Here is a 143,141-nt window from a genome sequence, read left to right as displayed (position 1 = left end):
TATTCAATTAAAATTCCGAAAGGTCCAGATTGAGAAAATCTCCTCGTGCAAAGGTCCAGAACATTACAATAATCTAACTTGCGCTATTTAGTGTCATATATATATATATATATATATATATATATATATATATATATATATATATATTCAAGAAGCCTAGTAGTAGTAACAAAGTATCTGTGTAGTCAACAACTGTCAAATCAAATAAAGAAAGTACACATCAATTATATTTTTAAATATAATATATAATTATGTTTTCAAATTTAACTGGATGGATTATAAATAATACATAGAAATACAAAAATAAATGTTCTCTCGTTTCAAGTAAAATAAGGGATCCATCTAAAAATAAAAAGCTTGCATCAGAAATTGCTTGATTTTAGAAAAATTAATGAAAAGGTAGAAAGGAAAGTGTGGCTGGAGTGAACTTTTTTCTTCTCTTTTGTTAAATCCATTTCACATCATAACTGTCTCAGTGAACTTTATAATAAACAATCTCTACACATTTCAACATCTTGACCTCAGTTCAGACTGGAGTGTTTGGTCTAAAGATGTGTGTTTGGTCTCGTAGTGGCGTTTCACATCGGCGCATTTAATAATGGCCGCGGTATCTGAACATACGAGTCGTTTAGTAGCGCCAGCAGGAAGAATGAACAAAGAGTTCGTCTATTCTTTGTTAAAAGCTCTGTTTTCGTGGTCCACATATCTTTTTAGAGCACGTCATGTAAAATGATCCGACCTACTTCTCGCCTTCTCTCCGTCTCCCGTGTCTGTGTGCAAATCTCACTCTGCTCACGAACGATGCGTTTCAGAATACAGATATTCGATTGGCTGAGTAGCGTCACGTGAGATGATTTACAACGTATGTGATTGGTCGCTGTATTTCCTGGACTGCTGAACGAGTGCCGTAAAGGCTAGAAAAGCTGTGCAGGTTAAAATAGAAGCGTTCCGCCAAAATGTATAATTCTCAATTATCCATCAGTTATTCGTCCGGGTCCGGAGAGGACAGCGTCTGAGTCCGGTTTCGGACCGCGGTCCGCCTATTGGTGACCACTGATTTATATCATTCAAATCATGACAAAACAATTTGATATGGCGACAAACAACTGCAATTTACACATACAGCAGAGCAGATGCAGAAACAAATTTAATGGAGTCGTGTCTCTGGACACCTGACAAAGTCCAATATTGAGTCTCCTTTTAGCTCTATTTTAGTCTCCACCAACTTCTCGCTCCTTAGCTTCTAAATTCTCCATTATGTTCAACAGCTAGTTGCTGTCTTTGCCGGTCCCACAAGTCAGTTTATCCTGTTGCTTTTTGCTGAAAACCGCCATCAGCTGCGGCTGAGCGGTGAAAGTGAACAGAAACAGTAAAGTTGTGGAAGGTAAAACCCCCGAAATGAGTCAAAATGCTCTGTAGAGCTGAGGGGAACTGCAGGGCCAAGTGATAGTCTTCTAGGGGTTCATCATTACGAGCACCACCTGTCACAATTGTTGCCTTTTAGAAAGGCATGTTTTAAACGTTGTAACTCAAACATGAAGACATTTAGCTGAGCTGAACAATCATTACTAAATTAGTTCTATAACGAGATGGGAAAAGCATTTCCCGCTTGCTAAGTGGATGGATATGACCTGACCCCTATTCTTCTGCAATGTTTGTGCTTATTTGATCATTTTTTTCACGTCATCACCCACTCCTTAACTCCCCCACCAAAACAAAAAAAACTCCCCACGTTTTTCTCAGCTTTGTCTGTACAGAAGCTACTATTGTTCTTTGTTATCTTTATTCAGATTACAATACTCTGGTTTTGTTCTCATAGTCTGTGCTTTCACAAGGCTGACACCAAAACAGAGCTTGAATCCTCGAAACAACTATTGTGAAGTGAGTTGACTCCGGGCAGCTCGGTTTACTTGTATACTTGTGATGCAAATAAATCTCTCTTGTGTTCTGTTGGTGTTCGTTACGAAGTTCCTCATAGTGAGATCCTGTGGTGTCTCACCACAAGTCAGATAGAGAACAGTTACTGAGCCAGCCGTTAGGTATTGAGTTTTACCATAAGTCATAAAGTCAAAGAAGCCGATAAACGACGGGGAAAAAACCACAATAAACTGCTTCCTCTTATCTGCCATTCAGCAAAGCAGTTGAAATTGATTGGTGTGGTCCCTTGAATGAAGAGCAAAAAGACTCGTCCTTTCACCTTTCATTATTTATTTATAATATATATAATATATATATTTGAACATGTTTTAATGTAACTGCTTATCTTTTGCTGAGTTTGCCCATCAACAGTCACAGTGCAATAATGTCATCTAGGAATGTCTCAGACCATTTTTTAATCACTAACACTGAATTACAAAATTAGCGCATGCTGTATAGTACATTTTTAAATGTTTGCATATTAACAGGCAACTGCAAACTTTTAACTTCCAGATGTAGATTTTTACACAAAATGAAATGCAGATGTGGTCACCTCAGTTCATCATGGCAGACTTCCTTTTCTTTTTCCTGTTGTTCAGACGCCACAACATTTAGCAGAGACGCCACAGTCCTGTACGTGAGGAACACATGCACGACTTTCACCGCAACCTCTCAGCAGAGGAAACGGTGCGCAGTATCACAGTCTGTGTAGCAAAAGTATTGAGTCTTCACATTCGTCTGTCCTCGGGCTCTTGCCTCTGGCCAGCTCCTGAGTAAGAAAAACAAGGGAAGAAGCACTGTGTAACTCAGATAACAGGTTTGTTGAGGCTGAGTGGGCTTTGGGTGCGTTTCCTCGCGTTGGGGGGGCACGCCATGAGGCAGAAGACATGTCGCCATAGCTCCCCTACAGCCTTGTATCCCTCCTTACCGCCCATTATAGCATGGTGAATGATTGGGGTACTTATCAGTTTTGGTACTCTGTTGTGTCAGGGGTTTACTTCTGGTATGTTTCTCAACTACCGTATGGAAAATAAAGCATTTAAAAATGTTTCATCCTGTTTAGGATTGAATGAGAAACAAAGAGACGAGGAGAACGTGTTGATGCAGAAAGTGTTCGTGTGCTCATGGTACGTTTTGTTGCAACTCCTTTGTTAAACCACAAAATGTTTTTTTGTATTAATTCAGAAAGTGAAAGTAGATCAGTGGGAGGCTTAACCGCACAGCATCACAGCACTATAGAGTCAGGGAAGGATGGGTAAAAAAGCATTAACACAGTGTGCAATGCATGTAACTCCATGAGTGTGATCTGGTCCTGGAGGGAGAGTCCTGTGGGGAAACTATTCTGTTAAACCTGTAATTTAGGTTTCGTGAATGTTTCTTGTTCACCTGCTGTAAGGCAGTTTGTTTTAGTGTTGATAATTCCTCAAACCTGGTTTTGCTGCAGACAGTATTTATTTATTAGAGTGCACAGCTTCTGCGCTGTACCAAGAGTTAGTTATAAACTAGTTTACATCGATAATGTTTTGGCAGGAAATGAAGAATAGTATCTTTATTAAGACAATTATCACTATAGATCCTCATGACCTGTTGTTTCACCACAAAAACCTCATATTCTACAAAAATCTAAACTTAGTAACTCAGTAATTTAGTTAGTCGCACAAATCCTCATCCAGGGGAGGGATTTGTGACAGAAATATCTGTAGCCGACTGATGATCATTTATTTCTTCAAATTCCTTAAATTGTACGTACATTTATAATATACTTAACAAACTTCTTTTTTTTTTTTATCTGCATGCTCCTGCAAGGTAATTAAGTAAACACTGCAGATCAGACTGCGCATGCACACAGGTGAGAAACCGTACAAAACAAAATAAGAGCCAGGGTGTAATTGGTAACTATTACCCATTTCAAGACGAAAACATCCGTAACCGGTCTGCCGTCCACTGCTGGTGACTTCATGCCGAGCAGCATTCCTGAGTATGTTTGATTAAGGGTTATATGGCAGTGACGGGAAAACCCCACCTGCCTGGTGCTTAAGCTGTAGGCGTGGCCTGGGTTTGACTGCACAACCAGAAGCCTTTCGTATTTGATATCCGGACGCTTACTGCAGCAGAGGACACTTACTTCTGAGGTAGGTAACTGATGTATTGTTTCAATGATTGGATTATAACTTCATGTTATGTTAAACCTAGTGTACACACATACACCAGATGAACAAAATGCTGCTTTTATACACATTTTTGTTTCAGTCCTCCTGTTATCTTTCTTATCTTTATGTTTTATGCAGACTCTCCATTTACAGTAATGATCCGTAATTCCTTGGAGAGATTGAACAAAAAAACCATGTAGAGTCTACAGGTTTTTATGTAGGTTACACACACCAGCTAAGTTAGAATCATATGAACAATCATATTGTACTTGCATGTAGCTAATTAGACTAAATGTTGTGTGTAAATGTTGGCATAACAGAGTTTAATTTCCTTTTCCATTATCATTATTTTTTTACAGCTTTAGCTTCCTTGACGGTGTAACTTGTTGAACAGGCACGATGGTGAACTGCTGTGGTCTGATCAATACAAATAAGGAACCAGGTACAGCGCTGTTTGAAAAAGCATAAACAATTCATACATCATGTGCAAGAATGATTTTGGTGTGTGTGAATACATTTACTTGTGTATCTTCGTCTATGTAAAGGTTTGTGTTTGAGCCTCATGGCAGGAAGGGGCTTTTACAAACATCTCTAAAACTACCACCAACCATTCACAAGTATTGTCACCCACAAAACACAGAGACGTTTTCACACGGTCTGTGTTCACTCCGTCCTTCTGTTTCTCGCTCAGTTCCTCTGAAGAGCGTGGAGGTGGAGCTGGAGGTGAGGGACCATGTGGCTACAGTGGTCTCCACTCTGAACTATGAGAACAAGGAGGACAAACCACTAGAGGCTGTTTTTGTCTTCCCTCTGCCTGGAGATGCTGCTGTCTGTCATTTCAGTGCTAAGATTGGACAGACACACATCGTAGCTGAGGTGAAGGAGAAACAGAAGGTGAGCTGGACAGCAGAGACTTACTCACAAAGGAGCTTTAAAACACAGTAAACGTTGCTCACATGTGTCATCTGTGTTTCAGGCTCGTGAGGAGTATGACGATGCTTTGAGCTCCGGTCAGCAGGCCTTCCTGTTGGAGGAGAGTGAGCAGAGTCCCGATATATTCTCTCTGAGTGTGGGCAGTCTGCCTCCAGGAGAGAGCGCCTCCATCAGGCTGGAGTACGTCACTGAGCTGGCTGTGCAGGCTGATGAAGGGCTGAGGTTTTGTCTGCCTGCTGTGCTCAACCCTCGCTACCAACCTCAGGGTAGGAAACCAGCCAACACCTTCATCAGGAGCCCTTAAGCTGAGAGCGCACCACACCTGTCCATACAGAGGGTTTTATTGCATCAGTAATTGTGATGACAGAAGGATTGTCCTGAAGAGCTGCTTTTTAAACACTTCAGTATTTTAAAAGAGGGCTGAAGTGGAAATAGTGTGTTCACACTGACTACCAGTGTTTTCATACAAACATCCTTTTCTCTGGAAAAGATGGAAAACAAAGGGCTGAATATTCATCATGATATCCTTGCTAGCAGCATGGCACAAGGGAATAACATGTTAGTCATTCAATCGGTTTGTTGCTGTGAAATATCTCAACTATTGATGAAGAATTGACGTGAAATTTGGAACAGATAATTGTGTCCCCTTCACACTATTTCTCTGGCGTCAGCAGCAAGTCACATCTTTCAGGTTTATGACCAAATACCTGCACAACAATTGACATTCCCATCAGCCTTAGCTGTACCTTGTGTTGGTGACCATTTAACCAACACTTGGATGGTTAAAATGTGAAACATTATACCTGCTAAATGGAAGTATATTAGTATTGCCATTATAAGCATATTACCGTTAGCATTTAGACACGGAGCAGCTAGCTAGTTCTACTAGTAACTATTATTTAGGTTGGATATGTTCATCCCTCTACTTCCTCACTGCTGTGATTAAAGCATTTTTTCATCTTTTTTCATTGCATCTTTTATTGAACATTTTGATCTTGTTAACAGGGAGTGGTGGTAGTGAAGGTGGCAACGTTCAGGTGACCTCTGTTCCAGCCTCTCTGGTGCCCTACAGTCTGTCTTTCTCTGCCCGAGTGTCCTCTCCTCGTCCCGTCTCTAAAGTAGAGTCCAGCTGTCCCCTGGACCCTCTCCAGTACCTCAACACAGAGCAAACCCAGGCCACGGTAGGTAGAGTTCTAGTGATGATTGTTAGAGGATATATCACTATATTTATATTCATGAGTGTGTTTTGTGAACTGCAGGTCAAGTTGGCTGCAGGACACAAGTTTGACAGAGATGTTGAACTGCTGATTTATTACAAAGACGCCCACCAGCCCACTGCTGTGGTGGAGGCAGGACAGGCCTCTTCCAAGCCTGGTGAGTGACCGTTAGGTCATTACATTCAGACTGATATAATGAAATTAAATAGCTGCACTATATATGTTGGAATAAATGATAAAAAGCCAGATTTGTGTTCTCTTCTCTGTGTTTCAGGCACTCTGATGGGTGATCCAGGAGTGATGCTGAGCCTGTACCCTGAGTTCCCCCAGGCTGTGATGTCATCAGTCGCTTCATGTGGAGAGTTTGTCTTCTTATTGGATCGATCTGGCAGTATGAGTGGTGCACGTATAAAGAGTGCCACGGTATTTATGATGTGTTATTTCTATCATAGAATCATTCATAGTGCCTCTCTCACACATTGACCGTCACTATCTTCTCTCTCCTCCCTTAAGGATACTCTGCTGCTCCTGTTGAAGAGCGTACCACTCGGCTGCTATTTCAACATCTACAGTTTTGGGTCCAGCTACGAACACATCTTCCCGTAAGTCACTCCCTCGGGTCACTCAGTCCAACAAATGCTGTTATCGCCTGTATTGTCACTTGTTGTTCATTGCTCCATGAGTTCCTTCATGTGTTTCTGGTGGCAGTAAGAGTGTAGAGTACAACCAGAAGACCATGGAAGAGGCTCTGAAAAATGTTGAGGAGATGAAGGCTAATCTGGGAGGAACAGAGATCCTGAAGCCCCTCAAACATATTTACAGCCAGCCCTGCATTCCCAATCAACCTAGACAAGTAATACACACACACACACACACACACACACACACACACACACACACACACACACACACACACACACACACACACACACACACACACACACACGTGTTCAACAGGTTGTACCAATATCTCTTGTAGGTAATAGTATCATATGATTCAGTGAGAACCTCCTACTAACAGGTTCATTCTTACCACACCTTGTTCTTTAGAATGTACCATTAAAAGCACGTTTGTTACTGAAACAGCAATCTAACACAGCTCTCAGAAAAATATTTGGATGACTCAACACATGCTGCATGTTTTTTCTGTGTGATGTTATGTAACTTAGAGTGATGTGTCAACTCTCCGCCCTAGCTATTTGTCTTTACTGACGGAGCGGTGGGAAACACAAAAGAAGTCATCAATCTGGTGAAGCACAATTCAGGTTCCCACAGGTGACGCATCAAAAACCCACACAATTTGCACAAGTCCCATGTTCAGATGTTGTGTGTGTTGAAAACAAACTACTGTATTGCAGGTGTTTCTCTTTTGGGATTGGGGAAGGGTCCAGCTCTGCTCTCATCAACGGGTTGGCCAAGGAAGGAGGAGGTCACGCTCAGTTCATCACAGGGACGGACAGGATGCAACCCAAAGTAAGACATCACAGCCTTTATATCATTTTTTTATGAAAAATGCAATTAGGACAGACGACACAATAAGAAATGTAAATTAATACATTTATTCAGTGCCTCTCCCAACTTTTTGTAAATATTTTTTACTCATCAGGTGATGCAGTCGCTGCGATTTGCTCTGCAACCAGCTGTGATGGACATCTCAGTCACGTGGGATTTGCCAAAGGGAGTTTCTGTCACTGCTCTCTCTCCACCAATCACAGCACTTTTCCAGGGTCAAAGGTCACTGGTTTATGCCCAGCTCACTGGACGGGTAGGAGCAGTAACATCTTATAGTGAAATTACTTTCTGGTTAGATTTCTCTATGATGCTATGATGCTACGAATGGTTTCTAACTCTGTGATGCGTTCTCAGAGTTCAGAGGCCTCAGAGGGCTGTGTGACGGTGAAGTACAGTCTGGCAGGTCATCCCTCTCAGAACCAGCTTCACTTCAGTCTCAAACCTGCAGAGGACACTGGGTAAAACAACACTGTTATGTATTGGGTCCTGTCCTTACAAATGTTGCGTTTAATTTAATTATTTAGATCAAATAAAACTGTAGCAAGGGGTGAGAAACATGACACTATTTAATCAACAAAGATTGCACTGATACATGGCATTAAAGACCTGCTCAGTGGCTGACACACACAATGTGGAGAATGGCTTTAAATGTAATCATTTAGTCAAAAAATACGCTACAAGAGACTAGACAATGAATCCTTTTATTCCCCTAAATCAATACCTGTAGATATGCGTGTAATACTATGCAAAGCATCTGAAGTCACATGAAACATCAGGTAACTGTTCATAACATAATAGCTGTCCAACATTTCTCAAGATGGTTTTGGTTATATTCAAATAAAATCAAGAATGCTGCATAAAAATATATAAAACAAATGTCAACTTGCAAATGGAAACATGCAAACTGTGGCGATGAAAGAAACCCTGAGAATCCCTGCAGCACAGCAATATCGTTAAAGTGCTTCATGCTATTTCTCTACAATACATGAAGCCTAGAATGAGTAATGAGCATGTTTATTATAAACATCTGTGTGTAGATGTGTTATCGTCTCTCCTCTCTGCAGATTAACAGTCCACAGGTTGGCTGCTCGGACTCTGATTCGCTCGCTGGAGATGGAGGAGAGAGAGCGTAAAGGAGAGGAAGATGGAGGAGTGAAGAAGAAGGTGGTGGAGCTCAGTGTCCAATCAGGAGTGAGCAGTGCCTTCACTGCCTTCATTGCTGTCAACAAAGACAACAGTGAAGCTATTCAAGGACCTCTGGTGCGCAGAAATGTTCCAGCGGCCAGTAAGTGTTTCCAAGAAAAGTTAAAAACTAAAGCTACCTTCTCCTTACTAGATACTCGCTGACCATGAATGATAATGTAGAGAAGCATGGTGATGTAGTGCTTTAACATTAATAAAATCACTGATCGTCTACAAATCAATGTATTCATTTGTTTTGGAGATGAGAGCGAGCATTTGTTTAGTGCTCACAGTGTGTTTGTGTGTGCACATCTGTTTGTATGTAAAAAGTTCAACTGTTGACATATTTTGAACTATTTTAACTGCTTGTTAGTCGTCGTAATAAGCTCAGAAACCAGTAGATTGTTGATATTTTTTGTTTAGTTATTGTCTTGGCTCATATCTTGACCTCATACTTTTCTTTATCTCAAAGGGATGATGGCCTGTAGTATGCCCGGGCGTCGTCAGAAGTTCTGTGTTGCTCCTATGGCTCGTAAGTCAAAATCTCCAAAGCTGAATCTGAGTGGAACACATATCTGTGTATTTCTACACTTTTTAGATATTTTGAACTATTTTAACTGCTTGTTAGTCGTCGTAATAAGCTCAGAAACCAGTAGTTTCGTTGATATATTTGGTTTAGTTATTGTCTTGGCTCATATCTTGACCTCGTACTTTTCTTTATCTCAAAGGCATGAAGATGTGTAGTGAGCCTGTTCCAATGTCCTGTGGTGCTCCTGTGATGGATAGTAAGTCAAAATCTCCAAAGCTGAATCGGAGTGAAACACATATCTGTGTATTTCTACAAATAGACTAAATGGATGGAAACAAAACAACAACAAAAACATATTTCTCTGGCAGAATTGCTCTGCTTGCTTATTTGTAGATGTAATGTGATAAACTGAATGTAAAGGACGAGTTGTTTTGGCTCCAGTGTGCTTTGGTAGTCATTGACTGAAGAGACGTGCGATGGCATCGTGCAACACGTTAGGAAGTTTGAACTGTTGTGTGTTTTCATGGAGGCATGCTTGTGCCCCACTCATATTTTTCTTTTTCTTAACACTGTAAACATTTGAATAATTGTCTTTATCTTTTATCTTTATCTCACTGCTCACATTTATTGAGAGCTTCCTTTAAACAGCAGAACCTTCTTCGTTACCTTGTTTTAGGATCCTTCTAGAGTTGTCATTGTCCCACATTAAAGAGACATGCCATTGGGGGACACGTTGCTTCATGGCGATGACTGCGGCTAGTGGACTTATTATGAAAACAACTTCTAGGCAGACTGCTGAGAGGAATAAATAATAATGAAGGAATATTTCACCAAAATGCCCAATGTGGCTCTTGTGTTTCCTTTTACCAATACTAATACTACTACTAATAATAATAGTTTAGCAATACTAATGGTAATATTTATATTAATAACAATAATAATGATAATTAGTCACAGAGGGATAATGGATAATAATCAGGCTGTGTGCTCTATCAACACTCTGTAAGAGCAGAAAGAATATTCTCTAATATGAAGGAGAAGCTAGTTGCCTCGTCGAAAAAATAAGTGAAAACAATACCAGTGTTATTGATTTAAATTGTTTCTTTTCTTTGTACTCTGACCCGGTTTCTGGTGCAGTGGTTTATACTTTGAGAATTTCTGCGTCTTATAATTGAAGTTCCTTCCTTGTATTTACTGTTGTTGCCTTTGTGTAATCTTCTACTTTTTCTCTTTAAGCGATGGACATGGGAACCATACGTAATGCTGGTGTCGTTCCATGTAGCTTAAATGGTAAGTAAGGTTACTGAAGCTACACCTGCTAACAACTGTTGGGTTATCACCATGTCATTTGGTACACACGTTCATGTCTCCCTCAGGATGACATGTAATACATTCGGTTATTTTCGGACATTAAATCCAGTGCTTTCATCAGGTTAAACCTTTCATTTGACCAATACTTTGATTAATGACCAAATACTTGCAGAACTAATGACATCAGCCCGTCAGCTGTATTTTTTGTTTATAGCTAATTAGCTAATTAGCAGGTAATGATGAAAGGTGAAGACCGATTCCAAATAAGAAGCAACAATATTATTTGAAAAGAGAAATGTGAGTCAGTGTTTTCCAGTTTAGCATGTCACGTTTCAGTTTAGTAATTCACTCATATCTCTTTCCTGTAATATACGTCAGTATCAAATAGGACAACAATAAGAAAAAAGACAAAACTAAAATGATTGCTCTAAATACGTATCAGTCCAATAAGCCACAGAGATTATTTGTATTTTGTCGCTGTGATCTTTCAGCTTCCTCCTCAGAAAGCCGCTTGCCCAAACAGCCACCCAGAGACCCTTTGCTGCAGCTGGTCTCCCTCCAGAAGGCGGCTGGCTGCTGGGTGCTGGATCCAGCTCTGGCTGCTGCTCTGGGAAAGACCAGTGAGGAGGTGGAAAAGCCCAAGCCTGCATCGGTGGGTTACTGTCAAATATAACAACATAGATTAATAATGGGACTTATTTTTTCATGGGAAAGTATTTAAGTTTCTGTTTTTCAGTAGTTATTATGTTGTTAGGAAGTCAGATTTTTCTCTTTGTGCTATATCTTCTTTGTTCTTTTTGATTTTGTTTTGTATTCTTTGATTTGGTGAATTAGGTGAACCAGGAAGTGTGGGCCACCATTCTGGCTCTGATCTGGCTTCATGGTTTCAAGATGGATGCTCAGGAAGAGTGGGAGCTTCTGGCTATGAAGGCTGTGTCATGGCTCCGAGCTCAGAAAGGTAAAAAGCATAATATTAAGTGCTAATCCGTTGTTTTTTTACAATGTGTGCTGGTTAAAATCAGCAATTCAATCTCCTCTTCTGAAGCCTTATTTCGTGTTTGTTTTTTCAGCCTCCTGTGTGACGGAGTGTGTGGAAGCAGGAAATGCTCTGTTGGGTTGCATCGTGCAGAAAGACGCCCTGGGGCTCTGATGTTTTCATGAAAGTGCACTTTTCCTTCCGGAAGCAGATTTACTCCATAACCTTTTTCTTTTCTTCAACATGAAACTCTTTACACTATTTACATTTCAGCATACAATCATTCTCTTCTTGCCCAACTCCATAGAGATGGATTGACATGCACTTAAGTGAACACATAGAACAAAAATAGGTTAATACTAATGTACTAGCCTCTAATTATCCAGTATCTGTAACTGATGGGGTGGAAATCCCTCCCTGTGTCTTGAGTAACATTTTATATGTGACAATACAGCTGTCAGTGACGACATAAAATGATGATGATTAATATGTGTTACAAATTTACAATGTACTGCAAATTATAAACTATTGATGGTCTCTCTCCTCTTTGACACAGTTTCTCTCTGAAAAGCCCAACCACGTTCCTCTGCTTTTCTGTTCATATTCTATGCTGAATACTGTACACAGGAATCTACTAAGCACTCAATACAAATATGCATATCCCATCGGTCTTAATAGACATGCCAATTAGTCTCAATTTGGTGCTGCCATTAAAATGCTTACAATGTAACCTTTTATCGATATAAATGAAACAACAGATATGGGGTGGACTTCTGTCAATAAATCATTTCTTCTTCAAAACAAATAAAAAAGTCAGCAAATGGGATAAGATCAGTACTGTAACAGTGCAATAGCCTACGATCTCCACCCCATGCTCTGTCATGAATCAAGCGCACCTCATACCCTAGGCATGACTGAGGAGTTTCAGTTGTAGTCATTGAGGTGTTTACACACTGAAGCTGTCCGCACCTGCGAATTCCCGAAATGTAGAATTCTCGACTGCATCATTTGTGATAGTGGGGGTCTGCGTTCGCGCTCTCCCCTGATACCGTGTGAAACAATAATCAAATAACCTGGATCAGGGAGATAAATGGTAGAGGAGGATTAATTGTATTTAATATGTAACTCCAAATTCATTCAAAAGGTTTTACGTTGACTACTGTGAACCAGGTCACGACTTTTATATAAATTGGGATTGGTAACTATTGCGTCTCTTGCTGCTAAGCATAATAAATTCCTGTGATGTTATTAATATATCCACACATATGATGCTGTAACATATGAAATCCCAGTCACGGTGGTTCTGTTGTTAATAAGATGGACAGTCAGCATGTGGAGAAGAGAATACTGTTATTGTGTAGTTCATAGTTAACATGATAAACTCTGTTGAGGCTCACATGGTCAGTTTAGGGTTGAATCCTGCAGTCAGCTCTGTTCTCCACTAGAGACTACCGGAGCTCTTTAGTTCTTGTTGTGTAGTTCATCACCGGACTGTAAAAAACACATTCTTCTTCATGAAACATTCGCTACACTTTACGACATTGGTTCAATGTCTCTTTTTGTGCTGCAACTGTGTTTGTAACGTGGCTGTAAATGAGATCATAGTTTGAGATTAACTGCGCGGCGAATCACGTCCTCACATCCGCTTCTCGGCCTTTTGGCTAAGATCAAGTGTAGTATCTGTTCTTATCAGTTTAATATCTGATACGTCCCCTACCCGGGGACCATATATTAAATAGATTTTTGGAATAGGGAGATGGAATAGGGGCTTGCTCCGTCCACTCCACGCATCGACCTGGTATTGCAGAACCTCCAGGAACGGCCCTGGACCATGGCCCAGTGATCCTCGTGTACCAGCTGGACACATCACAGATGTGACTACCTAAAGTACATATTTGTGGAAATAAATCCAATAACTGAAGGGCCAATAGCAACATATGATGTGTATATACGTAGTTAAAACGTAATGACACACAGGTGCACATTCCGTCCTTGACCCACACAGTCATCACCTCGAGGACTCTTCAGGGAGGATCTCCAAACTCCAACAGGGCGCCACACGAAGACGCGGCTCCGAAAAAAGAGCTGTGGAGTTGGCAGAGCACCCTCGACGTAGCAGGAGGTTCTGGTGGATAAACACAAGATGATTGGATATCGACAGAAAATATGTCACAGTGGTTGCAACTAATAAAATCTACAATTCAAAAGATCCCTGTGTAGAATGAGGACATTATACTGAGAGACGCTAATAGTTAACTAGTGGTAAAGATTCTGTCAACAGAACTCTTGGCTAGCGCTAGCACTACGACCAGCCTTCCCAAATGACCAACAGACAACTGGGCAGCATAAACAGGGAGTGTTGTAAAGGAATTTATTATTTCAGTCTTACCAAAATCACTGCAGTACAACCATGGCAGTACATTCCCAATGCTCATTTCAGATATGCATATCGACGTGTGATTGGTAGTCTATAGTCAGATTCTACAGTCCAATTAGACCAATCAGAATGCATAAATGTCTTCAGTCACTGTAGACATTCTGAGGAAGCTAATGGCGGTTACATTATTACATCCAGCGTATGTATTCCCAATACATTTCTCTTTTAGGAAACCCCTGATCAAGACAATATGTATTTATTCTGAGAGGGTTATGAATACATAAAACAAGAAAGCATCTATCCCTGTACAGAAAATGGTCGGAGAAACCTCCTTAATATTCCTAGGTTGTCTTGTTTTCAATCAATATATGGAACTTGTTCTGTGGTGATTATATATATTTTTAAAAAGGCTGCCATTGGTGCAAGATGGACGGGATGATATTTCAGGAGCGGTGCATCCCCCTGAGTTTGTACAATATCAAAATGATCTCCCTAACACCACTTAAGCAGTGCACAGTCGTGTCGGTAATAAGATCTGTCAATTCAGACGCAATTTGTCAATATAACAGAGGACTGATAACTTCAGTCCGTCCCAGATTGATTATTTTATCAATAGTGCTACAGACTCATTGCCCCTCTATTAAGATAATAAATCAAAGTTAGTTAGCTCCATGGTATAACCCTCAAGTTAAAGTAAACGTCATGAAAACCTGAAAAGATATGCTTTCAACCAATTTGGAAGAATCTCGGTTAGTCTGGAAAGACGGTCTTAAAACATATAAGAAGCCACACAGGGTGCCTTCACCCGGAGCGTCTTTGATCACAGTTAAGAATGAATCAGTGGCGCCCTCGTGTGGACAGTCTGTGTATTGTGAATGTGTAATGGCGCATCAAGTGGTCAATCTGCAGCGGAGGAATCAAAGAAGGTAGAATGGATATTGGCTCCCCCAAGTTGTCAAACTGTGGTATCAGCAGCAGAATGTTATTATTAAAGAAATCAGTTTATAGATTATAATGTGTTATTCCTCACCGGATTCTCAATGTGTTGGTAAATCATGTACCACTATTTACTCTAAGCACATGTTAGTTTGTGCATCACAATGACTTCTTTCAGGATTATTTTCATACATGCACCACAATACATAAGATCTGGAAACAGAAATCTGCACAATTGGTCCAGCAGCTGCTAGACGTGTCCCTTCATACCTGAAGATCTTTAAGACTTTCTTTGTGTTTACAGGAGAGAGCGTCAACAGAGTCCCCACCACCGGAAAATATGCACACAAGATTCCCACATGTGTGGAATATGAAGGAGTCACAGGAGGAGTCTAGAACACGCCTCACCTCCTTTCAAAGTAGATGTTGCAGACACTGTTGTCATCATCTGGATTGATTCCATGTGTGTAAAATTGTCCATTTCAGATTGTAATTAGCTATTCGCAAATCGTTTTGGCCCCACTCTGAATCTATTTGAGGACGCTGATTGGCTAAATTGTATGTCACTCATTTCTATCTTTAATCAGCAATTGGCTAAACTGCTTCATAGACCCGCCTCGGTGGGGCCAGCCCCACTAGCTGCGCGTTCTGAGACGTGCACACAAATGGAGATGATGAGCAGACAGGCTGCATACAAAATCCCCTTCAAAATAAAAGCACAGGATTTTCTTTTCTTCTTTTTTTTTTCTTCTTTTTTTTGGGGGCTCAAAGTGGGGCCAGGCTCCATGGCCCCCAATTGACCAGCCGCCACTGGCTCATAGTGATATTTATACACACAATACACACATTTGGTTAAACTAAGTACATTAAATACCTCTCAATATAAAATCTGAATGTGAACAGATTAGCTGGATTAAACCTGTTCTTTTTCACAAGCTGGTCCTGATCATTTTCTCTAAAACACTCAAAACAAATATTCTGTTATCAACGTGTTATTTGCACATTGTTTTAAAGTAGTACAGTTGTTGGAATATTGTTTAAATATCTTATTGTGAGGTAGCTAACATTAGCTAGCACTAAATGTTTGGGCTAAAGATGACGTCATTTTGCACGGTCAAGCGCACCTCACACACCGCTGCTGTTTGCCTCAGGAATAACTCGACAATTAGCATTTGTTGAAGACAACCTTCAGTAAGTTCATTTTGACTAAATAACTCGACATTTATTATAGAATTAATAGCGCGTGCACTGTTCCCATAACTATTATAAGGAAGACAAATAGTTGTCGGCTATTTAGGGTGTTTCACCGCAGCATGTATTTTGATAAAGCTAGCTAGCTGTTAGCTAAGTAATGCTAGCTCCTAGCTATCATGTACAAATTAAGTATGTTTTGTCTTCATGCTACATTATTAACTCTACATTGTAATAATTAAGTCGTGTCAATACTTCATCATCAGGGTGACATGTTAGTTATATCTTACCGGAAGTCCAGACTTGTTTCAAGCCGCCATTACAGCCGGTAACAAGTTAATAACAGTTAACGCTCCTCAATGACACGTCCATGTTAGTCACTACGGTATTAGAACACGAGTTAATTCAGCGTATTGAACTAACAGACCAGTGCAGTTGACAGCGTTGTATTTGTTTCTAGGTTGTGGGACACATTATAATTATTACTCCAGCTTATTCTGCTATTACAGGGTCTTAAACTTCAGCCAGGTCTGTACATGTTACGTAGACCTCACTATGAAGCTAACAGTACACATTAGAGCCGCTAGCATCCTCTACTATGACCTCACTGTTTATATTCTACTCTGTGAGTTACGTTAACGGGGCGTCTTCGGTAACTTCAGTAACTGATGATCGATTGCGTTGCTGGATTTTCATCTAACTCTGTGTGTGAGGCTGAAGAGGTGAAATGTGCTGTTAGCTCTCCACTAGAGACACAGCTGTGTTTGTTCTCGTGAAGTGAGTTTTGAAGCGTAGAAACATAACTTTTATCAACGGAACAAGTTCGTTACACGCTATTTAAGAAATAATATACTTGTATATACATCATATTTATTCCAGCGTGTCTGCAAATTAGAAACTATATTTATGGGTTTGCTACTTCCTGATTGGACTACAGCGCACCACGTGTCCGGAAAGAAACAAGAAGACGCATTTGCGAACACAAGTTAACTGTAAACATCTCAAACGAAACAGCACCAGTGAGACATTGTTACTATTGTACATTGTTCTTGTTTCATATGTGATTCCAACGTTGTAGTTCAGTTCCCGACCCGTCAGTGAGGTTGACTGTGCGGATAATCAGTTGCTCACCTCCGACTCTGTAACGGTATCGCTTCTCGGCCTTTTGGCTAAGATCAAGTGTAGTATCTGTTCTTATCAGTTTAATATCTGATACGTCCCCTACCCGGGGACCATATATTAAATTGATTTTTGGAATAGGGAGATGGAATAGGGGCTTGCTCCGTCCACTCCACGCATCGACCTGGTATTGCAGAACCTCCAGGAACGGTGCACCCCCTAATGTTGTTCAAAAGAAATAATATGGAGACAATATGTCAACAAGATGAATTAATAACTAATGTCGCAGTGTTAAAGTGGAGTGATTATATTAAAGTGTAGTGATTATATGTGCGGTCGTTGTGACGTTACATGTATGTGTCTGTTAAAGACATTTCACTGGTGAGTGTGAAAAGGACATAGAAATGGCTGAATTCACAGCTATGTGAGAACTAATTTAGAAACATTAATTTATATATTTACATTGATTGAATCTGTTGTTAGGCTTCATAGTACTGCTCATTTGTACAGTTGTATCTAGTGTGGTCTCAGAGAAACGGTGTGTGTGTGTGTGTGTGTGTGTGTGTGTGTATATATTCTTTATCTCAGTATCTGAACCATTATAATCATTATTATGATTTTGCTGTTAGCCATACACAGTGAAACCTGGTGTATATAATACCAGTTGTCAGTTCATGAAGTTGGCCTAGCTAAACCTAATGAAGTAATAAATCCTTCCTTCATGAAGGTAATCATGAGTTTTTTGTTGTACAATATTGTTTATATTTGCTAAAAGACTAGTGTTGTTCACACTCCAGACCAGTAGATGTCAGTATGTCAGTAGCACCAGCAGTAAACAAAGAAACAGGAAGTGGTTGGAATGTGTGGGAACCTACAGTCAATGGAGAAAACATTTGTGTGATTTTATTCTTTATTCTGAATTTCAAATGTGGATCAAACTACTTTTGATTGCAGTTTGATTTAGCTTCGTCTCATCTAAACTTTCTGTTGAGCTGTTTCTGATTTGTTGGAGATAAATAGACACAGTTGGTGATTTTAGGTTGGCTTTTGATGTGAAAATACAGCATCGCATGATGGGAAATGTGACTATTATGTTTCAAGTAAAATGTAAATATTCTTCATCAACCCTATTACACATGACGTTCCTCTATATATTAAATTCCTGTAGGTTCTTAGAGTATCTGTTTTTTGGTAATATCTATGTTGTCAGCACCATCAGTCAGCATGGTATGTCTGTGAAAGACTCTCCTGCCTCGGATCTGTACAACTCATACTTACCTGGCAGGGGAGATACCATGATCAAAAAGGTGGTTCACCCAGGGCGAGGCTTAGCCATTGCACATTCCGGCTGAGCTGACCTTTGCGAATTTCTCAAATGTAGAAATCTCGACTGCATAATTTGTAGTAGTGGGGGACTGCGTTCGCGCTCTCCCCTGATAAATTGTTTAAAAACAAGGTAACAGTGGACTGAAATAGAATATACTGATATACACAATGTTCTGCTTCTCCTCTTTGCTGCTTCTGTGTTTTTTTTTCTGCAGGGAATGGACTCAAGTCAGCATATTCAGCAGTATGTCCCATAAACACCTGGGCCCAGTGTTTCCCATGCAAAGGACCAGAGAAGGAGCCGGTCCAGTGAGATCTCCACGGCCTGAAGAGGTCCACAACAATCTCATATCCACTCCGTACACTACTCATATTTGTTTGTATTTCATTTGTTGTCAAGTTTACTTCAGCGTTCAATATACATGCGTGTCTCCCATTTCTTGGAGTCCATAGGCCGGGCTGTGACTTGTACAACATGTCCAAATGAGTCATGATTGCATTATTGAAAACCTTCCTACACTGATCAGCAGCTACTACTTTTGCAAAGCTTTATGTCACCACAGCATTCATTGGAAGAAGATATCATTCAAACATCTTTAAAAATAAATTAGGGCTGCAATTCTTAGTTTTCATCCTCATTTATTTCTTATTTTGCATTACAGATTCAAAGTGTATTTTTAATTGGTAAATTAAATCTAACGTTAAATATCGTACAGTGTTTCGCTCTCCTAAAGTCAGTTTATCAGTAAACGTTAAAAGCTATTTCCTAACAGCTTTCAGAAAGTGTTGAAGAACAAGATAATATCAGATTCATCTTCCAGTAACATGACCTAATTAATTATTCCAACATAGAAGTCCATCTGATTTTTAAATGATATTCAGTTTAGGCACGCCTTTAACTAATGTGTACAGTAAGCACGTACCCACATACAAGCTGTGTACAGATGCCGCTCTGCTTTTCTAATCACGTCCTCAACACGACTGACTGCCATAAAAGCCTTCTTAATGTTCTTACTTGAAGTCATATCAATGTGGAATAAAGTCAGTACGATCATTTACACAATAAACCAAATCCTCTTTAACTGAACTCTAATCAGCTTCAAACCTTCAGATCTTCTGATACAACATGAGTAAAAAGTAACAAATACACTGAAGACCCAAGAAAAACAAAATCACACCGAGACATTGAACAAAGGTTAAATAATATAATAATAATATGATATTATAATAACAGCTAAAACAAATAAATAAATGTAATAACATCACAAAAGCTAAATGTATACCACGAGGCTGACACGTGAGCCTAATGGTGCAAATATTTCAATGTTTGCAAAGATATGTACGCTCTGCTCTGAATGCTAGTTTGTTATAAACTCACCCACTCACTGTAAAATCCATCCCTAGTACACGTGCTCCACTTCACACTTGTATAAAGAATCATGATTGGCTTCCACACTCGTGATGCCACAAAATTCAATACATTTGAGAAACTACTCATAAGATTATGAATTCTGCATCCAACAATCTTGCAGGCGTGTTGCTAATAGTGACATTTAGACAGACAACATGTTTTAAAAGATAAAGTCATAAAGCAGTTTATGACTTGTATGATTTTCTACATTTCAGACAAAGTAATACCAGTGTTGACGACATTTACAGCAAAGCAGTCACCAGGGAGAGAGTCTTTGAAGCAGCATCCCAGGGAGACACAACTCCACTTGATGGCCTGTTGGAGTACCTGCAGCTTAATGATAAGAATCTCACAAGCCCAGAGTTCACAGGTGTTTGTTTTTTATAACTGACTATGTCCTGCTGTCATCTATGGTCATGTTGGTGTGAAACAGTACAGCCATGTCTCCTGGAAAGTGTGTTTGTGCAGTGAAATAGATGATTGTCATGCAGAGCGTGTCACTGACAGAGAATGGAAGAGGTCAGAATAAATTAATAAGGCTCATTCAATTTAGGAGCTCATGTGAAACACCCGCAATGTTTACAAAATAAAAGTAACTCCAAACAAGCTGGATGTGAATTGTTTGGTGCCATCGGGTCGGATTCAGTGTGAAATCAGATGAAATCATTCAGGTTCACCAGAGACTCCTTCAGCTCAGACTCCAGGGAGCCGCCTGCCGCTGGAAGACCCAGATCCGGTTTCGCTGCTGCGTTCGACATGTGGTCTGAAGCTCTGGCGGGAGGAGAGCTCGGCGCTCTGCAGCAGCATCTCGTCCTCCGACCAGGAGCAGAGCTTCGCCTCGCTGCTCCACGCTGGGAGCCAACAACCACACCATGCTGCAGGAGGAACAGGCCGTAGTGCTGGGCCCGCTGGAGGGAAGGGAGGCACGGGAGGACCAGGACTGAGCGAGGAAGACGGTCAGACCCTGCTGCAGTACAATGAGAGGTTAGGTGTAGCGTCTGCAAAAGGTCTTTGTGTTTGTTTTCAAATGACTATGGAAAACCTGCCATGTGTGCAAGCAATGAGAGGATGTTCATGTACGAATTACTGAACGGGCCTAAAGGTTCGGGGTCCCTGGGTCAGTAGCTCTTGATCTTTTGTCACAAAAGATAACCATCCCCTCTCTGATCTCTCATTGTCCAGCTGTTCAACCACATGTTACACCGGGAGTTTGTGGATGAGGAGATGAGGTCGCTGTCCAGGAAGTTTACAGAATGGGTCTATGGACCCGTTCACTCCTCACTGTACGACACGAGCTCCATCGACACCAACGAGGACAACTCTGTGTTGGACATAGTCGTCTTCGGGAGTGAAATTCCGGTATGAAATATATATTTTGACCCAATTTAACTTAAAATGATATGCACATGAAGGTCTACAAAATCACAATTTTCCCGAGTGCTTTTTGGATAAAGGATATATATTTATATGGGATAGCGGTGAAGCCTTTTAAATGGCGAGGGGAATAATCACTGGTTTGGTTTTATGCAACAGTCCAAGTGCATTATACAAGAGCAGCACATTTAGAGTGCAGAAAGATGCAATTATGCACAGTACTTATGGCTTTGGACACAATAAATTGTGGTTCTTAAAAAAAACAATTCTGTTCGCTGTCTAATAGTATTGTCTGGTCAATCTATTATTGTTTATGTATTATTTTTATTTTTCATAACCTTTTCTATATGAATGAAATATTATCGATGTTTCCGAAACAACAACTTCTTTGTATGCCAAATGCTGAACTTGGCTAAAAATAAAGCTTTGGTTAGATGTTTGGGCTAAAGCTGGCGTCATTTTGCACACGGTCAACCGCACTTCACACACCGCTGCTGTTTGCCTCAGGAATAACTCAACAATTAGCTTTTGTCCAAGACAACCTTCAGTAAGTTTATTTTGACTAAATAAGTCGACATTTATTATAGAAATAATAGCGCGTGCACGATTAAGACAACTATTATAAGCACGCCAAATGGTTGTCGGCTATTTGGGGTGTTTCACCGGAGCAACAGTGTTTTATTAACGCTAGCTAACTGTTAGCTAAGTAATGCTAGCTCCTAGCTAGCATATCAAACTAAAAATGATTTTTATGCTACATGTTTAGCTCTACATAGTAAAAACTGTCTCGTGTCAAGACTTATATTCGTCAGGGTGGCATGCTGTCTTTATGTTAACGTCGGTCCAGACTGACTGTGACGTAACAGCCGGTTAATGTCACTTCACCTCCATGAGTAGATTATGATCGTCAGGTTAGCTGAGTAGCAATTAACGATACTTCACGACTCGGGTCCATGTTTGTTACTGTCACAGAGTTCATTCAACGTATTAAACTAACCAGTGCAGTGGTTACATTGGAAGCTGATAATATTATTGGCCGAGAATGTTAGTTTTTTATAATTTAATTTGGTGCAGTTGTGTGCGCTGGTGTGAGACACTGTTAACGTTGTTCGTCATTTTGACAGCGTTGTATTTGTTTCTAGGTTGTGGGACACATTATAATTATTACTCCACGCTTATTCTGTTATTACAGGGTCTTAAACTTCAGTCAAGTCTGTAAATGTTATGATGACCTCACTAAAAAGCTAACAGTACACATTAGAGCCGCTAGCATCCTCTATTATGACCTCACTGTTTATATTCTATTCTGTGAGTTGCGTTAACGGGACGTCTTCGGTAACTTCAGTAACTGATGATCGATTGCGTTGCTGGGTTTGCTACTCCCTGATTGGACTACAGCGTACCACGTGTCCGGAAAGAAACAAGAAGACGCATTTGCGAACACAAGTTAACTGTAAACATCTCAAACTAAACAGCACCAGTGAGACATTGTTACTATTGTACATTGTTCTTGTTTCATATGTGATTCAAACATTGTAGTTCAGTTCCCGACCCGTCAGTGAGGTTGACTGTGCGGATAATCAGTTCCTCACCTCCGACTCTGTAACGGTATCGCTTCTCGGCCTTTTGGCTAAGATCAAGTTGTGTTGCAGAAGAGTACAGCAGAGAAAGAGAGCTAGCAACGTTATAGCAATGGCTGCAAGGGGCCAGGAAGAGCAGTTGATCCCAAGGGTCGGGCTGAGATACACGCTACGATTTCAGGCAACAACGGGAGACGAGAGACTGCAGTCAAGAGAGTTCTTCGGCAGGCAAGTGATAATCGGCCAGATACATCTGAAGGTGGAGGAGGTTTACTGCATCCAGTGGAACCAGCAAGAGAAAGCTTTCGACGTCACCCTGAGGGACGAGGACGTCTACGGCAGAGTAGCTGAAATGTGTCGAGCAGAGGCAGGGGTAAGGCCGCTAGCCGGCTACAACGTACTTAACCTGGACAGACCAAACTTCAGAACAATGAGTGTGCATATGTACAACCCCTTTGTAAAGGACTCAGCGCTCGCTGCATTCCTGGGGCAGTATGGTGAGGTGGTGACAGCTGCAAGGCATATAAAGGACCCCCTGGGTTTTTGGACTGGACGGCGGCAGTTCCAGGTACTGCTGTATCCCGACGCAGAAGGTTCAGGAGGTCTGAAACACCCTCCTGCTTTCTTCAGCCTTGGTGGAGATCGTGGGTACCTGTTCTACCCGCGGCAACCTGCTTTCTGCAGGAAGTACAGACAGTCAGGTCATGCAGAGACAGGCTGTGCAGAGACAAGATGTCGTTTCTGTGGACAAACAGGGCATTCGCCCAAGGACTGCACAGAGCCAAGGACTTGCCATGGTTGCGGGGGAACGGACCACCTGTACAGAGGCTGTCCTGGCCGCAAGAAAACTTTCGCTGAGGCTGCCAAATCTAGAGAGGCAGGCGAGCAGAGCAGAGGATCCAAACATGGACAGAAGGGCAGGGAGAGGATGGTACAGGAGGGCTCCGGAGCTGACACTTCGGGGGGCGAAGGGGAGGCACCGCCCCGGGAGGAGGGTGCCGCCAGAACAGACGGAATGGCCCAGACACCCACGGACAGCAGGGAGGATTTTCCGGCCCTCATTTCCTCTCCTGCTCCCTCCACTTCGAAGCAAGGGGCACGGAAAGGTTCACAAGCTTTTGGAACAGGACTCCCGACAGAGGTTGGAGAGAGTGGGGAGGAGGTACGAAGTAAAAAGTCGAAGGGGGAGGGGAAAGGGGGGCAGACCAAAATGGGTAGGAATGAGGGGGGGAGGGAAGAGGGAACTGGACAGCATGGGGTGGTCGCTGACAGAGTGGAGGAAGGAGGGGCCCAGGAGCAGAAAGAGGGGGACACAGGTCAAAGGGTGGGAAGGGAGGAGGATGAGCAGTTATTGGGAGAGGCAGCTGCCATACTAACAGAAGGGTTAGGCCTGAGCTTCGATCTCCCAGGCCTGCTCATGCCACCGTCCCCCTTAGGGGAGGACGCATATGAGGGGCATAACATACCAACAACGTCGCCAAATGCGGTGCCCTTTTCCTGGGGTGACGAGATGGACAAAGTTGGTGGATACCTTTAGGGTAGTGGGAACCAGCATTAGGAAATGTGCACAATGGGGTCTTTTCGGGTTCTCACTATAAACGCAAGGGGAATGAGGGACTCAGTTAAAAGAAGGGTTGTTTTTGATTTTGTGGACTCGCACAAGGTTGCTTTTTGTTTTTTGCAGGAGGTACATTTACGGGATGGGGGGGATGTGGGGATTTTTTCGAGGGAGTGGACAAAAGGAGACTCAGTTTGGAGCGTAGGGGGAGTCCACTCTTCTGGGGTTGGGATTTTATTTGGGTTTCAAGAGATCAAGGTGGAGTCTTCCTTTGTTATTGTCCAGGGGAGGATAATGGGTGCAGACATCACATGGGGGACAGTCAAGCTTAGGGTAATTGTGGTCTACGGACCACAAACTCCAACAGAAAGGCGAGACATGGTGGGCCAATTGGAGCCGCACCTGGCCACCAGCAGGCAGGTCATGATTGGGGGGGATTTTAATGTTGAGTTGGGCAAGGATACCGGCGATGGTTTTATTTCTAACCTCATGGCTAAACATGGCCTGGTAGATGGGGCGAGGGTGGTCAGGCCACAGGTAACAGGTCCGACATGGCGCAACTCTTAGGGGCATTGTAAAATGTTTGGATTATGTCTTTCTTTCCAAGTCTTTTAGGCTATCGGCAGGCAGACTACTCCCTGTGTTCTTCTCAGATCATGACGGGTTGCTATTGGAAGTGCACTCGGATGTGCCAGTGTTTGGGGCTGGGTACTGGCGCCTTAACGTCAGCATCTTGGAGGAGGAGGTTTTCAACCGAAATTTTCGTTCATTTTTCACAGGCCTGAAAGGACTAAGATCTTTGTGTTCCGGAGTAATTGAGTGGTGGGAGGTTGCTAAAGAGCGGATAAAATGTTTTTGTTTAACATTTTGTAGAAGGAAGGCGAGCATGGCAAGGAGGGAGGTGTGTCGCCTTCAGCGCCTTCTCGAGCTTGAGTACGCCGGGGGAAACTGGGGCGGCATTATAAATCAGCAGGCTTGTGACTCACTTAAAACACAGCTTAGGGACGCATATGAGGGTAAGGCCAGGGCATACCTGTTGCGATCGCGTGAAACATTCCGTGAGGAGTTTGAGACGTGTTCCGCTGCTTTCTTCAGCTCAGTACGGGCGGATAGGGCAAAACAGGTAGTGACCGGGGTAATGGACAAGCAGGGTAGGGTGGTGTCAGAAAGGGTAGAGATGGGGCAGGCAGCCACTGACTACTATCGCACACAGTTTAGGGAGAAAGATATAGATGTAGGAGGAGGGGAGGTATTCCTGGATTTTCTGTCCCAGCGGGTGCCGGAGGATATAGTACGGGTTTTGGAGGGCCCGCTCACCTTAATAGAGATAGAGGGGGCCCTCCAGAGAATGAAGAGGCGGAAGGTGCCTGGCATCGACGGGCTGCCAGCAGAGTTTTACCTCAAGTTTTGGGATATACTTGGGCCTGTGTTGTTGGAGGTGTTGTCTGCAATACTCCTCACAGGTACAATGGGGGGGTCTGCGGCCACCGGAGTTATCTCCCTGCTTTATAAGAAAGGGGATCGTGCTGATCTAGGGAACTGGCGACCACTGACCATGCTGTGTGTTGACTACAAACTCCTGGCAAAGGTCCTAGCAGATCGTCTGGGCATAGCGCTTCCTCATGTGGTCCATGTGGACCAAACATGTGGGGTAGCGGGGCGCTCGGTGAGATGGAATCTACAGCTCATTCGGGACGCTGTCGCGTGGGCGGAAGACCGGCACCTACCACTGATGGTGGTTGGTCTAGACCAGGCAAAAGCTTTTGACAGGGTTCATTGGGGTTTTATGTTTAGAGTTTTACAGAGGTTGGGTTTCAGTCAGACTTTTATGGGATGGATACGCGTATTGTACACAGGGGTCGGGAGCATGGTTTCAGTTAACGGCCACCTAGGAGACATTTTTGGGTTGTTCTCAGGGGTAAGACAGGGGTGTCCGCTTTCACCACTGCTTTACATCCTTTACATGGAGCCCCTGGCGGCGGCCATTCGGGCTGATCCGGCTGTGAGAGGTTTCCTGCTACCTGGCAGCGGGGGCTTACGAGTAAAACTGTCTCAGTATGCAGATGACACCACACTGCTGCTGAACACCGATGCATGCCTACTTCGAGCCTTGGAGATTTTCCAGAGCTTTGGTAAGGTGGCTGGTGCGAAACTTAATTGTGCCAAGTCTTCTGTGAAATTCTTTGGGCGCTGGAAAGGAAGGACGGAGGTACCAGGGGGGCTGACGCTCTGCACGGAACCTCTGAAGGTACTAGGGGTCGGCTTTGAGACAGCCCATAGTGCTACGGCCAACTGGACTCTGCGCTTTTTGGCAGTCCAGAAGAAGTTGGCACTCTGGAAGAGCAGGTGCCTGACATTGATAGGGAAGGTACTGGTTCTAAAGGTAGACATTATGCCATCTCTTGTGTACTTGGCATACATATACCCAATGCCAGTCAGTATGAGGAGACCTATTATGCGCCTTGTGTTCAGTTTCCTGTGGGGAGGGAGATATGAGTATGTGGCGAGGGCCCGTATGCTAGCTGGGATTGAAGCAGGGGGAAGAGATGTCCCACACCTCCCGTTGAAGCTAGACTGCATATTCGTTTCTTTTTTATGTATGGAGATGTCAACTCCAGTCGTACACCCATCAGGACACTTCCTGCGGCTCTATTTTTCCTATCAGGCCAGGCACATGTTGGTCTGGAGCAATTTAGCGCCCCGGGCGGAGCAACAGCCATGGCATTACCAGTATGCAGCCAGGTGGCTGCGGGCCCATCCTGAGGCCTCAGAAAGCGATGTCAGACGGAACCACAAAATCCTTTATAAAGTTGTCAGACAGAGAGTGATCGCACCTGCAGTGGTGGGGACCCCAAAAGGAATTTGGAAGGGGATACAGCCTCGGGGGCTTGACAATGGTCTCAAAGATCTCAATTGGCTATGCCTCCACAAGTCTCTGCCAGTCCGAGATTTAATGTACCGGCATGGTTTAGCAAGATCCCCTGTGTGCCCTAGGGAAGGTTGTGCGGGGGAGGAAACTGTCAGGCATGTTATGTGGGACTGTCCCTTCGCTAGTATGGTGTGGAGTAGGGCAGCTATATGGCTGGAGAGGTTAGACACTGGTTGTAAATTGACATGGACCAGGGTGGTAGAAGGGGGAGGCGTGGGGAGTAAAGTTTTCCATACGTGGCTGATTATAAGCCTGGTTAAGAGGAGTTTGTGGGTGGCTAGGCAAGACCTGGTGGGGATAAACAGGGGAAGTCGCTTGGAGGGGGTGTTAAAGAGAGTGGAATTAGATATAAAGGGGAGGATTGAAAGGGACATCAGGAAGTGGGGGAAGCATGCTGCATTGGAGAGGTGGAAAGGAGGCTTTGGGTGGGAATGGTAAATCCTGAAGACTTTGCATGAGTGTATGTTGTTTTTTGTTTTTGTTTTTTGTGTAACAAATGCTGGTTACTGGCATGTGACTGTGAAACTGAATTAAGCTGCATGATGTAAAACATGTTAAAGTTTGTAAGTTTATAGTTGTATGATTTTGTGTGCAGAATTTTGATAATAAAAAAAAAAAAAAAATCTGTTTTTATCAGTTTAATATCTGATACGTCCCCTACCCGGGGACCATATATTAAATTGATTTTTGGAATAGGGAGATGGAATAGGGGCTTGCTCCGTCCACTCCACGCATCGACCTGGTATTGCAGAACCTCCAGGAACGGTGCACCCCCTAATGTTGTTCAAAAGAAATTATATGGAGACAATTCGTTAATAATAAGATGATATAATAACGACAGTCGCAGTATTAATGTTGATTGGTTATGTGCGCTTTAGCTATGACGTTACATGTATGTGTCTGTTAAATACATTTAACTGATGAGTGAGACAAGAAGATTGTTATAAAAACATTTAGAATCATTAATTTATATACTTACATTGATTCAATCTGTTTTTAGGCTTCATAGTTCTGCTCATTTGTATGTTTTTCTCTAGTGAGGTCTCACAGAAACGTGTATATATAAGGAACTTTTATTTCAGTTTTCTAAACCATTATTATCATTATATTTTGCTGTTAGCCATACACAGGGAAACCTAGTGTATATACAACTACTTGTCAGTTCATGAAGTTGGCCTAGCTAAACCTAATGTAGTAATAAATCCTTCCTTCATGAAGGTAATCATGAGTTTTTTGTTGTACAATATTGTTTATATTTGCTAAAAGACTAGTGTTGTTCACACTCCAGACCAGTAAATGTCAGTATGTCAGTAGCACCAGCAGTAAACAAAGAAACAGGAAGTGGTTGGAATGTGAGGGAACCTACAGTCAATGGAGAAAACATTTGTGTGATTTTATTCTTTATTCTGAATTTCAAATGTGGATCAAACTACTTTTGATTGCAGTTTGATTTAGCTTCGTCTCATTTAAACTTTCTGTTGAACTGTTTCTCATTTGTTGGAGATAAATAGACACAGTTGGTGATTTTAGGTTGGCTTTTGATGTGAAAATACAGCATTGCATGATGGGAAATGTGACTATTATGTTTCAAGTAAAATGTAAATATTCTTCATCAACCCTATTACACATGACGTTCCTCTATATATTAAATTTCTGTAGGTTCTTAGACCTCTTACAGTATCTGCTTTTTGGTAATATCTATGTTGTCAGCACCATCAGTCAGCATGGTATGTCTGTGAAATACTCCCCTGCCTCGGATCTGTACAACTCATACTTACCTGGCAGGGGAGATACCATGATCAAAAGGTGGTTCACCCAGGGCGAGGCTTAGCCATTGCACATTCCGGCTGAGCTGACCTTTGCGAATTTCTCAAATGTAGAAATCTCGACTGCATAATTTGTGGTAGTGGGGGACTGCGTTCGCGCTCTCCCCTGATAAATTGTTTAAAAACAAGGTAACAGTGGACTGAAATACCAATATCATTTCAATAGTGTATGTGTAACTTCAAACCTTTTATATATTGGAAGATTTACTTAAGACTTTTTAGTTGTGAACTGTGTAACAGAAGGTCTATCGAGGGTGAGAAACATGAGTCATGAGAACATACAGCATTTGTGGAGAATTACAGTATTAAGAAGTATTAGTAGTATAATTTATAGCACTCTTAGTGGTGAATAGTGGTGTCACAATAATAAAATGTAAAATATGTTAAGAATCACAATATATTTACTAAAGAATGAATTAAATGTTTGTAATATGTTTACATGAAGGATATTATATATTACAGTATATTGACACATTGAATGTATTGAAATCATGAATGCATAAACACTGGAGGATTTAAACACTGTGAAGAATAGCCATCAGGGAAAGTTAGGGATTATTCAAGGCGAGGCTTTTCAGAGACAGGGGAGGAGAAGCTGAGACAACTGATGAGAAGCAGACTGCCGTAAGACAACAAGAGAGGACTCCTGGGTAAGACCATGCGGTCGCAGGACAGAGGGCAGGTCAGAGGTGATGTCAGAAGGACCCTAGCCACTGAGATGACCAGCGGATCGATGAAGGAGGGGTCAGATCAATCGGAAACCAATCACTGACCCCGGATGACGACCTTTGTGTTTTGCGACAGGTTTCGGACGCTTTCCGACCATCAAAGAACATAAAAAGAATGTTTGAGAGAGCAAGCTTGAGTCACGGCAATATCTGTTTTTCAGAAACCCGGCCAGGTCGGACCTGTGAGTGGAGTTGCACGTGGTCTCTGTTCTCGAGAACATTACCATGCATGGTGTATTTCAGATTGCATTTGTAAAACATTATGTTGCAATTGTTTGCATCAGTTTGCATTGTTACCTTCGTGGTTTCAGTTGTATCTGCTATCGTTTTAACTAAATTACTATTTTTGACTTTAAATTGGATCCAGTTCGTTTTTGATTGGACTCCGTTGCTGAAAGTTAGCAGCGGCGAACGTTTTGCAGCCTTCCTCCTCTCGTGAAGATTCCAGCCTCGACACATTCCACTTGAATCTGTGGTGAGAACTATGTTAAATATCTTTACAGATTACCTGTAGAAGACAACAAAGGAAAAAAAATTGTTAGTGTGGAGAGTTCCTTGAACTCCTCTTTTTTCAAACTTCTTTGCTAACGTGTAGCCTGAACTGGGGGGAAAATACTATCAAGTAGTTTTTGTTTTTTATAGTGTGCCGACAGGAGAGCGTTTGTTGTTTGTTTTTATGGTCTGTTTTCATAGACGCATTGGTCTGTGTAAGTGGGAAATGTTTTTGTTTTTGTTCGGGGAAATCGTCGTCAGAAGCGTATTGAAAAAAACCTGAAAGTGTGGATGTCAATGTATGTAAATATTTTACCTGTATGCCCTTGAAATGGACTTAATAAAACGTCTGAAAATTGAAATTGAAATTGGTTCACCCAGGGCGAGGCTTAGCCATTGCACATTCGGCTGAGCTGACCTTTGCGAATTTCTCAAATGTAGAAATCTCGACTGCATAATTTGTGGTAGTGGGGGACTGCGTTCGCGCTCTCCCCTGATAAATTGTTTAAAAACAAGATAACAGTGGACTGAAATAGAATATACTGATATACACAATGTTCTGCTTCCCCTCTTTGCTGCTACTGTGTTTTCTTTCTGCAGGGAATGGACTCAAGTCAGCATATTCAGCAGTATGTCCCATAAACACCTGGGCCCAGTGTTTCCCATGCAAAGGACCAGAGAAGGAGCCGGTCCAGTGAGATCTCCACGGCCTGAAGAGGTCCACAACAATCTCATATCCACTCCGTACACTACTCATGTTTGTTTGTATTTCATTTGTTGTCAAGTTTACTTCAGCATTCAATATACATGCGTGTCTCCCATTTCTTGGAGTCCATAGGCCGGGCTGTGACTTGTACAACATGTCCAAATGAGTCATGATTGCATTATTGAAAACCTTCCTACACTGATCAGCAGCTACTACTTTTGCAAAGCTTTATGTCACCACAGCATTGATTGGAAGGAGATATCATTCAAACATCTTTAAACATGGATAAAGAAGGATATATATTGATATGGGATAGCGGTGAAGCCTTTTAAACGGTGAGGGGAATAATCACTGGTTTGGTTTTATGCAACAGTCCAAGTGCATTATACAAGAGCAGCCCATTTAGAGTGCAGAAAGATGCAATTATGCACAGTACTTATGGCTTTGGACACAATAAATGGTGTCAAGGCTGACAAGTGAGCAAGACATTGCAAATATTTAAATGTTTCCAAAGATATGGTACGCTCTGCTTTGAATGGTAATTTGTTATAAACCCACTCACTGTAAAATGCATCATTGGTCCTCTTGTATGAATGGCATATTGAACCGTGATTGGATGCCACAAAATGAAATGAATGTGAGAAACTACTTAAACGATTATGCATTTCGTATCCAACAATCTTGCAGTTGTATTGCTAATAGTGATATTCGGATACACAATACAAATCAGTTTATCAGTTGCCAAGCAATATTGTTGTATTATTAAATCTCAAAGCATTAACCTGATCAAATTACTATTCATCAGAATAACGCTCAATAAAACAATTAAGGCATTCAGATCATACTGAGATAGATTAGTTTGAATCTGGGTATTAAGCTGTCCTAAACAGAGAACGGATGGTATGTAACACCTCACAAAAGAATGTCAGAGATTAAGCAGATACTAGTTTTTTTATATTTGGAAAAACTGCTGTTGGGCAAACAACAGCCTTGCCCTGCCCTCGGGAGAGGGCGGAGCGTGACCAAGGTAACAAACACCATCAGCGCTTCAGTGCTGCCCCTGACATTTGCAATTCTACACCTGTGCAGCTGTGGCTCATCATATCCGATGAGCTACTCGGGGAAGCAAACATAGTATTTTGTCATACACAACCGAGACTTGATTATTAGCGACAAATAAGATGGACAATGGACAGCCACCGAACACAAGGCCTGAAGAGGAGGGGAATAGTCTGGATTGGCTCCTCAAGACAGAAAGCTCAGAGATAGTTCCTGCCCCTATGGATACCAACGTCTCAATATCTAGGTAACCGCTCCTACTGGCCAACAACTGGTATTTGATTTCTCTCTCACAGGTGATGCACATTGCTTTTAATTATGAAATTGCACAGACTGACTGCTAGAGATGTCAACACAGAAATCAGTGTGGTTCTAATGCTGCTAAGAAAAAGGAGCATTTGAGCCTTTGGGGACTGATAGGTATCAGGTGACATGGTTGTTTAGGTAAACAAGCTTCAGCCTGATTAAACCTGTGCTTGTTCACAAGCTGGTCCGGATCCTTTTCACTGAGACACTCATTAACAACTACTGTGTTACCAAAGAGTTATTTGTACATCATTTAAAGATTACAGATGTTAAAATAGAGTTACAGTAAATGATTGCATCGTTGGAAATCTTGAGCTGCATAAAGCAGTTTATGACTTGTATGATTTTCTACATTTCAGACAAAGTAATGCCAGTGTTGACGTCATTTACAGCAAAGCAGTCACCAGGGAGAGAGTCTTTGAAGCAGCATCCCAGGGAGACATATCTCAACTTGATGGCCTGTTGGAGTACCTGCAGCTTAATGATAAGAAACTCACAAGCCCAGAGTTCACAGGTGTTTGTTTTTTATAACTGACTATGTCCTGCTGTCATCTATGGTCATGTTGGTGTGAAACAGTACAGCCATGTCTCCTGGAAAGTGTGTGTGTGCAGTGAAATAGATGATTGTCATGCAGAGCGAGACCGTCTGCTGGTGGCTAAAAGAGTTTTGTTCAGAAAAGGTGTCACTGACAGAAAGTCAAACAGGTCTGCATGAATGGATAAGGCTCATTTAATTCAGGAGCCCATGAAAACACTGTTTTAAAAAACAGTAAGTAACTCCAAAGAAGCTTGATGTGAATTGGTCCATAGAACTTGTATGTCTCAAAAGGAGCAATTTGTACCAGTAGTACATATTCAATCATCAGAAACTCTACACATTGATGTGAATAGTGTGATGAGAAACAAAACTGTTATTTTTTGCACAACTTTCAGATGAAACAACTGGGAAAACGGCACTCCTGAAAGCTTTGCTGAACCTAAAGGAAGGCAAAAATGACACCGTTGAAGTCCTGCTTGACATAGCCGAGAAAACAGGAGACTTAGAAAATGTAATCAACGCATCTTACAAAGATCCTTCCTACAATGGTAGGTGAACAGAAAACTGGCCTTCACGAGTGATGGTACTTCTGAAGCTGATGGTCCAAAGAATAGAAGTTGTGTTATGTTGTAAAGACTGTAAGGCCCTTTGAGGCGAGACTATATATCCTGAAAGGCCTCATAAAAACATGTAAAATCCATATATTACGCTCATTAGAAATGTATGCTGTTGCCAGCATACCCAATAAATGAATACAGCTGCTTTTAATTCATTTGAATTGTATACATTCAGGGTGATTTACTTTGCTGTTAAACTCCATTTATACGATGTAGAACCTGGCCATAAATAAGGGCTTCTTGACCTGTATCTGTACAATATACTGTAAACATTGGTTATGAAACAGTCTAAATGTAAAACTGTTGCCTGTATATAACCTTCATAAGTAAACAAGACCATCAGGAAAGCATACTGGCTATTTTTATATAGCAGTGGTGGGCCGTGCATTTTATACCTGGGCCTTCAGTGCTGTCCTGCAGCTGAAAAATCCCCTAATAACCTCATTATGACGCCACAGCTACGGTTATTATTTGTTTCTAGGAGTGTAACAATACACGTATTCTTATTAAACCGTTCGCTACGAGGCTTACAAACCGAACAAAACGTTTGAATAATACTAGTTCATTAGGAAAATGCAGAAGCTTAAATTGTGGGAAATATAATGTTTTCTGCGCTCATGTAGGAGACAACGGGCTGTGTGACCTCTGAACCGGAACAAAAACAAACAACAAAAAACAGCTGATGCTCTGCAAGTGTTCTGGGAGGCTACGCTAACTAGCTTAATGGTAAAACAACAGCAGCAACACGCATTCTGCTACACACTCAAGGGCCATTTAGATATTAGATGTAAAAAAACAAACGCAGTTGACTTACCAAATGCTGATCACTTACCAAACTCCATCCTCCTTTCTTTGTTTAAGAGTTTAATCTCACGGTTAAATCCCAACTCACAAATCCGTTTCTCCTTCTTCAGCCATTGAGTGTTAAAAAAACAAAGCTAGGTAAAAAAAAAAAAAAATCTACACCAAGCAAAATGCAAAACATTTCATAATTTCTTCCATATCTTTCAATTTGAACTCTTACTACTCCAACTAAGCCTCTGCTGACTATTGTGTTATTTCACAATAGTCACGTGTTCGCCCACTGACCAATCACAGCACACGCTGCACCGCACTGCAGAGCTGCACCTAAAAACTAAGCTGCACGTAATGCTGACGTACTTGTAGGCCAGCTAGCAGCTCTGACACGTCAAAGAATACGCCCAACATGTCAAACTAAAGGTCTGATTGGTTGAAGACTATGACAATCAACAATATCGTCCCCATTCACTTAAACTGCACACGGAGGCACTGGTGAGTCTGCAGGCCTCGGGCCTCTCTTCTTACCTAGAGACACAGAGGTGAACTCTGATTGGATAAAAGCTCTACTTAAAACATGCTGCACTGGAAGCAGAGCAACTGAGGAGCACAGTAGCTGTGCAATGAGAAAATAAGATAATGGGAAAAATATTTTTATAAATTATAATACATGTAGTGTATTTAAGAAAAATTATTAAATTATAAAATAGCTATAACTTTGTGATTCTGTTTAGGCCAGCAGAGAAGGCCTTGCTGGCCCTGACGGCCCACCACTGATATATAGTTATTCTTAATGCTAGTCATCGGTGCCACTGGCTCAGATTCAACGTATTTTGCTCGAAACACTACTCAGAGATTTTCAAAATCAAAGTTCCTTGTAATAGCTTTGAGAGACTAACAATGTGCAGAAAACATTACAATTCTGTGTCCTCTACCAATAACACACGTCACTCACAGGTCAGACAGCCCTGCACATCGCCATTGAGAGAAGGAGCTTTGACTATGTGAAGCTGTTGGTCCAGAAAGGAGCAGATGTGCAAGTCAAAGCCAATGGGAGGTTCTTCCAGCGCAAGGCAGGGCTGGGCTTTTATTTTGGTGGGTAATTGTGTCCAACAAAAAAAAGAAGCTACCTGTTCTATCCCAGTTGTTCATAACCAAGTCACTAAACTGACCTTTGTGTGTTTCCAATAGGAGAGCTTCCTCTGTCACTGGCTGCCTGCACCAACCAGCCCAATATTGTGTCTTTCCTCATAGAAAACTCTTACAGAAGAGCTGACTTGACTGACCAGGACTCACAAGGAAACACTGTGCTGCACGCCTTGATAGTCATAGCAAACAATACAGCAGAAAACACAGATATGATCGCAAAGATGTACGACGACATCCTTATTCAGCACAACAGAGTTGAGAAAAACGGAAAAGTCCTGTTGGAAATGATTGAAAATAATCAGGGGCTGACTCCTCTGAAGTTAGCAGCCAAGCTCGGCAAGATTGGGGTAGGTCTAGTTTCTTTTGAAGGTCTTTGTGTTTGTTTTCGGGTAAATCCTTTTTTAGAATGGTTGCATTGCCTTACAACACTTAAACTGACCATGCCATGACCTGCCATATGTGTGCAACATTTTCACATTTCAATATTTTCTATTGGGAAATCACAAAATGACCACAAATAGACACAAATCGCCTACAAGGAGACAAATCATCTAGAAATGGTCGCAAAACTACCACAGAGGCGCGATATGACCATGAGACAAAAAACAACCAAAATGAGATGCAAAGCGTTTACAAAGCGACTCAAAACAACTACAAAGAGATTCAAAATGATCACAAAGAATCTGTCTCTTTGAATCTGTAACTCTTGATCTTATGTAGAAGAGGTCAGAGCCCTTAACACGTCTCTGATCAGGGGCCCATTTTCTGATAACCTGTCCATGGAGATTCTTGTATTGTCACAAAAGATAACCATCCCCTCTCTGATCTCTCATTGTCCAGCTGTTCAGCCACATGTTACACCGGGAGTTTGTGGATGAGGAGATGAGGTCGCTGTCCAGGAAGTTTACAGAATGGGTCTATGGACCCGTTCACTCCTCACTGTACGACACGAGCTCCATCGACACCAACGAGGACAACTCTGTGTTGGAGATAGTCGTCTTCGGGAGTGAAAATCCGGTATGAAATATATATATTTTGACCCAAATTAACTTAAAATGATATGCACATGAAGGTCTACAAAATCACAATTTTCCCGAGTGCTTTTTGGTTCCATTGTCAGACACAACGTCCTCCTGCTTCAGATAATATAGAGCAGGACTAAGTCAACAAATATGTATTCTATATGATGTTCATTTTATAGATGTAAACATGTAATTATATATGGAAATGATGCTCAGGATATGCCTATTATAATGGAGGAATTATGTAGCAGCACTGCAAAAGCACAGAAACATCTGGCAGTAGTTTACCGTTTACTTTCTTAGTTTCTGCAAACAAGCTTTCATGGCCTTCACAAGTCCCAATCAAAGGCTTTTGGGGTGTCGCTGTGCCAGTTCCAATAGAGGCCTTTGATGTGGAAATTATCCTGTGAATGTCACCTCAGAATCGTCCTGAGATGCTCCAGATAGAGCCGCTGCGCAGCCTGCTGGAGGATAAGTGGGACAGGTTTGCTTCCAAGTTATTCTTGATGAATTTCCTGATCTACCTGTCATACCTGAGCATCTTCACCTCTGTGGCCTTCTACAGGAAGGAAGGACAGGTAAGGCAAAAATCTAAACCAACCAAACCATCCATTGATTAAAAAACGTTTTTAGCGACTTCATTAGCCCTGTGCATCGACTCCTCATCCTTTTGACTTGCAGCCACCTTTTCCCATTGAAGATGACCCGCTCGACTACATTCGCTGCATTGGCGAGCTCCTCAGTGTCCTTGGAGCTGCGTGGTTTTTCTATAAAGCGGTGAGGAAGTGGAATCCGGTTCCAGTAATTCACACAAAAGGAGTCCCAATCATTTTCAAACTATTTCCATTTGTCTTGCCTCCCGAATCCACAGTTAACTATTTTCAAGAGGAACCACCCAACCTTCAAGGCTCTGTACACGGATGGATTAAGTGACATTCTATTGTAAGTATCGCCGTCAACCTCTTGTGAAGGACAAATTGATTATCAGCACATTCTTGTCACTCCACTTTGTTTTGCAGTTTCCTGCAGGCGACGCTCCTCCTGATCTGCACAGTGTTGTACTTCTGTGGGTTGAGAGAGTACGTTGGCCTCCTCGTGCTGTCGCTGGCTCTGGCCTGGATCAATGTTCTTTACTACTCAAGAGGCTCTAAACAACTGGGGATGTACAGTGTCATGATGGAAAGAGTAAGTATAAGTACCCAAAAGTCTCAGAGTGAGACGTGGGTAGCCTGATTTACAGACTTTTCCTCTTTTTTTTTAGATGATCCTGGGTGACCTATTACACTTTCTGTGCGTCTATGGTGTATTTCTGTTTGGATTTTCGGCTGGTAAGACTTTCACAGACGTAAAATGCAAAAAGTTACGCACATGCAGAATGAAGAATTTAAGATGTTCAAGCAAAGTAAAGTCATCTGACGTAAATTTTCTCCTCCTCCGTAGCTATTGTAGCCCTCATAGAAGACTCTCCTGCAGCTCATGAAAAGCTTCCTGATGGCCCTGCGGCACGTGGGAGGAGCTTTGATGCCGAGCCGTTTGAGTGCAAGAAGCCAAGTTACAACGACCTCCGTTTCACAACGCTGGAATTGTTGAAGTTCACTATCGGAATGGGAGACCTGGAGTTCACGGACCACGTTCAGTGCAAGGAAGTGTTCTACATCTTGCTCATCACGTACATAGTGCTCACTTACATCCTGCTGCTCAACATGCTCATAGCCGTGATGGGCAACACGGTCGAAAGAATCTCCAAAGAAAGCGAAAACATCTGGAACCTGCAGGTGGGAAGCTGCTCTAGTCTGTAAACTTGTTTTACAGCACGCAAAACCTCCCAGGAATAACTTCATCTCACAAATCTAGGATACTTCTTAAGGATGTCTGTAAATGTGGCTTGATATTAGTAGCGAATATAGTAGTAGTGAATATCTCAAATATATATATATTTGTTTTGAAGAAGTGCTTCGATATTAAGTGTTTCTAGGTTGTGCACAAACAAACAGAAAAGCTGGTAAAAACACCAGGGCTGACACACTGACATCTTGTTGCACGTCCTCAGCGGGCCTTTACAATTCTGGACATGGAGAGGACTCTGCCGAGGTGCCTGAAGAGTACGCTGTACTCCACGATGTCGAAAATAGTGTGTTTCAGAGGCGAGCAGGGAGAGAGTCGAAGGCTTTTCAGGTAAGCCACCGCTGCATGCGTCTGATATTAACGCCTATTGTTTAGTCTGTACAGGTGTTCAATTATCTTACAAACACGGTGAAGTGTTGAGCTAGATACAAATGCATCTAAGAATTACTGTATTAATCTTGAATACTGGCCACCATCTTTTACAGGCTCAGTTCACTCAAATTTACAACGAAAGAAATGGTATCATTTACCACAGGCCTCACTGTGAATGTCATACGGAAAGCTTGTATTTTTCTAGCGTCTATTCTAGTATTCCAATGTGTGTCTCCTTCGACCTCAGGGTGGACGAAATGAACTGGAGACAATGGAGGTCAGATGTTGGTTATGTCCACGAGGAAGACCCCGGGGAAAGCATGATGAAGTCCCAGCCCCCCAACCAAACTGCTGGTAGGACAACAGAGCAGACAAATAACTTGCTGTTTTCTTACTGTGTAGGTGCCGCCAATTCTGAGTTGCCTTTTAATCTTCCAGGAATTCTGTGGAGGCCAAATCGAGTCTTTGAGAGGATCGGTGCTAGACGTCACCAACCAACGCACACCACTTGTGTCTAGGTTCAGCACAACATCCAAACCCAGATCCATTACAGTTACAAGCCTGAACTTTCACATTCAGCTTTCAGGGGAGCCTTTGCATCCACAATGGTCCCTTCCTTCTTAAAAACAATGTTTTGTATGCTACCACTTCAGAAAAACATTAGTCGACACAACTGGTCTGGATCTCTGGCTTCCTTCATGTACTGTATATACTGCATGTGTAGTGTCAGAATTCCACCTGTAGGAACACTACTGCTCTTGTTTTGAATGTCTTAGCTGATAACAGAAAACCGTTTGATCTTGATCATATGAATGTGTTCGTAACAAAGACAGTCTCGTAAAAGCTCCGTGTTTGCAAACTTTATTTTGGTTAGGGGGAATGTTTGTGCAAGACATTTTTATTCCTGAAGGTTAGGCAAAACTGGAATATCACATTTTCACAAAGTAGAGAAAGTAAGCCCCCCCCCCTCCACCGCCGTTCACAACATGATACATCTTCAATTGATCAAAGACAATCGCATTAATCGGAGTAAAAATAAATCTAGAGGGTCGTCTCATACCTGTGTCCCAATAGATATTGCCATCAAGTCGGCTAGATGAGATTCTTACACGTCCACGTGTACTGTGTGTGATAGTATTGTGAAATGGAACCACAGAACATGCAAAGTTCCGGGTAGAACATCTGAATCTTGCTTGGCCGAAACAAAATTGGGGTACACTGTGCAGAGAGGAACCACTCACTCTAGAATTCTTTTTTTTTTTTTTTAACGCTCCGTTCACATCTTTACACTTTTACTTCACAAGTTTTCGTTAACCAAGACAAACGAGGGCAGCGGCTCTCCTTTAGGTCACCGGGTTGCTGCTCAGTACGGTCAGAACATCAGTTCCCGATACAAGCTCGCCGAGGCTTTTCGGCCGGGGTGGTTACAGAGAGGGACGCTTGGTCACTTTGGTCAGTGAGTCAGCAGCAAACAGTTCACACATCCCGACGGCGTCGAGGAGTCGTGGCACACTTCAGGACCTCTAGTCCATGACACAGTATCAGTAGTTATAACTAAGTAGCTTGGTCCCCCGTCAGAGATTACCTGTGTGCAAGTACCCAAGCTTAACATACACAAGCACCCATTCGCACATTTCTCCATACCAAGCCCAGTGGAGGCACTTCATATGAAACTGTAGAACCTGACTATGTCGGGCTGTAACGAGGCAGTTCAAAAATAAACCGGGCAGGCCTGTCGGATCGATTAGTGTTGATTTAAGGTTCAGAAACCCACACGGGCCTGCAATGCAGTGGGTCAAACTCCTGAAGAAAACTCTGCCATTCTGAGTACTGGTCAGTTATTATAACGATTTGGAATAAAGAACAGACCAAATCTCCCAGCATTTGAGCGGTGGCGATCTTCACCATGAATAGGAACTTATTTTCACTGATACAGCCCATACATCATTACTATTCACACACACACACAAATCATACTAGTGTGTGTTCAGATTAAAAGTCTATAGCAGCTTTAAGGGGCAGGCACATCAAAAAAATGAGAGCCAGGAAACAAAACAAAGAAAACTGCCATTAAGTATAAAGACCAAAATCCAGAAACGCTACGGCTCGCATCTAAGCTGTGTCTCCTTCTGCAGACCACGGATCGGCAGCTCTTCCTCCCTTTTGACCTGTACTGTGTTTCCGAGCACAACTCAAGAGAACGGAGAACAAAGCAAAGAAAAGCTCAGCGCTGAGAAAGACGTCAGATTAACGGACAATTCAGCTCACACTGCATCAATGGGATTCACCTATGGCACCTAATGTGAAAACACCTATGGCTTCAGGATGCAGTGGTCCAAAAATAATAATAAATTAAACTATATCAGGATATTTATTAAGTATAACAACTAAAAAAAGCACACAAATACTTTAAAATAACTGCTACAGCCGTTCTACATACCTATTCATTCTGCTAAATACTATTCATATTTTAACATCTTAAAATCCTTGATAGGCAACATTTGAGACAGTAGGATGGGTGCTTTATCAACAAGTAGGAGTAGCATGATTACCGTAAGGTTTCAATTTAAGGCAATATCACCACTTCCTTTGCCTACACACACACACACATTACCTCTGTCCAATGACCAGACAGTACAGAGTTCAAATAAGCTCAAAAGAAACAATTCATTCTCTCTCACAGCGAAGCCATACTGAAGTTGGGATCCTAGCAAAGGAAGTCAGTTAAGGTAAGTATTAAGTAGAGGATAACCACTGTGACATTTAAGGCTTTTTTTCCCAGAAGGCTTGAGGCTAGCAAAGCAGACATCAACCCGAAGAAGCGGACTAGAGGAGCTTGACGCTAGACGCAGCTAGCTTCACTTGGCCTTCCTTTGTCTTTATAGGTAGCAGAGAGACGGAGATCAGTAGACGGAGCCACACAGGTAACATGTGTTACAGTAGTAAGGTGGTGAGGGGAAACCAAGTGCTTCTCCCAGCTCCCATTATTTTAAGTACTTGCGTGCTTGCAAGTGATCAATTTGCTTTTCACACACCGACATACGCACGGCATTTTAATATTAATGGGATGCCATTCTGTTTCACGCCAGCTACAGACAAATAGGGGCTAATGGACTTGATGCTCCTCTTGCCAGACGTCAGGCCGCAACATTTAAAAAGGAATTTCTACAGTTCAAGTAGGGCCGTCTACAGAAATACGACAAAAACGGAAATAGCTTCTTCGTAAGCGATTATTGAAATATCACACACACAAGAGGGCACTTTAGACTTACCAAACAAAGAGTTAACTACTCCACAAACTACATGGAGAGTGTTACTGGTTTTGCTGGAGCTGGCTTCGTCATATTTTTTAACTAAAGTTCTGTGATGGTTGGGCGTTTTTTTGCACAATGTGATCACCCATTGAACCATGCAGAACAGAAACAAACGGCACAGTTCAGGAGCCATGTTGTATTCCTGATAGAGGAAGTGTACAGCTCGACTAAGAGGAGCCTCTGGGACAAAAACATTAACAGTCCTATTAATTGCATATACATGTAACCTTATTTAAATGGATCACAAACCTGTTAAGAGAATAAATAATTGCAAAAAAAAGAAAACATCACACGAGGACATCCTAATATCTTGCCTTTGGGCAGTTGTAAGGCCACAAATGCTAAAAATAAAAGGTTTTACATGTCAACCTAGGAAAAAGCACTGTGACAATCATGTGGCAAGCATATTCTCATCTGCAAATTAATAGTTTAGAACACAATATATACACGAACAAAGAGCAGCACATCCATGCCAGTGATGAAAAAGAGGAATTCTACTCGACAGTGGAAAACAATCTCAAAAACCCTTCATCTGCAACAAAGGTACGACATGGCTTAAGACCTGAGGAATACTTTGAAACATCACAACCTGGTGGGGTCTACAGATCCAGCTCTGGAGCAATTCAAATGTAATTGATCACTTGCAAGATCTTAAAGAATAAACCACAGGAGCTGAAAGTAGCTGTTGAGAGAAAACTCAAAACACAACAAGAGGAGGGGCCGGAGAGGGGATAAGCGCACGCTTTAACGGTAGCCCGGGTGATGAGCGTGAACGCCACCGCCGCCGCCGTTGTTGGGCTCCTGAACTTGGCCCATGGCCGACCTGTGCATCTTCTCCATCACGCCCATGTTTTGCTCCTGAAAGCTGGGCATCTGGAAGTCCCCTCCTAAGAAATCCACGTTCTGCATCAACTTGGACGGGTCAGGAGGACCCTCTTTGCCCGGCCGGTACTTTGCCCCCGGGATGCGGTTCGCGGAGGCAGCAGCCTGCCCTCCCTGGAAAGCCCCGGGGAGGTCCTGAGGGCTGGATCCATTGTTCCCTGCTGTGCCCGGGATGCTGCCCCACGGCGGCTGCATGTAGTGGCCATTAATGTAAGGCATAGAACCTACTGGGCAGTTAACGGGGGACGACGGCCGTGCTTTTTCTGAGGGGTGCTTCAGGGCGAAGGACTGTGCGGCGTTGGGTAGCTTGTGGGAATAGTTGAGGTTTCGAGAGGGGAAAGCGCACTCGGTTTGAGGCTCCATCCTTGGGTTCTTGCAGGGATGGGCCCCCTCAGGGGGCTGCTGCATGTGGGCCAGTTGATGCTGGGCCCAGGAGCGCTGCTGCTGCTGCAGCTGCTGCAGATGTTGTAAATGTTGCTGCTGCTGTAACTGCTGCTGCTGCTGCTGCTGTTGTTTCTGCTGATGTAAATGGTGCTGCAGCTGCTGTTGCTGCTGTTGCTGCTGTTGCTGCAGTTGTACCTTCTCTGGGTCTGCGTGAAAGGCAGCTATGCTATTAGTAGCAGCTATACTGGGCTGTGAGTGGAGTGCAGCATTGGGAGTCTGAGCTGTGGCTTTGTCTGGGGGTCCCACCATGAGGCAGCTGGGCACGGAGCCCAGGGCCGGGTGGTGACAGGACACCCTGGAGCTGGCGTTGATCAGAAGGTTGCGGCTGATGGGGCTGGGGTTCGCGATCTGGCCCTCGCAGACAGAGGTGGCGCCCATACCGGCCCGTGCCTGGCACAGCTGGTTGATTTGGTGCACGATGCTGCTCAGGTCACTCGGCCGGTTCTGATGCAGGCTGGTCGCCATGGACAGTGGGATGGTAGAGGTAGATACAGTTACATTTGGTGGGGCGTCTGCGTCGGGGAGCTTCCGGGGCCCGTACGCCCCCGGCGGGGGCTGCTGGAGGCTGTTGGGCGTGGTCGGAGCGCCCGCAACCTGGGGGAGGGGCTGTGGGCCGCCTAGCCCCTGGGTGTGCTGTATGCTCGGAAGCTGAGCTCCGTCGGACATGTGGCGCAGGTCCTGAGTCGCTCCCTGCTGCACAAGTAAAGCTTGCGGAGGAGCCGCGTGATGCTTTAGTGTCTGCAGATGAGAAAGATGCTGCTGCTGCTGCTGCGGGACGACCGGTGGATGAGGCTGGCTCTGCTGCTGCTGCTGCTGTTGCTGCTGTTGCTGCTGCTGCTGCTGCTGCTGCTGCTGCTGCTGCTGCTGCTGCTGCTGTTGTTGTTTTTGCTGCTGCTGCTGCTGCTGCTGCTGCTGCTGCTGCTGCTGCTGCAGCAGAGCCTGGGTGTGAGGCAGACTCTGCTGCCTCTGTATGCTCTGCGGATGAGTCAATCTCTGCTGCGGAGTCTGAACCTGGGACAAACTCTGCTGCCGCTGCAGAGCTTGTGAATGAGCCATGCTCCTTTGCTGTAAAGCCTGCGGGTGGGGCATGGTTTGAGGCTGCTGTAAAGTCATTGGATGGGTCATGCTTTGCTGCAGCGCCTGCGGGTGAACCATGCCCTGCTTCTGGGCATCGGGCGGCGTCGGGCCTTGTAGGTGAGGGGCGGGTTGAGGGAGATTTAAAGTGCTTTGAGCGGCGTACGGCCCGCTGTGAGGGTCCATGGCGGCCTTCTGGAGCTGCCGGGTGCGGCTGCCGTCCAACTCTTTGACGAGGCCTTTGGTGGGCGCGCGGAGGACGGCCAGCAGACCCCTACTGGAGCTGACCTGAGACGGGTAGGGACTGTGGCGCTGGCTGGACGAGGACGTGTCGAGCCCGTTGACTGTGCGGCGAATGTGCTTCCTTTGAGGTACTTTGACGCTGTTGGGGAAGATCTGGATGGTCAGAGGGCTGTTGGCAACTTTCTTAGCATAGGCATCCAACTCTGCTGGGGTTGGATAGCTGGCAGATCTCATCTTCTGTGTAGTTTCCCCTGGAACATGTGTAAGGTCAGACAAACAGAAACACATTTACATGCACACTAACATTCCACTGTTTCCTCATTCTGAATGGAGCGTTTTCCGATTAAGACGTGGGATGTGCAGATATTACTCATCCTTTGGACATTCAGAATACGCATCTCGTTTTTTAGAGCAGTTTGCGACTCAAGTGCCTTGAACACAATCCAGCCAGAGATGCATGACCAAAAGAAGAAGCCCACATCTCTGGTCAGAAGGAGAAAAGCACCAACTTTTAAACATTATGAAAGTTTTTGGGATATGTACAAATACGGCAAAGCCGACGTTTTCAAGAATTCGGTTGAAGAAATAAAAGGATGTAGGCTGCTCCGCTGTCGGTAGAGAAGTTTGAAAAAAAACATTGGCTGGAATATTCCATTTTCATTAGCCATATAAACAGCTTAGTAGGAATATCTTGTGCATGTAAACCTAGTCGCAACACTTCATACTGACACGTACTGTAACACTACACTGTAGGACAACATGAGATGTGGGAATAAAATGTACTGCAGCGTGAGCTTCGTAGTGACTTCATCTGCTCCCTGTTAAGAGCTCTGTAGCCACTGAGGCTCTGGACCAGCTGCACGGTGCCATTAACGACGAGCTGGCACTTCTTTTGACAAGTAAATAAATTCAACGGATGCGTTTAACCCTCATCTTAAGCATGGATCATGTTAATAACCACGCTATAATTCAGTTTGTCCGTCAGTCTACAGAATTTCTATTATTTACACTATTAAAAAAAAAGTATTGCTCTTGAGTTAAAGGTTTTAGAGTCAATGTATGACACCATGTTCCATAATCACACTTTGTTGTCATGTTAATCTTAGAACGTGGCTACGTGATCGACATCGTCCGATCCCGACTGCTGGCCAATGACTCATCTAAAGGACAGATAGGACCACAACGGCACTCACATTTCTGAAGTCCAGTGTTCATCTGCGTGCGGGAGAGAAGTCTGACGGTAGGGTCACCTGATGCCGGCAGGCAGGCCAGCATGTCACTATGACGCTATTGCAGCACGGGACACCTTCTCCTCACCACACTGGGGGAGAAACAGAGCAGCACCAGTCAGCCAAAGACGACACTTAGGCTGGCCTGTTTTCACATCCAGTCGTTTGACCTTTTGCAAATGGCCACTTGTAATAAACCGACGTCCTGGTTCTGTAGGAGCTCACTGTGTGCAGCAGGCAAGCAGAGACAGCTTGAATAAAACAGCAACTTATTGTACGATATATGGACAAGACGTTGATCGTGGTTCATCATCATCATCATCATACTCTCTATGTGTATATATATATATATATATCACAGTCTCTGCCTCACTGTGTGGCAGAGACTGGGATCATTCTTATACGTGTAAAGTAACATCAGGCTTAACTTTGCAAAACAAAAAGTAACCAATAAATACACATAAAAATACTTATTTTTTCAAATCTATTATAATCATAAATTATACAGCAGCATTTTTGGACCCTTTATAGACCAAACTAGTAGTCAGTCAATCAAGAGAAATAGCCGTTGGATTTATTGAACGTTTAAATAATCCTTAGTTGCAGCTTCAGTGCAGATGTTATTCCCAGCTCCGTTGGAAGAAGGCAGGGAAGGATCTCTGAGTGTTGTCTTATGGTTTAGTCACATTATTTTGCAGATTCATCACAGGTTTGCAGGCGGTTTATGATTCACCATTAGTTCACTTCCACTGGTCAGCTGAGTGACGAGTCATGTGGTGTAATCTTTGTGATCTCAGATTCATCACAGATTGTACATGTATACCATCATGTCCATATTTATTCCAGCACTCTCTCACTGGTGGCACATGTCATTGTGCTATTGTTGTTTTTCTGGAATACATATTTATTTATGTACATAGCAGTTGTTTACTTTTGTCCTGCTTTGTCGTCCTTGTTTTTAGCCGGAGGCCTGTCTATTTCTGAGTCAAAGGCCTTAAACGTGTTCAATAATAATCCAACAAAGCTCGTGGCTCTGCTGTCTGATCTGAACGCAGACCAGAGCTGCTGTCCTGACTCGGATCTTCTGTGTTACCCTCGGTGTGCCTCAGGAGGACGCAGTGCGCGTGGAGGAGAAAGCGGATCTTCATTAATACAGACCGGATAATAACGTGACCTTTCCTACAGAGACAGCTCACACCGACCGTGTGGATCTCTGGCACCGTCGTCGGCTAACGCCCTGAATTAACCAGAGCACCGACCGTGTCGGGTCACACCGTCACTACAGCCTCATGAGTGAGGTAGCTCCACTTTCAGACAGCCAGTCCGTAGCGAGATAACGTTAGCCATCTGACTAGCAATCCAGCCTCAATCTGCTGTAATTCACCACAGCTAGCTAACGCTAGCACACACCTAATAACTGAAGCTGGGCTGTTTCAGCCAGCTAACATGGACTGGGCGGACTGCGGTGGGAAATCAAAACAATGCATCGTTAAATAGGTTAGCTCGAGTCACAATAAATAAGGAGCTTCTTTGTGCTTATTGTGACCAGGCCAGCTGGTGAGCAAACTTTAGCTTTTCATTGACGGAGAAACACCGACGCGACCCGAACTTAAGCGCATCATACTTACTCCTCGCGAATCTATGAGTAGGGGAACTTCATTTTGTGGAGATTTAACGTTTATATTGTATTTTTAGAAAAAATGAAGAGACCATCCCCGGTGTTGGTTCTCCGAGCTGCTGCTGTCTGGCTACGGAGAGCAACGTCTGTCGGGCATGCGCAGAGAGCGAGGAGGACCACCGGTTCCTGCATTTAGGCGTCAGTGCTAAGCGCCTGTCCAATAATTCCCACAGATGGGATGTTATACCATGACTTAAGCCATGACTAGAAAAGCTCAAGGGCGTAGTCGGCAGTGGTGGAAGAAGCACTCAGATATTTTACTTATGTTAAAATAGCAATACCACTGCGTAAATAATATGTTCCAGTCCTGTATTGAAAATCTTGCTTCAGTGAAAGTATCAAAATACCATAAACCAAAAATAATGGCTAACGCACTTCAGAATAAGTATACCACACTAGGTCATGATGTCATAGAAGTGGGGCTCTTTTTGAATTACTTTATATGTAGCTGGGTAGCTTAACCTACAATAAGACATTACAATGTGTTAGTTGATTCATATTTCGTATTAATAACCTGATTATAAAGTCATTTAAGTCATCAAATAAATGTAGTGGATTAAAGAGTACAATATTGGCTTAAAAAAAGTTCAGGTACTGGAAACATTACCTGAACATTACAGTACAGTACTTGAGTAAATAAACGTAGTTAAATTCCACCGCTGGGTGTTGGCATTGCAAGTTTAAGTCGAGAAGTACAAGCACCATAAATGTACTTTGAGTATCAAAAAGCAGTCAGTATTGCATTATATTATCATTTACTAAATGACTGCAGCACCTGCAATGGATTTAATTTAAAAGGTAGAAGGATCACAAGAAAGTCTGAGCTCCCTCCACCACACAAGAAAATTACATAAAAATGAATGCAACTTATTTTTATACATATTTATATAAACTCTGCAAATAACACATTATGAAAAATTTTCATTTTGCCTTCCATAACAAAAAATATTTAAAATAATAATAGTAAATAATTGATAGAAACAGTTAACATATTAAACCAATACTCAAAAGAAAAGAAATAAATGAAGCATGCAAAGAGATTCTGACAGATATCCGGTTTTATTTTCTATTAAACGACTTATATCTATATTTATGTCTATAAATAAATGACGTACATCACCATGCCTTGAACCAAGATTAAGAAGCAGAGTCAGGAGTCACAATGAATTACCAATCAAATAAACTTTGCAGAACTGTAAATAGCAATAAATAAATAGATTATGGCATTTTTCGATTTATTAGAATGACAATTAGCTGAGAGTGAACGGATTACTCCGAGTACAGACGTATGACATGCAGCAAGAGCATACGGGAAGTCATGGCCGCTGGAGACACACAGTGTACGTGTTGTAAATAACATTAGGAATATAACACAAACATGTCACTGGACACATTTGCAGCTAAACCAATCATCATGGTCACAGTATTTGTCGAGTCACTATATCAGCAAAGAATGACAGAAATATAAATCAACTCAGGAGGAGCACCAAAAAAAGCAACAATAATAACAGTCCTCTGTGAACTCTGTCAGAATGCTCATACTGGCCGTACATTAAACTACCGCTATGATTTTGTTGTCACCCGCCTGAGCTACGAGACTCAAAACTAAAGAGCGCCGTCCCGCTAGTTTGGGCTGAGTGAGTGCAGCTCTTCACAGCTTTGAGAAGAGACGAGCAGGATTCACTTCTTCTGGAAGTGTCTTAAGTGGGTGAAATACATTTCTTTCCTTCTAAAAACCTTTCTACTGTTAACGCTCAACATTTTGGTGCATTAGACCCCAAAAACAACATAGCATCATGAGCATTTACAAACAGCGACATCACTTATTAAAATAGATAAAACATTGTTCAAGAAGTTAAAGTACTCTGCTAAAAGATCCTTCTAGATTTCATGTCACAGTTATAAAAAAAAAACAAATCAATGCAAACATTGAAAATAAAGCGAGTTTCTCTGAAAGGTTTGGTTAGTCGACCACCGTGTCAGACATGGCTTAGCATCTACGGATGTCTGTTGATAAACTTTGCAGTATCTCTAAGACCTTCTCATAAAATGAAAACAAAAAGACAAGCTATTCTATTTGGCATCACCGTTTGGCCTTTTCATTTTCAGAATCTATTCACATTAAGCTTTTTTCCACACAATATCAACTAACTTCACACAACTCCAAGCCGGTCATTTCTGACAATTTGCCCATGAAATCTTTTTTTCTCCTCTTCTTCGTCTTTTTTTTGGTTTTTTGAAACACCAACTAAATTGTTTTAATCTTAATCAAGGCCAAAACTACTAACCTTTACATTTAAACCCACTATAAATATCAAAGGACCACAAGCTCGGATCAGATTCTGCATCCCGTTTCCCTGGCGGCATATAAATAGTCATCATATGTATAGACCCTGATATCAACAGTCTAGAGAGGATCACACTTCTTTCAGGGCAACAGACAGCATTTGCACAAGATAGGGGGGCTTCTTAGAAGATTGCGAGCACCTGTGACAATGTAAAAATAAATAAAAATCAACCTGGAAATGAACATAAATAGTTACAAATTACAACATGTACAATATACAAAGGAAAATATTGTGAACGCGGATGTGTATTACAATAAAGAAAGAGGCGTACAAATCAAGAAGGCCTGCAGCATGCGGAATGTCAGAAGTGAGAGCAGAGACCCTGTGGTCTGAAGAAGCAGACACCAGAGACCAGGTGTGAGCATGAGGTTCAGCAGGTACGTCAGCACACCTGTCTAACAGCAGCTCTCCTCTTCCATGGTACTTCATGCAAACGGACTAATATATACGATTCAAATACAAAAAAATTAAATCACAGCACAAAATGTTCCCGTGTTCAAACAGAATAAATAAAAAACAAAAATCTTTTGAATGAGCAGCAGTGTGTTCAGATATTCTGGCCCTGTATAAAGTAAGGCACCAGAGGTTTCCAAAATTCACTTGGTATACAGTATATATACATATATATGTATGTATATATATATATATATATATATACGTATAAAACAACAGAATTCTTCAAGTGTATTAAAGGCAGTCCGTCAGAGTGCATACAACAGATACTGGAGTCGCGTGTGGTCGTCGGGGTTTCAGGCTTGAGCGTTGGTCATCTTCTGCAGCAACGGGATCTGTCAGGAAAAATAGAACGCTTTATACAACCTGAGGCTCGAAAACAAACCGTCATGAATTTTCCATAACTTAGCCGGTGCTAAGTATACACACACACACAAAACAAATGAAATGAAAGTATGCACACTAACAAACAGCAGCTAATTCAAGTCTTCCAGTGTCGTCCTACAAAGCGTCGTCCTGACCCTCCACCAACAGAACCACATCATCAGATCAATACCCTTAACTCCTTCTATATTTGATAGTCTTGTAATAGAACACATACAGTCACGTTGTTACAAACCCATGTGACGGAGCATGCGTACCTTTGACAGATCCACTCCAGTCAGAGCATTGATGGACACAGGAAGTTCAGCCAACAGGCGGTTGAGCTCGCCCGTCACGCGGTTGTTGTCCCCACTCAGGATGACGATCTCACTGGTCCTGGCTAACGGCGCCGCCACCTTGGAAGCAATCTGCAAAGACACCGTTGAGTGTTTACTGTAAGCAGGTAGTACCCTCACACACCGAGATCATGTGACGCATGATGCAGTCGTAGCGTCATGACTTATGAATCATTGGGATGAAGTCATCGCGGCGATCCCGTTGTGAACTGTCATTTTCCATCAGAAACACAGCATGCTACTTCTTAAAGCTAACAACCATGCTACAGCTTTATAGCTGCTTGTGTGGTGGGATTCTGAGGTTTCCAGTCTTTTTTTAAGCTAAGCTAACATCTCGTGGCAGTAGCTTCGTATTTAAGGGTCACATATGAGAGGCATCAATCTTCTCACCTAACTCTCTGCAAGAGCTGGAATGTCTTGAAATGTCCAACTATCCCTTTACCACCAATGGTAGCACAGTTTGTTTTACTACAAATAAAGTAATAATTCATGTACTGATTCCTACAAAAAGCATGCGCCAACAAACCAGTGTACTGAAAATAAGAGTTCACTGTAAACTACACGTGGTTAGATGAGCTGGATGTGGATGCTGGATTATGGAGCCTGTAAGGAGCCGTGTATGTTTACCATGGGCAGGGCCTCGAGGACCAGAGCCGTCTTGGCTGCCTCCCCGTACTGCTGGTAGGCCTCGGCCTTCAGTCTCATCTTCTCAGCCTCCGCCTTGCCCACCGCTTCGATGGAGGAAGCCTCCGCCTCTCCGATCCTCCTGATCTTCTCTGCCTGAGCCTGGGCGATCAGCACTGTCTTTATCCTGATGCCGGGGGGGGTAACTGATATCAGATTCATCCCACAACACATCTCACAACATGCTGCTTACTTCTGACTTTTGATCATAAAATATTTCAAAATCATGTTTCAGTGTGACAACTGCATCGCAAAAGAAATCTTTAAAAGCATTCACCTGACTGAAATGTAGCCCAAAGGGAAAAATGGAGGCCGCATGACCAAAGCTCGGGCTGCAGCTATCGATTATTTTTGCAATCGAGCATTCTACAGATTATTCCTTTGATTAATCGGGTAATCGGATAAGAAATAGTTTTGCTTTACATTATTAAAATATAAATAATAAATATACGAAGAAGAAAATAAGACCGGTCCTCTGCTGCGGTGGTACGAGAGGGACACCTTAAAAACATTTTCATCGAACCCAAACGTGCGATTTTCGGCTGTGCCGCTTTTTTCCCTTTACCTGTGCAAAGCCCTGACCTGTTTGCTTCCTTAGTAAATATCTCCCAGGATGTTTTGCAACTGAAACTCCCAGTCAGCTGGAATTTCAACAACCAGATTCTCCTCCTCCACCTACAGATAGATTTACTGCTCAGATTCACATGGCGTGCCGACTACAAAGGTTACAAGCTTGTTGTTATTCAGAGAGAAACGCAAAGCTGTTAAATTGCTACATGAGTGTTTTGCATTGTGACATGACCTCTTCACCAGATGTTTCAGATCTCCACTGAGGACTGTGTCCAACACTAGTGTCTCTCTGTATTTCCTAGTGATTGGGGGTACCGGTTGGAAAAGCTCTGAATGGCCCTGTAACCGATGGCTTTCTCACTCACTTGTGCCCCTCAGCCAGCTGCTGCATTTTGTAGGCCTCGGCCTCAGCGGGCCTCTTGACCGTGGCGATGAGCTCCATGTCCATCCGAACGACCTCCCTCTCCCCGATGGTGATCTCCTTCTTCCTCTGCACCACTTGGATCTCGATCTCCTCCAGGCGGATCTTCTGCTGCTCCTTGGCTGCCTGCAGCTCGTACGCCAGCTGGGCCTCGGCTTTCTGAAAACGTCAGCGCACAAGACTGTCACACACTTCCAAAGCGTGCGCACACACACACACACACACACACACACACACACACACACACACACACACACACACACACACACACACACACACACACGATGTAACACACATTATGTTTGAAATCTGCTAGTTTCAAGCTCCACCTTAGTGTTGACTTCCTGGTTGAAAGAAGCCTTCTGCAGCTCCAGTTCCCGTTTGGAGTCGGCCATCTTGGTGTCGGCTTGGAATTTGACGTCCATCATCTCCCTCTTACACTCTGCTTCCTATGAGACGATGAAGACGTAAAGCAGTTGGTTGTTGTGCACAACGGAATCCACTTCTCAGAGTCTCCCGCCCCACTAACGCCTCCTTACCCGTATCCCAGCATCCCTCTCTGCCTCGGCCACGCCGATGTCCGCGTCCCTCTGCACGGCTGCAGTCTGGGTCTTCCCCAGAGAGCTCAGGTAATCCAGTTTGTCATACACATCCTGCGAGCACAGACAAACAGCAGTGAGCTTCATAAATGTTATGTTCTAAATGTTAAGGAAGAGAGCTTGTGACCGAAAGGTTGTCAGTACAATCCCACGGACCAGGAGGATAAATCAAGGAATATGAAAAGCAGCTCTTGCCCCTCCCTCACTGCCACCACTGACATGCCCTTGAGCAAGGCCCTTCACTTAGTGGCTCAGCAGATTAAACTGTGTTTGTACTTCCAAGTGTGAGTTAAATGGACGGTGGATGCAGCGACAAATAAAACCACGACGCCAAAATCTAATAAAGTCTCATGAAGAGGCTGGACTGAAGAGAAGCATTACATAAACATTATTATCAGAAATATGTAGTGAATACCTAAATATTCTGTTTCTCTCACCACTGATTGCGGTCGCAACAGTTTATTGATTTTCCACGCCTGCACTGAGAGTTGCCTCATTCACAGGAAGCATTTGATTGGTTGCAAGGTCTCAGCTACATCCAACAACCACATAAAATGAACTTCCTGTTTTTACAAATAATATACACAGCAAATAAATACTAAAAAGACAACCCACAAATGTCTGAGGCCTCCACTAATGCGCTAATCTGGTCCTGGCGCGTCACAGAAAACCATCTGGACCCACTGATGTGAAAGAAATGGACTCTGGGCTTTCAGCTAAGCGGTGCGGTGAGCCGCTGTGTCTGCAGCACACTCCAATTAGTTCTAATCAACAGCAGTGAAGTGCACAGGAGGAGGGAGGCTGCTGCCAGAGACGACTTCTCTAATGAGCAGCAGCCTCGATGGTAGATAAAAACATATTACAGATACATATTCGATAGAAGACGGGGTGGCTGCTGACTCATGTTTGTGTGATCGCTACAGTGCTGCTTAGCCTATAAACACGCACAGTCTGCCCCTCAGCTGTAGTCACTGTGGCCAGAAATATCACAATAAATAGTGTTATAATAATATGACTCAAACCTTCTGAAATAGTGCTCTAAGAGCTTGTTTGATTTCATCAGACCTAAATAGCTGAACTATTTTTACAGCTTTGTTGGACACCACGGAACTATAAACACAAGCGGGACAGCTGTTAAAAGTTGATGACGCTTGACTGGAAATGACTTTGAATGTTGTCTGTCTTTTAGATCTCTTAAATACGTTGATGTTCTCTCAGCTGATCTCATGAAAGCATGTGCACGAGTGTTTCTCTTTGACGGTCAAGTAACATTTTGTTGTGCATCCTCGTGTTGCATAATGACAATAAATGATCCTTAAATATGCTGATTCTCTTCCTCGCTCCTCCGTCCTCAGACCTGTGACCCAGACCCAGGTCGGCCACCATCGAGGAGGGTTCTCACACCTGCTGGACAGGCCCGTGAATGGGGGTTGTTCTTGAATCGATTTAAATACATGCTGTTTTCCCTTTTCATAATCCATGCTAATATGTATTATTTTGACCCGTCTTTGCTCAGTAGCTACATTACAACTTTCTTCAGGCGTTCTGGTTCGCTGCACCACCAACCCACCTTAATGGTGAAGCTGAGAATCTCGATGCCCATCCTGCCCACGTCGGGAGCCGCTACCTCCCTCACCAGTTTGGCGAACTGGTCCCTGTCCTGATAGATCTGCTCGACAGTCAAGGTACCTGCGAAAGAGAGACGGTGTCAGTATCTGCACATCACATTTACACGTGTGCCTCGCTGTTTGAAACGCTACTTTCCACAAACTAGCAGCAGTGTTGCGCATTTCTTTTGTTTTTGATCGAGATTTCTTTGGTTTTGTGTAAAAACGAGGGCAGCAGAGTTTTCTTAACCCTTTAGAGAAGCATGTAATCATTAACACACACAAACGTCAATGAGGCATTAGGTTTTAATAATATTCCTGAAGAATTAGAGCAAAGACAGTTTGTTGTTTAAGTTGTCATTTCTTTTCAAACAAATGAATGGTTTGAGTCTTAATTGACAAAGATTCCAGCCTCTTGATTGAATATCTGCTTCTTTTTGGTTTTATGTATTTGTGGTTTGGTTTATCGGTCGAACAAGAGAAGAAATTTGAAGACGTCAACTTGGACCTTTTTCACTATCTTGAAGATGAATCCAAAACCACTCTCGTATATTATCTACACACAGGCCTGTCAGGAAACAAATTCAGGTCTCTGAATTTTAACAAACACAATTGTTGAAACGCAATGCATGTCCGTACCTAGAATGGAGCGCAGATGTCCCTCCAGAGTCTGCAGGACCACAGCTTTGATCTCCATGACTGATTTACCCAGGAACTGCTCACAGGCCACTGCCAGTAAGTCATGCTCCGTCATCACTTTCACCTGAAGAAGACACAGGGACGTCAGCTCATCTGGTGACTGACCAAACTCGCATTTGGAGGTAAAGAACACATAACATTTATAACCAAATGAGAAGAGATACAAACAAGATAAAGAGTAATAATAGATGTGTATTATTCTATTTCATACTAGTGCTGATACACTGATTTTGGTACTAATAGCAAAATTATATTTTTCACTTCAACAAAAACCCTTTTTATATTTAACAAGAGAGGCCAAATGTCTCAAATGTTAAATATTGTCTCCACACAAGCATCCGCACAACTTTGCCTCAATAAAAGAGTATAAACTCTGCAATACTGAACTACTGTATGTGATCACAGAATAAGTAAACCAGACATGAGATTCCAGCTTTCTGCACGTGACCGTTTTGGATATTCTGCGCTAAAGACATATTTCAGTGAGTATAAAGACGTTGAGATCCAGTCAGACTTGGCCTGAACCCGGCCCGGTCCATGTGTGGGACTCTGGCATGCGATCTTACCTGAGCCACCCCTGTGACAGTGATGGCTACCCCCTCTGCGGTCTCCACATCCTCACATCGGGGCTGCAGAGTCATGATCTCCAGGGTTATCCTGCAGCAAAAAGACACATTGAGTGATGAGAGCAAGCTGTGGAACAATGGAATCAAATCTGTAGATGTTAAATGCTCTTTTCTTTTTTAGACGCTGAGAATCTGACGCTGGTTGTGTAGTAGTATAATTAGTGTAAATCAAATACTATTGTTAGGATTCTTATACTGTTTGGGCATCATACGGCTTTCTTTTCTTTTAAAATATTACTCCACAGTAAAAGGTCGGGGTATGTATCACTAAAACAAATGAGTTTATAACAATTTACTGTTATACAGGCGGACGTTTTTAACGACATGTTGCTGGACTGTTGAATATAAAACGGCTGCGATATAATGTTCGGTCTCCTTGCAGAGATCGAGCAGCCAACGACAACTGCGGCAAAAAAATGTATCTGAGAAACGCCTCTGTCTTGTGACAGTGTACATTTAACAGCTGAGCACAACTACTCATCGTAGAACAATGTGAATGTGTAGGCTGACGTGAAAAGGGGACTTTTGCACCAGTTTGTGTTGGAAACAACAACACAGCGTGGAACAGTAGACGGAGAACGGAAGACCGGCTTTCCTCCTCCACTTGTTTACAGACAACTCTTTAGATAAAGGGACTGACTTCCCTGTGGAAATCCAAGACAGCTAAAGCCCATTTCAGCTGTGGTCTGAACGCATTTGAACAGAAGGCTTTCAATATTAGAATCCACTTATCTGCCATGAGAAGCACTTGCCGGCACAAAAGCATTTCAAGGAGCTACTGAAAGTCAACTCCGTTTCGAGATATCATGAATGGACCGTATGATTTTACTATGTTGTCACCTTTGGGTGTCCGAGATGAGACACCAGGCCCAGGCCCAGCCTCCCACGGCGTAGGTCTTTGTATCAGAGCCACAGCAGCCACCTGAAGAGGAACAGTTACATTAAAACAAAATGCATGTAGCTTGAGGGTTTGTTCAACAAGCATCTGTCTGTCAGAAGCAGGTCCCCAGATTAAAACAGGTTGTCATTTAGCAACCGATTTGAGAAACCTTGTATACTACTGGTACAATGGTCCAATTAATGTGGTGGAGTAAAATGTGCAATATTTCCCTCTAAATTAAGTGAAGTAGAAGTAGAAAGTAGCACAAAATAAAAATACTTAAGCACAAGTGTGACAAAATTGTACTCAAGTACAGTACTTGAGTACTTAGTTACTTTCCACCACTAGCAACTGGTGACGATGGGCCACAAGTAGACTTCGCTGTTTTAGGTCACTAGCCAAACAATACTGGGAGACACGACTGTACAGTAGCTTTGTGATATTTTGTGCCACTAATAAATCACAGCTAACGTTACGTTATAGCACGAGTTAATTGGAGGATGACCCGCCCCCTACAACTGTATCATGGGCCTGCATGAAGAGGCAGCTTCCACAGACAGCTGTGATAGTTACTATTTACACGTGTAGTTTTAGAATTAAGTGTAGTTGACGTCTGTACTGAGTTTATTAATGACTGCTAATAATGCTAACCAACCGTCGCTGCCTTGCTTGTTAATGGTGTTAGCCTAACGGTTCTAAGTAAACCGTGATTAACGTTTCGAACACAGATGTAGTACCTTCATACAGTGTCTATCAGACTGTTATTTTGGAATAGCAGTGAAGCTATCTTTCTACAAACATGAGCAAGAATAAACATTTGTCAGTACGCCTTTGACACCAGCTAACGGTTAGTCCGTTAGCTCTTATATTGAAATGACAGCTAGCTTAGCTCCATTCAGTAATAAGAGGAACACCGTACCAGAGACCACCAGAGCTTCGTTCGGCCCCACAGTTAAGCAGCTCCCCATGTTGACTCGGAATAGCAAGAGAAAAAACTAGCAAACAGCAGGAGTCGAGGATGTGAAATGTTATCCGTCGTTTTAATCCAAGGCTAGACAGTGTAGAATAAGTCGTAACGTCTCGCACGACGATAGCAACAACACAGCGCCCGCCCCACCTAACGACAGCGTACAGTGACGTAACGTTTGTCAACACAGAAGACTCTCGAGGACGGTCGGTAACGAGCACGAGCAAGGATACATGCTACATGTTGGTAGCCTGCTACTAACGTTGCTCATTGTGATGGTGATAAGTGCCTCAGCCTTATACCAAGATGATATAGGTTCTGACCAGTGCTAGTGGAGATAGGTCTAGTGCTAGCTCAACCACCCCGTCATAGGGGTTGACCTACATTTACACTTACTTTACATTACTTCCTTTCTGGTTGTTTACGTTTTGACAGTGTATTTTGAAATAATTCCCCGGAAGTGGTTGTATTGACGCTACTTTGACGAATTTTGTTCCACCCAGATCTTAAAACATTTTGGTCGGTAAAACAATGTCATTATTTGCTCATTATTTTAGCCACATTTTACATTCATGGAAATCAATTACCATCTATTATATTCAAACAAACAAAAACAGATCTATGCAAATCTTCAAACACTATCACATTTTAAATCTGTAATACAAAATACAACTGTTTTTCAAACCTCTTCAACATTAAATTTGAATAAGTAAACGTTGTGTGGGTTTGTGTGCTGTTAATTTTGGATTTTTATTTTTCTCTTTATGCATATTTCTGTCATGGAACTAAAACAACTTTAATCTTTTCTTTTGTCTCTAACTTTTGTCTGTATTGTACTACATTCCATGAAGACTTATGTTATAATTACAAAAATGTATTGTTAAAAATTGCTGCTGGTGGTCCACCTGTTCCAGGACGGTCTGGGAAACATCCCAGCAGCCCCCTGGCTGTCCTGGGATTCAACATGTATCTTTGTTCCCTGCTGCTCCACTGATGAAGGTAACAGTGAGTATTCTTTCTGCTAACTCAGTGTTTATGGGTAGGACCCTTTCTTGGCAGCGACCAGAAACTTCCTGGAGCCTCCGCTCCAAAAAAATGACAATTTACACTGTTTTTTAGAATGGATTAAATAAAAAAGATATAACATGTTAATTGCTAGCCAGTGTTTATGCTAAACTTTGTGAATAATTGCTGGTTTTCATTCATTCATCTTTTAAGCGTCAGCCTATTAGTTGAACAAAACAAGACATCAAAATAAGTCAACTTGTGCTCTGGTAAAATGTGACTTTTTACCCATGGACTTGATAGACTTTTACAAAATATCTGATATTTTTATTGACCAAACAATTAATCAATCAAGAAAGTAATTTACAGACTAATCAATAATGAAAATAATCGTTAGTTACAGCCCTAAACACACACAAAAAAAACAGTTTGACATGAAAAAAAAAAGCTGAAATATGAATTTGAACATTATTGTTGAATGTGATTTCTTAACGGGCATACCAGGCACAGGTCCAGGGCTCCCCTGACCTTCACTTAGAAAAATGTTACTCAAAGGGACACAGATCAACCACGAAGAAACTCAAAAAGAACACAAAGAAACATAAAACAAGTACAAAGAGACACAAACAGACTATGAAAAGGGCTGAAAAAACCTCACAAAGAGACATGAAAACGACCTCAAAGAGACACAAAGAAACTGCAAAGAGACAGAAAAACTACAACCACAGACAAAAAATGATGACCAAAACCACAATAACAAGGTGACAGAAAATCATTCCGCATCACAGTTTCATTAGGTTGAAATGGCAAAAAGAAGAGTACAACAATTTGCCATCCAGGTCAACTTTCCAGTAGCCTACATATGTCCATTTCTGTATAGATTCAAGTCTCAATAAATAAATAAATGTGTTTTGAAAAATATATGACATGTTCACGTTTCACATTTTAGTGCTGTGTATAATAGCAACAACATCCACGACACCGCTCCCTCTTCCGAGGCTCTGTGATGGTCTCGATGCTCTCTTCTTCTTCCCTCTCTTTCTCTGCTCTTCCTCCAAGCCCTCCTCCGTCTCTCCATGCCCCTGCTGCTCCTCTTCCTCAGCGGTGATCCTCATGGCCGCCTCTCGCCTGGGGAGGTCTTTGGGAATCGTCGATTGACAGTTGGGGTCGTCATAGTAACCTTCCTCACATATGGAGGAGGAAGAGGAGGTGGCGGTGTCCGTGCGGTCCGTGGGTGTTGGCACAGCGTTGAAGGCGATGAAGCCGATGAGGATGCCCACCAGGGAGACCAGGTAGAGCCCAGAGAACTGAGGCGGGGCATGAGAGCGTATGAACAAAGGTGAGCTAAGGAAATATTAAAACACTCCATCTCTAATACGGTGGTTCATTGTCAATATGACGCAAAGTATTTTTTAAAGCTTTCTGTCAACAGAGGTGGGCTTTAACACATGCACGCACCTGCAGGGTTTATCACGGTCCAGTATGAAACTTACACAAAAGGGAAACCTCTCGCACATATAGCTGTACCATGAGAATGAACTTTTCAGTGAAGTAGGAGACATTTTGAGTTAAGAAATAAAAACATATTTTTTGCTGGATGAGGGAAAAGGAGGAGGTGCTTTTAAATCATTTCTAACCAGGTAAATAAACTTTTTTGTGTGAATAAACCATAACAGAGGCAAATCATCATTCAAAGCATTTTATATGAGATATAGTCTGGTAATGGAAATAGTTAAAAAATAAGGTGGAGCACATGGAACATGAACAAATACTCAAGTTATTATTCCTCACTGAGCAGTTTGTGTCAGGGAAGCAGAGGACAAACCTGGGTGAGTTGTTGCATAAGTGACGTTTACAGACAAAATATTCCGTCTGTTTTGAAGCCGTTTAAAGGACTTTGCACTCACGACTTAATAAACTCTGCATGTGCATGCCGCTGTGCGAAAACACATGACATTGAGATTACAGTTTAACAATAATTATTATTCATTGACACTGCTGTATCACTATAACGTCGAGGGAATCGTTGACACCTGGAGAAGCAGGTGAGTCTCTTTTTCTGTGGCACTCTGCCCCCAAACCCATTGAAAAGAGCTGAAACAGCTGGACAGCTGGTAGTTTTTTAGCATCCGTAACTCAAACAGGAGGAAAAAGTGCATTCGTTGGAGACTACTTTCAGCGGCGGATTGATCCACATTGTGTGCTCTAGCTATAATGTGTGTGTGTGTGTGTGTGTGTGTGTGTGTGTGTGTGTGTCTGCTCACATTGTACTGGAAGAGGAAGATCCCGCAGAAGAGGCTGAAGAGGTCGGCGGTGAGCAGGGAGAGGTTGACGGCGGTGGCGCTGCTCAGCTTCACCACTATGGGCATACAGCTGTACAGAGCGTACATGCACAGCGCATAGGCAGAGAACAGCAGCCCTGAGAGGAGAGAGGCCCAACTCTGAGTTCAAAGTAACAACTCAAATGGTAAAAGGAACACTTAATGAGTTGAGTGCAGAGATCTGGATCATTTAACGCTGTCTTCTTTACACACTCTGTATTTAATAGAAAACATTATGGTCTTTGGAGTACTTAGTTGATGAAGTGTAGTTGTTTCTCTGTTGGTGCATACAGCCTCTGAACAGCTGCTGGTTCTAGCCTCCTAACAAGCTAACCTGTTCCCAGCCTTTGTGCTAACCTTTGCACACAACAGATACTCCTAAAACTGCATCGGGATTACTTTTCAATTACTTGATAAACAGTATCAGAGCTGTGTTTCTGTGAGTCTTTCTGTGACTCCTTAGTCAGCTCTTCCTGTAACAACAGAGGTCAATATGAGGTCAAAGGTTAGCAAAGTTATTGCCCCTTCATGCTCAACTTTATTTTTACGATGTGGGAAATTGTCAACTTTCAGTTTAGTCAGGAGAAAAGCTAGAGACTACGAGGAAGACTTTAGGCATTTTATATCTTTATATCTATCCATACTCAAATATAGTTTTGCATTGTAGAATCAATGAATTGAACCAGGGGAGGTGAAATCGTTATTTTGCTGCATTTTGTCTTGTGTTTTGTCTTGACGATGCTTCTTTGCAGATACTCACCGACTTGCCAGCTCCACTGGATGTTAGCCACTTCATTACGTTCCAGGATCACCCTGGGTAAAGAGAAAGAACCCCGCCAGATTAACCACAATGTTGAATGAGTCCTATATCCTGATCACACCTGCACACACTTACATCTGCACGGTGCTGATGATGGTGCCGAACAGGCCCACCATGCCCAGGAACTCCACCCTGCTGAAGTTCTTCACGGTGTATTCCTGACACACATTAGACACGGCGTACAGCGAAGCACTGAGCAGCACCAAACCGTCCCCGAGCAGGATGTTTGAGGCTGAGACGAGAGGAGACACATGACATTACTGTGGTACAACCTTGTCAAAATTACACCAATTTGCTTTGTTGGTTTGTTTGTTTGTCTGGGATTTTGTGGTTACCAAAATAAGATTCTCTAAGATTACTGTAAGGCATTCCTCTAAAAATCCACTGATAGGCATGAGAGGGGCTATGACATTTCTTCAAAAGGTTTGCCTGAAGACAACTGACATTGGTGCTTTCACCGCTGATATTTGCCACCATGGGCTCATACCAAGCTGCTAGACAAACGCAACATTTTGGATTTATATAAAAGATAAAAGTAAACATTCTTCACTGTCACTCCTACTCCCAAATTTAAGAATAAAATATTTGATCTGAGGTTTCTTAAAGGAGCAGTGCGTACGATTTAGTGGCATATAGTGGAGAGGTTGCAGATTGCAACCAACTGAATACCCTGTACCTTACCTGACCTGCTCTTTATGTGGATATGTAGGGCTCATTCTAAGCTAACAAAAACACAGCAACTCTTAGTTTCAGGTGATTATATACCATTTTATTTTACATTTCTGCCAATAAATCCCCCTAAATCCTACCCACTGTTCCATTAAGTAGCTCCTGCTCGGCAGCAATATATAGAGAACTAGAGATATTGTCTTGTTTTACTCTATACATTCCTCTTACATGTCAAAACCTGATGCCTTTGTTACCCACAATGCAATGTGATCACTGACACGGTCGGTTATTTTAGTAGCAGCTAATGTAGTAGCGGCTAATATCTTCAGACCCAACCGGCAATGACTCAAGTGACATCACTAGAGGACATTTATCAGACTTCACACGGTTCCCTCTGGAGACACAAAAGGCTGAATACAACTATTTTCACATGTGCAGCAATACTCTTCAACAGCCGTAAACAGACTTTGATGTGCAAACATGGCAAAATTCCCCTTAAAGTCTAGGAGTCCAAGTGAAGGATTTTGACTTTTAAATCCAAAATGTCACAGTTTGATAAATGCAGGCCCTGATCACAGAAGGGTTGGCAATTGAGAGAAGTTCTTACTGGAGCCCTGGTCTCGTCCAGCCAGCAGGTCGGCCCCCACCATGGCCCCCACCCCGAGGACACAGATACCGACGGCTATGTAGTGGATCGTATTGTATCGTGTCTTCAGAAACCACCAGGACAGGACCATCAGAACCGGGACCACAAAGCAGTCCAGGAGCTGGAGACAGGAAGCCAGAAACACATTTTAATATACAAACATCGATAAATACTTTCAATTACTTTATATCTACACTAAAAACAGTAATCCTTAAAAAAAGTGACACTGGGGGAAAAAGTGTCAACTCTTTGGATACACTGAATCTTAATTAGCACCTAAAATGGATTGAAGTAAATGTGTGCACAATCAATGTCGTTGGCTGATTTACACATCAGCAGGTGGAGCCAAAGAGCCACAGTTTGTCTGGTGGCATTGGACTAAAAGTCAGTGAAAAACAAGCTGGACACTAATATAAAGAAGCCTGCTCCGATACACAGTAAACCATCACTCAGTAATATAGTGGAATTTTATCTTGTTGAGTTATTGTAGAAAAAGTTATAATAGTTAATTCAACTTCACATTTTGTAGTACAAACAAGGGTTCTTCGAACTTTTGACTTGAAATAAAGAACTACTACTAAAATGTACTGTTCACTAACCTCATTAAATGAATATTTGTGTCTCACTATAGGGACATTTTGAGCTTTTTAATTTTTGGATCATTTTGGATTTGCTTATGCATATGGGATACATATTAGCAAGGGTGTGAGTTTCATTTTCATCCTAGGTCCTATAATTAAATTAAATTAAATGTATTTTTGTATAACCAAAAATCACAAATTTCTAATTTGCGTCAGAGGGCTTTACACATACAACATCCTCTGTCCCGGAACCCTCACATCGGAACAATAATAAGTACAAAAAACTGAGTAGCCAAAATACAGACACTTAAGGACAAAAATGTCCCCGTTGAAACCTATTAAAAACACAACTGTTGATCCCACGGCCATTAGAACGTAATATGGTTGACTCTATTATATCAGGCTTTCAATCTGGAGGCCTGGCTTCAAAATTGTACCGTTTATCTAATTTCCACCAGATTGCTATTTTCCTGGTTTCCACTATACTGTTGTATCATGGAGCACTGCCGTTTTTAATGCCACTCATCAGTGTTGTTGCTTATCATTGACATACCCCAGACTAATACAATTAAATTCCCCTGAGCATTTTGTATGTAAAAAAAATATTTTAAAAAATGTCTGCAAAAACAGTGGCATTATTTAAACAAACTGGAATTTAAAGGATGAACATTCTGAAAGTGAATACATATTTGGTAGTTATGATCAGAACTGATGAAGAGATTTAACTTCTTTTTTTTTTTATCTGACCCTACACTGTGAAATAAAATCCCACTAACATTAGATAAACAGAAAATGATTTTAGTTTCTGTTTTTCCCCACAACAATAGTGGCATTATGTAAACAAAATAAAAAAGAATTAAAATTCAGAAACTGAATGAATATTTGGTAGTTTGGACAGAAGTTGGTTCAAATATTTAACTCAGTGAAACTAGAAAATAATATTAATACATAATTCTATGGAATTTTATTGACTCAGACACTATTGTTCTTTCAGGACATCAGAGCAACTTTTTTAAAAGCACAACGGTTACTTTTTCAAAAAACATGAAAACCGCACAAACATAACCCACCTGAACGCTGGTGAGGGTGGTGTATTGGTACGCTTTAACCACGGTGTAGTTGGCCTCCACGTCCACCAGCCCCAGCAGAAGATACTTCCACCATCGCTTCTTCAGTATCTGTAAAATATTGCGATCCCCTACGTTTTAAAGGGGAACACCCCTGAACTTCAGTATTGATATCTATTCGTTTACAGACAGAATTTTAGCTTATAACTTAGCAACACTAAAAGTCAAACAGAAACATTTAGTAATATTGCTTATCATTGAATAAAGTATTACCCCTGTGTTACAGGTATTATCTCAGGTGTTCGGACCCTATGTGGGTGTTACCTGTCCTGCAGAGCAGCATGGTGGTGTAGGTGACACACAGCAGGGCGTAGTTAAAGAAGCTCTGCAGCATGGGTGTGTTCATATGGAAGCTGGAGGCCAGGTACTGGGAGCTGATGGCCGTCCCACAGATGAGCCCAGCCAGACCCTGACCCATGGCCAACGTCTTGGCCAGCTGCCTGAGAGAGGACGAGGAGGACGAGGAGGACGGCACATTTTATAAGCACCAGGCACTTTTATTTTTCAATGTCGTCCACTTTAAACATTCTTGAGAACATAACATGGCGACCAGTGATTGAATGTAACTAAATACATTTAATAAGTACAAATTCAAAGTACTTTACATGAGTATTTCTATTTTATGCAACCTTATACTCCTACTCCGCTACATCTCAGAGGTAAATATTGTACGTTTTTACTCCACTACATTTGTCTGACAGCTTTAGTTACTTTTCAGATTACAATTTTTCATAACCGTCCAGTGAAAACTACGTGTCTCCAGATGTGTTGATGCTGAGTGTTTGTGATAAATTGAGTGTTCCTTAAAGAGTTGAGAAAACCATCGTACTTCTTCATCTAAATAAACTCTTTAAAAAGCCTCTTGGATCAGCTGGAAAATGCATCTTCACAAAGCTGAAAACAGAGCTTTTTATCTTTTTAGAGATACAAGGTTCTCACAGGACATCATACAAACATATGATGATCTTATAGAATATGATGCATTGATGTAGATTAAACTAACCATCACGACATAAAGGAGTTAAAAACATCTACAGCTGTAAAATGCAACACATGAACACATGAATGCAGCATTGATATTGATCCAGAAATATCATATATAGTAAAACACTGACAGGGAACACTTTACTGCACTATCAATACTTTTACTTTAAGTACATTTTGCTGATACATGGTAGGTTTGAGTGCAGGACTAGTAGTGGAGTATTTTCAGCATGCTATAGTACTTTCACTAAAGTAAATGATCTGATTACTTCTTCCACTGGTGGTGACTGTAATCTTAAAGGAAAGGTTTGACATTTTCACTACCAATGGGGGGAAACAGCTTGCCTGGCTCTGTTCAAAGGGTAACAACTTCTGCCTCTAACATGCTTTCCCTTCTTCTCATCTCCCGTGTCCACTCACCAGGTGAAAACTTCCTCAGGCTTGAATCTCCTGATCCTCAACATGAGTCCACTGCTTCGGCTCTCGTCACCCACGTCCGTGGGTGCATCCTCAGACTGCTTGGTAGCCATGCTGCCACTCTGGAGATGGTGGAATCCTCTCTGCCTTTTTTCACGGTTACGGGCTTTTAACTCCTTGACTTTTCCCTGAATGATTAACTGACTCAGAGGGCAAAGATTACTCTGTCACTTATCTCCGTGTGTAATGTGTTGAAGACAGCCAGCAGCACTTAAAGATAAGCGCTGATGATGAAAGATTAAAGAAGTCATCACGTTGCTTCTTCTTGTTTTCACTCTCATCTGCTATCTGCTGATGTGTTGGAGGAACAGTGCTTCATCATTCTTTTGTTTTTTTAAATGTAAATTACATTGTTGGAAACTAATTAAGTACATTAACTCAAGTGATGTACTTACAATGTACTGATACTTTTGTTGGGTATTTCCATTTTATGCTACCCTGCAACAATTCAGAAGGAAATATTATACTTTTTTACTGTAGCTGTAGTTACTTAAAAATATAAAATAAGCTAAAAAATTAAATGCATTGTTAAAATTCTGACCAGTGGTTCTTTTTTTTTTATGTATAATGTTTTTTATTGAGTGAGTAAGGTTCTGGGTATAATGCATATTCCAACAAAAGGAATCGGATTTCACAATTTTTAATTGCTCTTCTCAACATTCCATACAATATGGTTGTAACTTTGCATCCCCTCCCACACAAATATTGACATACTTGTCCCCCTCAGATTGTCACCTACACTGAGGGATATCCACACTCCGTCCACACTAAAACGCATGAAAACAAATATCACATGACTATTCACTGGGCATGTGCGTGGGTGTCGATGTAAACAGGAAGTAGATTGGCGCTTAGTTAAAAAAAATACGCTAGAGTAAAAAAGTAGTCTTTAATAATGAAAAGTCGCGTTTGATACTTAAGATCTTCCTCTAAAACTCAAACAGACACATGTTGTGGAAAGTTTTAGAAGTCTTAAGACTTAGTTACAGCGCTGCGGGTCTGTCTGTCTGTCTCTCTCTCTCTCTCTCTCTCTCTCTCTCTCTCTCTGTCTCTCTGTCTCTCTGTCTCTCTCTCTCTCTGTCTGACTCTCTCACATCAAATGTACTTTAAAATCAACACTTAAACATAATAGTTTACTAGATTATGGGTCCATACATGTGGTGAACACACGTCTCTCACTCGTTCCCTCAGTTTCGTTGTTGTCTGTTCTCACTCGTAGCTCTGCTGGTGTCTGAGCTCTCTGTCCTACTGAAGAGCATTTACTGCTTTTGTTCCTTTACATTTTATCTGCAGACAAAACAACAAACGAACAAAATAAGCATTAATAAGGACAGGAAAGTCCTCCGTTGTGTGTCCATCACCCTCCCTAAAGCCGCTAACCGTGACTTCAGACGTCCGCTCCGTAGCGCTGATAACACCGCTGGACATGCTGCTCACTAATCGCTCCATTAACAGCTGCTTCCTCCGTAATAATGCAGACTTTCACTGGACAACAGCTGCTAGTAAAGACAACAAGGTCAGCAACACCTGTAATCAGTTGTCCATGTTGAATTAACCTGGTAGCCGATCACGTGATAGGGGTGTGACGAATCAGAGAAGGACACATCATGACTGCTGAGAAACAATCAAGTAGTGAATGCGAGTGTGGGCGTCATCGTTTCTAAACGTATCCGTTTTCGACAGTCCACACGAATACGCAACCCGGAGTTTTCAAACTTGTCCGTACTCGGGAGCGTTTTCAAACTCCTCCGTTTTTGGTGCTCGAAAACGCCGGCGTAGTGTGGACGCTCAGTGTAAACCTAGCAAAACATATGCGTTTTCAAATGGAAACGGAGTAGTGTGGACGTGGCTTGATTCTTCAGTATCAATTAATAGTATTTCCATTTTATGCAACTTTGTACTTCTACTCCACTACATTTTGGAAGCTAATATTTTACTGTTTTACTTCACAACATTTGTTTGATAACTTTAAGTACTTTGCAGATTTGGATTATTAATTCAAAATATAAATCAACTGGTACATTATGAATATATTATCAACATACGTTGGGCTGAATAAAGTATATAAAGTAATTAAAAGCTGCAATGTTGAGGTGGTGTAGGTACACATTGATGCATTTATAATTATAATTAAAAAATGGGCCATTTTGCATAAGGAGTATACTTTGGTGCTGACACTCTTATTATTTTATACTTTAAATAAGAGTTCAAATGCAGGACTTTTACTTGTAATTGCTTAATAAAGGATCGGAGTCTTCTTTCAGTGTGCGAGGTTCCCATGACCTCATCCTGAGCCAGCTGTAGTACCTGTCTCGCGAGATTCCGCGAGGTGATAAGTTGAAGAAACATGGCGTCGTCAAATTTGTTAAAGGTAAGAAGCAGTGGAATATATCGTATTTCCCATATTTGTGTGCTGATTCATACTCGTCGTTTTCATACATTTTCACTATTAGAGCGTATATGTATATATTCACTATTGTGGCATATATGTGTGTGCACTAATAGTGTAAATATATGAAATAAGTGCACAAATAGGTGCGCCTGAAGTCACAGTTGTCACCGCTGTCGTTGTTGAAGTCCGGTGTGGTGTCGAGTCTGTTTCCCCAACGACTTATAAGCCCTGCCTCGAACAGAACCCATCCTAACCCGGACCTCAATGTGTCTTCTTTTGTAACCAAAGCCGAACCGAAGCCGCTACCCGGCATTTCGGCGAGGACGAGCCATAGCTTAACAACAACCGTACCGAGCCCTAAACCCAACAACGAAGAGCATGGAGACTCGAAGGGGACATAAACGTCAACAAGACGCCCCTTCTCCAAAGACCCATTTCTTTTTGGCTAATTGTTGCTAACATGCTAACGCTTTTATTTCAGCTAGCTGACTAACCGAGCTCCTCAACATGTGAAAATGCACCGTGTGTGTTCTGTGTTCACTAGGCCCAGTTAAACATCCCCTCCACCAGTTATTGGCAGTGCTTTCTATGAAGTAGACGGTTCAGGTCTTGTCCTGATCGATAATTAACGCTTACTGTCCACCGTTACTCACTGGACAGGTTAGCTTAGTATGCTAGCAAGAGAGGTAGGTTAGCGTCAACTAGCTTTGACAGGCGGACCGGTGCACGGCTCGTGTCTGTCAGCTTCAGGTAAGCTGTGGACAGAGAGCCACAGGGTCAATGTTTGAATAACTCAAGTACATTAGCTGTACCGTTTTCAGGTACTTTTACTGTACTTAAGTATTTCCATTTTATGCTACTTTGCTTTCAACTGGACGTTACTGTCCACCCTGGTTTTGAGACAATACAAATCATAATCAACGAATAGATTGTTGAGTATAATTACAGGTTAAGAAAAGACTTTATGGATCCCTCTGGGAAATTCACAAGCTACCCAACAGTTCATCAAATCATTAAAATTAGGTCCTTTTTACCAGCTGCAACATTAAAGTATTGAACACATGAATGCATCATTAATAATCCAGTAATATAATATACATTATTAAGTACAACTGTGCATGCAGGACTTTTACTTGTAGCTAAATATTTCCTCAGTGGGCTAATTTTACTTTGGTAAAGATCAGAGTAGGGCCTAGTTCTTCCACCGATACACTTAGCTCGTCCTGGCTGGTGGACAGAGGGCCACAGGGTCCTGCTGAAGTAGCCGGGTGGTGTTGCTGCTTTTCTCTGATGTATTTCTAAATATATCTCTTTGATTCTGGACTGTTTTGTTGGACAAGTAATGTTATCTCCAATAACTTGTGATGGGCATTTTTCACTATTTTCAGACGTTTGATAATCTACATGATTAGGTGATTATTTAAGTGTAAAGGAAAATACTTGTAGCCATGATGCAAAAAAAAACAATTATTAATGTACCATCAGGCTATCACCCTGAAGAAGACTGTCATGTCGAAATGTTGTTAAATTATAAAAACAATTGCATCATGGCTATGAGTGTACGGCTGTTTTCCTTTACACTTGTGCTTTCACTGTGGTCAGCACCTCTCCAACACTCGTGTGCCTTCACTTTCTCTCTCATCCCGAGGCGATTACTTCAATAATTGTAGACCCATCAGTCTATTAGGAAAATAGATGTTAGTTGCAAACCTGCAAGGAAATATGTATAAAGTGTGAGTAACAAACATGGCCTCTGGGATCTGGATACTCCAGGGAAAATAAGTATGCAATGGTAATGTTACTATAACATATGACATGTTCTTTTCCTTGTGTTACCCAGCTCGTCGTTCAATGCAAGGCTTCAACTTAAGCCAGTTTAAAAGGTGGCCAGTTACTTACTTAGACTTGAACTTCTTAATAATAATAAGAGTGATATAAAAAGCAATACAAACTTGCTATGTTGATGTAAAATAATGAAAAGCTACAGATTGAAGATGTAGTTAGCCTTGATCCCAGCCCTTGGTCTGTCTTCAGTCTTTATGTGTCTTTGTGTATCTCTGCATCTCTGACTCTCTTCTCTCCCCCAACATTCCTCATTGCTCCTTCCTCTTCCTCCTTCCCACTCCACCCATCCCATGTCTCTCCTCCAGAACAAGGGGTCCCTGCAGTTTGAGGACAAGTGGGATTCGATGCGGCCCATCGTTCTCAAGCTGCTCAGACAGGAAGCCGTCACCAAGCAACAGTGGTTCGACTTGTTCTCGTAAGAGATGCTTTCTGCTCCGTCCCTTTAAGAAAGAGTTCCAACGCTGGATCAGTACAGCTGCTGCTGCTGCTGCCTCTGACTCTGACTCTGACTCTGAACAACAGACCGCTCACAAATCACAGCGTTCTATTTTAGTGCATTTCGGCAGCACACACATGCAATACATAGGCTTAGTTTTTACCAACAGGTGTTGTGCTTTACATAATCCCCACACAATGTCAGACTTTTGTAGGTAAGCCTGTTGTTAGATTGTGTCCCGCTCATAAACTAGTGTGGAAAAGAGTCTTGTTTCCATAGCTTAAAGGAACAGTGTGTAGCTTTTACTTATCCATAGTCGAGGGTCTAAGGACAGAGAGTATGCTGTACAGATTGTAAAGCCCCCTGAGCACATTTTGGGATTTGGGGCTATATGAATAATACAATTAACTTGACTTATCTGACTAACCTTAGATAACAAAGTGTGTAATGTGGAGGGAAAAAGTGTTCAAGAAGAGGAAGTTAGTGATAGGCCTCGGGTAATTATATATCGTGATATCTAAACATAGGATTTCATCACCATATTATTACGTTGAAAGATGACACATTCTCATATTGAATTGTCAGCCCTGGTTGGTGATTGCTGCTTTTGGCTTGAGAAATAGGATGAGAAGAGGAACAGGGGAACAGGAACAGTGTAGCTCTCTCATCATCAAATTGCTCTGGAAAGACAGGTCACGTTTCAACAGATATTTTAGTATTACACCACTTGTGTTTGTGACATGTTGAGTAAAAGCTCTGTAAAGTGCCCCACAGTTTGAGGTGCATAGTTTGACTGTACCAACTTTGAATTTGTCCCTCGTCTGTCCCCCAGAGATGTCCATGCTGTGTGTCTATGGGATGACAAAGGACCAGCCAAAATCCACCAAGCCCTCAAAGAGGACATCCTAGACTTCATCAAACAAGCACAGGCTGTAAGTAGTGTTTATACGCATTAGTAAGCTTATTTCAGATATGCAACCCTTTATGTTAATGTTACGGCTATTCAACATGTTACTTTCATGCCTGAATTGATTTTTGGCCGACCTGTGTCATCTTTAACTTTTGCCTGCATCTGTTGCCATGGCAGCGGGTGCTGAGTCACCAGGACGACACGGCGCTGCTAAAGGCCTACATTGTAGAGTGGAGGAAGTTCTTCACCCAGTGCGACATCCTGCCCAAGCCCTTCTGTCAGCTGGAGATCACGCTCATGGGCAAACAAGGCAGCAACAAGAAAACAAACATGGAGGACAGCATCGTGCGAAAGGTGAGGGGTGGGGGGGGGGGGGGGGAGGTCAGGCTTTGAGGGGAAGAGCTGAGCAACAACAAGGTGATGAGATGGCATGTGAGAAGCAAGATGGAGAGGAGATGAAAATAACTAAATGAGTAGCGCAGCAAAGGCCACATAAAAGCACTTCATGAATAAATTGGGCTCAACTATTGTTGGATGGCTGGAAATGGAGGTTAAGTTATTATTTAACATCTTGGGTGCACAATTATTACTGCCCTTCTTCTTCCCTTTTGCAGCTCATGTTGGACACGTGGAACGAGTCGATCTTCTCCAACATTAAGAGTCGCCTGCAGGACAGCGCCATGAAGCTAGTGCACGCCGAGAGGCAGGGGGAGGCCTTCGACTCCCAGCTCGTTATAGGAGTACGAGAGTCGTACGGTAGGGCGGACAGAAACAGTTCCACTGTAAACATTCTGGAGGGGGGTGTCACAAACAGACTGAGAACGAACTGAATACTGCATTAACGGTAACATGGATTGTCCCAATCTCTGTGCTTCTCTCCCACCAGTCAACCTGTGCTCTAATCCAGAGGACAAGCTGCAGATCTACAGGGACAACTTTGAGAAAGCCTACCTGGACTCCACAGAGAGGTTTTACAGAACACAGGCACCGTCCTATCTGCAGCAGAACGGCGTCCAGAACTACATGAAATATGTACGCGACAATGACACTGATTATTGCAAGTGTTACTGTAGGATGACAAATGGGGTCGCTTTAAAATGTAGAAGAGAATGCCACTGACAAATGCTCTGATGAAAGGGGGGGGGGGGCTATAAATGTTCCTACAAATTGATTTAAGATATAAATGACACCTCTCCCACCAAGTCAGCTGTTTTTTGTAAGTTGTTGGCTGGTCATTATAGTCATAAGTCAAAGCTAGATAGCCATGGTGAATTATTAATGAAAAAACATGCAAGAATGCAGACTGGCATATCCTTTTGCAGAGCAGAACGTCATCCAAATGTTTCTCTCATTATAACAAGCTATGTACTCTTCAAAGCTACAAGACTCCATTGACAAATACATACATTTTACCTCTTAGTACACAGAAGTTGCTGCGTTGGTCGGTTAGTGTAGTTGTGTTGTTGTGTGAATCTCAACTCACCCTTTAAAACACCAAAGTCACACAATAACACAAACTAGCAGATCGAGGCAGCGGTACACCAGCAGCTCCCGTGTCCTGCGAGGTAAAATGACTGTTTTTGTCAGTGGAGTCTTGTGGCTTTCAAAAGAGCAAAGATAATGGCTTCCGTTCCCCGTAGGAAAGAGCTGACTGTAAGCGAACACTTAAACTGATAAACATTTATTTTAGTTGTTTAAAATACGTTAAACTATCCATTGAAGCTACATTTTGTGGACAGATGTTAGAAGAAAATGTGTGTATGAGAGTTTTAATTGTATGTTTGTATCACCTGGATTCTTAGTATCTGTGTTTTGTGTTGTGTTTCTCTGCAGGCAGACGCGAAGCTGAGAGAAGAGGAGAAGAGAGCGCTTAGATATCTAGAGACACGTCGTGAATGTAACTCTGTTCAAGCAGTAAGTGTCTTCAACAGGATCTGAAGCATCAGTATTAAATACTAACTTATATTTCATGTGTGTTTCCATTTTTCTAGGCAATTATTTCCCTCCTGTCATCCTGAATTATTTTTCTGTATTTTCAGGTCATCTTTTCAAATGACATACTGGTCATGGGTGTAGAACAGCACAATAGAGCCTCACTCGTTGACTCGCATGTCAGATCTGTTGGATGTCAGATGTAAATCTGTCTCTTCGCTTTAATTTGGAGCACCAAACATGTTCTGAAGGAGGTCTCCGTCCTTTCAGGAGTCTCCTTAAATGTATCTGATGCCCGTTTGTTTACGTCAAAGTGTCCCTTAAAGTGAGTCTTTGCGTTCTGTGTGTTCTCACAGCTCATGGAGTGTTGTGTGAATGCTCTGGTGACCTCGTTCAAAGAGACCATCCTCGTTGAATGTCCGGGCATGATCAAACGAAACGAGACAGACAGTAAGTACAGCTGTTTTTAATGTTGTTATTGAAAGCCTAAATGCCGAGAAATGTAGATTCAAGCAGAATCATTCGTTACAAAAAACATGTTCTTTTTTCTGTGTGTGTGTGTGTGTGTGTGTGTGTGTGTGTGTGTGTGTGTGTGTGTGTGTGTGTGTGTGTGTGTGTGTGTGTGTGTGTGTGTGTGTGTGTGTGTGTGTGTGTGTGTGTGTGTGTGTGTGTGTGGACAAAGAGGGGAATAGAAGAAGGCAGACTTTTTTTGTAACTGATTAATAATTCAAATGTCCACATCATGAATGCCAGAAATGGTTTGACATTGGTAAAGGTGTCTGCTATTGGCGATCGCTCTGATCATCGACAAATCCCAAGTCATGCTGTAGAGAAGACGTATGTTTTGATTGTTTATGTCAGTGTGAACAGTCTGCTGCTAATGGCGAACTTCATCCTTCATATTAGTAGGCAGCATGCAGTACGTGCTGATGGAGAATTTATTATGGTAGTGTGCATTCAGTCTGCCAGACGTAGTGGCATCAACGTTCACTATTGCAGCAGCCAGATGGACGTTTAAAAATAGAAAGCTGCTCCCAGTGTTGGTTGGCTTCCTGCCAGCGAGGCCAGTAGAGCTGTGCAACTTGCCGACAGTCATAGTTGATCATTCACAGCGTTAGAAGACAACAGTCTTATATTGCCTGCCACCAAATGTTATTATATATTTTATCGTCATTAGTAGTAGTAGTAAGTTTTGACAAATATCAACCATCTTTGGATAAAAGATTCATAATAGAAAGAAGAAGCAAGGCTGAGTGGCGGTGCCGTATCTAGTTCTTATTTTACATCCATGGTGTGTTTCATGTGTTTCTCTCCCTGAACAGAGCTGCAGCTGATGTTTTCACTGATGGACAAGGTTCCCAGCGGGATCGAGCCTGTGCTGAAAGACCTGGAGGAACATATCGTCAATGCTGGACTAGCAGACATGGTGGCTGCTGCCGAGACCATCACGTCTGTACGTGAACAAACGCTCGCCTCAACAATTACTCTGCTCATCTCCCCAATCCCATGTTCAGTCTAAGTTGCAAGTTGTTTGTTGTCATCTGCACAACAGTTACAGAGAAGCAGTCATTCTCCCAGGCCAGGCTCCAAATCTCAATAAAGAAAAAGAAAAAAAATCGAAGACATAAAATAGTGTCGAAGTATAACATAAAATAAATTTTTTTTTTTTATTTCTTGTACAAGAAGGAAGGAAACGGGTAGTAAAACAGTAAATTCTTTGCCACAGTGGATCATCTGTTTCCATCTCGTTGAGTAACCCGACCATGACCGATCCCGTACGGAAATCAGGTTTTATGATCCGCAAATATGATTCTACATATGTTTTACGCCTGATGCACTTCCTGAAGTAACCCAGGTAGTAAAAGGATATACAGGTAAAGTGACGGTATGCATACATACATGTGTACGATTAAACCCTGACGTTTTCTTTATTCAGAAACAAAAAATATTCGGGAAGAAGTATTTTGTTGGTGTTTGATAAAAAAAATGTATAAATAAAAAATGTGACTTAAAAAAGAAAAATCAATCACTCGTAGAACTTTTGGATTACTATTAAAAACAAGTCATCCCAGAACAGAAACGCATGTCGTACAGTAGATCTGTTCATAGCAGTCGTTATTGAGATCTGGGGCAGCAGAGTTTTGTTTAACAAATCCAGAAGTCAGAGAGGAATTTACAGTGCGTAATGAACCAGCTGACTAAAAGTTGATATTGGAGGGCAGCTTTTACAACATGTACAGTAGTTTCAAATGTGCGTGTGTTTGTGTTTTGTCCAGGACTCTGAGAAGTACGTGGAGCAGCTGCTGACTTTGTTTAACCGCTTCAGTAAGCTGGTGAAGGAGGCCTTCCAGGACGACCCTCGCTTCCTCACAGCCAGAGATAAGGTCTGTTTTAACAAATAGGGTTATATCTGCTCTGTGCTAAAGGCATTTGAGTTCATTCCAGCTCACAACATTTGTTTCCAGAATGTGTGTATTCATAAAGAACTACGCCGGCAGCACAAGCAGCGTTACATCTTGATCCCCATTCACACCTATGGACTCCATTCTCGCATATGCAGTAAAGTAGCAGTCACTCCCTTTCCTCTCTCGAGCCAGAAGCTTGTGTGTTAAGTGTGAGGCACGTAGTTAACACACAGAGCTCTGATTGGACAGTTATTTCCTTGTGTTGCCACTAAACGACAGCACGACAAAGTAGTTCATTTCCATAGCGACGCGTCTTTCTTATTTACGTCCCAATAGGTTGTTGCAGTTATATCACATTGAATAAAGGAAGCCGCTGACGATTAGCTTTCGCTACATAGTAGCGTTGGAGTAGAAAACAGCTTTGCGTCTGTTTACCGAGGGGTTTAAAACAAGCGCTCCCGCACATTACACAGCATTTGCTGAAGGGGGAAACTGGTCAGTTACAAAATTAGTTCACAGTATTTTCTGACCTCTTATAGACTAAATGAATAATTGATTAATCTAAAGCATAACCAACTGAATAATAAATGTAGGAATTGTAAGTCGCAGCCCTACTTGTTTGGTCCTCACATGTACCCGTTCTCTGTTCTCTTCCCCTGCAGGCTTACAAGGCCGTTGTCAATGACGCCACAATCTTCAAACTGGAGCTGCCTTTGAAACAGAAAGGGTGAATGGAAGCATCATTATTGTCCTTGTAGATGTGGAATGACCCGGCGTCACTTGTCTTTGCTCTTTGACAAAAACTGGTCACAGTGTTGTAGTGTGTATGTAAACGTGTGTGTGTGTGTGTGTGTGTGTGTGTGTGTGTGTGTGTGTGTGTGTGTGTGTGTGTGTGTGTGTGTGTGTGTGTGTGTGTGTGTGTGTGTGTGTGTGTGTGTGTGTGTCCATCCAAACAAACAGTGTGGGTATGAAGACTCAGCCGGAGTCAAAGTGTCCTGAGCTGCTGGCAAACTACTGTGACATGCTGCTGAGGAAAACTACTCTGAGCAAGAAACTCACCTCGGAGGAAATCGAGCTCAAACTCAAAGAAGTGGTGAGTCTCCGTCCTGTTGGTCATCAGGGCTAACTCGCTTTTATCGGATCCACCTCGGTCCTCCTTTCGCCTTCCCTTTGTCCTGTTATCTGCTCTCCTTGCAGCTCTTGGTGTTGAAGTACGTCCAGAATAAAGACGTGTTCATGCGTTACCACAAAGCTCACCTGACCAGGCGCCTGATTCTGGACATTTCGGCCGACAGCGAGATTGAAGAGAACATGGTGGAGTGGTTGAGAGTGAGTTATACCTTTCTTAAAATTCTTTGTCAGGATCAGTGTTTAACTTTGTCTGACAACAAAGTAGTTGTACATCAGTTTTTTACAGTGTATTAGGGCAGTTGTAGGTGAAGTAGAGAAAAAAACATTGAATATTCTCTGAGATTAAGGGTGGGGGTTTCTCATAAATTTGTGACTTTAATCTCAGAGAATTTCTTCCACTAAAAACGGTATTAGCTCATAGCATATGTGTCTCTGCGCTGGTGAATATGAAGTCGTTCTTTGTTCAGCTCCCATAAGTTTAGTAACCTGTAACTGAATCTCTAGGGTTTGGAGTTTACCTTCAGTACGACTTGTACTTTCAACCTTATTACCATCAATGCAAACCAAACATGTCCTGCTACTGCGGCTTCACATAAAAACCTTCTCACTGCCTACGGCCTGTGGGAGGTTTCATTGCAGAGATGTATTTGTTGGCAAGTTAGCAGAACTTTGGTGGTATAATACGTTAATAAAAATGTCTGCACAACAAAATATATGGAAGTATATTTGCTTCTATTTTGGTCAGTGGAAGAGTTCTAAATACTACATGGAGGAAACTTATTTATAGAAACAGCCACAGTGAGCTGATGACGAGCAGGAGACAGCAGGCTCTTACCTCAGTTTGTGCAAACCGGCACATCATAAACACAGCTGTTTACCTTGCTGGGCTTTGCCGGGGAAAACCAGTTGTGCCGTGCCCGCTTGGATGTCACGGTTGCCACCAAAAAGAACAGCATAACATTAGCAATTTTATGATGTGGAAATATCTGGTCAAACAATAAGTAAACAAGACGAAAAATCTGACTATGAATTTAGAACTGACAGTTTTAAAAGAAAAACATCTGTACACAGTGAATACATTTGTCCTTTGCTTTGTTGTCCTCTTTTGCTCTTCCTTTGGGTTGTTCCCGTGTGTGTGTGTGTGTGTGGTTGTAGGAAGTAGGGATGCCTGCAGATTATGTGAACAAGCTGGCCAGGATGTTTCAGGACATCAAGGTCTCAGAGGACCTCAATCAGGTCTTCAAAGAGATGCACAAACACAACAGGCTGGCACTGCCAGGTACAACACACACACACACACACACACACACACACACACACACACACACACACACACACACACACACACACACACACACACACACACACACACACACACACACACACACAGGAACACGCTTTAGTCAACTGTATCAATCTCTCTCACACACGTGCGCTTCCACACATAGGTGAAGAGAAGGAGAGAAACATCGTTGTCTTTATGAGTCAGTAGGAGAAACCGATCTCAGTCCGATATAAAGCTTCTATAGTGTGTTCTCTCTTGGAGGTTGTGTCGTAGAATAACCCGCTGTGCCGTTGCATCCCGATAAGCCCGTGCATCAAAAACGGAGACGAAGACGACAACACAAGCTGCCTCAAACTTGTTAAATATGAGACAACCAATAAACAGAAGTTACCATATTTGGAAGGTGGAGGACTGACGTAGGGACTCTGTATACGTCTCTGGTAGCAACCTGTCAATCACAGTAAGCCCGCCCTAAAGCATACCCTGCTTTATGGTCTGTTTGACTCTAAATGGACCATCATTTACTAAATGAACATCATGCTGTATTGAAGAAGACTTGAAACTAGAGATTGAGACCATAAACTCATGTTTACAATGTTTACTGAGGTAATAAATCAAGAGAGAAGTAGTCATTTTATCATAGACTTCTATACAATGTGACTTCTTTTTGCAACCGGAGACCCTCTGCACACAACAAACAGCACTATCCGTCTGAGAATAACTCATAATAAACAACATTGATGCATAATGAAAAATGTGGAATCACTATTCCTCGTTTCATGTGTTATTTGTGATTTTGAGAGTAATGGCAACGGTCGAAGCTTCGAAGCACTGCGGTCAGCAACAATATAAAGCAAGAGTGCAAATCAGTGTAGTATTATCACTTTGCTGTAATGTGTCCCTGTCATCGCTTTGTCTGTCATGCAGCAGACATATCACCTGTGAGGACATAAACACAGTTATTTTAGAACTGATACTGTTCAATCAGAGTTTGGATGCAATTTGAAATGTTTGCATTTTGACAATCTGCATGGTTTGTTTAAGTGAACGGCGAGGAGTTATGTGGACCTAATTAGATTAAAAAACGTTTGTTTTCCTGATTTCTTTCCCTGCAGCGGACAGTGTGAACATTAAGATCCTGAACGCCGGAGCGTGGTCGCGAAGCAGCGAGAAGGTTTTCGTCTCGCTGCCCACGGAGCTGGAGGACCTGATCCCCGAGGTGGAAGACTTCTACAAGAGGAATCACAGCGGACGCAAACTCCACTGGCATCACCTCATGTCCAACGGCATCGTGAGTGAGCCGTAGCAGTAGATAATGCAGGGTTCTGGCCTCCATTAAGAGACATACATCAACATCTCATGGAGTTAAAATACTTGCATCTTAATACGTACATCTCGAAATGACTAAGAATATGTTTTCCTTTTGTCTAGGCAACTTCCCTTCTTATTTCCCTGAACTTTATATGCCTCATATTCTTCCTACGCTAAAGTTATTAGTAAGGTTTGAAAGAGTCCCGTGCGGGAATGGCGGACTTTGCTACTAACATGAAAGCTGCTATAGAGAGAGGTCACTACTGAGTGTTAAGAGTCAAATAGAAACATACATTGTTTACATCCATGTCTTCTTTTTCCTTGCATTTGTTGGTGCTTTGCAGCATTTATCTGCATGTTACTGCAGGAAAGCTTTGGTAGGACTGCACATCAAGCAACAGATACTTACAATACAGAACAACATGCCCCATAGCTCTACTGGTGGTCAGAAACTCCAGTGTACCAAGGTAACAAAATGCTCTTCCCAGAGGACAGTTCCTGGCAGAGTGGAAAAATAATTTTAAAAATCGAACTGAATCGTGACCTTAAAATCGAAAAGTCAAATTGAACGGTGACTTTGGAGAATTGTGACACCGTTACTACTAAAGCAAACCGACAGAGCGATACTGTGTCACCACGCTCTGCTCTTCTCACCTTCTCCTTTGGTTCCCCTCTGCTCAGATCACCTTTAAGAACGAGGTGGGGCAGTACGACCTGGAGGTGACGACGTTCCAGCTGGCGGTGTTGTTCGCCTGGAACCAGAGGCCCAGAGAGAGAATCACCTTTGAGAACCTCAAACTGGCCACGGAGCTGCCCGACGCAGAGCTACGCCGCACACTCTGGGTCAGACCGAAGAAACATTTTTAAATGCTTCATTTCAATCCACCAACTATAGTACAAGTATGCAAGATTTAGATATTTACTGAGGTTAAATACATTCTCTGCCCCTCATGGGTAAGTAAATACTGCCAGGCTGCCTGCTACACCTGAGATTTACACAACATTTTGACAGACATGTTTTTGGTAAGCCTGCCAATCATAACCCACCAGTCAGGTTATTAACATACCCAAGGCTGCCAACATGTTGTTTGTGCATGATTAAATCTCTTGGTAATTTAACAGTACCATAAGGAAAGGAAACACACACACATTGGTGGTATTTATAACGTATGGTGATGTTTCACATCTTAAGATTGACTCCTCTCTCCTCTCTGTGCAGTCTCTGGTGGCCTTCCCCAAGCTGAAGAGACAGGTGTTGTCTTATGACCCCCCAGTCTGCTCGCCCAAAGACTTCACAGACAGCACGCTCTTCTACGTCAACCAGGACTTCTCACTCATGTATGCTGTGGTGCTTTTAAACATGAGAAAATAACGTTTACCCCCCTAAAACCGTATGAAGTGAATGTGGAGGTCCCCATTGATCCATGATTGAATTCAGCTAAGAGATATATTTTATTTTATCTCAAAAGGCTTCATTATTTCCAAATTCCACTCCTTTGTAAAGTAGCATAATGAAATATAAAATGATATTCATGCACTAAATATATATTTGTTCTTATTCTCAACTAAATTAACCAGCAATTTCAGGTCCGCACCACACCACATCTATGCATGTTGTTAAATGCCTCCTCACCAGAAACCAATTTAAAAAACTTAAAATATTTGTGATATTATTTATATATATTGTCTGTGTCTTTGTGTCCCTTTTTTTCTTTCCTCAGCAAAAACTCCAAAGTCCAGAAGCGGGGAAAGATCAATCTGATTGGTCGGCTGCAGCTGACCACAGAGCGAATGAGGGAAGAGGAGAATGAAGGAATCGTTCAGCTCAGAATACTCAGAACTCAGGTGCGAAAACACACTTAGAAATATGCATCCAAACACTCGCAGTGGACCTCGTGCAAGAACAATTTCATGTTATTGTCTTAACTTTTTCATACTTACTAAGGCTAAGTATACTGAGGCTTTGTTAAACGTTTTTTCACCTGTTTTTGTGTTTAGGATTTTTAGGCAGGCCTGAAATCAGGGCTCAATGACACACTGGAGCCATTCTTAAAGTAACCCTCCCCTATGCTGTAAATAAAGTACAGCACTTAACGGCAGTGGTTCTGCTGCTCAATCGCCAGTTACAACACAGCCTACAGTTTTCTAGCCAGCAGTGATATTCTGTCCGTCAGCTATACCGGAACAAATCCTCATCGTGATTGTGATCCAGGTGCCGTCATATCGCAGCAATTCTACGAGAACTACCGTCCTGTTTTCCTTTTGAGATGACCTACTGTGATTAGAGGCTCCAGCTAGCTAATCGCTGAAGCGTTTCAGAGATGGAGGAAAAACAGCAACTTTTCCTGTGGGATATTTTTCCATTAAATCAGGCTTTCACCATCTGAAGGGATGTTTATCCGCAACAGCCAATAGGAAGTCCCTCTGTCTGAAAGTGATTGGTTCAAACTCTCCCGCCACCGGCTATATGTAAAGCCTAAAAAAAGAGCCAAGAGGAGGTGCAGAATCTAGTTCTCTTTCTAGCTAATCGTCATTGTCAGCGGCTTCCTGTATTCAATGTGATATAACTGCAACAACCTAGCCAGAGATGTGCTGCCTGACAACAGTTCCCAACAGTTGTGTGTTTGTATTGTCGTCTGTTTGATTTGTGAGCCAGAACAGGAGGGATGAGCTTGTTTTTATAGACCTCAGTACACTGTGTAGAGGTTGAACAGTATAACATTATGCTTATATTGTTTTTTTTTTTCGATCAGGAGGCCATCATCCAAATCATGAAGATGAGGAAGAGGCTCAGCAACGCCCAGCTGCAGACGGAGCTGGTGGAGATCCTGAAGAACATGTTCCTGCCTCAGAAGAAGATGATCAAGGAGCAGATCGAGTGGCTCATCGAACACAAGTACATCAAGAGGGAAGACGCGGACATCAACACCTTCATCTACATGGCCTAGGCAGCGAGCGAGGGAGGGAGCGCTTCCTCGCTCTGCTGTTTTACGCCTGGCCTCGCAACCGGCGCTTTAAAAACCCTGCGAGAGGAGAAGGAACAAAGGGAGGTGTGAGGGAGCAGTGAGGAGTAGGGGGTGCGTTGAAGGACGAGGAGGAGGAGCCTTTTCAAACAAAAGTGTGGATATTTATTTGTGTTTGTGAGACGCCAGTGTGTTATCGAGGTGAGAGTTGAGTCGTCCGACTGTCTGTCTGTTTCCCCTGCCCTCTAGTGTCGGATCACATCCGAGGAGAGGGAGGCCGTCTGCTCTCAGCGGCTGAGAGGAAAAGAAATAGTGACAAAATTCAATGAAATACTTCCTGCCTTACTTTGTCAGCGACGGATTGCGGAGGAGGAGCTGGGAGGACGAACGTAACGAGCTGATATAGATCCTTCGCTTTCACTTAATGCCACAGCTGCCGTCTTGGCGGCAGCCATTTTGCATACCTCCTGTTCTACATTTGTCTTATTTTTGAAGTGGGAATGCAAAAAAAAAAAAAAAAAGCTGCAAGTGAAAACTGCCATTGAGGAGGAGCGGACACGGATGGAGAGTTTAAAACTACCGAGGAGTGTTTTTGCCAAATTGTGTGTGTGTGTGTGTGTTTGCGCGCGTGTGCGCGTGTGTGTGTGCGTGCGTGTGTGCGCACACTTTCAACAGCATGCTGCTCTATGGTTTTTGTTTGTTTGTTGGAGGATCTGTCACACTTTGTGGTTGTGTCTGAGAACGTTGGGAACTCATGACCAGCCCCCTTTTTTAAATGCTGATATTTTGTTCTGGTTTTTTTCTGCTTCTGTTTGTCAACAGGTAAACATTGTCCGGACACCCCTCTGTCTGTGTTGGGAAATGATCACACTGCAAGCTATTTATTTGGTGTGTAAAGACCAGTGCTCTGAACATTGCCAGCCGAATGCATCAAAGAGGGACACGTCTAGAAGTGTGACATAAAACACAAACAAATACCTGCAACACTGAATTTCCTCCCCATGAATCCACTGAGTGTCATTACCAGGAAAACTCTGTTAAACTACAAACAACAGAAATGCATTTCACTAAGCCATAATGTACACGGGGGGAGGGGGGTGTTGTGGAGTCCAATCCGTGCTGTAACAGAGAAACTCATCCCAACATTCAGCTGATGTGATGCTGCAGAAGTCTCTGTAGTACTAAATCCCTTCTGTGTGTTTTCTGCTGATGTCACAATATATTTTGTGACTCGCAGATTCTTTGACTTTATTGGGAGTTTCAGCTCTTAGCTAATGGTAACAAACTATAAATAAGTACCCCCCCCGTCCATAAAAAACTATGAATTTCCAAGATTAAAGTGATACATTTACGAGAAAATCCAAAATGAACTTTGAAAAACTGATCAATCACATCACGGCCGCTGCTTGCAGTGTGTTAAATACTGTTATTTTATCCCAGAATCCCCATGTTATCACCAGCATGCAGACTCCTGGTAAACGTGCTTTTCTAGTCTTCTAACCACTGAAAGAGCTTAAACACTACATGTCATCATTCACCCATTCACACACTGATGACCCCACCTGACCCTCGGGACTATCTAACATCCACACACCGATGACACAACCCTCGGGAGCAATTTGTGAACTGGGCCTCTTCAGAACAAAAACACCCAAATGATTTGGATGAGGTGATAGCTTTAGTGCATCAGGAGCTACATTGTGATGGACAGATGAAAGACATCGCCGTGCTGCAATACCGTTGGGCATCCTCAATATTCTCTGAGAACACCTGAGGTTTTTCTCGTGAATTTACAACTTTAATCTCGGTAATTCTGAGGTTTTTCATTGTAATATTACAATTAATGTAGAGCCAGTGCTACATTTTCTCAGAAATGCCAAAGATTCTCCATCAGGTAGCAGAAGTTCTGTCCCCTTCAGTACATCAAGACATAATCCCCAGCTTCAGCTGAATGTTGGAGAAGAGAAGGATGAGTTACTGGGACTGAGAACACTCTCCACATACAGTAGAGTGTTAAATCTGAATCCAAAATGAGATATTTAATATTTAACAAACATGAAAAACTACATATGGATAAACTCAACTGTTTTTCTTTTTGTATTTTGTATGCATTAGTGTTTAAAATGAATCATGGCAATAGAAATCATGTTCCTAAACACTCACCATGTGACACTTTAGCTTCTTACAACCTGCATGTTCATTTTGGATTTGATTATCAGTTTGGCAGTTCAGGCAGAGACGAAAAGACTGAAGTAGAAATAATTCCCAGTAGGAAAACGGAGACGCTGTTTCCCCTCATTGTGTTTCGCTCAGATTTTATTCTCGAGAGCCTCGCTGCAAATCCATAATTCTCCTCGTAAAAAAGTGTTTAGTGTTTTTCAGAGGCAGTTGTTGGGAGTTGAGGGCTACTGCTGCAGAAACTAGTACAATAAATAGGAAGGGACAAAAAGCTGCTGGGTCAAAACACGATGAATCAGCTGCACTGGGATCAGAGGAGCTTTGCTCTTTTGAGTGCATGTCAAAAACACTGGGTTTCAAAAACAATGAGGATACGTCCATTCGTCACTACTGCTGCGACCTGATAGGTGACTTTACTTTGTGAGCGTGGTTTTTGATTTCCTGTTGAACTGAACTTGAGAGGAAGAGGAAAGACAACAGTGAATGTGTGGGATTTCATTTAAAAATATATATATTTATTCAGTATTTATGACAAATGTTACTTTCATCAATCAAACTTTTTCTTTTCCATGTTTAGTTTTGTAAAAGATGTTTTCTCAGTGTGCGTCCATAGAGCTGACACAGCATTTATTTACTGTGACTCTCTCCTGTGTTACAACTTAGTAGCAAGACTTTAGACTTTAGCCTAATTAGATTTTCACTTTTATTAGTTTTGATTCACACCTGCAGTTTGTCCAAAGGCTGAAATGGCTTCTGGCTCTCTGTCACTATCACTCTATTACACTCTGCAAACAGAGTTCTTCTTCTACTAGCAACTCTTTTCTCAATGTGGCTCAGGCCTTGACATGAAACAAACTCCCCAAGTCGATCCCATTATGCAGTTTTATTCTCTGATGCACAGAGCAGTTAGTATTTAGCAAACTATCCTGTGTTTAACAGTGAAATTAGTTATTTCTTTTTTAACAGCTTTAACGCTGTGAGCTCCACTTATTTCATCTTCCCCAACAAATCGGTAGAAATGCTAAAACAATACTCTGATCCACACAAAACGGTGACTGATATGCTGCAGGTGATGTAACTTGTGTCGTTTGGTATATTTTTCTTCTCTAACAAAGATAGAGGAGTCATTCGTTCCTGCAGAAATTGTCCCAGAATGCAAAGCAACAGCAAAACAAACTTTAGACAAGAGTTGCACAACCGCCGTCTACCGTGTGGTCACAAGTTGGATTTCCACATCCTTACGGACAGATATGCTTTAAAGCAGCAGTCTGGGAAATATCCTATTAAAATGAGACGTGGCAGGTTGAGGTGAACTATAGGAGTGACAGGAACATAGTAAAATGAACATTTTGGGCTAGATTTTTCCTTTAAGAAACTAATACTTCATTTGCTCATGATTCAGTTTGGACACCTGAGCTGTATTTCTTCTGCTTTGATTCCAGGTAGAATCGGCACTTTCTAACGGCTCTAACGATGTTCCGGGTGTGAAATGATATTCAGAAATCATTTCACAACCTGTGGCTGTGTCCGACCCCTTGTGAAAACCCTCTGCAAGAGGAAATAAAGTTAGTAAATCTGCAGAAACAATCTGTAGCGTCGAGCTGTTAAGCCTGAATTTGCAGTAATTCCTTTTTGTCTGTGCATGTGTGACACACTAAAGAGAGACACTGAAGGTACAACGCTTTGGCACAGTTTCCTGCTTTGACTCTGTACTCGGATGTTCAAAAAATATTTTATGTAACCTCACAGTTGATATCATTTGTGTGCAAAAAGGTTCTACACTTACAATTTTTAAGACATGCTTGCTGCAAAGTTGGTCCATCAATCTGTTAGTCCACCACTTTGGTCCAGACTGAAATATCTCAACTATTGGATGGATACGAACATTTCAGACGTTCGTGGTTACCAGAGGATGAACTATAATAACTTTGATCCCCTCATCGTTTCTTTGCCCCATCGTCAGGTTCAAGTTTGAATTTGGCCAATACTTTGAACTTGTGACCCGATACCTGAAAAATAATGATGGCATTTCCATCAGCCTCAAGTTGACTTTGCTTAACACCAGCATGTTAATATTGTCAGAAATGTGGAAATTCTATGTTTATTATTGAGGGTCATAGTTAAAGATGGTGTTGTACCGGACTACGTTATATTTAGAGGTGTCTCTGTCAATACAACGCAGTCTAGTACAACACCAAGAGTGAGTGTCAGTGCTGAAATGTAATTTAATTAACACCTCCTTGACAAAAACTCAACATTCTAGGCGTCATAAAAGCAGAATTTGTGACGGAACAGTTGGACTGAATTGCACCAGTCTGTACAGGTGAACCTAATGTAGTGGCCACTGAGTTATGGGTTCTTTTCTTTCTGAAATTGACTAAACTTATGTCACTTTTAATTTTTTTTATAATTTGGTCATCATGTTGAATGACGCTCCAGTCTTTTGTCGTCTTCTGCTAAAAACTGTCAGAACTACAGTGAGTCTGAGCCTGTAGAGCTTTAAACAAACTGCACAGAAAATATTGTTTTGCTAAAGTATTAACAGCACAACGAGGTGTCCCGTCCCTCCATGGTATTTGTTTTGGTACATGAACTTTTTCATTAGACACTGTGTATTTTAAGCCATGTTTAACAATAGTTAAATAGTGTTATATTCTGTCCAATCAATAACCTAGCTCCCTGGGCACCTGTCATAGGCAGCACACTGCTCCCTGATACAGGGATGGGTCAAATGCAGAGAAAAATGTCCCCCTTAACGGGATATATATAGTGTATAAAATAATAAAATAATCAGTATTAGCTGGTGAAGCTGAAACCCCCGTAGACATCTGGTGGAACACTTCAGTGTTTTGTTCTCCCCCCCCCCACAGGTGGGCACGCTTACCTGTAGCCTTGCGTCATGACGACACTAAACACAATCAGTCACATCTAAACCAGCTGAATGTTTTGCCACTTCATCAAGTAAAGAGGAGAAGCGTTGTGTTGGTGGAGGAGAAGTTCCACTACGTTCATGTGCCGCGTTGTTTTGCTTGTTTCATATTGTTTGAATGTTGAGTAATTTATTTCTTGGCAAAAATAAAGCTGTAAACAAACTGTAAAGACGGAGATTTACGTTTTCCTTCACGTCCAGACCACAAGTCAGTGATTTATGGAAGTTTGTTTTGTCGGACTTCAGAAGTCGTAACCAAGGTGATCCACAAATGTGCGAACGTAATGTCGTGGGCCACGTGACATTTGTGACTTCCCTCCTAATAGTTTGCAGATCTTTTGTCTAATTTGTACTGCAGCAGATCTAAAACCAAATCCACAAACACGAGGTGCAATATGTTTTTATTGGATTTCAATAGTTGTAATGCAAATGTGTGGAAGTAATTTCACATGAATGAATGGATCCACCAACATCCTTTTATGTGAAATTAACTTGTTTTCAGAGTAAGTTATGCATATTTGCAAATGGTGGATATGACCACAAAAACCCAGATTCATAAATACATGTGGATAGTTATTCATTTGTGGATCACGGTACACATTTGTGGTTTGTCTCCTGTGGGTTACAACTATTAAAGTAGGCTACAACAAAAACTTCCATACAGATTTAGCGGTTTCTCAAAGTGAATTTTTCTCTCCAGTGTTACAAGTTACTGAAATCTATTTGTGGAAGGGATCTGTATTTGGTGAGAAACACGTTACAAGTCTGAAGAGTGACTTACAAGCGAGCAGCAGAGGCAGCAGCTCTACACATATTTTGGAAATGGATTCAGTATAATTACTAACCTAAGTGTTAATCAAATATAACTTCAATCATTACCTTAATGTTTATCCTATTTAAATACATAATCATGGTGCAGGTGCCCATCCAGCATGTCCCAACACTCACAGACAACAACATTACAGTCTCTCCTTCCTCACCTTTTTAAACTGATGTATGTGCATTTTGCTTGAGTTCTGCATTTAAACCATTCCACAAATTCACCCCACAAATTGAAAAACATATACACGTCAGAGTTGTACAAACAGTGTTATTCTTTAATGAAATGATCCTATGTCTGATAGCTCCAATGTGTTTGGTCACGTTTCAGTCTCATCCTCTGAGCAATACGTGTAGTGCCAAAAATAACGGACTGCTCCTTTAAAGAAATGCTGGTTTCACCTACGTTAGGTAGGACGTTATAACCGCTTTCCTCGCGGTGATAACTATTACTACTACTAGTCATTTAGATAAGATTGTACATATTGTTTTCTAATTCCCTCTTGGTAAAACCGTGTGACTGCAAAGACTATCATAGACATGGAAACGTTGTTTCGCATTACACCCCCATAAAGCGCCCCGGTGGTATCGTCCGCTCCCCGGAAACGCCGGCGACAGAAGGAACCCCGGTGTACCAGAAGCAGGTGGAACTGATTTGTCAGCCCAAGTGTAAGAGGTAAGAGTTTGGACGTATTTTAATGACTTCTTCTATTGTCTGTTATTAAAACAAATAACTCGTTCGTACTTCGCTTTAACTGGTGGGTTTGTGAGCCTTTGACGCGTGTGTTGACAAATTAGCTAACATTAGCAGTGTGACGTTAGCTGTGACACCCGTGGTGCTCCGCTAGCTAACAGACAAAAGACGTGTACTAGCATCGAAGACCCCAGAATAATGTAATACTAACAATGTGTGTTTGCTGTTGTATTTAATGTTTCTGTGGTGTTTAATTGACAACCAGAGGCAGGTTCTGGTCCCAAGTTGTATAACCGAACCTAGTCATCCTAACCTCGTTAGCCGTGTGGAGCTAACAGTCCAAATCCGTTTTAATTAACGGTAACTTAACGTTAAATCAGTCGTCACACAGTTACAGAGTACAATCCTCTTTTTACTAACGTGACACACGTTTGGCCCGATGTTGTGTGATAAATGAATGTTCTAATTAAGTCAATAATCTTGACTCATTCCTTCTGATTTTCCACTGAAATATGTAACGGAAACACTGGGTTTGTTTACATATTATATTAATTTAAATGAGCCATCTCTTCTACTAACAGCAAGTTAACGTTAACGTTACAGCACGTAGTCTGTAGTTCTAACAGACTGTGGTGGTGAAGGCCTTCGTCCTAATAAACATCTTGTTATATAAACCCTGTGTCGCTCCTACGCAATGTCCGCGTTGAACTGTGGTGGAACTAAGTACATTTACACAAATACTGTACCGAAGTACAAATTCGAGGTACTTGTACTTTACTTTTTTTTTAACAATACGGTATTAATACTTAAACTAAAGTAAAGAAGAATACTTACTCCTACAGATAATAGCATTTGAACTGACCAAAGGCCAACCCGTGTTTTAACGGACGTATTCACCGTATTATTCCACATTACTCAGAAGATGCTGACATGTGTGGAATAAGGAGTCCTACTTGTGACAGCTGCCGGCTCACCAACATCTGTAATTGAAGGTGGCCTCTGTCTAAGCCTGCTTCATACAGCACGAGTCTACATACTCATTTCCAAGATTCATTTTCAATGTCTTGGTTTAAAACAACCGGACAGTGTGTCATCATCTCAATGTGTGTGTGTGTGTGTGTGTGTGTGGAGCAGCAGCCTTAATGGAAACAAAATAACGCAGGCATCCATTCATACATTTAGATGAATTAATATTAAAGCAAAACAAATATAGTCTTATGTTTACATTTATGCAGCCAATTCAGGACTATGGATTATGTTTAATAATGAGATGCTGTCAATCACTTGTGACCACAATTTCCCTCCAGGTTTGAATAAGTAATGTGCAGCATGTTCCCTGAGTGCTGATGATATCTTGCCTGGATTGATTCAGGTGACCACACTGAGGAACAGTCCGCACCGTCTCCGCCATCAGTAACGCTGGACAAGCTTGTAAGTAGTCATGTTTACTTTTTGAATGGGGTTGGGGCGATATAGCCCAAAAATATGAATAGAATTTAAGGTATTTCTGTGATAATCTTACTCTTGACAACGTGACAAAATACTTTCCTTCAATAAATGGAGATGAAACAGTATAATTCAGACATCAAATGTTTTATTTACACTTGAAGAAGAATGAAATAGTTAGAAACTTGCGTACAGTCGATGTCTCCACAGTGTTGAATGACAGGAAAGAATACTGTTGTACCCCAAACACTTCTCTATGCTAAAGCACAACAGCTGTTAATATATCGGCTTGTTACAGGTGACATTACTTTGAAACACCTGACACTGACACAGGAAGCTGTTCCTGTTTTTAAAAAAAGATCACGTATTTAGTTTGTAAACAACAAACAGAGATTCAGATCCGATATGAAATATAAATAATAAAATGATATTGACTACAAATCTAAAGTAAATATCTAAACAAAAGTTACTGTTGACTCTTCTTTTAACTCCACAATGTAAATGTTTTATTTATTCTGCTGCTGTAACTTGTCACTCAGTGCCTACCATCAGACCACACACACACGCATTTATTTTGACACATTCAGATTCATTCATTTTATTCATTATTCATACATTTCTCTTGTCGAGCTGGCAGTTTTGCATTCAGGCATACTTGCTGTGCGTAATGGTATGTCGTCATAATGTCAAGTCATAATTGAACCATTATCATGTTACGGTTTTTATTTATTAACATATTAAATACCAGTGTCATTGTGAACACTTTGATATGGAACACCCTGGTGTACAAAGCCAATGCAGTGCAACATTTAAACAGTGAGAACACAACTGCACTCTTAATCTCTGGCCTCTGATTGGATGACGAATTATCAAAGTGTTGTGCAGGAACCTTTGTCTTTCTTTTGTTCTAGAATCTCTTAGAGTTGAATGGACAAGGCAGCCAGAAGTACACAGGTATGACCTTCCTCCTTAAATAGATCACTGCCTTGTATTGTCATGGAGAGGTGTTTGACAACATGTGGTTTTCCTAATGTGTAGCCCAGCTAGTGAAGCCCACTAAAGGTTCAGTGATGCCTGTGAAGAAGAAGAGGAAGCATCCTGATGCAGATGATAATGAGCGCAAGTGTAAAATCACAAGGTAAGCAGACAGTGTGAGTGATGCCTGTCTGTCCTCTCTGGTCCTCTATCTGCAGTGCATGAAATCTCACCCGCTCTGAATCGTTTTTTTGTATCTTGCATCTTTTCTTTTGCGATATATCACACAGTTTGGAGCGTGCGTGTCAGAGAGACCGAGACGCACATTTCTTATGAATAAATTAATAAAATCAGTTTTCCTCGCCGGTTGGGCATTTTGTCCGATAGTGGGGTTGAGCCCCACTGAGTCAGGCATTCCTGACAGCTCCAGGGGACTTTTTTTCTCCTTTTTATATTTAAGGATAAAATCATTGTTGTCATCAGTATGAGAGTCATTCATTCATTTTAAAAGTGTCGTGTAATCTATGAACTCAAAGCTCTGGTGTGCGTTGCAGTTTCACCCGACCTCAGATCCGAGGTGCGAGGCCCGTCAGCGCTGAGAAGCTGTTCTCCAATAAGAAGTGCCTAGCCTGGTTCCAGGCGTACGCCGGCCCCGACAAGATGGTCGGTCCAGAGGCCATGGAGAAGTTCTGTGAAGACATCGGCGTGGAACCAGAGAATGTGAGTCCACTTATCCCTCACCTGGGTATTTATCAAGCGTCTCAGGGTCAGTCCTGTTGAGAGTGAACCTGAGGACTAAAGTCACTCTTATTCATGAAGCTTCATACGCTGTCACACGATTGGGTTTTACAACACCCAGAGCGGTTTTATTTAAATGAAGAGTGTTCAAAACTAGTTTTGTGCTCAACTCTCCTTCATCTCCACCGCCTTGCAAACTGTAGAGAGTCCACTGGGCACATGCACCAGTGTTTGAGTTAAACGTTTGCACGGATTAAATGCATCTCCTCTCTTCTTCTCGCAGATTATCATGTTAGTGCTAGCCTGGCATCTAGAAGCAGCAAGTATGGGCTTCTTCACAAAAGAGGAGTGGCTCAGGGGAATGACGTTATTACAGTAAGTCACTTCTTAACTGTTCTGTGTCTGAAAACGAATGTCACTAATGAGACTTCTCTTGCTCTTATGACCCACATTTAGTTTATTTCTGCCGACCCTCAGCCTTTAGTGGTCATTAGACCTGTAAGAAGAACCCATTGAGCTGTGACTGTTTGTGATGCGTGTGGCCCTTCACCTACTTGCAGGTGTGACTGCACGGAGCGGTTACAGAGCAAACTGGATTATCTGCGCGGTGAGCTCAACGACTCTGTAGTCTTCAAAAACGTCTTCAGATACGCCTTCGACTTCGCCAGGGTGAGTTTACTGTTTTTATTGTTTTTTTTCTCCTTAGTTTGTTTAAAGAATAACTTGACACCCCCTGAAAATCTTGTTTTTCCCGTCCTCTCGTAGATTTAATCACTCACCTGCAGTGATGAGCAGGTGTACTCCTCCTTTAATACAATGAATGTGCAACCTCTTTTTCCCACAGTCATACTAAACATTACCTGAGAGCTCTGTTGAAAAGGGACATCAGCAGGAGTCGCAGCATCAACACGGAGACGGGAATTATAACTCACTGTTGTCTTTGTGCCGTTTGTCCTGTCTTTAGGATAAGGACCAGAGGAGTTTGGACATGGACACGGCTAAATCTATGCTGGCCTTGCTGCTGGAGAGGACATGGCCACTCTTCCCAGTCTTCCACCAGTTCCTGGAGGTAAATCCCTGTTCTCTCACCCGTTTGAACGGACCAGAGAAAAGTTGCAATAATTAGTTTAGTTATGAAATCTTGTAAAAGGCCTGTAGGGGACACCAGTATTTTCTTTGCAAAATAACTATTTTTCTCTCAAAAACAAGTAATAGTCAACTTTCAATCACCCGCCGCACTGCCTCCCCCCCATTCATCTGTCCTGCAGCAGTCCAAGTACAAGGGGATGAACAAGGACCAGTGGTATAACGTTCTGGAGTTCAGCAGGACCATCAACACAGACCTCAGTAACTATGATGAAGACGGAGCTTGTGAGTATACTAGCGACTCGCCAACAGCTTGGCTTTTTACAGCAGGTCCTCACCGAGGCTTTAGTGCCCCCCCCCCCCCCCCCCCCCCCCCCCCTCTTCGGTACAAGTGGCCGCTGAATAAGACGGTTTCGTTGTTATAATTAACTTTCATGAACCGTGAACACTCTGAACGGTTTGAAATTATAAGAAGAAAACACAGACGGCTACCTGTCAATCACCGTTTAGCCCCACCCTAAAGCATACTCTGCTTTATGGTCTGTTTGACTCTAAATGGACCATCATTTACTAAATGAACATCACGCTGTATTGAAGAAGACTTGAAACTAGAGATTGAGACCATAAACTCATGTTTACAATGTTTACTGAGGTAATAAATCAAGAGAGAAGTAGTCATTTTCTCATTGACTTCTATACAATCAGAGGAGTCGCCCCCTGGTGGACACTAGAGAGAATGCAGCTTTAAGACACTTCAGGATTGGCTTCACTCTTCAGAATTAGATATTGCCACCTGTTCCTGGAAAAATAGATGGTGCTAGAGTCCTGGTAAGATGGATTTATGCTTCTGTGTTAAGGGGTTACATTACACCTAGAGCGGATAGACGACTGCTCATCAGTTTCAGTCGTTATATTGATGATTTTCTTCTTTTAACAGAGATAATAAGATCTTTACATTTGATATATTTTGGGAGCTAGTATTTCTTTGGACCCCGCTGCTGCCGTTAGTTGTGGATGCAGAAGGAGATCTCTGTTGGTGTTGCCTCTCCTTCAGCAGAGCAAGAGTTATACGACACTGCATGATGCAACACAGCTAATATGATAGCTTCCTCCATTTAGACTCTGGTTCCCTCAAAGGTCAGCACTGCCATGACGTTTAGTAAGTGCAAGACGGACTTAAAGTGTGACTATAGTTACAGTGATATTTGCTGGTACAAGTTTCACAAATCCATTCTGTAGACGTGGAAACACTGAGCACCTCTTTATATTTAGAGACCAGTTCATGCTGTTAGAATATGACTAATGGAAAACAATGTGTAGTACAGAGAAGTGACATAAATGATGATCACATACCACCGATCACTATGGTAATAGTGATTTATTTGTATGTTTTTAGAGTAACTGTTCATACTGTGCTACATGATTCCTCAGATTGAAACGTGCAGGATCTATGTTAATATGATCTATGTCCTTGTTTTGTCCACAGGGCCGGTGCTGCTAGACGAGTTTGTGGAGTGGCAGAAGACTTGGTCGGCATCGTAGCGGATGAAGTCACAACACCAAAAAAAGGAGAAGAGGGGAGAGAAAACAGAAACCACAGAATGCTGCAGGAACTCTGTTGTTTGAGGGAAAAGGGAAAAACCTGCAGTTTGAGATCTCACTTTGACAACTCACACACACATGGACGAGTGAATCCTCCCCGTGTGGGAACAGGCCTTTCTCACCTTCATGGTGTTAATTTGGAGAAAATAAAATGTTCTTAAGATAAGAAGACAAACACAAAAAAATGAACAGAGAGAAGAGTTGCGGAATTTACGTTTTCTTAATAACTATTTTTTCCATTTTGTGTCTTGTTTATAGATGTTTTCACAGTAATAAAAAGGAAATGGAAGTATGACGAGCCGCTTCATATTAATTGGTACACCACTTTAAGTATCTGCTTCCTCAAGAACCCTTGGTTAACCACGAGATGAGGGGAACTCTGTTTCCAGCTCTAGAAAGAGGGCTAGCTTAAGCTCTGGGTCTGTTACCATGGTAACTGACTGTGTGAAACTGGCATGTTTTCTTTAACAAACCCTAGATCACACAAAGGGGGACTTCATTTATCTAGTTATGTGATTTATGAAGATAACGGTAGCCCCAGATCTTATTTACGGCCTTCATAATTAAGATGAATTCATCTTTTTATTTATTTTATTTCGCTAAACCAAGTTGGACTATTTTGTGTTGCTCTATTACATACAAATCAAATATAAATCCATTTTCATTCCAGGTTTCAATGCAACAAAACACCAAGGGGGTGAACACTACATGCATTAGTATCTCTACGGAGGCTCTGCCTTTGCTTTGAGGGTTTGTTCAGCCTGCTCTGTGAAACAGAACCTGCTGGGTTGTATTGATGATTGTCCCTGAACCCTGAAAGGATGAAAGTCAGTATCTGGTTGAGCATCTGTGCAGAGCTGTTGGAGGGTCTATATCTCCATGTGGAAGTGTGGCCTCTCCTCGCCGCTCCCCGTCTCCCTGGTGTCCAGTGGCCCCGCTGAGGCGGCGGCCATGATGGCGTTGAGGCGCGTCAGTGACAGGGAGCGCTGCTTGAGCCTCGGGGCCGGGCCTGGCTCGGCGTTCGGAAGGTGACCGAATCTCCGGCCGTCCTCGTCGTACTGGTACAGGCGGATGACGCGGCTACGGCGGTTCGGGGAGGACGACGTGTCTCCCCCTCCCTCCTCCTGTTTGCCACTGCCTGTCTCACCATCTTTGCTGCAAATGTCTGTCTCTCCATCCTCCTCTCTCCTCTTCTCTCTGTCATTGACCTCCTCTTGATCTCTCCTTTCCTCCTTCTCTGCACTTCCTCTCCTCCCCTCTCCATCCTCCTTGCTCCTGTTCTCTTGCTCACCTGCCTCCTCCACCTCTTCCTCCTGTCTCCACCCCTCATACTCCTTGCTCTCTCTTCTGTCTTTCTCCTCTACGTCTCCACTGCACTTGTCCTCATCTGTTTTACTTTGACTCCCTCCATCCTCCAAATAGAACCCACCGAACTCTCCTTCTATCTCCCCATCACACCCTTTATTCCTCTCCTTGTGACTTCCTCCTGCCTCCTCCTCCTCCATGTAGTCACATCCCTCTAGATAGGCCGTGGTGTCCTGCGCCTCCTGTCGTTTTTGCCGGAAGCTTCTCTGAGGTTTGACAGGGGGAGGTGTGGTCGTCTCCGCAGTTGCACAATCTGCAGAGTCGTCATGCTCCATCTCAAAGGCCTGGTTGTCGTCCATTGGCGGCAGGGTTGTCATGGTGACCTCAGAGCCATGCTCCTGCGTGTCAGTTTGGCAGCGTTGTTGCCATGGTGATCGCAACCTTGTACTGACCGCCCCTAAACACCTAAAGAGGAAACGGTGGAGTTAACACATCTTGCATTAAAGATACATTAATAGCTAAATATGGAAAATGTACGAGGTCATTATTCGTCTGTCAATTGTTTTTAATAACGGCTGTATTACTTCATTACATTACAGCAAAGGACATCGTCCAGATGTGTTTGAACTTTTGTATTCAATAATTGATTAGTATTTCCTTATATTTCTCAAGTGTAAATAGCCACATGAGCAGCGTTTATAAAGCCAGCTGGGGATATAAAACTACAATAAATCATAGAGCAGCATGGGGAAAGGAGACGAGTAACGACCTCATTGGCTTTTCAAAGTATTTCCTGGCACTAAAGTCATCATTCCAGTCTTAATCAGAACTGGCTGTAATAGAGAAGGTGGTCGCTTTCCAACTAGATACCACAGGTTTAAAGGTCCAGCGTGTGTGGTTTGGCGCCATCTAGCGGTGAGGTTGCAGATTGCAAACAACAAACTTGTTTGCCAAGCGTGTAGGGCAGCGGTAGCCCTCTCTAGTGCCAGTGTTTGGTTTGTCCTTTCTGGGCTACTGTAGGAACATGGCGGCTGGCTACATGAAGAGGACCCGCTCCTTATGTAGGTATGAGTTTATTCTAAAGGTAACGAAAACACGATTCTTATTTTCAGGTGATTATACACTAAAGAAAACATACTTGTTAATATTATATTCCATTTATGCCAACAGATCCCCAAAATGTGTCTTTTAAATAGGATGGCTGTATGATAAGTAGACAGGACTCCACTAACCATACCAATGGTTTTCTGTCTGACTTCAACTTTGTCATCCATTGGTCTCCATTTGTTTCAGCACAGTTTTAAAATCAATTAGCAGACTTGTGTTCAGTCATCTGTGAACATTCAAGTGCTGTTAATAGAACATCCTGTTTTGAGCATTTACCAACGTAAAATCTGCAAAATGATTTCACCAGTGTCACCAGATTTTTCGGGAGTCTGATCCCGGTTTGAATAAAAGGCTGGGATGTACGGGGGCCTGAACGCACCTGAGAACCGGAGTCCTGGTCAGAGCTCCAGCGCTGAAGCCCACCACAAACGTCAACAGCACTGAAGCCGCCACAGCTCCCGCAAACTGACCGTTTGAAACTCCCGCCTGCCTCTCCTCCGGGGACCCAACATCCCTCCTGAACCTGAACGCATCGCTTCGCTTATGTTCGCTGTCAACATGGAGCTCGTACGACCACAGTGTAGTTCCCCCCGTGTGCCGCAGGAGGCAGTAGTACATGCCGCTGTGTAGGCTGCTGGTGTTGGGGATCATCAGGCTCCCGTCGCACTGCACAAAGACGGGGTCCGGTTTCCCGTGGGAACCGGGGGTCTGGAGGTCTCCAAAGGGGGTGTGCCAGTACTGGACCACACCTGCACATGAAAGGAGGACGGTTACAGGTGAGGTTTTAGAGCAGCAGGTGAATGCTGACGGTGTGCAGCCGTGCTGAAAGGGAAATGAAAGGATAAGTCTGGTCATATTTAATATGTCTTATTGTAACACTTAGTGTGTAGCAGATCGACTAAGCCACGTTGTTGCACATGTTTCTTCATCATCATGAACACACGCACGCACGCACGCACGCACGCACGCATCGTCTTGCGGCCACAAATTCTCACTAGAGCACCAAATGTGGATTAATCCGCTGCTAAAAATAGTCCCCAAAATGTTTGAGTTGTGTTTATTACAAACTACAGTGACTACATGAGCTGTTTTACAGATTTCAGTAGTATCAATCTGCTAATATTTAGCATGACAACACTTGTATTGTAAAGATAATAAATTGGACATATTTAGGATGTTATTCCTTACGAATCAACATGATACGTGTCATGTATGTCATTTCAATTGTGTCTAGATATCGTCATTACTAATACAGTGTGTCATGCCTATTTCATGGTAGTTCTTCCTTAAATCATAATCTGATAGATTTGAATTTGAAATGCATCTTCCTGGATAATCAATCCGTGTAACAGGACATCTTGTATTCATACTGAGTGGATTGTCCAGGTGAATTAAAGGACATAGAATTAGTCTTAGGTGTGGAGGCAGGCCTCTGTCCATCCTCTTCACTGACCTGCGTTCTGTCTATCTCCACAGTTCAGAGTCAGCTCTACCTCTGGATGACCTTTGACCCTGCGGGTTGGTGCGACGGTCAGAGGGCCAATAGCTGCTCTGTCTGTCTTCGCTGAGGCGGCCAGAAGGGCCGTGAGAGTTAACCACCTGGTTAACATTTTGAACCTGCACAGGAAACGAGAGTCAGGTGTGTTTTTATGGCTCACGAGCTGTAAATGACTCCGTGACAGCTGGATTCATAGCAGGGCTGCTGCCAGTGGTGGAATGTAGGTACAATTATTCAAGTGCAGTACTAAAGTACAATTTTGAAGTACTTGAGTTTTTCCATTTTATGCTACTTTCTACTTCTGCTCAACTACATCTCAGAGGCACATATTGTACTCTATACTATATACATTTGACTAACAGCTTAAGTTACTTTACAGATTCGGATTATTAAATCAACTAATATATCATTACATATTACTAAAGGTTAAGCTACCCAGCAGTATATTAAGTAGTTAGAATGACCTTTACCAGCTGCAACATTGAAAAACTCATTAATGAATCAAGATTTATAATTCAATAATATATATATTTTTATGAAAGGGGCCATTCTGCAAATAGCATACTGAGTACTTAAAGGCAGAAGGAGCAGGATTTGTCCATTTGTAAACAACATTCAAAAGGGCCCCCGGGGGCCCCTAGGCCAGAGCTTCTGCAGGAAGTCGCTGTTATGAACTTTTCTTCAGCGTTTCTTGTGGCACGTTCAAAAGGGCTTAATCATTTCTATCAATAGCAGCATATCGCCTAAACATTGACTTTGAAGATGTCACAGGAAAGAAACATTGATGCATTTGAAGCAAGCGTTCCTCCCTCAGTTTGTCCGTAGGACTACAAGAGCGCTGTATTTTTGATGTGCTGTTACGGCTAGTTGAGTTTTTGTGCTCTTGGTTTTGAGTCATTTTTCTAATTTCTGCCACTTTGGATTGAGCCCAACAAACAAGCTATCAAAGCTTATTTGTTCCGCACGGCGCCGGCTAGCGGAGCAGTAACCACAAAGATGGCTACCGTAAACTACAGGCCGACGCCACACATCATAAGACAGCACTGTTATTTTGACCTGCTCAGCTTTCGTGCCCTGCTGTTATGAGTTTTATTTTCTATTTTAATATAACTGATGACTGTACATTTAGATAGTGTGGACCCCGTAGTAGAGAGGAAATGCTGCCCCCTATCTGTTTGGAGCATGTGGCTAGATATTACACACTGCAGCTTTAAGTGACCATAAGATGCTGTAATTGTTGGAGGGATTGAATCATTTTGAAGAGAAATTTTAAATAAAAATGTCAATAAAAATGTACCTTAAACTATTATCTGTTTGAATCTGAATCGGAGCAAATAAGTCACATGAGGAGTAGAGTCCATTATGTTCTGTCGATCTGTCATATGATGTTTTTAGTATGCAATCATGTAAACTGTCTATCATCAAACATTAAACTATGAAGTCCTACTGTTCAAAGTATGAGGGTATGAGCCCTCAAGAGTCGGGATATTTACCTGTGACAGCTTGTGTGATTTCCTCTCAATGCAGCCGTGTTTTTCCTTTTGCTGTGTGATCACACGTCGTCTGATGGACCTCTCGCTGTTCCAGTCTCCTCTGGCAAAGTGTAAAGTGCAGTTCCTCACATGACGCTGTGGATGTCGTCTCCTCTGATGATGTTAAAGATTAATAGCATCACACAGGCATTGTTTTTATAAAACCACCTGTTTTCTGAACAACAGCTGTTCTCAACCTCCAGGTAAACTCTGTGATCAGTAAAGCCTGGAGAGGTTTTTATTCTTTTCCTTTTAACTTAAACTACTCAAATACAGGTGCATTTTGAAATACTGAAAAACCAGAGCAAGTTCATAAATGCATAATAAGATATAAACAAAATTAAATATATAATATAAGTTTCTTATGTTTTTACTTCATACATTAATCGTGCAGTTTTAAAGTCCTTCAAACCTCTAAATTTGGGAGCATGTGAGTTGATAAATAATATTTTAGAATATGAATTATGCAGATAAAGGAGATATGGGCACACTCATATCTATGCAGTGTACATATTATGTCATCAGAGCGTCCAGAATTCAACTGGAAATGCAGGTAAAGAAAAAAAACAATCACATTCCAGTCATTGTATGCAACACACCTGTGCACACCCAGAGGCTCCGCCTCCTGACAACTGCAGCCTTTAAGTGCTGAGAGGCGTACAAATGAGGGTGGAGCACAGTGAGTATAGTAAAAAAAAACACAACCAGGAAGCACCCTGTAGTGGGACCATCGCGTCGTAAATGGGGCTTGAAGGTCCAGTAGACGGAAAGCTCTAATAACGTTTACACTGCACAGATAAAGGGTGCAGATTTCTCCTTTATCAGCTTGTCATTTTTCACACTTCCAGATTTAGGTGGGTGGGGCGGTGGTGATCCTGCATATTATGATCTATGAAAGAACGTTACAAGATATGCAATGAATTTAGATTGAGGATGCCCTTTCGTTTTGAGCAAAATTGCGATGGATTTCAACATTTGTTGTTGTCGCATGATGTATACGTGGTTTCCAGCATCATTTGTTGTCTGTAACAACTCCCTAAAAAGTTAATTTCATGAACTCTTTCTATTTCCACGTTATCTATCAAGATTTTTACTGGGTTATTTCATCTTTTTGGACACCCGCATATTATAAATCTATTATACATGTGTTTATATGGTGCTGTCCTCTTGTGTTAAGCACCAGTAAGTAATCTAGAGCATCTTGTGCTCTATACCAGTTACTGCAAAAAAACATCAGCCTTTCCATCCAAGTGAGCACATTTCTGAAGAAGCTGCTGCTGCTCTGCTCACATGCTGAAAAGTCAGCTGGTGATTACAGTCATCACAATGCATCCAGTGGGGGACATAGATGGCTGAACCAAGTGTCACAGCAATCCATCAAACAGTGGTTGAAACATTTCACTTCAAACCCACATATGTTACCAATGTGCCAAACCATCTAGATGTTGAGATATTTCACCAAATATGTGCTGAACCTCGAGGAAACCTCAGGGTATCCCCAAAGTCAGTAGCATTCATCCTTTAGGGACCATGACCACCAAATAGGGCCCCAATACTGACACCCTGCTCCACCCAGTCCCTCTACATTGTGTGTATATGATGTTGCCTTTGAGTACTCCTCAGTTATGTAGTGCAGACAGCAGACATGGCTGCATCATTATATTTTTCCAAAGCTGACCAAAAAACAACCAGTAAACCTTTGCAAGAATACCACCTGCCCCAGGTTTTCTGTTATTTGATGTTTGTTTCATTAAAGGGACAGTCCACCCCAAAATCAAAAAATACTTATTTAACCTAGTTTAGGAGATTCCGGCCTTTGAGATGGCCGCATACCTTTTGTTTGGACCCGTTTCATTTATGAGTTGGCACAATAACAAATTAAATGAAGTACTGTGATCGATGTCCGGATGTTTTTACATTTTTAAAATGAACAAAAATGTATTTAGCCATAAGCAAGCACTAAAATAGTAGGGTATTAAAACTTGGTTATTGTATATATTATGTAATATTATACAATCATGCTGCTGGTTTGCAGTGGGGTGAGATATGAATATTTGTATGTAGTAGTAGCAGTAGTATATTAGATGTTGTACTGGTATCAGGTTTCACACATGGAACAGTTACTCCTGTAATTACTACAGCAACCACCAGAGGTCGGTGGTGCATTACTAAAGCTCGGAAAGGGAACTTTCCTTGATAAAGAAATATCCTTCCTGACTGTCATAACATGTTAAAGGTGCTTTTATATTTCTGGGTTTATGTTTAAAAACCTCCTGTGCTGTATCTCCTGTGTTTTCTTTGTTAGGCTTCTTTTGAACAGACATTATCCGGTCTGTGGGATCCTTTCATAAATGCTTTGCAGATGTTACTTATTTATTCTAAAGCACCGCGAGTATCTGTATCGTGAACACTATACCACTTTGCATCATTTGCATCGGTTAAGTTAACGCTGGATCTGCAACAAAAAACACAATCTTAATCATCTTTCAACTCTGAATCAAGGATGTTGAAACTTACAAGGAATTTAACTCACAATATACTAACATATATATACTTTCTGTGCTTTCTAATTCTACTCCACTACATTTTGGAGGCAAATGTTGTATTTGTTCATGTCTATTTGATTTAGATGATTATTATAAAATATTAGTCAACTAATAAGTTATGATGCGCCTTTATTAATATATGTTAAGCTACCCAGCGGTATTTAAGGTAGTTAAAAGGATTTCCACCTTTACCAACTGCAACATTAAAGTGATGAAAACATGAATGCATGCAACATAAGACTCTCAAATGGTTACTTTTGGTGCTTTAAGTACATTTCGATGATGTACTTTAAGTTTGAAAGCAGAAATTGTACTTGTAACTGAGTATTTCTATACCGTATTGCTAGTTTTAAATAGATCGGAATACTTCTGCTAGCACTACCAACGTTAGCCAACACAGCACTGAGGCGTTCCGATTTGTCCTCACCGCACCTGAAGGCACCATAGAGCCTGTCTCCAGCCTTCAGATGAGTGAAGGCGGGCTGGAGCTCCTCTTGTGTGTGTGCGCGTGTTTGTGAGTGTGTGTTTGTGTGTGTTTTACTTTCACGGTTGTCAACTAACTCAACTACGGCTGAAAAGCTCCGCACATCACCGGCTTGACGACAGAGAGAGGGAATACAAAAAAAAACGAAAATCCCCCCAGGACAAGAGGGAGAGAACATCCGCGTGAGCAACCCGGGTAGCTGACATTTAACCAAACATCGCCAGGTAAGGTTTAAACAGTGGAAGCTAACTCAGCTTTCATTCACCTGGAGTCTGGTGGGAAAGCTCACTCTAACCCGTCATTCAACAGTCTGTTTTCTACGTCAGAAAAGTTAAGAGTTTATTTTAACCGCCGTCGTTCAGTTGAATTTTACACACGCAAACTTTGACAATTTGCACGTAGAACAGATTTGTTAAACGTTTGTTGGTGGAGTTAGATGACAACACTAAACAGAAGAACATTATTACAGTCAAACAGGATGTCAAATGTTCACAGTTTCGTTTTCCGCCTTCTTAACAGAAGATGAACAATCTTATGAAAAAGAAGAAATACTGGCCGTTTTCAAGCTAACTCGCGTAAACAAATGCGTTTCCGTCAACAACCTTCAAAATAAAATGCTATTTTCACGCGTTATGTTGGAGTCTGTGCGGAGGGTTTGGGAATCCTACACAATGCTGGAAGAAGTACTTGCAGATATTTTACTTCAGTTAAAGTAGCAATACTAAAGTTTAGGAATACTCTGTTACAAGCAAAAGCCCTGCTTTGGCATCAAAATATACTAAAAGTACCACAAGTAATAGTACGTGTTATGCAGAATGGCACATTTCAGAATAATAATCTATTATTGGATTCAATATTTTTTGCATTAGTGTGTACACCACTTGTTGAAGCTGGGGCTAATTTTAGCTCACTTTATTTGGGTAGTTTATTAGGATCAATAGCGTTTTTTTTCTTAATCTACACGAGATATGATAGTTATTTGTTGATTATATTTTGCATTGATAATCTGAATCTGCAAAGTAATTAAAGTTTTGAGATAGAGGAAGTGGAGTAAAAGTATAAAAGTACTGTGTGTAAATACTGTGTTTTCTTTTCTGTGACAGACATGGTACTTTTACTTTAAAGGGATTTTCCTCCCCGTTTCCGGTGTAATTATTTTCACTTTACTTCACACAGCTGAAAAACACATGAAGCTCCTCCACAAAATATGTCTTAAAGTTAATTCTAGCAAAGTGAAACATGCAGACACACATCATATCGTCTGCATTGTCTACATCAAACATGTTCATGTCACACGTCATCAAATGTGATGTTTTGACATCTGCATTGTTGTTGAGTTGTGACACAGTATCTGTGGTGGCATGCCTGTTGGTGCCCACATGAGACCACACCCGTTGTTTGGCTGTTCTGCCTTCTGGTCTTACTCAATAGTCAAACCTGTGTGTCTGTGGATCAACACCGCTGATCCTTAAAGGTTTGGTGTATTCACTCTTATTTACGTGTGTCAAATGAATCAAAAGTGAGCTGTGCGGTCTGAACTTAATGAAGTTGTCACACAATCATGTCAGGAAGTGAATCTGGTGCTGCAGGCAGTTTGAAGGAGGCGTTAACTGTGTTGTTGACAATAGTTCAACTGGTCACAGCCAGAGTTGGGTAATCGTGGGTTCTCTGTAGTGGTGATTGTTCTATATTATGTGTTTTTTAATTAGCGGCTACAACAAGTGGTTATTGTCAGTATGTATTCATCTTTTGAATAGTCACAAACACCCCGAAGCTCAAGGTTACGTCCTCAAATCAGAGCCTAATAATCCGGTCAGGCCAATATATTAAATATGGACCAAATTACCGTTTGTCACGAAAACACACGACAACTGCAAACTCCACAGGCGACCTCTCGGCCAGGTTTCTGATTTGTTTTATTGTTTTTTTAATCGTATGATTAAATGCACTTACACACAAACACACACACTGTCCCCCTCCCCCATCTGATGATGAGTCATGTCCCAGTCATGCTGGTCGTCTGCAGAAGAAGAAGAAGAAGAAGGTCAGCTGAGTTTCTTCTCAGCCTCTCATAGTGTTCTCATCTCTACTATCCTCTGACCCACAGGACTTCCCCTCACTACTACAGTATATACTTTATTTATTTTTGATTTAGTAAGCAGATCGTGTGTTTTATTAGTCTGGGTTATGAGATGAGTGGTCTGATAATTGTTTTATTTCTAACCAGGACGTTTTGTTCTTGAAAGACAATTTGCTTCTTTGTGTTTTTCAAGCCTCAGCATCACAAAGGACAAACTAGTATTTATTGAAGCTGGCCAGCGAGCAGATAGTACGACGTGTAGCTCTGTCTCCTCTCTGAGTTTAGTGCCTTTAATTGACACTGATAGAATTACCCACCGGTCCCCATGGTAACCCACATCCTCAGTGAAGAAGAAGTACTGATGGGAAAGTAAAGCAGCGTGTTTGAGTTATCAGCACTTAAGAAAACTAAATGATTGACATCAATAGAATTATTAATGTCAGTAAGATTATTAACAATAACAGGGCACCACCCTGCTAACAGGGACCAATAACCAAATGATAAACTAAGTCTCAAAATTAGTGTTCACTCACAATGTCAACAGTCTGAGTACTATTACACATTCAGAGTGAAAGTGAAGGTTTAAGTTTGAGCAACAGACCACATATCAGCTATTATCACAATACATGCACAAAGTAATCACAGACAGCTGCTCTTTAAAATATAACAGTTTATTAAGTTCCAATAATAATGATCGAATCAACTAATATTGAAACTAACAACAAAACTACATTTATGAGCACGCTATCTAAAATCAACAAACGGGGGTAAGAGGGAGAAGTGTGTGTGTGTGTGTGTGTGTGTGTGTGTGTGTGTGTGTGTGTGTGTGTGTGTGTGTGTGTGTGTGTGTGTGTGTGTGTGTGTGTGTGTGTGTGTGTGTGTGTGTGTGTGTGTGTGTGTGTGTGTGTGTAAAAGAAGAGAGAAAGCAAACAAAACAAAATAAATCCTCCAAAACAAAATTCCATCCTCCCCGCCGCGGTGAAGACAGAAGATTGTTCTCTCATCTACAGAAACACAGCTGACGATCTTCTGAACTAATGAGAAACAACTTCCGGCCTCACCAGCGGTGAATTATCTCAACACGATTGCAGCAGTATGAAATACACAGTGACTTCTACACAACATTAATGATCTTGATCGTTAATCTCTGCGATTGTTGAGCACACACCACGTTATAAAAATGTCAGTAATTTAAGCAACACAAACAAGATAATAAACACAATGACCTCACTCTGCCCAGACTCTCTGCCTTACTAGGACTGGAATTCGTGGTCTGATCGGTCGGTCCTCCGATGGCGCGGTTCCGTGTGTTGCACAATAAATTCTCTCCGTAGCAGAGAAGTTCTTTGGCTCGTAACCGACATGAATTGACTTGAAGAAGTCCGTTTCTTCACTTCTGCAGGAACATTGTTCGCTTCCTCATCCAGGATGCGAACACAAACAAAAGAAACGGTCCAGTAGATACGTCCAGCGAATCTAAACCGTTAAACCTCAGACTTTATTTTAAGGACGGCAACGTTGCCTCCTTGAACGACCGAGGTGGTGGAGGGAAAAACATAGAGATGGGGGAAGCAAGGCTGTTTTATAGAAATGGGCTGAACCACAGGGGGTCCTGGGGTGTCTGTGGCTCTCGGCCAATTAGATCGCAGTGTTGATGTTTTATCGCTTTCGCATGGAAACATTGCTCTCATCACAAACCCAAATCAGGCTCCAGGTCGCTCTGCAAACTGAAAGGCCTGATGTCTTTGTCTCAAAGCACATGGCGAGACAACATGGTCAGATCCCAACACTATTCAGGTCCTGTAATTATGAGTATTATGAGCAAAATGTACCGAAAAGTACTGATAGTGCAGTAAAGTTACTCTTATGTGTCTGGATTAATATTAATGCGTTCATGTGTCTGTTGCATTTTACAGCCGTAGATGTTTTTAACTCCTTTATGTCCTGATAGTTAGTTTAATCTACATCAATGCATCATATTCTATAAGATCATCACGTTTGTATGATGTCCTGTGAGAACCTTGTATCTCTAAAAAGATAAAGAGCTCTGTTTTCAGCTTTGTGACGATGCATTTTCCAGCTGATCCAAGAGGCTTTTTAAAGAGTTTATTCAGATGAAGAAGTACGAGGGTTTTCTCCACAAGTAGAGGAACACTTCATCCTTCAGTTCATCACAAACACTCAGCATCAACACGTCTGGAGATATGTGGTTTTCACTGGACAGTATGAGGATGTATGTACAGTAGGGGAGTAGAAGTTTGGTGTTGCATTAAATACTCAAGTAAAGTACAAGTATCTTGAATTTGCACTGAAGTACAGTAGTTAAGTAACTGTGCTGACATTCCACCACACAGGTAGCTCCAGGCTAGTTTAGCAGCTTTCAGTTGGTTTGAGTTTAAAAAGTCAAACGATATGAAGGAAGGTTGCATTACAGAAAAACATTCATTAATGAGCTGTGAGTGTGAGAAGAATCTCTCTGACAGAGCAAAGTTCTCACGGTGTCATAGTTCTACACTGGTTTAGTTCTCTTTGAGTATTAACGGTGATCTTAATCAGTGTAACGGCATCAAGGTCAGACCTGTGAGCTGCGCTGACAGTGTTACGCAAATGTTACCAGGGGGAGAATCCTTTGTTACCATTAACGTACTAGATCAACTCAGGAGGATTCGTCGTTGTGGCTTTTTCGGGTGTTCATTGAGACACCAGGCCGACCGATGGACTGCGATACCGTTTGAGTAAAGAGGGGCAGGTCTGGCTTTTTGTGTTGACGGCTACTGGACGGTGAAATATAGAGTTTGACTAAAACACCAGGGAATGGATTTGTAGATTGGTTCGGTGTCATGTTCAAAAACATAAAAGCGTAATTCATTTCATTTACTAACATGCTCGACTGTTACTTACTGTATGTGTTGCTGAGCAGTCACGGTTTTTATCTGCTGCTCAAGATGTGAAGTACTGTACGCTGAATATTTCATGAGCATTGCATTAAGTTAGTAAACTAAACAATAAGGAGGAAACCAGCATTCTTTTAAGTAAACCAACCCTTTTAAAATCACACACACACACACACACACACACCACATCCCCTTCTTTCATTGTCCACTTCATTCGGCAGACAGGAAGTTGCGGTTCAGGACTTGACTCACCAGATCCATCCCTTAATGCTGGCGCACCAAACGTTCCTCGTGTGTTTGCTCTGCTGCTGATCCGTACTCAAACATCACTGTTTGTCATCCTGTCACATGATTGGTGGGGCCGTTTATGTTATGTGTGTTAGACTATCTTGTGTGTGTGACTGTGTGATTCTTTTCTTATTTTTTCTGGGAGTGTTTTTCCTAAAGAACCAACAGTGTTTCTTCTCAGCCCTGCCTTTCGGTTTGGCTGCATTGTATATATTATATTTGAACAGACAGTAGGAGCCTTTTTAATGTTTTTTAACTATAAAATATATTGTCAGAATTGGGGGGAAAGCCCTGATTAATTAATGGTCGGTTTCTGTCTGTGCAGGGGGATGGTGGTCCCATACGAGAGCCAGACCTTCTCTGCCCTGAGGAGGCAGTGTCAGCAGAACGGCCGTCTGTTTGAAGACCCCCTGTTCCCCACAACCGACCAGTCTCTGTTCTACCAGAGCAACCGCATCGGCACAGTCACCTGGAAGAGGCCCAAGGTGAGAACAAAAGAAATGGTTTGTTACACAGGGAGCGAGAAGTCCACGTGTTTTCTACGGCAGGCAGATCAGAGCCATCGCATATGTGAAATAAATAGATCACGGAGCCCCAGGGGAGGGGGGTACTATCCAGAGAGGAACATACTCGGACACGCTCTGAGATTAAAGTGGTCAATGTACGAGACAAAAGCCACACATTTACAAGAAACAAACTTGGATGTTCTCTGAGATTACAAAGAATTTACGTGAGGGAACCACATCTCTTCACTTTGAAAGGTTGGATCACCCTCATCACAGATGCCACCACTGGCTGTGTGCTACAGTGGAGGACTTAATCAAATTAAACATTGCAATCTGATTGAGTGATAAGGAAATGCTGGTTGATTTTAGTCCAGAATCACCACGTTATCATAAGCATATGGACTCTGAAGCGACATTGCTTTAAATTGGTTGTATTCACAACAAAACTAGCGGTGGGGTCACACCAGCCACAACGGCAAATCAGAATAGGGCCTTAAAGAATGTGGGGGTGGGAAGTGGACGTAGTCTCCGTGACGTCACCCATTGGTTTGTGGACAGCCGTTCTGAAGCTTCAAGTCGCCATCTTGGATTTTTGCAACCAGAAGTGACACAGGCGGGTGGAGCTAAGTGCAACCGAATGCTGAATAAGAGATTTTTAAACAACCAACATTAGCTTTCATGAACTGAAAACACACTGTGAAAGGGTTAAAACACGGTTAACTCCCAGACCGGACAGCGCCGTGTTAGCGACCTGTCAATCACAAAGTGGCCCCTAAAGCATACTCTGCTTTATGGTCTGTGTGACTCTACATGGACCATAATTTACTAAATCAACATCATGCTGTATTGCAAATTTATGATTTTAAAATCTCAGGGAATGTCTGATATTTTTTTACATTTTTTTTAATTTACGACTTTAATCTTGGTGTTTTCCTTCTCTGAACATTATCCCCCTCACTCGGCTCCATCATTTTCTTCTTCTGTTTTTTTTTACCTACAATGACCCTGATATGTTTCAGCCAAGGATTGTTGGATAACTATTGGAGTTCTCCACATGGCGTCTGCTTTACAGCAGTATAACATCTTTTTTAAACACATAACTGGTGGTTTCAATGGAAATTCAGCGGCCCCCTCACTGTTCACCTTAGTGGACAAACACCACCGACATGCTGCAAAGTAAAAGAACATTCTACAGCCAAGGATGTGAGGAATAGGCACAGCGAGCTGATCAGAGCTGATCAGCTGATTGTCGGTGGAGGTAGAGAGAGACGAGAGGCAGTAGGTGGGTCAGGGGACGTCATGAGGCGAGTACAATGGAGAGCACAGAGAGGGTAAGGAGGTTACCGAGCAGAGAGGAATTCTGTGTGTGTGTGTGTGTGTGTGTGTGTGTGTGTGTGTGTGTGTGTGTGTGTGTGTGTGTGTGTGTGTGTGTGTGTGTGTGTGTGTGTGTGTGTGTGTGTGTGTGTGTGTGTGCGCGCATGTGTGTACTCTTCGATCCAATATTTCAGCAAATGTTTGGTTGAGATCTACTTGCCGGTTATTCTCATACGTGTGGTGGAATATGGACTGTTGGGATTGTGGGAAGGAAAAATAAAAGAATAATTTGTATGGGGAAAAAAAAAACCACCCCAAAATGCAGCACGTCATCACATATTTCACTTGAAATAGTTAGTTTGAGAGAAAGATTGTGATGTGATGTGTTAGGGTGCACGTCCCTGTTAATGGAGAAGTGGTCATCTGGAAGGAATTAGCAGATGTCCTCTTAGAAACAAGGTTTCAAACACACCTGAGCAGTGAAGGAGCTGCTCATCCTTAACTGATATATTCTCTATTTGCTTTGTATCCAAGTCCAGTGTTTTATGGAGCAGCCCAGACAAGTTTAAGGAAGGCGTTTCAGGAACAGAGTCGGGCTTTGTTAAGGACAAATTCATGGCTAAATATGAAATAACAAGGCCAGAAGAGCAGGAGATGTTTCTGATGTCTGTGTACATGAATTCAGGTTATAACAGAGGCTGAGTCGATGTACCTTAAGTAACCTCTGCATCCAAAAATGTTTACCTCCTCACATCCTCCACAGAGACTCTGAGGCCGTCCTGCCATGATACAAGACCTCCAGGAGGGAACTGTTCCCTTCATGGCAAAGCAACACAGATCTCGTCTTTTGCGATGTGTTTGAGTTGACATCCCGATGACAATAAAAGGACAATATATTACAGTAGCATCACATCTGTAATCAGACTTCGATGTGTAAAAGAGTTCTTCTGTAAACTGATTTGAATACATGAGGCTTATCCTCTTGTATCTTCAATGGTCTATGAAATAAAAAGAATGCCGGGTGGAGTGAGCAGGACAGCGCTGTGCTCTCAACACTATGAAACAAGACCAATGGCTCTGAGATTTGCTGCTAGAAGTTTTAAAATGATCAGAATCTTGTACTTTGTTACAGTAAGCGTTCAGTTTGTCGACCGATGGCCTCAGTCCAGAATAAACATTGAACTAGTGTGATATCTCAGAGTTGTTTACGGCAGAGACATTATTGGTTTTGAGGAATGTTTTTTATGCAGTGCATCAGTAACCACTGCAGCGGGTTTAGCTGCTAAGTTAGATGATGTGGAAATGTGATGCTCCTCATGGAGATATTGCCTAATGGCTTTCCAGCTTCTATCTGTATGAAGGAAAATCACTGTCAAAATCCGAGAGCGCAAATGAGATCCATGCGCGCGCGAAAATCAAACAGCCGCGCGCGTATTTTACTTTGATGAGCGCTTTTATATCACTCCGCGAGCAAAAGTCCGTCTTGCGCGAGCAAAAGTCGCTCGAGAAGCTTAAAACACACGCACACACACACACACACACACACACACACACACACACACACACACACACACACACACACACACACACACACACACACACACACACACACACACACACACACACACGCGCATCGTCTTGCGGCCACAAATTCTCACTAGAGCACCAAATGTGGATTAATCCGCTGCTAAAAATAGTCCCCGAAATGTTTGAGTTGTGTTTATTACAAACTACAGTGACTACATGAGCTGTTTTACAGATTTCAGTAGTATCAATCTGCTAATATTTAGCATGACAACACTTGTATTGTAAAGATAATAAATTGGACATATTGTATGAGTATGAGCATGAATTTGTTGTGGGAAATATAATGTGCTAAAACTGGCTTTTTAATCCACTTTAAAGCGAACGTACTAGTTTAGTGATGCACCGATCATCGGTCTACATACCGACGCTGATACCTGTGCTTTGGTTTTGGAGTTCTGATCCGATACCAGTTAGACTATCAAGCTGTATGCCTCACTGTGTGGAAGTGACTAGGATCAGTCTTTTATGAGTAAAGCAACATCAGGGTTAGGGTGAGAATAAAATGATGTTTAGAGTTTTTTTCGGTTTATTTTTTGAAAGAAATTAAAGTTGCATGTCTTATTCCAACCATGAATTAGAAGAATTTACCAATTGCCCTCCAGTATAGACTGTATAAAAGAAACAACCAGCTAAAGTCTGACCCGCTAATATGTGTTTACTGTCAATCATTGATGATCTGAGCTGGTAAATAATTAAACAGGACACTTAAAGCACTCCCGTGGATCAATATTATGGATTTGTCCATGGAGTGGAGACCCTAAAGTTAAACTGTCTCTCTGAGTGAAACCTTCTTTGTCGACACGTCTCTGGATCGGTGTCACTAACAAAGGGCAACATTGTTATTTTCTAACCTGGACCCTGTTGTCTTATGTTTTTGTGTCTAAGTGACTAATGGGGACAATGGTTTTCTAAATTACAGGCTGTAATGTAATCTCTCGGGGTAACTCCTCACCATCGAGTGCGTGCACTTAAACTGCTTGTTTTGGCCACCGACAGACGCAGATTGTCATCAGAATTGTCTGACAATTAGGGAGGCCCCCGAAACTCTGTTCTCAACAGGAACCAGTTCTAAATGAGTAAAATACCCGAGTATTGATGCGGTCCGGAGTTAACGGTTCTGCTATCGGTACTTTAGAAGTCCGGCCTTGCAAAGCTCTCTCTGTCTCTATGCCTCTTTGATTGAGGGGCGGAGTCGTGCTTTACTCTGACACACACACTCACTCACTCACTCACTCACTCACTCACTCACTCACTCACTCACTCACTCAGTACAGCGTGAGACTCACATCATGGCAGAGAGAAGAAAAAGATCTATGAAGGCAAATCACTCAAAATCTGAGAGCGCAAATGAGATCCATGCGCGCGCGAAAATCAAACAGCCGAGCGCGTATTTTACTTTGACGAGCGCTTTTATATCACTCCGCGAGCAAAAGTCGCTCGAGAAGCTTAAACCTGCTCGCTCTCGAGTCTTTTTCCTGCTCGCTTGAAAGTAGTTTTTTGACAGTAAGTGGGCGAACCCAGTCTCCCTTGTATCTCTACATCTAGTTGATTACAATGCTCGTCTTTGGATAAACCGGATAAGTCTGCCCTTGTCCTTGGCTGGCAGTGGCTGCAGCGTACCAGACTGTGATGGAGGAGCAGAGGATGGACTCAATGATGGCTGTGTAGAAGTGCACCATCATTGTCTTTGGCAGGTTGAATTTCTTCAGCTGCCTCAGGAAGTACATCCTCTGCCGAGCCTTCTTGGTTATGGAGCTGATGTTCAGCTCCCACTTGAGGTCCTGGGATATGATGGAGCCCAGGAAGCGGAAGGACTCCACAGCGTCGACGGGGGAGTCACACACAGTGATAGGGGCTGGTGGGGCTGCATTCTTCCTGAAATCCACAACCATCTCCACTGTCTTTAGAGTGTTGAGCTCTAGGTTGTCACCATATGGTCAGTCTCCCACCTGTAGGCGGACTCATCTCCACCAGAGATAGGGTGGGTGGTACAGAGGCATGAGCCCCTGCTGAGCTGGGGGAGGGGGGGCTGGTTGATGGAGCTGTGGGGGATGGAGTCAGGACTGTCCCATTGTCTTTCGAATCTACAGTAGAACTCATTCAGCTCGTCTGCCAGGCGTTGGTCATTCCTAGAGTGGGGTGTTTTGGGTGTGTAAGATATCAGACAGCTATCCGATATGCATGAAGATGCATGACGTGGTCAGGGATCCAAAAAAGCCTGCCTCTCTAACCATCAGTATATCTGTGAAAGGCTATGAATTGCAGACAGTGTCGGCCATGCCAGAGTGGTCAATACAATACAATATAAAACCATTTACCATGTAAACAATAATGACAGGCACAATATAAACTGTTTTTGTCCGTCTCTAATCGTTCCATTCTGTTTTGGCTGAGGAGTGATCTCTTTTCAAAGCAAGCGAGTAACTTTAAAAGTCTTTGTAGTGCAAAGAGTATTACTGTGTTTCCCTGCTGAACAAAGAGGAAACTTTGTACTAGTAAGAAGTGTAACTTTGGAAGATGCCCTCTTTATTTGTCAAAGAGAAGCCTGATAGAACCTTTTGCTCACAATACATCTACACAGAATGAAGACTGGATTTTGTCATTCACTCTTTCAATGTACATATTTAGAGTTTTGTCTTTTTCCAGATTTCATTTAGATTTTTTAAGAATTGTTTTTTCCGACAAACACATTTTTGTCACCAGAAAGTGTCTAATCATACAAGGAAATATTCAAAATGTAATGAATCAACACATTTGATGTAACACACCATTGCACAATTTGTCATTTTATTTTAAGACAGTAAGACAGTAAGACAGGGTTTCAGTGTTTAAGTGTGATCTTACTGGACAAAGTCAAATTTAGCATGTTTTGTGTAGGTTTAAGGAAGAAAAAAGGAGGATGAAGAAAGAGTGGAAAGAAGACCCACCCAGGCAATTTCGTGTGTGTGTGTGTGTGTGTGTGTGTGTGTGTGTGTGTGTGTGTGTGGGCATATACAGTATGTGAACTTAAATTTAACGACCTCTAATTTGAGAATGCACACACAGCGAGGAGCATTTCAGTTTCTTTCTTTACTTGAAAGATGCTTGATTTCAGTTCAATTATAAAAAAGACACATAAACATGTCCATCTGTGCATGAAAAAAAGGTTTAAAATCAATTAAAAAAGGCACATAAGTGTTTAACTAGTGTATAAATACACGCAAATGTACTTGTTGGAAAAGGTTAATTATAAACAAAATAATGAAACATCAACTTAAATGTATTTACAAGTGACGGCAACAATAACATGATCACTCATTGCTGATTAAGCCGATGGCACTTGAAATTCTTTACATACAGTTTGTCATGTGACTTTACAAAAGGAAATACATCACATACAAGGTAAAACTTCAAAAATATGTATTTAAACAACAATTGTTTAAACAACTCATCTCACTTTAAAGTGAGATGAGTAGATCGATGCCACTAAAACCTGCATGCTAAATATCAAGCTTACAGTAGCACTCTGTTAGCTTAGCTTAGCACAAACACTGGAAGCAGGGGGAAACGGCTAGCCTGGCAGCTCTAAAGCTGGTTTATTAACACGTTCCATCTCATATGCTGGGATATAACGTGTTGAATGTATACGTCTGTCTCCACATGCTTCGTGCTCTTTGTGGTTCATCTCCACTCCTTCATTGGGCTGCGTGTCCTGATAGCTGCGTGTCCTGATAGCTGCGTGTCCTGATAGCTGCGTGTCCTGATAGCTGCGTGTCCTGATAGCTGCGTGTCCTGATAGCCTGCCTCCCATACGCTTTGCGGTTTGTTTTGCTTTGAACGTTATTGAAGTTATTTCTATTTAATCTGAGGGTGTTTTTTTACCCTGTATTTACCTTTACGGTTGGCTGAGTGCTCTGGCTAACGCCCTGCGTCACATTGGTACATAACTGGCAGCTGCCCAGTAGATGACCACATTGTTCAAGTGTCTCCTCTGTGCACTAGCTGTAGGTTGACCAATAGTCTGACTCAGCAGATGTGCACTCTGGGTATAAATCTGTCATTGGCCACTGCCACATCCTGGACTTAGCCCCGCCCAAGACGATTGTGATTGGCTTAAAGAACATAGGAGATAATTAGAACCCCCCTTAGCCTTAATCTACTATGTTGGTAATTCCTTATTAAACAAATAGTTTTTCCTCTGATATTTCAAAATGAACCTGAAGTGTTGAGTGTTTGTTGGAGTCTTTGTAACCTAGAACTGTTATTTTGATCTACGCTGGCAAAACCATTCAATGGACACTTCAATACATTTAAAGGATTTTCACTCTCCTCCTTTTGCTACGTTGATGAGTCAGGGGGAATAAATTGACATCATGTATTTGAAAGAAGAAGAAAGGGGTAACACTGATTGCAATCATGTTTTTTCCTTCTAGGAGTTATGCAGCAACCCCCATCTGTTTGTGGACGGCATCAGTGCCCACGACCTGCACCAGGGCCAGCTGGGAAACTGCTGGTTCGTAGCTGCCTGCTCCAGCCTGGCCTCCAGAGAGGCACTCTGGCAGAAGGTGAGACACAGACAGTGTTTTATTTAAAAGAAATGTTTGCTGCTTGTGATTATAGATAAACATGAATAAGGGTTTTGGCACGCTTGGCCGAGTGCCGCTATCCATGGTACTGAAAGGGGTTCAAACACACAATATGTTAATAATAATGTCAGATCGCGAACACACACAAAGTCACACAATATTGTAAAAAAACAAACAACAAAATACAACAACTAGCTTCAGCACAGTTAGTTAGAGACTTCTGTTCAAATGCCTGAGCCACAGCCGGTGGAGCGGGATGCATGCACACACAGTGTGTGTGTGTGTGTGTGTGTGTGTGTGTGTGTGTGTGTGTGTGTGTGTGTGCGCTGATGGGTGTGGGAATGTGTAAGTGCAAGTATATGGGTGTCGGATTTGTGTGGATTGCTGTGTTCACTTAAGATTTGTGTGTACTGTCGCCCTTTTACACACACACACACACACACACACACACACACACACACACACACACACACACACACACACACACACACACACACACACAATGGGGTTAGAACCGGTCACCGGGGACAAGACGTGCGTGTGATTATTTGTGTACGTATGTACGTCCGTGTGTGCATCCTGCTACTACATGACTGACTCAAGGCTTCGACCGTTGCTATGGTAATCAATGTTAAAATCAGTATTTGAATGCAGCGTTTTGTTTTGTAATTATTATAGTGCGGTAAAATATTAAAGTTCACTTTAAAAGCTGCAAGAAAAAGCCCTGCAGGCTTCATAGTCTATATAAGCCCCACTGTGGTTTGTGATTTATGTTCATAAACGACAATGTTTCAAAAACAGGATTGATTATTATTATTATTATTATTATACTAGTTGCAGAACTACTTGACTGAGTTGGGCAATACATTCCCTCAAAAAGATAAAACCCATCTCTGTCATGGTTTTCATTTGATGGCGGTAAAATAGCGATCTATAATAAAATAATACGCTGCTTATTCTACACAAACAATTCAAATAAATGTACACATAAACACAGTTAGACGAATCATTTCCTATTTTCTTATATGTGTGTGCGTGTGTGTGTGTGTGTGCTCTTTCCACTCTTGGTTACCTCGCTCCTCCTGTCTGGTCTCGGAGGTCCTCAGCAGCTCACTTTTCCATCAGCTGAAGGAAACTAAAGCCCGTTTCAGGCGCCGCTGCCTCGGCGGAGCAGCCGGTTGTCTTGACACCCGCTTCCAAACACTCACTAAGCCTCTAGTGTGATTGAGGACAACTACACGGGCAGTTTGACGACAATTATGACGACACTTCCACGGCAAAGAGACCCGGAAGTCTCCGTCCTGTAGGACAACATGGGTTTAAGGCCGCGTTGGTAAGCGTCTTTAAAAGACGTGTTGATTCACATACAGAGCATGGCGTGTTTCTTTAGGATCATTTTTGTTTCTTACATTAATGAGTAATACTTATTTTTATTAAAGGGGAGATGTATTTCCTACTGAAGCATTAAAGCATGCATCATGCTCTTTGTTTTACTGAAAATAAGAAGTGTTCCAACCGGCTCTATTTTATTTGACGAGCTCAAAATTGTGCATTCATTGTTGGTTTTAACTCATGCAAAGACTATAAATATAGAGCCCCTCACTTATAGTTCATCTCATGCTGTTCCTGCACCCTAAAAGGAGTTTGACCAAAAATATAAATCTTAACTCGATGCTCATTTACTAGCTTATCTCAGGCTTTCATTGGCAAATCCTGAATACATTATTGGGATTATATTCTAATTAACCGATGACGTTTTCTCTACTTCTGTCGTGTTTCTGTCCGTATTGAAGCCGTTCTGTCTCTCTTACTCAGTGTAAAAGCCGTGTTGCTGCCAGCATCTTGCTCCAGTAATGTGGAAAGTTTGTCTGGAATCAAAATGGGAGCTTTTGTAATTTATGACCAGGTGCTGTCGCTGTAAACACAGCGTCCTGGAATGTTCCCTTCAGCCCTGTCCAGCTGAAACACAGGGAGACAAACTCTTATAGTTCCTCTCGCTGTTACACAGAGCGGATCGATCTTTGGGGCTGTTTTCATGTTTCTTCTCAGAGACGTCTGCCTTCGTCCTCACTGGGCGGTTTACCGTCTCTGCAGCGAGAGGTAACCGCCTCATCGCTGCTGAAACTATTCGTTTTCAACAGTGTAATATTGTAATGACAAACAGAAGAAGAAGAATACAAAATGTAAACGACAACCTCAACCTGTGCGATTGTCTTGTCCTTGTTTGACCTGCCAAGGGGCTACAGATGCAAATTAGCTTAAGCTACAATCTGGTACAGTGCATCCAATGGTGACATTTATGTTTTAACTGTACATGGTCCCTTTTAAATAAAGAAATAAAGTAAAATAACGCAGCAGTACAAACTGTATGTGTTCCGGTTTCTCATCTTTATTTATTTTCACTCTTTAATCCTCTCATGCTCGTGATAACTGCCAGAGTAGCCGTGTTTACTGAAGAGCAAGAGATAAGAGGACGGTAATCCAAATATGCACATTTTCCTTTAAAGATAACTGCAAATACATCCTCTCCCCCAGAATTGAGGGTCTAATCGTAAACTTCATTTATAAACCCCTCCTTGTTTCCTCCCTTCCTAGTCTCCTCTCCTCTCGTCCCTCTCTCCCTCCTTCCTCTGTCCAGCAACACCATCAACAACCAGCACCAATGAGATCACACAGACGGTTTCAGTCGATCTTTAATAGATGTCACTCCATTGATCTGTGTTTGGTGTCAGGCCGATGGTCATGCGGAGTGAATGTGTGATATTCCATTCGCTGCTACTGTGGCTGCCTCTGCTGCGAGCGATGGAAGACTTCAGAAAAACAAAATACAACAACAAAGACGGCTAACAACTCAAACACATGTCATCACAATATTCAGCTGGTCAGCCAAGGTGTGTTTTAGTTACAAGAGGAAGTTCAGTTTGTAGCCTAATAAAGCCTCAATCCCATTAAACCTCTTTGGCTGCATGGCCCTCCAAAGCCGGGTTTTTCAGAGGCGTGCTCCAAAGCGAGTGTTTGGATTTGTCTTTGTTGGTCTCACGTCGTTTGTGTTCTAGACGGCAGAAAATGGCCGGCGTGCCGACGTCTCTAGCTGGCCAACCTTAACGTGACAACATTGTTTTAAGGCTGGGTTGCGCATTCAAAATGATTTCCATGACACAAAAAATATGAAATGGGATTGGCCCGAACCTTTTCTATTTAAAGGTTTTGAGTTATAAACATTCTAAAATTGTAGTTACTGATTATGACGTTTAAGCCTCACCCGATAATATTTTGTTAACATTTTCTTAATGGATGCTCACAACACCTTTTTTGAGTTCATTGTTTTTAATTGATGAGGTTGATGATAGCGCCATGAAACATACAGCAGGATTAGGTCCATTTGAATAAAATAAATATCTCTAAAGAACTGTGATTTGTTTTGTGAAAAATACTTTCTTTAAGGCTTGTTAAGTGCAAAATGAAAAAAGTTGAGCACAAAGAAGGTGGAACCACAATCTTGTTGCTGTAAAATGACTTTAATCAGTGAGACGAAGAGATGAGGACGTTTTGAGGGAAAATCTGAAAATGATGTATTTCTTTGATTTGAGGAGATCCAAAGTTTTTATTTCAGCTCTAGTTGGATGTTTTTTCGAAAGGTCAAATGACTGAACAAAAATGTTGCGATGCTTCTCCAGCACTAAAAGGATTCTACTGACAAACAGTGAAGCGTCACTTGTCTAGTGTGAACTCCACCGAGCAGCTGAGATTCGCGGCCTCCGCGGCATCCTTGAAAGCAAACAGGAAGTACATGACCTTCCTGACCTTGGCCAGCTCGGCGATCCGCTCGCCGAACTCCTGCATGTCCGCCTCCAGCCACTTGAGTGGGGAATCCTCCGGGTCCTCGGCGTTCCGCCAGAACGTGCCGATTGGGTCCAGTAGCTGACGGGTCATCAGGTGGGTGAGGTCGGGGGTCCAGTGTTGGGAGATGCCGGTGATGGTGACGCGGCCGTGGGCGGCGAGGGAGAAGTACCAGCGGGAGAAGTTGAGCTCCTGGTTGTGGAAGTCCAGCCGGTACACGGCCTCGTGGGGGAGAAGCAGACGCTCGCCGTCCTGACGCTTCTGCCCCGAGCGCTGCAGAGACGACACACGCAGACGCATCATCTGTAGAGGAAGTGGAGGAACAGGCAGGGAGAGAGGAAATGGGTTGGAGAAGAAGGTGTGTGTGTGTGTGTGTGTGTGTGTGTGTGTGTGTGTGTGTGTGTGTGTGTGTGTGTGTGTGTGTGTGTGTGTGTGTGTGTGTGTGTGTGTGTGTGTGTGTGTGTGTGTGTGTGGTCAGCATCGATCGTCCACCACACTGCCTTTAATTCTGTAGTTGTCCACTTGACCCCCAAAGTCCAGTTTCTTTGATCAGTTTGAACACCGTCTACCAAATATTCATAAATTCATTCATTATCAAAATTCAAAAGAGTTCCCAGAACCCAAGATGGTTTTCAAGTCTAAAACACGGTGAGATATTGTTACGATATCGCACAAAGTAAAGCTTTTATTTCAATCAAATACTCAATGATGGCCAAACAGTCTGTGTTTAGCCGGTACAAACTAAAGTTTGGCATTTTGCTTGAAAAGTAACTCTGATGATTATTGAATTATCAAAATAGTTGCCAGTTTAAGCCTCATCTGATTCAGGATGAACAGAAAATGGGCTGCTCATCCAGTGATTTTGCTAAATCACAGACGAACATCGTTTTTAATGAGGGCTGAAAATAGAACCCTAAGTTTTCCATCTGCAAATATCTGCTGTGCTTCATTAATTAAAAACGAGGTTGAATCCATAAGGACACAAAAATAAAACGATAATGCTAAATTAAAAACAATAAAGTGTTGGTGGTGATTATAAAATGAACACTTCTGCATAAGCAGTAAATACATCAGAAACACCCTCGCATATGAGAACCTGGAACCAGCGACTGTTTGAGCGATTGTGCTTGAAATTGACTTGCTGATGAGCTTTCTTCCGACACACAACGATCGATCGGTCGACTGATCGTTGCTCTAAAAGCACTTTTCTCTCAGCACAGCGAGAGATCCTCATGAGCATCTGAGCCCAGGAGCTGTTGACCTCCACTGTGACGCACAGCGCCAGGCCAGTCGTCAATGTTTGAACTCTTCTGACGAGTAGAGCCATTGATCACTAACATTCAGAGCACCAGGCACAAAACAGAGCAGATTCAAGAGCAGATGTTCTGAAGGTTGTTCATTAAAGCAGGGAGCAAAGTTCAAATGGAAAAGTAGCGCGAATCTCCAAAGAAATGAACTTTGAATAGTCTGCCAACAATAAAAAGAAAAGCAATACGCTAAATTTCAATATATTTTGTTTCAAACTTTTCTGAAAGATCATCAGCAGTCAAAGCTGCCATGTTGACATTTTTTGTCACATTAGTTTTAAACTTCATTCATTCAATTCAATTTTTCTATCAAGTAAGAAAACAAACAGACATGTGAGAACCAAACCTCTGTCAGTGCGGGGTCTTCTTTGAACACCAGCAGCAGCGTGTTGGAGGGGGCTCTGGCGTGGTCCATGTCCGACCTGGAGGTTAGGATCCTGGGGTTAAGGCAGCGGGCAGGTCCGGCTCAGTCTGGATGGATGCTGTGATGACGGAGCTCTGCTCAGAGTTTCAGATTGCACTCTCGCTCTCCTTCCCTCGTAGGCTCGTCGCACGCCCTCTTTGTCTCCCCTCCCCTCCCCAACTGTTTCCATCACAGAGTGGCAGTTTCCTCACTTTTGTCCCCCCCCCTCCAACCGCCCTCCTTCCCACAGGGTGAATTGGTTAGGATGCATTGATCAGCCACATAATGTGAGAGAGGGTAAGGGAGTGCATTGGTGGAAGGGATCAATGCCAAAACAGCGTCAGTCAGAATAAGCTTTCAGTCCTTTTAAAGGATATTTCTGCACCAAACTGTCCACAAATACACTCTTATTTCTTTATGTGTTTATAATTATTAATATGAGCACTTGCACTATCACGGAGGAAAACATTGAGCAGCATTTGTCTGAATTATTTTATGTTGATTGGGTTTGAAATGTCTGAATATCAAATTAAAATACTCAGTTTGTTAGTTATAGTTTTTAGAAGGCGTTACAGAGGTGGGTGATGTGTGAGGGTGCTAGGCAACAGGAGGCGCTGGTGACGTACGAGAGGTAACTCTGGGAGTTTCCCGAGGGCTTCTGGGAGCTCCACTGGTCCCGGCTCAATGGAGCACTTATTTATATCACTCGTTACACTGAGAGGTGTGTGTGTGTGTGTATTCCCTGGTTAGAAACGGTGTACATCCTCAGGTTAATTAAGGGGAAACGAGTGGAGAGGCAGATGTTTTACAACTTTTAAAGTAATGATCTGGAAGATTTTAATTTAAATGAATATTCTTAGGTCACTATCTAACACTAACACAATGGTGACTGAGCCTATGAATGTGAACAGCATCACACTAATGAAGAGGAAATGAACATTTATTATTTATCATTGATGATGTCACAGTTCACGACAGCACTCACCGATTATGTGTGAGTTTCCTGCTTCTTACTTAGGTTGCATACTTGGAATTGAGATCATGGAATTTTACAGGAATTTTCAGCTAAATGTACCTGTTTTCTGGGAAAATCACCATCACAACCTGGGATTTAGTGCGGCCGCGTGTTAGTGTACTGACTCGTATGTAGTGAAACAAAGACCTGATTAACACACCTTCACTTTCTACTTCAGTCCTTTAGATTTACATTTTGGAATAAAGAGCTTTGACCAGATGATGATTGTCTGTTTTTTTCCCAGGTGATCCCTGACTGGAAGGACCAGGAGTGGGAGGATGAAAAACCGGAGTCCTACGCCGGGATCTTCCACTTCCGGTTCTGGCGGTTCGGTGAGTGGGTGGACGTGGTGATCGACGACCGGCTGCCCACGGCGAACGGAGAGCTGGTGTACTGCCACTCCAACGACAGCAACGAGTTCTGGAGCGCGCTGGTGGAGAAGGCCTACGCCAAGTAAGACTTATTGGTCATCAGTGACAGTGGAGCAGCCGATGGCGAGGAAGTCCTTGTTCTCCAACAATGCTACGACAAAATGTTCAAAGTTACAATACAGGAAACAAAGAGAATATGTTAATTATAATGTTTTTTTATGGCACCATGTTTCCCGTATTAATCTAAAATGAACCCGGAATCCAAAATTGATTTAAGCTGCAGATTGTGATCAGTTTTCTCAATTGTATCATTTTAAGCTTCCGTCCACCCTCGGCGTCAAAGAGTTTGAAGTTCTCTGATTAGCTTGTTTGTTTGTTGCTGAAATGCATCTTAAGAGTCGTAGTTACCCTCTTGTTATGTCCTCAGGCCTGGACCTTTAGCTTTGTATCCAACAAACATTGTCTGTGGGAAAATGAAAAGAATGTTTTTATAATGTTATTATTGGCTGCATATCTTTGCCTATTAAGGTAACTTTTGTAAAGCAGATTGTTGAACATTTGAAGTCGATATGTAGCGTTATCAAAAAAACAAACACCCAAATGCATAACCGGCCGCTCAATGCCCAGTACAGATCTGATCATTAGTAAGCTGTGTGTAAGCTTTAATGGTGTTTTATAGGATGTGCGGATGCTACGAGGCGCTCGACGGGGGCAACACGGCCGACGCTCTCGTGGATTTCACCGGCGGCGTGTCGGAGCCGATGGACTTGTTGGAGAACGGCTTCAAAGACGACGAAGAGAAACGCAACGAGCTGTTCGAGAGAGTCCTGAAGGTCCACGACAGAGGGGGCCTCATCAGCTGCTCCATCCGGGTGAGGAGAGGGGCAGACATGTGGCGGCTGAATGATTGAATGGCTTGATTTAGGAATGATTTTACGGACTGACCGAATCCGGCGCCGTGTTCTTTCAGGCGACCACTTCGGCCGACATGGAGGCCAGGCTGTCCTGCGGCCTGGTGAAGGGCCATGCCTACGCGGTGACGGACGTCCGCAAGGTGAGGCTGGGCCACGGCCTGTTGGCCTACTTCCGGTCGGACAAACTCACCATGATCCGCATGAGAAACCCCTGGGGAGAGAAAGAGTGGAACGGGGCCTGGAGCGACAGGTGAGACCGTGTTTTCTACACAGATTGTAAACCTTGTGGGAATAAATACTTTGACTTGTTTGAAATCTGTCCAGAGCACCTATGATTCGAACATGTCTGGTCCCAGATGATTGTACTACAGACTGTGTCTGTCCCGTACTTATACGTTGAAGTTAACATGTCACAGCTGCCATTACAACAAGAATACAGACCTTTTTTCTGCCTGTTTGCAGCTCTGAAGAGTGGAAGAAGGTCAGTAAGAGTGAGAGGGAGAAGATCGGTGTCATTGTGCAGGATGATGGAGAGTTCTGGTGAGTTTTAGTTCAACACTGCCCCCTGCTGGCAGACACAAGGTGCCTGGAGTTTGTGACTAACCCAAAAGTCAGTGGCCCAATCTCCACACACAGACTTTGAGGGCTCTCTCGCAGACATTTTGAGCCCTTTATGAACACTTTCTGTAAGTCAGCATTTCTTGCTCAAGGGAATTACCCACAATTCATAGCAATGTGACTTTAAACACTGAGTTACCAGTGGAAGCATGGAGATGTAGAAAAAGGTGAACAAAGAGGACGACACATGGGAGTTTAGTCTGGCAAGAAAGGATTAAAGATGGAACATAAAAACACACGAAAGCGGAGATTATGTTACACCGATTTATTCATCAAACATTTTTCAGCTGTTTTGACAAAAACAAGTAAAAAGATTGTTTGAAACGTCCTCTCATCTTGTGAGGAAAGAGCCTGGAAGACCTTTAAATCAGGGAGTAAAAAATCTAAAATAAATACCCACAGTTGTACATAGTATTTTTTGACGTTGTTCAAACCCTCACAGTCTCTCACACTCAACCATTTAACAGCAGACATCAGTAAGTCCTTGAGGGTTCAGGGTTCAGGGACATTGGGATTGGGCCGTAGACTTACTATAATTACTGTCATCTGTAATATTGACATTAGTTCAGTCTCCATCTCTCAAGGGTCGATTTGTTGATCTAACAAATCATTGAACTGATTCTTAGGTCATTTCTACTGAATTTACACTTATTTCTTCAAACCAGAATAGCTACTGATCCCTCCCTCTTTCTCTCCCCTCCTGCAGGATGACGTTTGATGACTTCATTGCCAACTTCACAGACCTCATCCTGTGTCGCCTCATCAACACATCCTACCTGAGCTTCCACAAGACCTGGGAGGAGGCCGTGATGCAGGGCTCCTGGCAGAGCCTCAACGACCCGCTTCTCAACCGAGCCGGGGGCTGCGTCAACAACAAGCACTCCTTCCTCCAGAACCCGCAGGTGTGGCTGTCTCTCATTGAGCCACGCCGTCTCAGATTTGGCGTTGCTATGCGATAGTGACCACTCTGAAGGGCTGAACCCTTAACGACGTGCGCGTATTTCTTTTTCTTCTGTGTTGCAGTACGTGTTTGACGTGAAGAAGCCGGAGGACGAGGTTCTGATCTGTCTGCAGCAGAAAGACCGCAGAGCCACGCTGAGAGGGGGAAAAGGAGAAAACCTGGCTATTGGCTTCGACATACACAGAGTCAGCTCGCTGTGTGTGTGTGTGTGTGTGTGTGTGTGTGTGTGTGTGTGTGTGTGTGTGTGTGTGTGTGTGTGTGTGTGTGTGTGTGTGTGTGTGTGTGTGTGTGTGTGTGTGTGTGTGTGTGTGTGTAACCCAAACATTTTGCAGGACTGTTGTAGCCTTATAAGATTACATTCGTTGTAAATAAGTGTATAAAATAAACTGGCAAGTATGTAATACAGCACAAAAGAAAAATAACAGTTTTGTACATTCTTGTGTTTAGAATTTTAATAAAAAAAGATAAGAAGATGCGCGGGGGCAGCTAGCATTTAGTCGGTTTTAATCAAAGTCAGGTGAGGTTTGTTTGGGCGATGGTGAAGACAGTGATTGCACTCTGGTGTGGACAATCAAACTATAGTGCAGTTTGATTGCAGCGAGAACATATTTCAACATAATTACAAGAAGTGACCCAAACCCAGGCTCCCAGCGTGGAACATTTTGTTGAGATGGACACGAGAGAGGAGTGAGTTGGACCTCTGCAGACGTCCGATGCTTGCTTGACTTCTGAGATGAATATGCTAAAGTAAAGTAAAGTTCCCAAAAATACTTCTGTTTATAAAGTCATTCAAGATAAACTGGAAGAGAAGGGAATGTGTGCGTACAGTAGATCAGTGCAGAGTCATGATGAACCAGACTAAATAGAAAACAAACCAAACGTATCACATTCACTCTGACTAGCCAAATGGGACTATGGCTCGTGAAAGCGTTACGTGTTACTCTTAGAGAACATTAGCATGTCGCGTGAATTGTTCTCACTTTCATTGGTTTTAGTGACGTGTGTGTTTTGGTCAAACAGCGCCCCCTGCCTGCGCACAGTAACGGTTCAGGCAGAGAGTGGTACTGCAGCACGGGAGACACCCAGAGGCTTCCAAACACAAACCCACAAAATGCTCATAAGTTCAGGCGGAGTTCTGTGAGAAGTTGACTGGATGAATGAGACTTGGGTTAAACTACACGAGTTGTGTGAGAGTTTGTAGACAAATGTTTTGATACAGTTTTGCTGTTCTTCAATGCGTCCCCCATTTACTTCAATTCAAGACTTTTTGTTGTCTTCTGTAACAACAGTATTTAATATGCAAATGGTCATTTTGGGGTAGAATTAGTCGTTAAAGTCTGAGTTGCACCAATAATTGAATCTAGAATACTCGTCAAACAGTTGGTTCAAGCTCAGGTCTCGCCTTTCATCACACGGATAACCAATCATAGTTTAGTGTACTGGGGACACGCCCCTGCCAGCTCAATACATTATATAGATACTGTAGTAGTCTTCATCTATTAATGTCTGTGGGCTCTCTGTGTTCAGGTGGAGTTCAACAGGATCTACCGTATGCACGCCACCCAGCAGAAGGTGGGCGGGAGCACCTACATCAACTCCCGGTCTGTGTTCAGACGCATCGAGCTGCCTGAGGGGCGGTACGTCATCATACCCACCACCTTTGACCCTGGCCTGGAGGGAGACTTCCTGCTCCGCAACTTCACCGACGTGCCGTCCGACTGCAAGTGAGTGGGGACTCGTTTTAGTTTGAGCTTTTTGTTGTTTTCTGGTCGACCGTTTCAGTGTTTGTTGTTCAGCAGCATTAATAGAAATGAAAAGTGATATTTAAAACCTTGAGATGGAAAATGAACTCTGACTGTCTTAATTAGTTTCACAGTTTGTCATGTACACAGGTCTGTGCAGGACAAATGAAATGATATTTAGTTAGTTAATAAGTGAGCTTAAGGACCTGCAGCACTCAGTGACCCAGGAGTCCTCTGGTCTTCTCTCAGAATCAGGAGCTACTTTCACTCTTAGGATGTTTTGTGAATATGGCTCCAGGTCTGCAGCAGGTTCAAGTATTCATCAGTTACAATCAGCTCGAGCTACATTTCAGACTTTTTCAAGACATAGAAATTGGTTCGGACTAAACCTCAGGTGCAGTTTACACCTGAGGACACGGCTGGTTTCATTTTACAGCTTGAAGCTACGCTGATGACAGAGCAGCAGCAGCAACGACATAAACATACGGTTCTACATAAAAACACAAAAACGTACACAGTAATCTCTTTCCCCGTCTCTCTCTCTCCCCCCCTCTCTCTCTCTCTCCCCCTCTCTCTCTCTCTCTCTCTCTCCCTCTCTCTGTCTGTCCTGCAGGGAGTTGACTCTACATGTGCCTCCACAGACCTGCTGGTCTGGGATGTGTGGTTATCCGTCTCTGGTGACTCAGGTCCACATCCTGAATGCGAATGGACTCGCAGGACAAGACTCTGATGGAGGTACATTTGAGTTAACAATGAGACACTACAGGATATTTGATCCGTCCACAGATTACCGATCAAATTCAATTTATAAGCTATACAAAACAGTCTTCATTTCATTTTATTTTGTTTGCAAAATAAATATATAAATTATAAATATAATATTTATTTATATGACATTATATTGTTTTTTTAAACTGACCTGCTGTCAGTAGATGGCAGTAGAGTGTTGGTAACGCAGCAGAAAGTTACACCAGTGTGAATGTAAACCAGTCATGATAGCAGACAGTTTGCATTTATTGAAAATACTTGGTACCTTAATCAAAGTATAATTAAAGTACCAAAAGTACTCATTATACAGAATGACCCATTTCACAAAGATATATATTATATTACTGGATTTTGATGAATACATTATGCATTAATGAGTTACAGCTGGTAAAGGTGGAGATGATTATAACTACTTTATATACAATATTTATTAGTAAGGTACTAGTAGCTAAGTTGTCAAATAAATGTAGTGGAGTTTAAAATACAATATTTCCCACTAATATGTAGAGTAGAAGTATAAAGTAGCGTAAGATAGAAATAAAAGATGTAAATGAAAGTACACCCAGCTGTGCCTGAATCGATCCACCTCTCTGTTCACAGTCCTGTAAGAGTCTAACTCAGTGTGTTCGCTAGAAGCATGTCGACACAACAGAATGTGTTTTTCTCTTGTAGCTTAGAAGCTGATAATGAAAACAAAATTCATCAAACATCATTTCCTAATCTTAAATCACACATCGATTGATTTATGAAACTAACAGACGTGTGTGTGTGTGTGTGTGTGTGTCTGTGTCTCCAGTGTCGGACCCCTATGTGATAATTCGTTGTGAAGGAGAGAAGGTTCGCTCACCAGTCCATAAAAACACACGCAGCCCCAACTTCGACACCAAGGGGCTGTTCTACAGGAAGAAAGCCAACCAGCCAATCAGAATCGAGGTGCGTGTGTGTGTGTTGGTAGCCATGTAAGGCTGAGAGAAAATTGAGCAGTGGTGGACAAATGATTCTGATCTTTTACTGAAGGGATAGTTCAGAGTGTTTGTAACAGTAGTTTTACTCCACAGAACACCAACAGTATGATGTAGCCTGCTCATGCAGAATGTCATTGTTGCATTATGTGTTCATCCCTTTTATGTTGCAGCTTGTAAAGGTGGAGCTACTTAATGTAACGATAAATCATCATTTATAAGTTGATTCTATTTTGTATTAATAAATATAACATCCCAGTGACTCCCTCTCTGTGCCTTCAGATCTACAACCACAACGTGTTGATGGACTCCTTCCTGGGTCAGGTGACGCTGCCGGCCGAGCAGGGCGAATTCCAGCAGACGCTCCACCTGAGGGCCAAGGGTGATCGCCGTGACAGCGACCTGCCGGGAACCCTCACTGTCGCTATAGTGACCAGCTCGGTGCTCACCAGCATCTGAGACACGCCACCAAAACAACCTCCAGTCAGCTGAAGTGTTTACCGAGGGTTTACGTTTTAGACGTTTACACGTCCAGCAGGAGGGAATGTTCAACCTGATGTCTGTTTACAGAGTGATTACAGTACCGGTATCGGGTGAAGGTCCTAAAAATGAGTTTTACCTATCATATATACATATATATATATATATACACCTTTACATGCACAATATATTAGTGTTACGCCCTTATTCTGTAAAAGACACACAGACACATGCAAGAGCATTTTGGTACTTCCTTCTTTTTATCAGTCAGCTCGTAAGTCCTTTATTCAGTATATATATATATATATATATATAGTAATAAAATATACAATTCATTCGTGATAAACTATGGATTTGGATAACGGCACAAATTGCTCTGGACTCCTTCGACAGGTCTGGACCTGAAGTACATTGTGTTCGTGCCTAAGAGAAGATTCTAACTACGAGAACATTTTTAGTTTGTCAAGTTCTCCAAATAACTCCTACAACACATTTAAAGATAAAGTACAGTTTGTACGAGCGGTTCTTGCATGTGGCCCAGTGTACATGGCTAATGAAGGGGACTCGTCTGTGGAATGTGTTGTTTACATGACCCGTTGTTTACATGACCCGTATCAAATTCAGACTTCGGTCATGTTCAGAGTAATAGTGTGATATTAGTGTGCATGGTAACATGGTCGGTGTTTACAGCTCTTCATGTCCGGTCTGTTGACCACTACTTAGTGTCATTTTTATTCTACTGTTCAAAGTCTTATTCTATTTGACCTTTTATTTGAATTTCCTATTCATGTCTTTTTATATGGGCCTCTTCTACATCTTGTCTCCTGTACACCACTATGTATTGCCTTGTGGAGACAAATAAACTTCCCTCGTAGTGTAACACCACTACAAAGTTCCTGCCACTGTGATATTCACTAGCATTAGCATTCTGTGCTGTTTGCCATATCATAAGTTTCTCTTGATGTGCAAGGTGGCTTTTTGATCAAACTGATTTTTCTTCGTGAATTACATGAAGTATTTCACTCTGGGTAAATACAATGGTATTTTAGTTTACAGTGTCAGAATATATGAAATAAATATACACATTCAAAAGTTTGTAATCTGATTTTATATTGATGTTTTTCTTCTTTGCAGGGAAATAAATAGAATCATTTAGACAGCAAATGTTTTATTTACAGACGTCCCCTCAGTGTTACATGACGGGAGAATACTGTAGAACTTGATGTAGAATTAGTCTTCAGTGATGCTCCATTACTGACCTCTACATGTTGAGTGGGTCTGTTTCTCTGAATCTAATCCGTGGTTAGACTGAAGAATAAGACCCCAACCTCCTGCTGCAGTTCCTTTAAATGGCCATCGACCTCCATGTTAACATGCTCAACTTTATATACACACTGCTCAAAAGAATTAAAAGGAACACTTTAAAAACACAAAGTCTCAATGTGAAAGAAAATGTTGGATATCTATACTGATATGGACAGTTTAATGTCTTAGGAACGAAAGGATGCCACATTTGATGGAAATAAAAGTTTCAGCCTACAGAGGGCTAAATTGTATAGATACCCCGAAAATCAAAGTGAAAACATGTGGCAGGCTAGTCCATTTTGCCAAAATTCAATTTCTGCAACTCAAAATGCTTCTCATTATCTTGTGTTGCCCCCACGTGGTTGTATGCATGCTTGACAACGTCGCGGCATGCTGCTAATGAGACGACGGATGGTGTCTTGTGGGATGTCCTCCCAGATCTGTCTAAGGGCATCAGTGAGCTCCTGTAAAGTCTGAGGAGCAACCTGGTGGCGTCTGATGGACCGAAACATAATGTCCCAGAGGTGTTCTATCGGGTTCAGGTCAGGTAATCGTGAGGACCATTCAATTGTATCAATTCCTTCATCCTCCAGGTACTGCCTGCATACGCTTGCCACATGAGGCCGGGCATTGTCGTGCATCAGGAGGAACCCAGGACCTACTGCACCAGCGTAGGGTCTGACCATGGGTTCAAGGATTTCATCCTGATACCCAATGGCAGTCAGACTGCCGTCCTCTAGCCTGTAGAGGTCTGTGCGTCCCTCCATGGATATGCCTCCCCAGACCATCACCGACCCCAACACTGACCCACCACCAAACTGGTCATGCTGAACGATGTTGCAGGCAGCATAGCGTTTTCCTTGGCTTCTCCGGACCCTTTCACGTCTATCACAGGTGCTCAGGGTGATCCTGCTCTCATCTGTGAAAAGCACAGGGCGCCAGTGGCGGACGTGCCAATTCTGGTGTTCTATAGCAAATGCCAATCGAGCTCCACGGTGCGGGGCAGTGAGCACAGGGCACACTAAAGGACGTCGCGCCCTGAGGCCACCCTCATGAAGTCTGTTTCTGATTGTTTGGGCAGAGATATTCACACCAGTGTCCTGCTGGAGGTCATTCTGTAGGGCTCGGGCAGTGCTCAACCTGTTCCTCCTTGCACAAAGCAGCAGATATCGGTCCTGCTGATGGGTTGAGGACCTTCTACGGCCCTGTCCAGCTCTCCTAGAGTAACTGCCTGTCTCCTGGAATGTCCTCCATGTTCTGGAGATTGTGCTGGGAGACACATCAAATCTCCTTGCAACGGCACCCGTGGATATGCCATCCTGGAGGAGTTGGACAATCTGTGCAACTTCTGGAGGGTTAAGAAATCGCCTCATGTTCCCACTAGTGATAATGACTCTAGCTAAAGCCAACACTAGTGGAAAACCAGTCAAAGAGATCAAGAGGGAGAAACTTGAATTGGCCTCCACATGCAAAACTAGTCCTGTTTTGGCGGTCGTCTCATTGTTGCCCCTCTAGTGCACCTGTTGTTAATGCCATCAACACCAATGCCGCTGAAACTGATTAACAACCCGCTCTGCTACTTACCTGACCAGATCATTATCAGAGAAGTGCAATTGAATCCATGCCACACCCTGATAAAAGATTGTTCCTTTCATTTTTTTGAGCAGTGTATTATACACTCACCGGCCACTTTATTAGGCACAGCTGTTCAATTGCTTGTTAACACAAATAGTTAATCAGCCAATCACATGGCAGCAGCTCAATGCATTTAGGCCTCTAGACGTGGTGAAGAGGACTTGCTGAAGTTCAAAGCAAGCATCAGAATGAGGAAGAAAGGGGATTTAAGTGACTTTGAACGTGGCATGTTGTTGGTGCCAGACGGGCTGGTCTGAGTACTTCAAACTGCTGGTCTGCTGGGATTTTCACGCCCAACCATCCCTATAGTTTACGGAGAATATCCAGTTAGCGGCAGTTGTGTGGACGTTAATGCCTTGTTGATGTCAGAGGAGAATGTGCAGAGTGGATGGAGATGATAGAAAGGCAACAGGAACTCAAATAACCACTCGTTACAACCAAGGTATGCAGAATACATCTCTGAACACACAACACATGGAACCTTGAAGCAGACGGGCTACAGCAGCAGAAGACCACACCGGGTAACACTCCTGTCAGCTAACAGGAAACTGAGGCTACAATTCACACAGACTCACCAACATGTGACAATAGAAGATTGGAAAAACGTTGCCTGGTCTGATGAGTCCCCATTTCAGCTGCGACATTCAGGTGGTCGGGTCAGAATTCGGCGTAAACAACATGAAAGCATGGATCCATCCTTGTATCAACGGTTCAGGCTGCTGCTGGTGGTGTAATGGTGTAGGGGGTATTTTCTTGGCACTCTTGGGGCCCCTTAGTACCAATTGAGCATCGTTTAACAAAACATGTACTTCAGGTACTTCTGTGATGTGTCCAGCTGGTACACAGTGATCACTGAGGTCCTGTGCTGTGGAGCCGGCACAAAGGCAGTCAGGAGTGGAGGAGGCGTCACGGTGAACTGGTTTTAACACAACTCAGCAGCTCATCAAGCTCAGTTCCCTGCCATCCTCACCAGCAGGTGAGCAAACTGAACATTGTGTGCATTTAACAGACTAACTTGAACTTCTTCTATCAACCTCACCATAGTGAATCTACTCACAGGCGTGGTGTGGATAGGAACGTTGTGCGCCTCCTGAGGGACCGGACCGAAAGGGAACACGATGGTCGAGGTGTGGAGGCAGCTACAGGAGTCAAGTCGAGGAGTACCTTCAACGTAAGGACCTGTACACCACGCTCCTCATGACTGTAGTGGAACCGGGAGGGTCATGGAGAGATTCTTGGTGGCTGATCAACTCGTCCCCAAGATCCTCTATGTGGACCGTGGGTGTTGCCGGTCTCAGGGCCCAACAGCAGTGGAGACTTTGTTCCAGCCTTGGGTGGACAATGTGATGGTTGTGAATCTGGACATCTTGGAGTCTCACTGTAAGTACGATGTGTTCAAGTCTGCTGTAGCTGGTGCAGTGCTGGCCTACAACCGCTCAAACCTGGAGCTGCTCATCAAAGCCGTCAGAGCCAAGGACCCGGCAACTCTGAAGTTGGTCTCATACGAGGATGTTGTCTGCTGCTACATATCCAGGGAGCAGCTCAAACACCACGTGAGGAGGGTCACACTCAGGGCTCAGGAGACATTACGGCTCATCCACCTGACAATTGAGGAGCTGAAAGGTCCCGCTGGGCTGGACGAGAGTGGAGTGAGCCTCTTCAAAACACCCGTTATAAAAGACCACATAAAGAAGTTATTACATGTCTACGGATAGTGTAGCACACAAAGTGAACATAACACACTGTATAAGTGTATATAGAGGCTTTTTGAAGAAGACAGACTATCTGTGGATGCTATGAGGTACAATACAGTGGACAATGTGCACATTTGAACACATTCGTAAGGCATGCCTGCAGACCAAACCATCTTCTTGTCTTCCAGAAGTTGGAAAAGTTCTGCTCTGCTCTGGTGGAGGTTAGACTGACAGAGGACAAGCTGACTCTCACCACTGAGCAGAGGAACAAGGTCCTTGAAGCCTGGAATGCAGTGGAGGAGCACGACAAGCAGCCGCAGCAATTCAACCAGCTGTACAGGACACACTGGGTCAACACCCTCTACTGCCGCACAAAGAGGGACCATCTTGTTGATGCTGCTGTGATCCAGAGGCTTAAGATGGCTAAGCGCTACGCACCAGCTCAACAAGACGTCAGTGCTCAACAGGCTCATGTACACGCTGGTGAAACTGCTGTGGTTGCGCTCACATCAAGGGTCTCGCAGCAGTCCTGAGAAGAGCACCATCTAGAAGGCCTACGAGAGAATCCAGCACCGGATTCTGGTGGAGGATCCAATCCTGTGAAAAGCAGGCATTCCTCTCCCTAAAATCAACATCAAGACCGTACAGGACTTCATCTGTCGTAAAGAGCGCCTCCTTAACCTCCATGTCACTAAACAGTCCTCCACTGTCACAAAAAACTAAGCACCAGCGCAACAAGACGTCAGTGCTCAACAGGCTCGTGTACACGCTGGTGAAACTGCTGCCTAACTCTTCCTTGTAGTGGACAGTGGCTCCTCACAGGACTCTGATTGGTCAATCTCCCGTCTCTACTGCTACCTGCGCTACTCACTGAAATGCCATGCACATGTCAGAAAAAGTGGGGAAAGGAAACATTTTTGACAAAAATCTTTGGAGAGATCTTATCTTGAATTTGAAAGTTCAGTCTGGCGTCCTTATAAATTCAAAAATATATAGAAACAATTTAATGGGTTCTGAGAATAGCTACTCATCTTAAAAAGTTATCTCTGCTGAGCCAAAACACCTGTAGGCATGTTTTATTCTTCCTTTTTCTTTTGTGTCTTTAACCTCTTTAAATGTGCATGTGGCACCTAATCACCTCAATGATGAATTTAATTAATAATATTAATTAATGTATAACGCTCTGGCACTGAATAGCTCATATGTGTTTCAGACAGATTTCTGCTCATGTGACAAACCTTCTTCACATTGAATACACATCCCACATATCTGTGTTCCACGGGAAGTCAGGTAATGGTTTAAATATTTTGAGAAAAAATGTTTTATATTACAAGAATAAAAATCTACTAACAGAAAAACACTTTTGATAAGGCATAAATGTCACTACTGTGTGTTATTGTCCACACAAAGGTAAACCTCACCAACTATGACAAACTACAGGCTATAGATCAACTTCATCATAAACATTCAAACCAGCAGTGTTATTTGGGCTAGTGAGCCATAACTACACCAACTTTTAAATTGTAAGCAACTAGCTCAAATCTTAAATCAAATGCAGCTCAATATTTCATCAGCACTGTCTCACAGGAGAGGGCCGGACTGTCTGCTATGGACACTCGTGTTCAGCTGTGGAGCAGCTGATGAAATTATCATTATCGGTTGTTGAAATATAACATCAACTTGCATTAAAGAATTTGCACAACAGAGTGGCAATAGTTTTAGATAATATCGTATAATACTGTGGAAATATCAGCGAGTATGATTTTAGTTTCCACTAAGTTGTTTTTTGTCACATCGCTGCAGTGATCATAGCTGTGCTGCGAGAAGCCATGGTGCGCCTCACTATCTGCCTTCTCCAGTCACCTCTCCACCACAGACAGCTGCCTTATTGATAGGAGACGGTGGGCTTTTTAGGAAATAATTAATGAGGTCCAGACCTCACCAGTCAACAAGCGATTCTGCTCCTCAATCTCTCTGTACATGTGTGATAGAAGATAATGCAAACTTTATATTTATATGTGTTTTTTACGGTCCGGTGATGAACTACACAACAAGAACTAAAGAGCTCCGGTAGTCTCTAGTGGAGAACAGAGCTGACTGCAGGATTCAACCCTAAACTGACCATGTGAGCCACAACAGAGTTTATCATGTTAACTATGAACTACACAATAACAGTATTCTCTTCTCCACATGCTGACTGTCCATCTTATTAACAGAACCACCGTGACTGGGATTTCATTTTCATTAAAACTCCACTCACTTAATTGGAAGGAATTTAAACCAATATGTGCAAAAGTATGTTAATAACATTGCAGGAAATTATTTTGCTTTGCGAAGAGACTAGTTCTATTTCTTACTATTAACATTATCTAATTCACAGCAGTCAACATCAAACATTTAGATTAGTGACAGTACAGTGACAACATTGGTATTGTACAGTCATACCTTCACTGCTCGACTCGAAATTCAATATTTGATTATTTTTTAACACATTATCAGGGGAAAGCGCGAACGCAGTCCCCCACTACCACAAATTATGCAGTCGAGATTTCTACATTTGAGAAATTCGCAAAGGTCAGCTCAGTCGGAACGTGCAATGGCTAAGCCTCGCCCTGGGTGAACCACCTTTTTGATCATGGTATCTCCCCTGCCAGGTAAGTATGAGTTGTACAGATCCGAGGCAGGGGAGTCTTTCACAGACATACCATGCTGACTGCTGGTGCTGACAACATAGATATTACCAAAAAACAGATACTGTAAGAGGTCTAAGAACCTACAGAAATTTAATATATAGAGGAACGTCATGTGTAATAGGGTTGATGAAGAATATTTACATTTTACTTGAAACATAATAGTCACATTTCCCATCATGCAATGCTGTATTTTCACATCAAAAGCCAACCTAAAATCACCAACTGTGTCTATTTATCTCCAACAAATCAGAAACAGCTCAACAGAAAGTTTAGAAGAGACGAAGCTAAATCAAACTGCAATCAAAAGTAGTTTGATCCACATTTGAAATTCACAATAAAGAATAAAATCACACAAATGTTTTCTCCATTGACTGTAGGTTCCCTCACATTCCAACCACTTCCTGTTTCTTTGTCTACTGCTGGTGCTACTGACATACTGACATCTACTGGTCTGGAGTGTGAACAACACTAGTCTTTCAGCAAATATAAACAATATTGTACAACAAAAAACTCATGATTACCTTCATGAAGGAAGGATTTATTACTACATTAGGTTTAGCTAGGCCAACTTCATGAACTGACAAATGGTTGTATATACACTAGGTTTCCCTGTGTATGGCTAACAGCAAAATATAATGATAATAATGGTTTAGAAAACTGAAATAAAAGTTCCTGATATATACACGTTTCTGTGAGACCACACTAGAGAAACACATAAAAATGAGCAGAACTATGAAGCCTAACAACAGATTCAATCAATGTAAGTATATAAATTAATGTTACTAAATGTTTTTATAACAATCTTCTTGTCTCACTCATCAGTTAAATGTATTTAACAGACACATACATGTAACGTCATAGCTAAAGCGCACATTATCAATCAACTTTAATACTGCAACTTTAGTTCTTAAACGATCTTGTTGACATATTGTCTCCATATTATTTCTTTTGAACAACATTAGGGGGTGCACCGTTCCTGGAGGTTCTGCAATACCAGGTCGATGCGTGGAGTGGACGGAGCAAGCCCCTATTCCATCTCCCTATTCCAAAAATCAATTTAATATATGGTCCCCGGGTAGGGGACGTATCAGATATTAAACTGATAAGAACAGATACTACACTTGATCTTAGCCAAAAGGCCGAGAAGCGATACCGTTACAGAGTCGGAGGTGAGGAACTGATTATCCGCACAGTCAACCTCACTGACGGGTCGGGAACTGAACTACAACGTTGGAATCACATATGAAACAAGAACAATGTACAATAGTAACAATGTCCCACTGGTGCTGTTTAGTTTGAGATGTTTACATTTAACTTGTGTTCGCAAATGCGTCTTCTTGTTTCTTTCCGGACACGTGGTACGCTGTAGTCCAATCAGGGAGTAGCAAACCCAGCAACGCAATCGATCATCAGTTACTGAAGCTACCGAAGACGTCCCGTTAACGCAACTCACAGAGTAGAATATAAACAGTGAGGTCATAATAGAGGATGCTAGCGGCTCTAATGTGTACTGTTAGCTTTTTAGTGAGGTCATCATAACATTTACAGACCTGACTGAAGTTTAAGACCCTATAATAACAGAATAAGCGTGGAGTAATAATTATGTGTCCCACAACCTAGAAACAAATACAACGCTGTCAAAATGACGAACAACGTTAACAGTGTCTCACACCAGCGCACACAACTGCACCAAATTAAATTATAAAAAACTAACATTCTCGGACAATAATATTATCAGCTTCCAATGTAACCACTGCACTGGTTAGTTTAATACGTTGAATTAACTCTGTGACAGTAACAAACATGGACCCGAGTCGTGAAGTATCGTTAATTGCTACTCAGCTAACCTGACGATCATAATCTACTCATGGAAGTGAAGTGACATTAACCGGCTGTTACGTCACAGTCAGTCTGGACCGACGTTCACATAAAGACAGCATGCCACCCTGACGAATATAAGTCTTGACACGAGACAGTTTTTACTATGTAGAGCTAAACATGTAGCATGAAAATCATTTTTAGTTTGATATGCTAGCTAGGAGCTAGCATTACTTAGCTAACAGTTAGCTAGCGTTAATAAAACACTGTTGCTCCGGTGAAACACCCCAAATAGCCGACAACTATTTGGCGTGCTTATAATAGTTGTCTTAATCGTGCACGCGCTATTATTTCTATAATAAATGTCGAGTTATTTAGTCAAAATAAACTTACTGAAGGTTGTCTTGGACAAAAGCTAATTGTTGAGTTATTCCTGAGGCAAACAGCAGCGGTGTGTGAGGTGCGCTTGACCGTGTGAAAAATGACGTCAGCTTTAGCCCAAACATTTAACCAAAGCTTTATTTTTAGACAAGTTCAGCATTTGGCATACAAAGAAGTTGTTGTTTCGGAAACATCGATAATATTTCATTCATATAGAAAAGGTTATGAAAAATAAAAATAATACATAAACAATAATAGATTGACCAGACAATACTATTAGACAGAGAACAGAATTTTGGTTTTTTTAAGAACCACAATTTATTGTGTCCAAAGCCATAAGTACTGTGCATAATTGCATCTTTCTGCACTCTAAATGTGCTGCTCTTGTATAATGCACTTGGACTGTTGCATAAAACCAAACCAGTGATTATTCCCCTCGCCGTTTAAAAGGCTTCACCGCTATCCCATATCAATATATATCCTTTATCCAAAAAGCACTCGGGAAAATTGTAATTTTGTAGACCTTCATGTGCATATCATTTTAAGTTAAATTGGGTCAAAATATATATTTCATACATTATCAAATTATAATAATGCGACTTTTAATCACAATAAAACACGTAATCATGAAGACACTGAGCTTTGCTTTTGAACATCATTAGGGGGTGCACCGTTCCTGGAGGTTCTGCAATACCAGGTCGATGCGTGGAGTGGACGGAGCAAGCCCCTATTCCATCTCCCTATTCCAAAAATCAATTTAATATATGGTCCCCGGGTAGGGGACGTATCAGATATTAAACTGATAAGAACAGATACTACACTTGATCTTAGCCAAAAGGCCGAGAAGCGATACCGTTACAGAGTCGGAGGTGAGGAACTGATTATCCGCACAGTCAACCTCACTGACGGGTCGGGAACTGAACTACAACGTTGGAATCACATATGAAACAAGAACAATGTACAATAGTAACAATGTCTCACTGGTGCTGTTTAGTTTGAGATGTTTACAGTTAACTTGTGTTCGCAAATGCGTCTTCTTGTATCTTTCCGGACACGTGGTGCGCTGTAGTCCAATCAGGAAGTAGCAAATCCATAAATATAATTTTCGATTTGCAGACACGCTGCAATACATATTATGTTTCTAGAAGTATATTCTTTATTAAATAGCCTGTAACGAACTTGTTCCGTTGATAAAAGTTATGTTTTTACGCTTCAAAACTCACTTCACGACAACAAGCACAGCTGTGTGTCTAGTGGAGGAGAGCTAACAGCACATTTCACCTCCTCAGCCTCACACACACAGTTAGTGATGAAAACACAGCAATGCAATCGATCATCAGTTACTGAAGTTACCGAAGACGTCCCGTTAACATAACTCACAGAGTAGAATATAAACAGTGAGGTCATAATAGAGGACGCTAGCGGCTCTAATGTGTACTGTTAGCTTCTTAGTGAGAACATCATAACATGTACAGACCTGACTGGAGTTTAAGACCCTGTAATAGCTATAATACTGTGATAGTGACTAACATGGACGTGTCATTAAGTAGCGTTAACTGTTATTAACTTGTTACCGGCTGTAATGGCGGCTTGAAGTAAGTCTGGACTTCCGGTAAGATATAACTAATATGTCACCCTGACGATAAAGTATTGACACGACTTAATTCTTACAATGTAGAGTTAATAATGTAGCATGAAGACAAAATATATTTAATTTGTACAGGAGCTAGCGTTACTTAGCTAACAGCTAGCTAGCTTTATCAAAACACACATGCTGCAGTGAAACACCCTAAATAGTCGACAACTATTTGTCTTCCTGATAGTTATGGGAACAGTGCACGCGCTATTAACTCTGTAATAAATGTCGTTATTTAGTCAAAATGAACTTACTGAAGGTTGTCTTCAACAAATGCCAATTGTCGAGTTATTCCTGAGGCAAACAGCAGCGGTGTGTGAGGTGCGCTTGACCGTGTGCAAAATGACGTCATCTTTAGCCCAAACATTTAGCGTTAGCTAACTTTAGCTACCTCGTAATAAGATATTTAAACAACTGTACTCTTTTAAAACAATATGCAAATCACACGTTAACAGAACATTTTTCTGTGAGTATTTTAGAGAACATTATCCGGACCAGCTTGTGAACAAGAACAGGTTTAATCCAGCTAATCTGTTCACATTCTGATATTATATTGAGAGGTATATAATGTACTTAGTTTAACCAAATGTGTGTATTGTGTGTATAAATATCACTATGAGCTATACATTATAGAGTCACGTGTTATGATTGGTCAGTTTGACTACAGACTGCTAATTGGATCGGAGGAACCAACTACTGACCACCAATCACAAGTCGAACTGTAAATATATGAAATAACGCTAAAGATATTGTGGGGTATGC

General features: G+C 42.3%; 9 protein-coding genes across 11 annotated transcripts; 5 read left to right on the top strand and 4 right to left on the bottom strand.

Moving 5' to 3' along the window:
* The first annotated feature begins 4,424 nt into the window (after positions 1–4,424).
* LOC306700999 (von Willebrand factor A domain-containing protein 5A-like) lies at positions 4,425–12,490 on the top strand. Its single transcript, XM_079166196.1, has 19 exons — positions 4,425–4,509; positions 4,759–4,961; positions 5,044–5,266; positions 6,006–6,181; positions 6,260–6,374; positions 6,492–6,640; positions 6,731–6,819; positions 6,926–7,070; positions 7,413–7,492; positions 7,576–7,690; positions 7,824–7,982; positions 8,084–8,187; positions 8,794–9,014; positions 9,384–9,443; positions 9,640–9,696; positions 10,677–10,730; positions 11,243–11,403; positions 11,586–11,709; positions 11,822–12,490. Exons 1-19 carry the CDS (start codon positions 4,467–4,469, stop codon positions 11,899–11,901), a joined length of 2,358 nt encoding a protein of 785 aa, XP_079022322.1. The 5' UTR covers positions 4,425–4,466; the 3' UTR covers positions 11,902–12,490.
* A 19,971-nt stretch (positions 12,491–32,461) lies between these two features.
* LOC306701120 (transient receptor potential cation channel subfamily V member 1-like) lies at positions 32,462–39,504 on the top strand (the record flags this gene model as incomplete). Its single annotated transcript, XM_079166367.1, has 15 exons — positions 32,462–32,586; positions 33,020–33,159; positions 33,579–33,731; positions 35,556–35,693; positions 35,790–36,094; positions 36,588–36,764; positions 37,192–37,347; positions 37,451–37,546; positions 37,641–37,711; positions 37,789–37,954; positions 38,031–38,097; positions 38,210–38,544; positions 38,820–38,944; positions 39,234–39,340; positions 39,425–39,504. The coding sequence occupies 15 exons, from the start codon at positions 32,462–32,464 to the stop codon at positions 39,502–39,504; spliced, it is 2,241 nt and encodes a 746-aa protein (XP_079022493.1).
* Positions 39,505–39,865: 361 nt separating this feature from the next.
* LOC306700867 (protein FAM222B-like) lies at positions 39,866–47,927 on the bottom strand. Of its 2 annotated transcripts, none has more exons than XM_079165999.1 (3): positions 47,801–47,927; positions 46,137–46,264; positions 39,866–45,194 (listed from the first exon to the last, which is right to left on the bottom strand). In XM_079165999.1, exons 2-3 carry the CDS (start codon positions 46,216–46,218, stop codon positions 43,045–43,047), a joined length of 2,232 nt encoding a protein of 743 aa, XP_079022125.1. In that variant the 5' UTR covers positions 46,219–46,264; positions 47,801–47,927; the 3' UTR covers positions 39,866–43,044. The 2 variants fall into 2 exon arrangements, with proteins under 2 accessions (XP_079022125.1, XP_079022126.1); XM_079166000.1 differs by lacking the exon at positions 47,801–47,927 and adding an exon at positions 46,343–46,587.
* Positions 47,928–48,896: 969 nt separating this feature from the next.
* Positions 48,897–58,501, bottom strand: LOC306701201 (flotillin-2). Its single transcript, XM_079166457.1, has 11 exons — positions 58,376–58,501; positions 57,417–57,498; positions 56,517–56,607; positions 55,891–56,014; positions 55,215–55,333; positions 53,585–53,698; positions 53,375–53,494; positions 52,990–53,204; positions 51,998–52,181; positions 51,293–51,442; positions 48,897–50,986 (listed from the first exon to the last, which is right to left on the bottom strand). Exons 1-11 carry the CDS (start codon positions 58,422–58,424, stop codon positions 50,948–50,950), a joined length of 1,287 nt encoding a protein of 428 aa, XP_079022583.1. The 5' UTR covers positions 58,425–58,501; the 3' UTR covers positions 48,897–50,947.
* A 1,336-nt stretch (positions 58,502–59,837) lies between these two features.
* LOC306700664 (solute carrier family 35 member F2-like) lies at positions 59,838–67,122 on the bottom strand. The gene is made up of 8 exons (XM_079165743.1): positions 66,997–67,122; positions 65,857–66,032; positions 65,536–65,663; positions 63,846–64,005; positions 62,645–62,801; positions 62,510–62,562; positions 61,693–61,847; positions 59,838–60,735 (listed from the first exon to the last, which is right to left on the bottom strand). The coding sequence occupies exons 1-8, from the start codon at positions 67,104–67,106 to the stop codon at positions 60,367–60,369; spliced, it is 1,308 nt and encodes a 435-aa protein (XP_079021869.1). The 5' UTR covers positions 67,107–67,122; the 3' UTR covers positions 59,838–60,366.
* A 2,276-nt stretch (positions 67,123–69,398) lies between these two features.
* LOC306700969 (cullin-5-like) lies at positions 69,399–88,928 on the top strand. The gene is made up of 19 exons (XM_079166134.1): positions 69,399–69,424; positions 71,596–71,705; positions 72,559–72,658; positions 72,814–72,990; positions 73,251–73,392; positions 73,523–73,668; positions 74,470–74,550; positions 74,925–75,018; positions 75,891–76,021; positions 76,845–76,952; positions 77,636–77,700; positions 77,934–78,066; positions 78,171–78,302; positions 79,260–79,383; positions 80,505–80,680; positions 81,382–81,543; positions 81,920–82,038; positions 82,422–82,545; positions 83,454–88,928. The coding sequence occupies exons 1-19, from the start codon at positions 69,401–69,403 to the stop codon at positions 83,646–83,648; spliced, it is 2,343 nt and encodes a 780-aa protein (XP_079022260.1). The 5' UTR covers positions 69,399–69,400; the 3' UTR covers positions 83,649–88,928.
* A 1,257-nt stretch (positions 88,929–90,185) lies between these two features.
* On the top strand, positions 90,186–96,423 carry dcun1d5 (DCN1, defective in cullin neddylation 1, domain containing 5). Of its 2 annotated transcripts, none has more exons than XM_079166541.1 (10): positions 90,186–90,265; positions 91,656–91,714; positions 92,641–92,683; positions 92,768–92,867; positions 93,259–93,424; positions 93,726–93,817; positions 94,003–94,111; positions 94,407–94,511; positions 94,711–94,813; positions 96,015–96,423. In XM_079166541.1, the coding sequence occupies exons 4-10, from the start codon at positions 92,800–92,802 to the stop codon at positions 96,068–96,070; spliced, it is 699 nt and encodes a 232-aa protein (XP_079022667.1). In that variant the 5' UTR covers positions 90,186–90,265; positions 91,656–91,714; positions 92,641–92,683; positions 92,768–92,799; the 3' UTR covers positions 96,071–96,423. The 2 variants fall into 2 exon arrangements, with proteins under 2 accessions (XP_079022667.1, XP_079022668.1); XM_079166542.1 differs by having other exon boundaries at positions 90,210–90,265; positions 91,591–91,714.
* An 8,169-nt stretch (positions 96,424–104,592) lies between these two features.
* On the top strand, positions 104,593–132,312 carry capn5a (calpain 5a). The gene is made up of 13 exons (XM_079166016.1): positions 104,593–104,826; positions 110,190–110,349; positions 117,684–117,815; positions 124,646–124,854; positions 125,452–125,644; positions 125,743–125,936; positions 126,149–126,226; positions 127,011–127,206; positions 127,328–127,450; positions 128,793–128,989; positions 129,621–129,742; positions 130,572–130,708; positions 131,020–132,312. Exons 2-13 carry the CDS (start codon positions 110,194–110,196, stop codon positions 131,194–131,196), a joined length of 1,914 nt encoding a protein of 637 aa, XP_079022142.1. The 5' UTR covers positions 104,593–104,826; positions 110,190–110,193; the 3' UTR covers positions 131,197–132,312.
* Positions 121,027–123,444, bottom strand: ompa (olfactory marker protein a). The gene is made up of 2 exons (XM_079166017.1): positions 123,330–123,444; positions 121,027–121,979 (listed from the first exon to the last, which is right to left on the bottom strand). The coding sequence occupies exons 1-2, from the start codon at positions 123,396–123,398 to the stop codon at positions 121,548–121,550; spliced, it is 501 nt and encodes a 166-aa protein (XP_079022143.1). The 5' UTR covers positions 123,399–123,444; the 3' UTR covers positions 121,027–121,547.
* Positions 132,313–143,141: the final 10,829 nt, after the last annotated feature.

The sequence above is a fragment of the Pholis gunnellus genome (assembly GCF_910591455.1).
Source record: "Pholis gunnellus genome assembly, chromosome: 9".
In the NCBI taxonomy this organism is placed as follows: domain Eukaryota; kingdom Metazoa; phylum Chordata; class Actinopteri; order Perciformes; family Pholidae; genus Pholis; species Pholis gunnellus.
This window is presented reverse-complemented; position numbering and strand designations above follow the sequence as displayed.

Bases quoted from the DNA above. Each gene is read 5' to 3' on its own strand.
- dcun1d5 (XM_079166541.1), top strand. From the start codon at position 92,800: ATGCCTGTGAAGAAGAAGAGGAAGCATCCTGATGCAGATGATAATGAG. The intron at 94,112-94,406 runs GTGAGTTTACTG...TCCTGTCTTTAG, and splicing joins ACGCCTTCGACTTCGCCAGG to GATAAGGACCAGAGGAGTTT. The intron at 94,512-94,710 runs GTAAATCCCTGT...TCTGTCCTGCAG, and splicing joins TCTTCCACCAGTTCCTGGAG to CAGTCCAAGTACAAGGGGAT.
- LOC306700867 (XM_079165999.1), bottom strand. From the start codon at position 46,218: ATGCTGGCCTGCCTGCCGGCATCAGGTGACCCTACCGTCAGACTTCTC. The intron at 45,195-46,136 runs GTGAGTGCCGTT...CACATGTTCCAG, and splicing joins GAACACTGGACTTCAGAAAT to GGGAAACTACACAGAAGATG.
- LOC306700999 (XM_079166196.1), top strand. From the start codon at position 4,467: ATGGTGAACTGCTGTGGTCTGATCAATACAAATAAGGAACCAG. The intron at 6,641-6,730 runs GTATTTATGATG...TCCTCCCTTAAG, and splicing joins CACGTATAAAGAGTGCCACG to GATACTCTGCTGCTCCTGTT. The intron at 9,697-10,676 runs GTAAGTCAAAAT...TTTCTCTTTAAG, and splicing joins TGGTGCTCCTGTGATGGATA to CGATGGACATGGGAACCATA.
- LOC306700969 (XM_079166134.1), top strand. From the start codon at position 69,401: ATGGCGTCGTCAAATTTGTTAAAG. The intron at 72,991-73,250 runs GTGAGGGGTGGG...TCCCTTTTGCAG, and splicing joins AGGACAGCATCGTGCGAAAG to CTCATGTTGGACACGTGGAA. The intron at 77,701-77,933 runs GTGAATGGAAGC...CCAAACAAACAG, and splicing joins CTGCCTTTGAAACAGAAAGG to TGTGGGTATGAAGACTCAGC.
- LOC306700664 (XM_079165743.1), bottom strand. From the start codon at position 67,106: ATGGCTACCAAGCAGTCTGAGGATGCACCCACGGACGTGGGTGACGAG. The intron at 64,006-65,535 runs GTGGGTTATGTT...TCCTGTCTCCAG, and splicing joins CCACCCTCACCAGCGTTCAG to CTCCTGGACTGCTTTGTGGT. The intron at 61,848-62,509 runs GTGAGTATCTGC...CTCTCCTCTCAG, and splicing joins CCAGTGGAGCTGGCAAGTCG to GGCTGCTGTTCTCTGCCTAT.
- capn5a (XM_079166016.1), top strand. From the start codon at position 110,194: ATGGTGGTCCCATACGAGAGCCAGACCTTCTCTGCCCTGAGGAGGCAG. The intron at 126,227-127,010 runs GTGAGTTTTAGT...CCCCTCCTGCAG, and splicing joins CAGGATGATGGAGAGTTCTG to GATGACGTTTGATGACTTCA. The intron at 127,207-127,327 runs GTGTGGCTGTCT...TCTGTGTTGCAG, and splicing joins CCTTCCTCCAGAACCCGCAG to TACGTGTTTGACGTGAAGAA.
- LOC306701201 (XM_079166457.1), bottom strand. From the start codon at position 58,424: ATGGGGAGCTGCTTAACTGTGGGGCCGAACGAAGCTCTGGTGGTCTCT. The intron at 56,015-56,516 runs GTAAGATCGCAT...TGTCTTCTTCAG, and splicing joins CTGTCACAGGGGTGGCTCAG to GTGAAAGTGATGACGGAGCA. The intron at 55,334-55,890 runs GTACGGACATGC...TCTCTTTCGCAG, and splicing joins ACATCTGCGCTCCATTCTAG to GTACCTTGACTGTCGAGCAG.
- ompa (XM_079166017.1), bottom strand. From the start codon at position 123,398: ATGGACCACGCCAGAGCCCCCTCCAACACGCTGCTGCTGGTGTTCAAA. The intron at 121,980-123,329 runs GTTTGGTTCTCA...CTTCCTCTACAG, and splicing joins AAGACCCCGCACTGACAGAG to ATGATGCGTCTGCGTGTGTC.